Source organism: Megascapheus bottae, chromosome 32 (assembly GCF_031878675.1).
Source record: "Megascapheus bottae isolate mThoBot1 chromosome 32, mThoBot2.hap1, whole genome shotgun sequence".
Classification (NCBI taxonomy): domain Eukaryota; kingdom Metazoa; phylum Chordata; class Mammalia; order Rodentia; family Geomyidae; genus Megascapheus; species Megascapheus bottae.
The window spans coordinates 852806-996604 of record NC_143540.1 but is presented as its reverse complement, the minus strand read 5'-3'; the positions used below and the strand labels follow the sequence as shown (position 1 = coordinate 996604).

At 46.9% G+C, this 143799-nt stretch overlaps 3 protein-coding genes and 1 long non-coding RNA gene across 4 annotated transcripts; 3 read left to right on the top strand and 1 right to left on the bottom strand.

Moving 5' to 3' along the window:
* Positions 1-31799: 31799 nt before the first annotated feature.
* Positions 31800-131596, bottom strand: LOC150042995 (uncharacterized). The gene is made up of 3 exons (XR_016533505.1): positions 131558-131596; positions 131025-131141; positions 31800-31859 (listed from the first exon to the last, which is right to left on the bottom strand). It is a non-coding gene; the product is annotated as an uncharacterized LOC150042995 (long non-coding RNA).
* Positions 48547-80345, top strand: Agtr1 (angiotensin II receptor type 1). The gene is made up of 3 exons (XM_090323327.1): positions 48547-48680; positions 56295-56372; positions 78306-80345. Exon 3 carries the CDS (start codon positions 78352-78354, stop codon positions 79429-79431), a length of 1080 nt encoding a protein of 359 aa, XP_090179453.1. The 5' UTR covers positions 48547-48680; positions 56295-56372; positions 78306-78351; the 3' UTR covers positions 79432-80345.
* Cpb1 (carboxypeptidase B1) lies at positions 107348-126722 on the top strand. Its single transcript, XM_090323707.1, has 11 exons — positions 107348-107427; positions 107532-107607; positions 112257-112381; positions 116418-116517; positions 116609-116710; positions 117559-117660; positions 118216-118326; positions 118418-118508; positions 119466-119668; positions 125959-126043; positions 126383-126722. The coding sequence occupies exons 1-11, from the start codon at positions 107357-107359 to the stop codon at positions 126580-126582; spliced, it is 1266 nt and encodes a 421-aa protein (XP_090179833.1). The 5' UTR covers positions 107348-107356; the 3' UTR covers positions 126583-126722.
* Cpa3 (carboxypeptidase A3) lies at positions 129469-142301 on the top strand. Its single transcript, XM_090323647.1, has 11 exons — positions 129469-129550; positions 129641-129716; positions 132260-132384; positions 135584-135686; positions 135796-135897; positions 136792-136893; positions 137804-137914; positions 138710-138800; positions 139723-139925; positions 140770-140854; positions 141783-142301. The coding sequence occupies exons 1-11, from the start codon at positions 129483-129485 to the stop codon at positions 141968-141970; spliced, it is 1254 nt and encodes a 417-aa protein (XP_090179773.1). The 5' UTR covers positions 129469-129482; the 3' UTR covers positions 141971-142301.
* Positions 142302-143799: the final 1498 nt, after the last annotated feature.

Here is a 143799-nt window from a genome sequence, read left to right as displayed (position 1 = left end):
TTCCATCAAAGTATTAGGAGCTGCAAGGATGGTGTCTGGGGAAGCCATTTTTAATGTTTATTTGTCCCCAAACATATTGTGCTCTTGCCTTCACAGCCCTCACTTATGTATATTCTTCCTCAATTTGAGAAAGTGCTGTGGAGGCAATTGTAAAGGTAGAAAACACTTGGGAAATATGACCCGTAGCTAGATTGGGGTTTCTTCCTCTTCCAAGGCCATTTTGTTTCAACATCGCCCCACCAGCACAGACGCGTGCCCACACGCACACACACACCTACACCTTGCAAAGAGTGTTGATAAAACCACAGGAAAAGAAGGTGTGCATCTGTGTCCACACCTCTGACTCTTCCCCTGCCCCACACTGACTGGAACTTGTGTGGAATAACAAAGAATCCACAATCTGAGAGAACGTGGCATCCATTTATCCCAAGGGGGTGGGGTGAAGCTCACCTCTGCTCCACCTCCCATGGGGTTTGCCGGGCTTGAACGGCCTTGGCAGGCCTCAACCGGAGATCCTCTCCCATCTCTGCCCCCACCCCGCCCCAGTGGCTGGAAGGTCGAGCGGGCCATGCACACAGCTCGAGCAGCTCGATTTTTTTTTCTTGTAAGCACATAAACAGCATTCTCTTGAACGTGAAAATTTCCTCCATCCTGGAACTTGCTTGTGGCAAAACCTGTGATGCCAGTCAGGGAAGGGCTTCTTGGCTGGGCTTTGCTTGTTCCGTCAGGCGGCATTTTCCACGGATGTTTAAATGCTGTAGGCAGAACGTTGAATGCCCGCATCAGCGCCCAGCCCTGCTGGTTGTTCTGAGGCAGCTGGTGGGGATACCTCCGTTCCTCCCTACCCTAAGAGCCAACCAGAGCTCCACGTGGGTCCTTCGGGCGACCATTAGGAGACACCATGCGGCTTGAAATCATCTCCTAATGGGGCGCTCGGCATTCCCGAGCTCAGGCTTATTGCTGAACTGTCTCCTGTGCATCTTCAAAGAGCCGAGAGTTTGCTCAGAAGGAATTACAAGTGGCCACTTTCCAGAGAAGAGTCCAAGCGCAGCCAGCAGCATGCACACGGGAAGCTGCGGGGCTCCCGTGGCAGACCTGGAGGGCCAGGGTGGGGGCATCTGCCCTCCCCTCCAGTGAAGGCCGCCCAGGGGAAGCCAGTCCTGTGCAAGACCAGCACGAGTTCACAAGCCTGCTGGATTCTGTAGAACTGCCACCGTCCTCCCCTCCAAGGAGCCTGCCTGGCGCCATCTGAGTCAGGAAGCACTACGGCTCCCTCCCTACCACTGGAGCTGTCCACTGTCCTCACTCCTAAGGGGTGGACACTTATGGCACCGTCCTTCTCTCTCTCTCCTCTCCCTCCCCCCCTGTGAAATCTAACCTGGATAAATCTAAGGCCCATTGTGTACATCCCCAGTAAAGTATCAATAAAGGTTGTACATTATTATTATTATTTTGTTATATGAAAACAATTCAGATTACAGGCGAATCAGACAAGGAATTTAGTAAAAATAAATAAACAACAAAAACAGACCGCAGTTTCATTCTAAAATCACTGTGCTTCATCTCCCTGAACTAACTGAAAAGTCCGAATCGTGGATCCTTCACTACTGGATGGCAGACCGAGAATGAATTTGCCGTGAGGCTGTTGCCCTGAGCTAAAATTAGCTCTGCTCTTATCAAAGTCATCAACACCTTGGATGGGGTGCTTCTGAGAACAAGGAACAGGGAACAGCAAGGGAAGGACCCGCCGCTGCACACCTACAGTGGGAGACTTCCTTCTCCAGGGTAAGGCCCCGCCGAGAGCCGTCCTTCCCTTAGCAGCACAAAGCTGGGTCACAGAACCAGTACACAGAAATGACAAGACTGGGAACAGATGGTTCCGATTTCAAAGTCTTTCCTGGAAACCGAAACGAAAGCAAACGCTATGTAAATAGTTGTGTATCTTCGGGTTAGAATGAAGATGACGGGCCCCTGAACACAAATTTGAGATGAGAAGGTTCTTCAATTATATATGCACACCCTCCGACCATTCAGGTGTCACTTGGGTATTAATAAGAACACCTAGCATTTTTGTTTTTACCACGCTCCAGGCACTCGGCTGGACACTTTTAATTCATGTTACCTTCATAACAACATCAAAAGGTAAGAACTATTATTATGTATGTTTAAGAGGAATGTGAGGGTGCTGAAGACACAGGATGGCTTTAGGGATGGGTTAGAAAGCTGGAGCATCAAGAAAACTATATTAAAAAATTTCACATTATGGCAAAAAATACCACAAGGGTTTACATCAGTGATTAGTGTCTATAAACTTTCAGAAAAACATATTAACCTTGCAAGATGACCAGGTTTATTGCTCTGTTAAATCAAGTGAAGGTCTTGAGGTAGGATAACGTGGCTTTGTGCTTCCTCTTGGGGAATAATTCAACAAGAACTTTGTTATTTTCATCACATTATCCTGGCCTTACGCATGCGGCAGGGTCACCTTTATGACGCGCTTTCTCACAAGGCTTTCAGTTGGCAAGCAAGTTGTACTTCACATATATGTTGTGTATTATTTTTAAGACAATTATGTTTGGGGGATTTTGGAAGATGGGCTTATTCATCTACATTTTTTAAAGAGGTGATTTATTGGGTGTATCAGCGATGTACTGTTTTCTTCTGGTCACATAGAGTACCTTGCTGCTTGAGGGATTTAGAACCACTTGACTGATCATCACTGTACATCTTCTCCAAGGATAACTGAGAGTGAATCAACAAAAGCTAACACTGGACACAAGAAAATCTACAAGCAAATGGGGAAAGGTGAAAACATACCATGCGAGGACCAGGCAAGAAGCAACTACTACTAAACTGCCACCCCCTTTCTGATAGTTTCAATGGGTTCCACAAAAATGTAAATACACATATATTTTCTCGTCCCCAAATGCCACTGCAATGACATAAAAAATTAAATATTAATGCACCATGTAGTACAAAGATTAATCTCTCATAAAATATGTAGAAGGAACCAGCACATAAATTGAAAGGGACAAGTCATTTTGACATTTATATGAGAAGACAATATTTATTTTTCTTACATAAGCCACAGCTCCTGTGTGCTGACAAGACTGGAGCCTAGAAGCATTGATTCCCAGGGCAATAACACGGTCTTTTTGGAGGGAGGGAAGCAGATGACTTTAACAAAAAGAAAACACCAGGAAGAAGTATTTGGTGATTCACACCTGTATTATGCCTGCGATTGGGAGACTGGGGCAGGATAAGCGTGAGTTCAGGGCCAGACCCTATATCAAAACACGCTGATGATTTGGGGGACCCAAATTAGTATCCCAGAAAACCAAACAGAAAGAATATTTGAAAATGTCATAAATTGGTTGAAGTGAAGGCTGCACACCTTTTCCCAAAGGAAAATAGGTCTAAGAAATAAAATTTTATCATGCGAATATTCACTGGCTTTCAAATGTTCCTGTAGTAGTAGCTCTGTAGAACCTCTGGCACATACACACAATTTTAAATTTAACCATCTTTACCAATTTATGTTAGGAATTTGGTCGAAGAAAAGCAAAACTAAACACTCCCTGGTCATCAAGACACTTGCCATTATCTGAGACTTCACCAAGCTGACGGGGAGGGGTGTGGGGGGGTAGAGGGCTCCAGTCGCTGCTGCCCCAGCTATTTCTCAGGCATCTACATCTGGAGAGCTCAAGGAAGCTCTCCTTTCTTCCCTGAGGAGACCTCCACCCCGATTCTTGACCACTGTCCCCAGCCAGCTTTCTAGAAGTGGCCGACCTCACAGAAGCAGGGCCTTCAGGAAAACACTCAACGTCCCTGAACTTCCACAGTCTTGTGTGGCTGCATTCCCTCCCAGACAGATTTCTGACCACAGCCAGGAAGCAGCTTTTTCCCACCCCTCCCCCTTGATTTTATTTTCATAATGGGGTAGAGTATGGAAGTTCAGTACATGGATGGAATATGTCCTCATCAAGGCAAAGTAGTTAACTGTTTCCATCTCAAACATGCATGATGAAAAACTTCAAAATCTGCTCTTCCAATTTTACCCAGTGTGGTCCATTCTATATTTTTTTTCTGAATAATCATTCATTCATTAAGTGTGGCTCCCTGAGTCCAAAACATAATTTATGGTTTTCAGGTCAGTATCCAAGGATGCAAACTAATTAATGTCAAGTACATTATATTTAAGAGTGTCTCTCTTTTTGATGGGGGTGGGGAGGTGGTTGGTAAATTTTAGTTACAACTTTCAGAAAGGAACCAAAGTTCAAACATGGAATAAGAAATTAAATTTAATGGCTATTATTAACTTAAATTGCTATTTTCACAAAATATTGTCAAAATGCATGATCCAAGAAAAGATAATTTCCCTAGACACATTCATCTTATTTATGACTTAACTCCAACAGAATATCCTGAATGCCTGGAAGAATTCTAATAAGTGAGTTTTATCATATGAGGCAATTCCTTAAGCCTTTTTTGAATAAAAAGAAAGGTATAAAAATTCTAAATAGTAATAACAGAAAAGATAGTGGAACACTTTAATAAGTAGATAACTCTAATGTGAGTTGTCTGACACTTTTGCCCCCAAATTCCTCTACACCATGGTATTTCAAAGTTATGGCCAAGAGGCTATAAACCTTCAACCTACCTTTTTGCTCTCTGCTCACTATGTATCAAGTTAAAGCTTTGAGATGAGTCATTTGTGCAAAGTTGGCTTTTTTTTTGCAAAGTGAAGCTGACAGAAATAATAGTGTTTTATGTTTCTACCTCCCTGTTACGTGGAGAAAGCAAGAATAAACAAAGTTTATGTGAAGATGTAAAAAAAAAAAGTGCAATACAACAAATTGGTTGGGATTTGAATCGGTATCCCAGGGAATCAAACAGAAAGAATATTTTAAAGTGCAGAGCAGAAATGGTAAATTGATTAAAATGAAGGTTGCGCATAAAACAAAAGTGCCATTTTATTGAGAAGGCCTCCTTCTGCCTCATCCTTCACCGTCTGCCTGTGTCTCTCTCTGTCTCTCTTCTCTCTAAGTCTCTCTCATCCCTCCCCAAAGGACAACTTCAAAATTACCAGTAGCATCCAGCCCCAAGCCCTGTTCAGAAATGGGTAATAATTTAAAATGGTAGCTAACACATAGGATTTGCTTTATAGTCAAGCTAACAATTTAAATGTACTTTAAACGTTGGTCATCAAATCAATTAAAAAGGCCTCTGTCCCAGAGCACAAAGCAAACATGGGGATTATTTGAAAAGTTGGCAACTAGTCCCTGTTTCAGGGAAGTGCTAGATTACACCCGCAAAGGTTTGCTTTTTTGGCAAAAGGAAATGAAGTTCTGGGTCCCCTATCTACCATGGAGGAGAGGGGAACAGAGTAGGTCAGACAAAGACACAAATAGCTCAGGTCGCAGTGGGCCGGGCTAACGTCCAGTCAGAGACGGGGCACTCCCTAGCCTGTGCCAGCCTCCAGCCTCTCTTCTCTGCCTGACCTCAGACGCCAGCTGCTCCCTCCCACACCACCATCTCGGTAAATTCCCCCACTAGAGCAAGTGCATGCAAACTAATGCAGCATCAAATTATGTACTGTGAGTCACCATAATTGACGAGAAGAGAGAGAGAGAGAGAGAGAGAGAGAGAGAGAGAGAGAGAGAGAGAGAGAGAGAGAGAGAGAGAGAGAGAGGGAAAGAGACAGGGAGAGGGAAAGAGACAGGGAGAGAGAGGGAGGGAGGGGGGAGGGAGGGAGGGAGGGAGGAAGGAAGGAAGGAAGGAAGGAAGGAAGGAAGGAAGGAAGGAAGGAAGGAAGGAAGGACTCTCCTTTAGAAAGCCAGAGACCCTCTGCCTTTCGATGCTGGGAGCCTGTGGCATCCGGCATCGTGTTGGGGTCAACGCCTCTCGAGGGTCTGTGCAACTGGGAGGCTGCAAAAGGCTCTGAAAATTGGGTGGCATCATTCTGACAGAGTTGAAAATGGGATTAAAAAAAAACCCGTCTACACCTGAGTACAGGGCAGGACGATCTGCAGCCCAAATGTCTCCTTGGGCCGGGGAGCTTTTCCAGTGTGGGTCTGCACTGCTGTGCTGTCACCCTCGGAGGCCAGAAAAACACAGACTTCACATCAGAATGCTGTTATTCAATTAAGGCCCCATCTGACCGCAAATGCTCCGTCTGCATGAGAAAATTAAAGAAATAAATCAGGATTCTTCCTCTCCACGGCTGTTTTCCTTCCCGGGCTCTGGGCAGTCTGACTCAGGCCCTGGACTGAATCTTACTTCAGGGCAATTTCATTTGTGAGGGTCTCAGAGGCAAGGCCTGCTGTTGTTGTCATCACGCATGTCGCCCGTGGTCCAGTGGATTCATTTGAGCTCTCTGGGCGAAGAGGAAAGCTTACAACAGCGTGCCAGCCTGAAGTACACATCATGGTCTCCATTCTGCCTGGAAAGTTGGTGTTTTGAGGCTGGGTCTCTCAGCCTATACTGAAGCCCTGTGGTTGTGCCACGTGTGAACAGTTACAGGCGCACTCACGGGGTGAGATGGAGCCAGTGGCAGAGTGTTTGTCTCCCGGCAGCCTTGTGGTGAGCGTGGCGCCGGGTGTCTCTGAGGCGTCTCCAGGCACAGACAAGCTGCGCAGGCCTCACGAAGCCTGGCAGCTGAGATCTAAGATCTCCCCCGCCACCCACCCACCCCACCCTGAGGTGTGAGCTGCTGAGGGTGTAACCTCACTGCTCAAGTCCTCAGTCGACATCCTAATACCAGGCAGGAAGGAGCCCCAAACGGAGACCACCTAGAAGACACGCTTTGCAGGAAAATCGCGTAGATGGTAAACCAATGCAAAATGCTGTTTGTTGTGGCTTGGTTTTTATTTATGAATCCTTTGGGTCAAATAAGCTCTTTTTAAGGAAGAATAATAAGAGGGGGGAAAAAGGCATCTTAAGGAGGAAAATAAGAGCCATAAATCACAGAAAACAGGACTTCCTGCCTTTCTTCCCAGGAGAAAACAAATGAAACCAATTTCGACTTTCCTCTGGCCATTTAAAGTCAAGTAGGCTTGGTTGGTCCAAAGGAAAAGCACAGGACTGGAGGAAGCTCTATGGCTTTCTCTAGTGACTTGAGTGAGTTTCATTGCTCCAAATCTGCCTCCGTAACCTGGAAAATGGCAACTACGGAGCTGTCAGGTAACCAAAGCGCAGGGAGGTGACAAGAGCTCGGGTCAGGTGTCCAGTAAGCCTGGCATAAATGTTCATCAGGGCTCTCACCAAAACAATAAGGTCCCAGAAATGATCATTAACTCTAATTTAATTGGGTAACCAATTACCCTTTACTATTGACGAGTCTTGCACAAGTTAACTCAATCAGCATTTGCATCGTAACCCTTTTGTTCATAATTATGTGTAATTTGCTCCCTGATAAGGAATTTCAGGCATCAGCAAGCAAACCGGGAAATAGTCTGTGGGCAGGCGGTCCTCTTCAAGAGATATTCTCAAGTTCTGCTTCTTCTGTTCTTTTCAGAGAGGTTTCCAGGAGCACAGGTGGAGCAGAAGCACGGGGACGGGCCCTGCGTGTGTTGAAGGCTCACTCTGGTGTCTTTCTTGGCTTCCATTCTTTCCTTCCCCAAAGCCTCCCTTCACCTTGGTTACAGTGGCTGCCTCCTCCCTCCTTACTTCAAGCCCCTTAGCCACCAGTGTCTGTAGTTTAGTATAGTTCATGATTTCTTTTTTCTCTTGGCTTCACAGATAGCCGCATGGATGAATGTGGAGATGACAGAGAGCATTTTCACGGGAGGAAGCAGGAAGGAGTTCTGAGAACAGCAGGAACTCGATACAGGACCTAGCCGAATCTACATGTCTTTCACAATCAGAATAGTGAACCATGGCTTCTACAATTTTCTACAATATTCAGGGGCGGGGGTGGGGAAGGCAGAGGGGGAAGAAACCAAGTCTACGACGAGCCAGCAGAACATGTTACCAGAGCAGTAGATTTAACAGGCGAGAGTCCAGCGCTTTTACACCACCACTAATTAGTTTTTGGACCTGGCTGCATCTGTGCACGTTTCATAAGTATCCTGCAATTATACCCAGTGACTCCTGAGAAAGTGTCATTCTTTAAAATCATAGACTGACTTTTTATATTTGATGGATATGAAACATAGCCTCACATAGCCTCCTGTTGTTTTTATTTTTTTAAGTCATTAATCCTAGTTGAGTTGTCTACAGAGTGCAATAAGAGCAAACTGGGCCCCGCTCCCTGCCCCAATCAAGAAGCTTATAGACATAATAGCTTAACTAAAGGGTCCCATCAAAAATCGATTCCAGTTTTTTCCTTGCCAATCTTTCCAAGGCCCTTTAGAATATCATCAGCCATTTTCCCATTTTAATTTCCTCTCAGAATCCCACAGCAGGGACCAAGAACCTGGAGGGGATCTTTTCGTGTGGCGTCACACTGTGTGGGGGGCCGAGGCAGCCTTACACACTTATTAGTCCTCTGAGCCAGAATTGCAGAAACAGGGCGGTCACCAGCCTGGGGTCCAGGGCTGACCCGGGCCCTGGCAGCTGAGACACAGGTTCCCATGGCAAGGACAAGTCCCCAGTGGATCACGTCACCCCTGAGAACTTTCAAAGTATTGCCACGTCATCACTTAGATTTTGCCATCAGTGCAGGGCAGAAGCTTGTGTGCCAATGTCATTCAAAGTAAGTTACCACACTGTAAAGAAGTAGAGGTATCCCTGAGACGGACTAAACCCCAGAACATCAAACAAACAGACAAACACAACACTTTCAGTCGATGTAATCTAAAGCACAAAATCTCTGGTCTTTGGAAAGGAAAGCAGACAGATAACTATTTCAGTGTTTATGTTCATGTATTGGTATTCCTTTATGTTCTCTCTCTCTCCCCCATCACAACAAAACCCCCTGAATAAGAGACACGATGGAGAGGGAGCAGCTGGGTGGGAGAGGAGCCATTCAGATCCACTCGGTATGCAGCCTTGCAGAGCCCGCCCAGGCTCTTTAGCAAGCACAGGAGTACACCAGTGAATCCAACCCTCCCTGTCTCCCCGTGACGCCATCTCCCACTTCTCAACATCCAGGAGACGTGACTGGATCGCTCTCACGTCGTTCCAGTCTGCAACTGGGCCGCCGTCAGTCACAGGGACCTCAGATTTCTAGACACTCAGGCCAATTTTGAATGAGCCCTGTGTTATTCCAGAAATGTCCTCTCTCAAAAACTCCAAAACTCAATCGCACTATCTCTAGTTCATAAAGCAATCACTGTGCATCTCTCTGATCGCTCAGTCTCTCTCTGTCTCTCTGTCTCTGACTCTGTCTCTCTTTCTCTTTCTCTAATACATACACACACACACACACGCACACACACACTTTCTGGTGTGGAATACCCATTTTGTGCAGGGCCCTAACGGAGCCAAGAAAGCAGAAAGGAGACACAATGTTTTCACAGAACTCACTGCAGGAAAATGGAGCCTGGCGGCTATGTGCCGTGTGAGAGCTGTGGACAGGCAGATCCACAGCCAGGGCCTGTCCCGCTCAAAGAAGTCTCAGTGTGAAGACTGCCTGGTGAAATCTCCTTCTGACTTCATGGTCAGGGATAAGGCACATTTCTACTGATATCGATACTACAAATATTGATCCCTCAGCTCTGGGGAAAGCTATTTTCTCTTCCCTCTCCCTCTGCTGTGCTTTGCAGGGAAATGTTCCTAAGGAGAGTCATTACATCCGAGTTTCTCCTCAGAAGTACGAACGTCCGGACTGCAGCAGAGCATGTTACTGACCCCCTACTCTTCGGGGACTTAGAAAAAAAAAAGATTCGTTTACTGGAGGAAGTTATCCATCAACTTTTCCTTATCCTGTGACTATTTTAATGATGATACGACAAGCAGCCCCACATTTTTTAAATAAATAAATAAATAAAAATAGCAATCTTATGAAGAATGTGTTTCCTGCTGACTGTGAGAAACGGGTCTGAGGTGGCATGCTGGCCTTAATTTGTTTATGCTGAGCCTTGTTTCCAGATAAGAAAAGATGCTGGATGTCTCTCTTACTGCAGTCAGCCCCAGCCAATGTCCCAGGACCGGAACCCTCACAAAATGAAGACGCGGTGTGCGGGAAGGCCTCCAGGCTCAGTGGGCAGCTGCCTTGCTTGTCTCACCGAGTGTTCTCGCTGTTGATCTGCCTTCCCACACACAAACCGACCTCACAGGAGTGGTTTCCCTCTGGCAGCACCTCAGCAAGCAGGGACAGTCTCGTCTGGTTGGTAATTCTCCCCTTGGTCGTGTTTGAGATCAACCCTCGCTGAGCTCACCTTCACGGTGGGAGTGGGAAAACTGGAAGGGATCGTAATCTGGCACTATTCCTGAAGTTGTAAGCCCGTGGTTAGCTGGTGGTTTTCCTTTCCCTTCTACAGCTGGAATTCCACTTGTTTTGCAGATACCCCTCCCTCCTACGAAAGAAAACCCCCACCACATTGGAAATCGTTCTGATGCTCCGTGTGCAAGACTGCGGACTGCAGATGTTTACCTGGGTGCTGGTAAAGCTCGATTTTCAATCCAGTGAGCACTGTTTCTAAACTGATCTGGACTTGTGTCTGACTCCCAGAGCCTGGCGGCGGCGGCGGCTGGGCTCTGTCCCAACAGCCCAGCGAGGTGCTCAAGGCCAGGCCCTGGTCCCTTGTCCCGTTCATCTCAGCCATCCATTGCCTATAGGCTCAAAGGACTGTGGTGGTTTGCAGAGTGGCCCCCGTGGTATGAATGCAGAAAAATTAACTGACAACTCGAAGCCCAGCCTGTACCACAATCCCTACTCCAATTGTAAAATACAGATGACAAAAAAAAAAATATGTGACCCCACCATGCTACGGCCGCTGTATCCTAACAGAGGAGGGGGGCCAGGAAGAGACAACATACCCCCAGCGGAAAATGCCACCAAGACCTTACTTTGTACAGTTCCGCTGTCATTCCACCCTTAATGGAAGAAATTTTCTCTTAAGCTTTGGCCAGTTTTTATCTGAACCCACAATTATATATATATATTTGCAATCTCCGAGTCAAACTCTGATGTCACCACTTAACATAATCAGAGTAGCAAATTATTTTAAAATCAAAAGGTCTGGTGTCTTTGAAAGTTTATCATTCAAATGGGTCATTACTATGATAGCTAAACTCATTAAAAACCTATTATACAAAAAGGTTAAAATGCTGAAGAACAACTTAGGTTAATTTCAATAAAACAAATACTATCTTAGAAATGACTGTTTGGCCAACCTTCAAATACTAAAACAAGCCTGGGATCTCAGACTTCTGCTACTTCAGCTAAATGTCTAAAGATACGGTAAATGCTCTTGGTTATCTGATCTTGCAGGCTGAGAGACATATAATTGATAAAGGGATATTGAAATCTGTTTTGCGTAGGAATTAACCTGACGGTTGTTTCTTCTTCTAGCTACCAATAAAGTACAGAAATGCTAGAATGTCAGGAATTGACCAACAAAGGTAGGTGTCAACCTCCAGAGGACAACATCTCATCATAAAGTTATAGTTTGAATCTCTTTGACAAAACTTGAGATGGGTCGGGTAGGGAGAGCAGAGACAATGCTGAGAAAGGATTGCATTGATCAAGCTGCATCGTACTGACGAGTGACATGTTGAAATGAAACTTTGTTGTACAAGTACTTAAAGATGGTTTTGTAAAAAATGTTTTGTGTGCCAGTCCTGGGATTGAACCTAAGTCCTGTGTGCTGTCCTTTAGCTTTTCTGCTTAAAGCTAGCACTCCGTCACTTGAGCTACAATTCCACTTCTGGCTTTTTTTTGGTACTTAATTTGCCATAAGAGTCTCACAGACTTTCTGTTCAGGACTGGCTTTAAACCTCTATCCTCAGATCTCAGCCTCCTGTGTAGCTAGGGTTACATGTGTGCCAGCAAACCAGGCTTAACTTTTTAAAGAAATTATTTCTCCTATTTATATCTAAAGGATTTTATATGAAGAATTCAAGAAGGAAGGGATGAGGAAAACATGACTTCTCGCAGCAGATGGATGCCCGCATGCCTTTTCCTGAACTTGTCTCAGAGAGAATCCCAGTGGACAGAGTTCGTTTTGATATTGTGAATTTGGAAGCCACCAGAGCGCCACGTGACTCCTCCACCTTTCACTTCCATGCAGATGATTTAGTTGCACTTTGATATTTTCAGGGCTTCCAAATACCTCCAGAGACAGGAAATTAACCAATAAATCTGTCCAAGGAAAGGTCATTTTTGCTAACTTTCCCTGATCGTTAGGGAATGGGCTGCTTTTGCTACATTTTCGAGAAAGAACGTGAAGTGCAGCAGGGAAAGATAAACAAAGTCTTAACAAAAAATAGAATATTTGTTTTCATAAAAATTCAATGCGGCTATGAGTTCACAGTCCTCTTATATGATTTATTTGCTATATAAAGATACAAAAGTAGATAAGCCACAGAGTATGCTCATTTTCACAGTAAATACAGCCAGCCCATTGTGAAAAAGATCTGCTCCATGCTTATTCCAACTTCCTTTTCTAAGCAATCCTCTGTCCTCAGACAGTGCAGATGAAGAAAAAAAAATGGTTTCCAAAAACAAATGAAACTTTTCTCTGGTAAACTGATGAATGTCTTTGGCTGAGTTTCAATTTACTTTTAATTAGACGGTGATAGGTGCTTAATGAATCAACAAGTATATTCTATGCTGAACTGAATACCCAGACACAGAAGGGGATTGTTCCCAAAGGAAGCCGTCTCTCAAAAGGGCTTAGAACTGGCATGAAACACTGACAAACACAGTAAGACAACATCTCAAGTAGTATGGGAAATAGAGAAATGTTAAATATTGGGAGAAAATATGGGATACAGGAAATAGAGACGTATAAACGGGCACTAGTTCAACAGAATAAAATGTATTTGACTAAACATGTGGGTCAGCCTTGAAACTACAGTAAAGCCATTAAACCCTCTCCCGCCCCTGCTCATCAACCCCAACTACCGGCCAACAGACGTCTTTTCTGGCTACTCCGAGTCTAGGGTACTAAGCATCCATCACCCCTGGCTCTGGACGCTCATCTGGCCATAAAGAGTAGTGTCTTCCAGAGCAGCCTCTTAACCCCTGCCCACTCACAGGGTGGAGGGTGGGGGTTGTGGACTGAGCCTCAGGCAACAGTTGGATGGTTCAGGGGTTTGACTCAGGCCGTCCCTGAGAGAACTCACCTGTCCCTCTAGAGTGATCTGGCTAAGGCGATGGAAACAATCCAGATGCCCTACTGCAAATGAATGGATACAGAAAATGTGATATATATATATATATGTATATACACAATGAGATTCTACCTAGCCAACAGACAAGATACAATAATGGCATTTGCAGGGAAGTGGATGAATCTAGAGCGAATCCTGCTGAGTGAGAGAAGTCAAGACCAAAGGAACAAAAAGTGCATGGTATCCTCAATATGTGGCTATTAGATCCAAACAGTACAAGAGCGAGGACTCAATAACTGCATACCCAAAGCTATCGACATGTTATCGGAGATATACACATAACTATATAGACATAAAAATCTATAGACATAATGTTTTATTACATAGATTAATACGTATCTATGACATACAAACCCTCAGCCTGATTTCAATTATGTTCTAAAATCTAAGTGCCAGTGATTTATATAGATTCCCTTCTTGAATACTTGTTTGTTAAATACATCATTTGAGATATGATGTAAAAATCAATGTTAATAAATTCTTTAATTAAAAAATATGAAAAAAGTGATCTGGCTAACTCTAGGCTGTGATGCTAAAACCACATCTTCTCTCACCCTTTCTCTCTTCCTACGTCTTCTACACTCACTTGCAGTTGTCTTCTAAGAGCACACATTGTGAAATAAAAATTTTAACTCGCTTGCATAGGAGTGCAATTACTATTTTCACAATTTTACAATTGCTTTAGTGAGATACTATCTTACCCTAAACCAGCAGCCTAGCACCTAACCAGACCCAAACCATATCCATAACCATAACTTCAACCCAAATACAAACACAAATCCCAACTCAAATTGTGACCGTAACCCTAACCAAAACAATAACCCTCACCCCAATGCAAACCCTAACCCTAAACCTAACACTAACCCCACATGTAACCCAAATCCTAATCCTAATCCTCACACGAACCCTAATACGCATCCCTCCATCATATCTGTAACAATCACTAATAGACTTTTGGTTTTCCCGAGAGGGAGGATATCGTTTCATTCAGAATAAAAACTATGTTCTCTCCAAACTTCTGAGCCAAAAGGTTGCCACAATCATTTTGAAATAAGGCCTAAACCATTGCAGCTGGAAACTTCTGCACTTCAGGTAACAATCCACACAGGAAGTATAGTAAAGGGCTCACCATGGGAATGATGGCGAAACGTTTCCCAGGGCTTCTCCTTTTGTAATTAGATTCTTTTTTTCCAAATTATTTCTACATTTCAGGATAACTAAACAGCTTTTTAAGGAAATGACATACACTAGCGTCGGTGCCTTAGAATTCATTCTGTTTACTGTTCACACGGGAGTGAGCCTGGGGAGGAGATGAGGATGAAACAAGAAGGCTGGCTTGCTTATTTAGCTTTTGCTTTCTTTTCCATAAAGAACACATAACCCAATGAGATTGTCTACACAACAGAATCAAAATCAATTACAAACCAAGTACTGATTTGTTTTGCCATATTTAACTACATTAAAAGCTTATCGCTGTTACAATTTAATGCTTACCAACTCACTTTATTGCATGTTAAATGTAAAAATCTATGGTAATGTGATGCAGAGATGGAGGATTAGAATTAGAGGGAGAAAGAAAGAAAATGCAGGGTTAGATTTTTCCCGGCGGTGGTCAGTTTCCTCTACTGGTTAAAGGATTCATATTAAAAAGTTAAAATAGTAAACCTGACCCCCAAAAAAGGATACAAGTTTGGCTTAACCTTCTTATCAAGATAGATTATAGATAGATAAGTAGAGGTACAATAGATACATAGGAGGGAGGGAGAAAGGGAGGGAGGAAGGAAGGCCCTCTATGAGTTTGTATATACAAAATTATCTTTATGTCTATCCAATTTTGCTGAAAATCCAGGAGAGCACTGGAGAAAGGAGCATTTTAGTGAAATAGCAAGAGGCAGGCTTCTAGCCCTCCACATCCCTCTGTTCTGCTTAGGAAGTCTCTCCCCCCAGAACTCCATTTTTAACTGTTCATCACTTCGGAAAGGTTTCTCCCTGGTCTGGCTCACAGGCTCAGAGAATGCTTTGCAGGCTGGACGGCTGACAACCCTGCCATTCCTTTATGGTCACGGATGTTTCGGGTTTCTCCCTGTATTTACTTATTTGCACTTTCTCCTCTGAGACTCGACTGGTTGGCTCCTTCACCCACTTATGAGTGGGGCTGCTGTTTCTTCATGCCCTTTGGTTTTTGAGCTCCTGGTGTGTTCTGGTTTCTCACCCTTCGGCAGATGGTTAGCTGGCACAGCCTTTCTTCGTTCTGAGGCTCCCGCTTGGGCCCACTGAGCGTCTCCCTGGCTGTGGAGAAGCACTCCCCGAGGATGCCCCACCTGCCAGGCTTGCTCGCGCTTGCTGAGCTCCCCGAGTTCTGTTCCCAAGTCCCTGGCCTGCCTGCTCTTTCCTGGAGGAGTTCCAGGGTTTCCAGCCTAACGAGGCCCCACACAGCTGGTGGAGAAGGTCAGTTCCTTCTGCAGAGGGGAACCGTTACTGGGCTTCTCCCTCTGCCTTTCCTCCTGTCAGTGGTGGGCACTCCCGCCGGATTTTCCGGAAAGCATGGTGTTACTTGACGCCATGTTTATTCCTTCTTGACATCACCAGTGCAAAACAGACCGGAGGACACAGGTGCTGTGATGGGAGGAAGCCGGGCAGCGGAGGGGAAGGCAAATGTCTCTGTGAGAGTGGGGTACACTCTAGATTTGCCTACAGAAGCAACACTACACAACAGATGTGACATCTGACACCAGGAAATGTTTCCTCAGAGGAGAGACCAATTTGGGGAGCTCGAGTCTCCTGGGCACTCCCAAGAGAAAAAGCAGCCATCTTTGTGAGTTGGCAGGGGCTGGGCGGGGAAGGAGAGTCATGGTAGAAAGCCAAGCAGCGGAGGCCTCCACTGAGGCAGGAGAGGCAGCCTGGCCAGCCTGACGGGGGCAGAGCCCTAGGGCCAGTTCCGAGATGCAGTGGTCTAATCAAGGCTGCCTGACAGGAAACTAGGCCCAACCCTGGAATGGAGAAACCTGAAGACGGCTTCAAAGGAAGACTTCAATATAGGCCAGTCACAATGCACTCTGTCCTCGCGCAAAAGGCAGTGCTTGCATTTATGGAAATACATTATATCAGTACATATCAATACACATAGACTTTTGCATCTTCACATACTTAGAAAATATATACAAAGGAGTCCCACAACAAATATTTATTGAATGAATAAATTTTATTTAATCTTCAGTCTGTATTAAATATTCATACTACATAAACTCATACAATATTTACTGCATATTAAACATTTTTACTCCATGAACTCAGGCCTTATTGATTTGTGGCTGAAAGAAGGGACATGTAAATGAAGAATCTTATTTTTCAAAAGGACTTTTTTATAAGAGAAGAAGTAGGAGGAGGAGGAGGAGGAGGAGGAGGCAGAGGAGGAAGTGGTTTGATTTCTGTTGACATGTTTGAGTGTGGTTACCAGTTTGCACCAGCATTGCTAATTGTTTAATAAATGATTTTCTTGCCTAGGGGTCTGGCTGCCCCCCCCCACTCTCCCCATTATTCACGCCTCGTCTCGCACTGCGAAGCACCCACTCTTCTTCCGTCTCCCACCGAGACAGGAGGGTGGGGGCAGACGTGGAAACAGCAAGGCACTGAAGACATCTGCAAGGTGGCAGCAAGCAGACTCGACCCAGGCCAACACTTCACTTAGAAACATAAACACGATGAGAAAAGCACTTCCTTTTCTATTCCCCTTTAGTCATTGAATTCTATCTGCAAGTAAAAAAGAATCTCCGATGTAGGGACTCGCCTTTAAAACACACAGAGTACTCTCTACCTGACTTGGTACCTGTCACCCCTTTGTGTGCCACCTTTAAAATAGCAATAAAAAATCAGAGTGAAAACAGAGGGAGACAGACAGACAGACAGACAGACAGAGACCCCATGTTGAGAGTATTTGTGGAGAGCCCTCTGTAAAGAGATCCTGCTGAACTGTACCTCCATGGTGGGACAGCCTGTGACGGTGACGGCGTGGCTGTGACAGTGGCCCCCACACGTGCACGTGTCCAGCTGCACACCTCTGTGCTCCTCTGACCCTGTTCTTGAGACTGTGCTTGTGGATGTGTGCGTGTATGTGTGCACGTGCGTGTGCGTGCGTCTGTGTGTGTGTGCATGTGTGTGCGTGTGTGCGTGCGTGTGTGCATGTGTGTGTGCGTGGGCATGTGTGTGAGCGCATGTGCGTGTGTGCATGTGCGTGCATGGGTGTGTGCATGTGTGCGTGTGCATGTGTGCGTGTGTGTGCAAGCATGTGTGTGCGTGTGCACGCATGCATGTGTGTGCATGTGTGTGCATGTGTGCATGTGTGTGCGTGTGTATTGTGTGCGCATGTATGTGTGCATGTGTGTGCATTGCGTGTGTGTGCCTTGTGTGTGCGTGTGCGCACATGTGTGTGCATGTGTGTGTGTACACCTGTGTGCGTGTGCATGAGTATGTATGTGTGTGTGTGTGTGTGTGCGCACATACAACACTTTCTGCTCTGGCCTTCGCAAACTCATTTGATTGAATTCAACAAATCTGAAGATTTTGTTCCTGGAGACTAAATAGGGGTAATTGGGATTTTGTGGACAGGCATAGGAGAGCCCTTGTTAAAACTTCATTAGGCTTATTAAGCTGGAATTAATGGCTACATGCTACGTTTTGCTGTCATTCTTTTTTACTCTCCTCTGCAAGACTAATGAAGGCAAATTTTGTTATTTGTTAACTTTCTGTGACACGTGCTATGGACTCAGATCAGCGTGCAGTGCTTAGGATAATTTATTTGATCTTATTTTTCCCCCCGCACACTAGCCTTTGTGCCTGGGGCTGGTTCTTGTACCCCCTCCTCCCACAGTGGTCTAGCTTTTAAACCTCTCCAAGCTCTGTCTTCTCTCTCCCTGCCGTCCTCACAGATCCACAGTCTCCACTGGGATTTCATAGTCCAGCTTCAGAGACAGCTGCAATGCATTTCTAGATTATCCTCCCTCCATCTTTCTTTCTCACTCTCTCTTTTTGCCTCTCCCATCCCTAAGTCATACAATTTGTTTTTCGTGAACCATTGCAAATCTTTCTTTGATGGCACCAAAAGCCATTAAAGAGGCGAGTGGAGTTCAAGGGCCTGCACGTTGGTCAATGGCGTCAATGCCACTGACCTTTGCTGGTATTACACCCCTTCCCCGGTACCTGTCGTGCTGACCACGTTTCCAGTGGGTCACTAGACCTGGCACATGCCCAGCTATCTTCTAAGGGACAATCTGTTCTTGTCCTCCCTCCAACTGGAGCTAAAATTGTTACGGGTTTCCTTAACACAAGTTACTATGTAAATAGACATCTTCTCAATGGATCCTTTTTCTTTAAAAGAAAAGAAAATAAAAACCAGACAGTTTTGCCACATGTGCACAAACCCAGAGGAATTCTGGAAGGCCTGAGAAACAGATCAGAAACCACTCTAGAATAAACAGATGTACGCTCTGGCAAGGGCCAAGCATTTTGGAGAAAAAATAAATAAATAAATGTTAGTCAAGTTTATTCCCATGTTCAAGAAGTGCCGTCCTCTGGGCAATGACACGTTGAGAGGCACTTGTTTGAGTGTAATGTGTTTTGATATGTGCTCTGTGTTTTGCATCTGCAACTGGAATGCCCCGGGCCCAGGTCTCTTTTATTTGCTCTGTGTAGCTGTATTTTCACAAGCCACATTCAGCAATGACAACTATGATGTGTTAATCATGTGACATGTTTTCACCTCTATTTACATTTTCTTCAATTAAGGTACAGCTAGCACATGGCAAAAGCACAAATATTTGGATACGTCTCCATTTCTAAAATAGAGCCCTTTAAACATTTCAAAGTATGTGAAACTGTAACTTCCATTATAGCCTGTACTAAAGAACACATTTCTTTATGTGGTCCTCTTGATATCGTGTACTGTGAAGTCGGTGTTTATTTTGAACCTTGGCCTTTCACTCTGCACCTGGCATGAGCTGTATTTTTTGCATGTCAGATCCCATTCTGCAACTTCAGATTCACAAATGCCCTGAGCAAGAAAGAAATATCACTTTGTTACATCTGTTGGGATGAATTATCAAGAAGGAAAACACGGGATTTTTTTATATAAAAGCTAAATTTGTGGCCAGGAGTTTGGCCTAGTGGTAGGGTGCTTGCCTAGCATGCACGAAGACCCGGGTTCAATTCTTCGGTACCATGTACAAAGGAAAAAGCCAGAAATGGTGCTATGGCTCAAGTGGTAGAGCTCTAGCCTTGAGAAAAATCTAAGGACAGTGCTCAGGCCCTGAGCTCAATCCCAGGACTGGCAAAAGAAATATATATATATATATATAAGCTAAATTTCATGGTAAACCCATAATTACAAAGACAGTAAAATTATTTGCTACACACTAGTGATTCATTTCTGTAATTCAAGGCACAGAAGACTAAAGAGGTGCCTAGACTAAGTGAAGTCTAGAGTTTGAACCCTAGCACTGCCCAAAATAAAGCAATAACATAAAATCCGAGCACCACCCAGGGCTATCATTTTCTTCCCCAAGATATCTGTCCTTAAGAAAAAGATGGAGAGAAATCACTGGAGGTGGGGTGGGGGGAGGGAAGGAAAGGCTGTCCTCAGTTCTCTGCATCAGACAAGATTCTAAGGTGTGTATGGGTGGAGGGAGGGTTTCTAGAAAGACAGGTAGTAAACGCAGCTCGATGATCAGATATCTTCCAGGAAAGTTGGAATTGCTCTCAAATCTGTCAATTTAGTTAAAATCAAGCTGCAAGTAGAATTATTGGTTAGAATGAAACAAACCCCAAAGGGCTGGAGTTGGCACACTTGATGTTATTGTTGGGTTTTGTAATGGGAAAATAAACTTCCCAGGGCTTGGGGAAGATGAAACATTTCATTTTACATCACTCATCTTGTGTTGAAAAGATTTATTCTGGAGTATTACAGACATCGTTATAAAGAAAAGGCAGTGCCAACGTGAGTTACTTCTCCAAGCACTTAAAGCCGTCTTTAGAGAAGGGAAGCATTACCTGCTCTACCCTTCCAGAGAGAAGCGATCTTTAATGGAAATGTGGCTGGAGGAAAGGAAAAAACAGTCTTCTTGGTTAGAACATGCAGCGGTAGCTCCTGGCTGCAGGGCCTGTGGAGGAGCTGGAGTGGCCTTGAGGTCTGCAGGAGGAGGAGGAAAACCACCATCCTCCCCACATCCTTGTCTGCAGCCTTTGTTCCACCCAGCCAGAGCCACCCTGGGTGAGGCCCAGAAACAGCCTGTGGAGTCAGCTTCCCCTGACACAGAGCAGAGCAGGGGTAAGGAATGATGGTGAGCACGCCGACTCAGGACAAGCACAGATATGTCTAAATAAAGCAAAGGGCCTCCCTGGCAAGCCACCCAGCCAGCGATAAACAGAGCAAGGCCCAACATAACCCCGCGCGTCTTCTCTTCATCTGTCATGGGGGCTAGAGCTCACCTGGCTGTCTCCCACACACTCCAAAAGGAAGTTCTCCACCTCCTGCACCTCAGGGGGAGCTTTGGTGCAAACTGGCTGCCAAATGAACAACACAGGAACGCCAGCTATCCAGAGTTATCAACCGAGGTCTTCCTTAGTAAGCATGGAAGGCCAACCCAGACTCGAAAAGCATCAGGAATGCCGTGTTAAAGAGGACGATGGTAAATACAACTCCAACCTGAGGGAACACGGCGGTTTCATCGAAGGAGAGAAAGCTTACATCATTCCAAAGTCACTGCAGAGAAAATAGACAACACCTGCCTCCATAAAAGTGGGACAGGCGGGGCCAGGAGTTTGGCCTAGTGGTTAAAGTGCTTGCCTAGCATGCATGAAGACCCGGGTTCGGTTCCTCGGTACCACATACACAGAAAAAAGCTGGAAGTGGTGCTGAGGCTCAAGTGGTAGAGCTCTAGCCTTGAGAAAACCCAAGGACAGTGCTCAGGCCCTGAGCTCAAGCCCAGGACTGGCAAAAAAAAAAAGAAGTGGGATAGGCAACAGTGAAAGATGAGCAGTCGAAAGCCAAGGAAAATGCTCTTGGAAAGCAGGAGGTTATTACTAAATAAAAATCTCTAGCAGAGTGAGTCACAGATGAACACTGCCAAAGTCTAAACTGGTGACGCGGAAGAGAGGGTCGAGAATAAAAACAGAAAAGGAAAAAAAAACTGGAAACCATAAAAATCAATGGGAAGCTCGAGGCGGATACACAAAGGGTTCGAGTCCTGGGTCAAGATGAGGAAATAATAGGACATCTTCCAGGTTCAAAGAAGGCATAAGTCTTTACAGTAGGGGAGGAGTTCATCAAGGCCTAGCTGTGGTATTTTGAAAGATAGAGCAACTGAGGCAGAGAATGCAGTGGTAAGAACCTGTAGTTCACACCCGTAATCTTACCTGTTATTAGAGAGGCAGATATTGAAGAGGATGGCTTGAGGCAAGCCTGGGGAAAACGCTGAGATTCCCCCCTCCCCTGTCAGCAGGATGGGTGTGGAAGGGCGTGTATCATAGCCCCAGCTGGCTTGACAAATACGTGAGACCCTATTAAAGAAGATAACTAAAGCACAAAGGACAGGATATGGGCTTGAGCAGTAAAGCACCTTCCCTGGTAGGGGCCAAGCTCTGAACCCTAGCGTAGTATGAGCTGGGGAGCCATCCTCGTAAAGGTATCTAGGAAATGTCGGCAGTGCTTCACCTTCCAGACATCGAGACGCAGACTGCCACGGAGGGGAGAAAGCATCCTGAAAACATGACGCCATCCAGAAAACGAGAAGCAGAAGGACAGCAGGCTTCTGACTGCAGTTGCCAGAATCTGAAGGAAATCTGCCTCCAAAATTCCAGGTGAGGAGATAGCGTATGCCTGGAGTACAGGTACGGAGGGAGAGCCATCATGCATGCAAATACGAATGAAGGGAGCGTGGAAATAAGAAGAAGTGCTTTCCTACTATTTCACACCTGTTTCTCACCTTAGATTACAGACTTGTTCAATGTCCCCATTTAGGGTTCTCATCGCCCCTTCTATGTCTCTCTCCTCACACGCTGGCTCATGAGGACCTGTGGGACAGGGCACGGGCAGCCAAGGCACCAGTGAAAGGTAACAGAGCGGCTGGGATATAAACAGGGACACCCTGGAAGACGCGAGAGTCCTGGGAGGAAGTGTGAAACAGCTGTGGAAATGTGACCTCGACACTGCTCTTTCCTGACACCCTAACCCCAGTGTCTCCACATAACATCCCTAAATTAATTAAGCTTCAGAGCAGAATAATGGAAAGAGTAAGATCAGGCTCTGGCATGTATGTGTGTATATGCGTGTGTGTGTGTGTGTGTGTGTGTGTGTGCGCGCGCGCGTGTGTGTGTGCCCACTCGCATGCGTGCGCGCGTGCGTGCACACGCACACACCCCTTTAGGAAGCTTCCTCACACCTGTCATTTTATCAATTAAAGAATGAACATAATAACCAACAAAATCATTCATCGTAAAAGTAAGGCAACAAAATCGCCAGGATGCATCAGGAGCGAGCGACAAGCAACCACTGAGCAGCTAACTATTGTGGCTTTCCCGGACACTGTGTATACACACACGCGTAGTTATAAACAGATGCGTGAAAAACACCAAAGCCAAAACAAACTTCCAAAAATGAAACACGTCACTGAAAGTTGCGGTCATTTTAATACAACTTGTCAAATGCCAGACTTCACCACACATGGGAGAAAGAGCAATGACAGTAGCGTTGACAAAGCACAGAATGCCAGGTAGACCTTATATGGTCACCGTTTCCTCTACAGGGCAGGGAAATTTCCCTAGTAGTCTCCTTCAGGGAAAACATACAAGCAACAACGGTAGAGATGGGTTCTAGATCTTGAAACACTAGTCTCTAGCTTGGCATGCCTTGCAAACATAAAACAGACACAAAACAGTTCCCTTTCGACACACAAGGCACTCTTCTGTGTCAATCCTCGCGCAGCATTATCGACACAGCTTGGATTTCTAGGCCACTGTGGGCAGGAGCTGGGCTTTCAGAACGGCGTGGAGAGGGTAGTGGGGATGAAGGGATGTAAAGAGACACAGGAAGGAAGGAATCGTAGCACAGCTTGCCTGAACATAATGCTGTGAACAGAATGTAACTATAATTTATTTCCCTGGAGACAAGTGACCAAGAACACGCTGTCGGGAACATATTCTAAAGGTTGCATGACCCCATCGGCAGCAAGAAGAAAAATTGCTTCATATTCATTCAATTTTCCATAGGAAAAAAACCTTAGGCCCTATTTAGATTCAGAAGTCCTGTGATTGACTTTTTTTGGACCAGCGTGGATCCCTGCTCTAGCTCCGAACCAATCATTCTTCCAGAAGGCGTGGTATTTGCGGATTGGTCAGACCTGGGTCTGCTGACAAACTCAGAGCCAATGGATAACAGGCCCTTTAATCAGAACTCGTTAGTATGGACTGAGATACAGCAAACACATTTAAAAAAAAAAAAAGACAGTGGAAAATAGGCCAGAAAGAACAACAGATACCTATCATGGTCTGACGATGATGATGATGATAACTTACATTTATTACAAGGAATAAGCATGCATCCAGCTCTAGCAGCTCATGCGTTTATCTGGGGGCATGAATACAAACATCTTCAATATTTTAAGTCAAGTTCCATCAAGTGTCACTATGTAGCACACTCTCATGTACCATGTTTATAACTTACTATGTCAAGGTATAAAACGCCATAAACTGGGACACTTTGAGTTCGCTTGTTCCAAATTCATGTTTTAGGAATCAAAAGTCTTCAGCAAAGACCCACGGGCTCACCAAAGTCACACACTTCATGGCAGGAAAGAGCCCGACACGCAGCCGCCAAAAGTGTTAAATGCCTTTTACTCTGACACACAGGGACCATAGCACAAGGGTGGAAACAGCGAGGGCCATTAGAAAAGCACGTGGAGAATTCCAGTGCAGCAATCACCTTCAGGAAAGAAGCTGGCTGTGAATTTTATCTGGCTCGTTCCGACTTACTATGTCGGACGCTTAAATGTATTTTTTCTATCTTTTCATGTAAAATTTTGTAAATTATATTAAAATCTCCCCCGTATTTTTAAGACAGCAATGACTGCACATAATTTGGCACTTTGGGATGGCTGTGCCATCGTTAAGAATGGCCTTCACCGCATTTTTTTTTGTAAAACAGGCAGTTCTGAGTCGGTTAATTTTCTCTTTCTTCCTTCATTACCCAACAACTGCCCGTTTGCTCGCTTCCAGCTCTCTCTCTCCTAATTGGTGACTGTGAAGCTACTTCGCGCCAGGAAACCAGAAAAGCCACAACTATTATGACCTTGGTTAAGGAAGAATAAACAACCCCTAAGTGAAAGCCCGTAAGCCTGCCAGAAGAAAAGTCCGTGCCATGGTCTGGGGACAGGGAAGCTATTCTGGATTCTCAAAGGGCCATTTTTCCCCTCTTATTTTGCCTTCTTAGTTTGCATTCCAGGGACCAGAGGGTGCTGGGAGTCTGACCTCTGGTCAAGTAGAACACTGAGAGAATAAACACCATAGAAATGGACTCGCTGGGAAGCTCACAACACACACTGGAGGACCGTGAAGCCAGGTGGGCCACTTGGCATGGGTTGGCAACCAGCCTACCCAGCATGGGGTCCAAGGGCCCGGCGGGGGGTTAAGATCTACTGTTAGGGCAAAAGATGAACAACTTCCAGAGTCCTACAAAATTCCTTATTGAGTCTCCGTGGGGTCCCCCGGGGAGTCTCCCGAATGGTGGTGCTCCTTCTGGGTACCACGATCTCTACCCACATCCACCACCCCCAGGAACCGCTCCAGCAGCCCTGCAGGCCAGGCATTTCTCCAGGCACTCAAGCGCTTCCAGAGTCCATGGGTCCACGGTCGGGGTAGAAGGACCAAGAGCTGTCCGAGTGCCAAAGCCATCTGTGAGGCTGTGCCAGGCGTGCTCTGATGACCTGCACGGCCATCGGGACCGTTTTCCCCTCTAGGCGCTCCAGTCTACCTGCAACGCACCGCAGTTGGGCAGTCAGGAGGCTTGCAGAAGAAGTTGAACCTGTCTGGCACCAGGGGCCTTTTTCTTTGAAGAGAGTGCTTTCCCGGGTTAGAGGTGGGATGGAGGAAGAAGGTGTAGGTGAACTGAACGTCTGGAGTCAACCGCCCCTTCCTGAACACACTGCGGTTGCCTGAAGGCAAAGCAGAGCATAGAGAAGGAATGAAGAGGCCTGGGTCAGGCAGGGCTGTCTTCCCCCCCGCCCCCGCCCCCGCCTCCCCACCCAGCCGGCCCTCGTGTCCCACAGCCCGTGGCCTCTGGCCCCCTTGGACAGCTTAGAGCTCAGGAATCCTCCCCTGTCTTTCTATCCAAGCAGTACCTGGTCCCAGAGCCTGGCTGGCATTTCACACATTTCCATTATTGCTTTAACCCTGTGTCAACACCATGTATTTATCATCCATCTGCCTCTTGTTGTTTTAATCCAGCATTTCAAGGAAGGGAGGGGGGGCTCTGTTTGAGGGAAGGTAATTTACTTCGGAGTTGCCAGGGGTCAGGTGAGCCTAAAATGTTCATTTGTCATTCCCCTACTGAGATTATATGACTGGAATATCTGACTTGAATGTTTGGGGGAAAAAATAGTCCATTAAAAATGAATCTCTGGGGCCTGGAGTTTGGCCTAGTGGTAGAGTGCTTGCCTAGCATGCATGAAGACGGGGTTCGATTCCTCAGTACCACATATAGAAAAAAGCCAGAAGTGGTGCTGTGGCTCAAGTGGTAGAGCTCTAGCCTTGAGAAAGTCCAAGGGCAGTGCTCGGGCCCTGAGCTCATGCCAAGGACTGGCAAAAAAATGAATCTCTGAACACTTACAGGAAAAGAATGCAAAAAAAGATTTTTTTAAAGAATGTTCTCTTCTGTTTATGTTCCCAAAGCCACTGAACTGCATGTTCTTTTATAGATCATTCTGATTTCTCTTATGAGAATAGGAAATGAGAGACACTTTAAGGGATGTTTTTTCAATTAAAATGAGTTGAAGAAAACTAAGAAATGTAACACTTCATTAGCAGACATTTAATTCCCTAGCTTTTTATTTTTAAGGAAATTAAAAAACCGTACACTCTCTGCCACCATTGTGTTTTTCAATTGCAGTATACATTACAATCTACAACAGGATTTTTTGATAAATATGAGGTATTAAAAAAAGACTTCAACCATAATCATTAACTGATTTCTGTCATTTAATGTCGATGAATGTAAGTTGCTGTTTTTGCTTGAGGAAGCAAGAACAGAATTAAAGCATCTATTAGAAGCTAAACATTATGAGCCAGCTCAAGATGGCAGGTGTAAAGCCATAGTTGTATATTATAGTAGTTCTAGAAAGTAAACACAAAAACAGTGCTCAAAATTATAGAAGCTTACCCAGTCATGAAACATTTTGCTTTAAATAACATTCATAAAGATTAAGCCATGATGGAGTATTTTCTAGTGCATTCTGAATCACAGAATTTTTTAATTACTTGGAAGATTTTTGAACAATGGTTACATAGATAGATAATGGATAAACCGACAACAGAGGTGATAAGAAAGGTAGATAAACTAGATGATAAATGATTGGCATTAAAGATAATGATAGATGATAAATGATGAAGACTGATAAATAGTGGATAAGTAAGTAGATCAATTGATCGTTGCATAGGTAATAGATGGGTGAAATTCTCACATAATTCAACTCCAGAGAAAAGATGTTTTATGCTCAGGGATAAATTTATTATTTTGTGCCAATGGCTCAAAATCACTTAAGGCAAGGAGAATATGTGGGTTTTGAGACCCCTGCAGAATACACACATTCAACTCTAGGTAGTGGTCCTTTTGCACAATGGAAACTGCTTGAATTCTGCACAAAGAGAGAAGTCTAACCTAAACGCAGGGCCTACAACGCAAGTGGAAAGTCTGTCTCGTGGCTGTTGGACATTGTCCCAGCATTTGCTTGTAGGAAACGCCTGGGTCAGAGGGCACCACGCTGTTATCCTGGCACTAACACGGTGTGATCAGACTGTCTCCAGAGGAGACTGGATGCACGCTGCACCTCGCCCCGCCTCCTTACCTCCTTTTATCACTACTGGTGTGCAAACCAGACCAAAAGCCTCGCGTTCCCATCCTTCGGTGCAACAGGCAGCCTTGTTTTCCTGTGTCCTTTACAACCGTGGCCTGGAGCCACAGCTCACACGTGTGGGTTCCGAAATCTCCCCATCGATGTCAGACGCTCACCCGTGTGGCTTCAAACTTCTTTGCTGAGGCCTCTTACAAACCAGGCTTTCAGAAATGACTTCCAATTTAAAATAAAAAAGCAATCTAACTAGAGCTCCTACCCCTCCCCCAGAGCAACCATTGTTTTCCCTTCCTTGATTTCCAAGGGAATGTCTAGTTTGCTACTCACTGGCTTTTAACACCTTCAGAGCGCACAGCTGACACAAAGATTTTTTTCAAACCCTCGCTCCAGAAAGAGCCACAGAGCCTCATTCGGTGCTCCCCGCCTTCATTTCTTTTAAATACAATAATTGTCATTTCACCCGTCTAACAAATAGAATGAGCAGTTTGTGAGACAACCCAGAGATGAAGTATATTTTACTTTATCAAAAGAAGAAGAAGAAGGGACACCCCATCCGAGCTCTCACCTCCCGCTTAGAGTTCTGAGAAGAGCGGCTGCTGATGAAGGGAGATGATGGCGGATGGCGGCCCCGTGGGCACAACCTGGCCCCGGTACTACATTCTACCCGGGAGTTCCATGTTGAAAATAAAATAACATGGAAATATGGCACCTCGGGAGACTGGGTGGCGAGGGACAAACACTCAACTGGCCTGCAGACTCCTTGTGTTCTTTGGTCTTCTTTGCTTGAACATTCTAGACTTGACATCCAGGTCGTCATTTGGGGCTCCATAACGCCTCAAACCTGATCTGTGAAGTCTCCTATCAGTCCAGTGGCTCGAGAAGGGGTCCGAGCTCACTGGTTGTATTTTTCATTCTAGCTGACCAGACACAAAGGCATATTCCCCTGAAGACACCGTTCCTTAAGTTTCCGGAGCAAGGTCAGTGGAGCATTCATGTGGATTTTCATTAGAGACATAAACGCGGGAACAGCAGGCCCCGAGTGAGGAGGGAGGACAAATGCTTTATTCTGGGTTTGGGTTTGGTTTCATTGGAGTGTGGACTGGGGAAGGAAGGAAACAATTAACTTGTAGGAAGAACACTGACCAGAAAATCAAATGCACACTCATGCAGCTCTTTTCCCAGAGGAATCTTTGCACCGTTTCTTCTGGCGAGTTTCTGGTCTTATGTGATGAATCATAGGGGAAAAAAAAGCCTGGATCCCTCGAGCAAAGATGATTGCAGCTGAGAATCCAAGCACGGATCCTTGGTCTTGAAGGAAAGCACTTCTTACTGGAGCCTTAGGGCATCAGGCACTCGTGTGTTTTATTTTCCTCATCTCTTTTCCTATTTTCAGTAATCTTACATTTTTAGCAAATGGTATTATACCTTTTCATAATCCCCCCTACCAAACGTAACGTTTTGAGTCAAGGTCTCCTGGAATGGTTCAGAAGGATGGACTGCTCTTATGAGAACCCACACGGGAACTTTTGTGAGTTCCTCCATCGATGCCCCCAGGCTCCTCTTGAATGCCATGTCCGGGTCTGTCACACGTGACACACGTGTCACACCCGGGCACACAGTCCTCAGATCCACCCACTCCCTGGTTCAGTGTCCTGTACACATGACACCCCGCTCCCCCATCTCACCTCCCGCTTTCTTCACATCGATTCCCATTTCATCCTGCAAGCGAGTGCCCTGCGTCTTCCTCTTCCTGCTATGTGGGTTTGAACCCAGGGCCTCACTCTAGCTAGGTGAGGGGTTCTACCTACTTGGGCCTTGCCTTTGAGCTGGTACATTCTTCCAGGTGTGGCCGAGACTTCTCAGCACGGCTGGGGTGGTAGGTGCACGTCACCACATCCCTCTCATTCTGTTGGGATGTGGTTTTGTGAATGCATGTTGCTTTGAACCAAAATATTCCCCATCTCAGCCTCACAATGGCTACGACTGTGGGGGCATGCCACACCACACCCTCTTCTTATATACTTGAACCCATTGTCTCCTGTGCTTCTTTAGAAGATCTGTGATATGCTTTCATTCGAAGTAAAAAGTCTCGCTGAAACCTTAATTCTTCGTCATTTTCATTCTAACAAAAAGTTCATTAAAGTCTTCTGAAAGGACTAACTTGGATTTCAGGTGTTTGTGACATCTGACGGAGACCCAGAAACAGCTGTGGGAGCCTAACTCCCTTACCGACTCAGTCCATAGCACTCGGGCATTGTGCATAACTCAGGGCTGGCAAAAAAGGGAGTCAGGGGCTGCTTGGTGAAGTGTGGCCATCCTGTAGTGATGTCTGGAATTCGGAGGACACAGATCACATAAGCACTGGTACCCTCTCTGCATCAAATTGCTCGAATTTGGCTCTCCCCGTGGATTTAAAGGTAGCTATGGATTGTGCTAAGGTCCTTTGCTGGTTAGGGCAGAGGAGACTTCCACAATGATTTCTTATTGGGACATTCTAAACCATGAAGACAACGATAACCACAACCTGGCACTGTCTGTCTGTCCTCCGTGCTCCTCGATTACATTCCTGTGCTCTACAGTTGGAAGGAAAACACGGGGAGACTTCGCCACGCTGTGGGCTCCTGCAGGGATTCTTTGTAATTCCAGTTCCTTTTTGGAGAACAGTCCTGCTAGTCATAGAAAGCAGGTATCTCTCCAGCTGCTTTTGAACTCATTAATTTTTATCTAGAAATCTTACTGCACTATTAACTTCCTGTTAAATCCACTAACACTTCCCAGTTCTAGTCTCAATGCTCTGTCTGTTGTCGCGTTATGTTACATTCCCCACCAAGAACCAAGCATACTGTTCATTTTACTCAATTCCATGCTACGGCACACATGAAAGCAGAAGAATCCAAGAATACCAAGTGAAATGGCCCTGCATCCCTCCCTCGGAGTGAGTAATGCTGAATGTGTCCATGGCTGCAACGCAGGCCTTCCCCTCACATCCACGTGCAATGCTCACACCTCGCCTGTCGTCCCAAATCTGATCCACACCCTGCTTCCAAACAGCAAAAGACAAAACACACAAACCACGAGTGCAACGGCCCCTTTAGTCGCGGCCTTCCTTCTCACTTCAGAGTTTCACTGACAGGCATGCGTCCCTTCGTGATAATGGTGCCTTTCAAGAAACAGGCCAGGAAGAGATTTTTGTCATGGGGTAACTATCAGAGTGTGTTGACGTAAACCTGCAGGGCACAGCCCTGTGACACCTAGGCTCTAGAGTGTATGCATACATTATATGTACATATGTGTGTGTGCATATATATGTGTATATGTTTATATATATATATTTGCATAAAAGGATACGTTGCTGAGTTAAACAGATTCTTGACTGGGAGATAAATAGTAGAAGGATGGATAGATCAATAGGCAGGAAGACCGATGATAGATGGAAGACTGGAAGGAAGGATGGACAGATGGACGGACGGACGGATGGATGGGACATGCATACATACACATCAGACAACCACAGCCTATTGCTTCTCGGGCTACCAAGAACAAATGTCGGCAGACGAAATAGGGCATGAGAAGCAATGACAGAACCAGGAACATGGCGAGTCCAGGACACACGAGGTTACTGCCAGCCCAACAGGCATAGGACGTGAAAATGTCTAGAAACAGGCCTTTCTCAAGTCTAAGGCAGCAAGTAGAAAGTACATAAGTCAGTAGTGCTTACTCGTCTCCGTCAGCCTCGTGCAGCACACACGGAGTACAGACGACGGCAGCCACTCCACCGCCCTGACCCAGTGCCACAGATTCATCACCACCAGCGTCACCACAGACGGGAGGAATGCATCGCCTGGTCACATGATCCCGGCCACAGCGCCAAAGGACTGGAGACTCTTCGGTGCCATTATAATCTCCCAAGGTCATGGTCACACACTGACGGCCGGCTCAGACTTCATCAAGCCCGCAGTGTGTGGCTGCGCTGTATTTTATTTTATGTATTTATTTTTCAGAGATCCTGTCATAGTGGCAGCCCACACACATCTCCAAACCCAAGAGCACACACGATTGGCACAAAGCTCTTAAACTTGGAAGGGATCCAGCTTCTTTTGATATATCAAAACCTCTGCCGACCCCGCTTCCAATCACGTCTCCCACGGCAGTCAGGACGGGAGCTCCCCGCACGGCGTACCCCGCCATTTCCACCCAACAGCCGCCGACACCCAGCCACCGACCTGTCATCCGAGCTCTCCTGTCCCTCCCCTGTGGGGGAGGTGGCACCGACACACACACCTTACAGTGAACCCCAAACTTCCCAAAGGGAAGTTCCACAAGAGAAACCTACTGGGTGACAGTGTCTGTTTCTGAGTCTTTTGGTTTGGGGTTCTCAGTGCTCACACTCACCACTGGAATTCGTAGGTGGATGTCTGCAGCATTCCCCTCTGGTACGCCATCCCCATGAGATCTGGTCTTCCTGGTCTGGAAAAGAGACACAGTCGTGTTAACGCCCCGTGCCAGCAGGACCTTTGGTGGAAGAAGTCAATATCTCTCTGACTGCCTTTTAAAGACCTCTTGAGCAGTAACTGATGTGTTCCAATTATTCCATCAGATATACGTACATGTGTGTATGCACTCATATTTGTATTTCATACACATATAAACAATAAATATCAACTTATATATATTGTAATCACATATATAGTATAATATATACTATATACCATATGTATTATATACTATATTGTTATATAGTATATATACATTTTATATACAGGTTGTATATATGATATATACATTACATAGTATTTATTATATCTATAATTTTGGACATAATCAAATTTATACTATAGTTTTAGCTTTTGAAGTTGGGATTAAGAAGTGTTGAGAATTAACCAATAAGTAGGGCAAACATCAAACATCTGTGAATGGGTGATTGTACGTTTCCTTGTCTGAAAAACCTGGCACTTTTGTGCCAGAAGTAGGACTGAGAAAAATTGCACCACAAGAAGAGGCTAATAAAGAAACTAGCAGAGCATAGGCCACGACCTTGCCTCCTGGGAGACTCCCCTCCATCACCCCCAAAAAGATGCAGAAACAGAGATGAGCTGGGATATCACCTCACAAATCATATTCTGAATTGTGAATCATATGGGAAATGTTTTCAGGTGACTGGACTGAGGAGAAAGAGAGGGGAAGCCATTTGGCATTTAGTCTGTTTCATTTAAAGGATCACTAGCTATATTTAATGACATCCAAAAATAAACTCTTCCAGTGCTAAAGTAGCAGGCCGGGAAGGCAGGCAGTGAAAGAAGGAAGATGATTCTGGTTTTATTTCATTTTCTTGAAGGGCAAAGGCAGCTTCTCATTCATAAGAAGAAACTGACCTCAACGTGATAGAAGGTTAAATATATATATAATAAAAGTTATTCTAGAAGTTGGCAGTTGATACCTATTTACAATAGCAACACATTGTTCCTTCTACAGAAAGGCAAGGCAGGGCCCTGTCCCTTAGCAACTTAGATGTTGTTGTGGTATTAATTCATTGAAATAATGTGCTGTTTTGTAGAGTAAAGCATAAACAACACAAATACTTGATTGGGGGGCAAATGGTTGCTAGTGATTTTGTAATGTCTATTTTTCCAGTAAGCCAGCAGAGGCACTAGCGGCAGAGATCATTTTCTCCCTTCAGTGCTGGCTAGGTTAGTCTGGCATCTTTACACTACAGAAGAACATTGAGTTCCACAACTCTTCCCCTTATCATGTCTTATCTCGACTTTGCAAAGGATGTTTCAACCCCTGTCCCAGGGCTGTCTTTAGTAATCAGGCCCCGGTTACAGACACTCCAGTGGTTTAGCTACAGTCAGTACATAACATGCTTACAACAGTTCATTAAAAGGACAACGACTGTGTCTGTCAAAAGGGTGAGTACTTCCTGTGGCCTCTCCTCCTCCTCCTTCTCCTCCTCCTCCTCCTCCTGCTCCTCCTCCTCCTGCTCCTCCTCCTCCTCTTACACTCTTGCTCACTCGCCCTGCATTACCGCTGGAGAATTTGGTCGTAGCAGTCTCATTCTTAATAAATATCAGTGGACTTCAGAGTGGAGGCGAGTCTGTCGCAGTCACCCACAGGACTTTGTCAGCAGGCTTGAGGCTGGAGATGTGACGTGGGCCTGGGGGCGTGGGGGCCTGAGGGCCTGAGAGCTGAGAGCACCCCATCCAGGTGATTCTGAGGAGCCATGGTGGCAACCCTTCCCAATGGTGGGAACACAAGAAGCTGACCGCTGCCCTCTAAAACCCATCCTCCCAGGGCTACACTTCCAGCGTTGTTCTTCCTCTTCACACCATACTTGGTCTCTGCATAGCAAAGGCTTTGAGCATGTGGTAAAGTAAACCACACCCTCGGCCCTCCACGCACTCAATAAATGTAAGCTTTCATGTCATTTAAAATTGTAAACTGTTGCATGGTAGCTAAATCTCTCCTCTCCTAGAGGCCACATCTGCCTACGGCTGTGGGGCAGGGGGATAAGAAAACTACACCTCTGCAGTCTGTGCCCCTCCCCGCGTGTCAATCAGACAACACCGGTCTGCTTTCTCCACCCTAGCTTTATCTTCAAATTGTGTGGATCAGCAGGAAGTCAGCAAGGCCAGATGGCTGAGTAGCTCCTCAAAGCTAAGACAGACAGCTGCCCTCAAACTAGGGCCTCCCCCTTTCTGAGGTAGAGGGTCCACTGCCAGCCACAGGGCGCATTTCCTAGCTCTGCTGGAATCTGGGGGGTTCTGGCCTCTGTCCGTGGAGTGTTTGGATATTTTAAGTCCTAGCCATGCCTCCCCACATCCAGTAAGATAACAGAGACAACGAGAAGGAAGGAGACTGGACCCTCAAATCACTACGTGGGCACAGAAGGCAGGTCAGGATCGCTCAGTCAACTCTTACAGGAACAAGAAATGTGCTCGTCGGATGGCGACAGAAGTTTGCAGGTTCAGGTGCGGCATCCGCAAGCCTGACACTGACAAGTGCCCTCCCCTTCCTCCCACCGCTGCATTTCCCGCTCCAGCAGGAAAACGGAAAGAGCGCTCTGCAGCTTTCAGATGGGCCACAGTCTGACATCTGCCACCACGTGTCCAGACAGGCCTTGTGCTCTCAAAATACAGTGTCCGTCTCTGTCCGTCTGTCTTTACAAACCCAGTCCATACGCTTTCCTGCTGCAGGATTCTGCCGGTGGGTTCCATTCCCGCCACGGACTTGTGTATTGGCCGGTAATTCCAGTCTTGCACGCGGAGCATGCGTTTAGTATTCTTTGTTTATAAATATGTCAGCCTCAGAGCACACACATTTGTCACGCTCCCTCCTTTTAAAGCTGTGCTTGGCAGAGCAGCGATGGCTTCTGAAGGAATGTCAGGTCTCTAGCTTGTTAGATGTTTGTTTATTCTAACCTAATTTGATCCGTGAGGGATTAAGGACTGGAAGCGGGGAGGCTGGCTGTGTGCAGAAAAGGAATCTGGGTGAATAGCAGCCCTCGCAAGCCCTCAGCCTAGCAGGAGAACCACACACACTCCTATCCATTTACAGTGGCGGCAGCCACGCGAGGGACGCAGGTCTCAAGGCCCGGGGGCTCTAGAGGACGAGCCGGAGCTCAATTTTAGATCTTTGTGGCACATACTGATCATACATCTACATAAAATGATTTTGTATTAAAACACAAGGTTGTTTATTTTTTTTCTCTTTTGCTGGAAATGTGTGAAGATTAAATGTGGCAATAGGCGAGCACCATTAGCTGTCACTTGTGAGCCTAGCTACTCCCCAAAAGGCTGAGATCTCAGAGGCACCCCATGAGACTCTTATCTCCAGTTAACCATCAAAAAGCCAGAGTGAGGCCAGGAGTTTGGCCTACTGGTAGAGCGCTTGCCTAGCATGCACAAAGACCCGGGTTCAATTCCTCTGTACCACATACATAGAAAAAAGCTGGAAGTGGTGCTGAGGCTCCAGTGGTAGAGCTCTAGCCTTGAGAAAAAGAACCCAAGGACAGTGCTCAGGCCCTGAGTCTAACCCCAGGACTGGCAAAAAAAAAAAAAGCCAGAGTGAACATGACATTTGAAATATGATGTACAAATCAATGTTTAATAAAATGTTTTTTTAAAAAAAAAGATGGAGTGGAGCTGTGACTCAAGTGGCAAAGTACCAGATGGGTGAAAACGCTAAGAGACAGTGCCCAGGTTCTGAGCGCCAGCCCTGGCACTGCACACACTAACAGTAGGGCCTGGTATTCCATGAATATTCAAAAGAACAATGCCAGTGAGCAAGTAACTTCAACTATCTTCAAACACATGTGGTTTGATTTCAATAACGCTGGCTCAGGCTTCTCACCGCCTGGATCTTTTCTTGAAATCCAGATGCAGATGGTAAATGCGAGTGGACATGAAATGCCGTGGGTGGATTCGTACAGCGATAGGAAGCGAGGATCCTCTGAGCCTTCCATTTGGCAGGAATTTGACACAGGTTGTTTGGCCATTTAGAAAAACAACCTCTTGCTGGATTTTTTTCTTTTCACATTATACTTTGTTCCACCCAGTCATTTTATATCAGTCCCCATAAAATGTACATTATAAAAAAATACAAAACCTCATTTGATAAGGCCATTACCTTATGTTCATGCAACCAACTTTATTCTATTGAATTCAGATTTGCCTGTGGCAGTGCTTTGCGTTCAATTTGTGACTTTTACAAGGTGAACCTTGTAAGCTTTCCCTTTGCCTCGGTTTTCATTTATCTAAATGAAAACAGTTCCTCTTAATGCATAGGTTTGCTTGAGAAGCCATTAATACCGCAGATGGGCCCTGAAATGCTCATAAAAAAGGCATCACAATAAATATTTATTGTTGTTTCACCCAGGCACACAAACCCTAGCCATCTTTAATACGGCTGGCTATTGGGTTTCGTTTTTAATGGTGCTTGTTTACTTGATTTTATTTTCTCAAAATAATTGCTCTTCCTCTGAGGGTTATTTTGGGAGAAGGGGAGGCAGGAATAAACATGTGAGACTTGCGCTGGTTGTACATTTAAATTGATTAGAAGAAGACGGGAAGGAAATGAGGGTCAAGTGTTTTGTATGTAAATGGACGAACTTGTATGGAATGTATCTAATGGAGAAAAATATCTCTGTTAAACACAGCAGCTCGTAAACACAGCTTAGGGAAAAACAGACAAGGGTTTCACAGAGGATAATTCTCAAAGGAACGGAAGCTACTGGTCATTTCTTCAACTTCCGAGTCCTTCGTGGTGGGTCATTTACCACATTTTAAAATCATATTTACATTCCAGACGTCTCTACCCTGCCATGACTCATGTTGCCTGGACTTCAAAAGATTCTTAAGCTCTAAATTTCATTGAAGTTCTCTGTCTTCTGCTGTCTCTGTCTCTGTCCCTCTCTCTCTCTCTCTGTCTCTGTCTGTCTCTGTCTCTCTCTCTCTGTCTCTCTCTCCCTTTCCCTTTTCCTCTCCCTCTCCCCCCTTCCCCCTCCCCTTCCCCCCCCTCTCCCTCTCTCAGCAGAAGTCTGTGTGAGGCCCTCCCTCACCAGCCACACAGTCCTGGGAGAGCAGAGCTGGGTTTGGGGAATGCTACAAGCCAGCACACCAGAAAGACAAGACAGGGAGCTGACTGCTGAGAGATCAGGAAAGCCTTGCTCTCACATGCCTGGGAACCAGTGAACAAAATGAGAAGTGGAAAGAAAAATGGTTCTGTAAGAGAGAAACACCAAGAACTGTCTTAAGAACTGCATTTCCTTTCCAGTTGCAGTAGTAGGGTGTTAAGTCGGGCTCTGAACTGGATAGTCAAGTACTCTGTTACTGGAGCCACACCTCCAGGTGTTTTGTTTTGTTTTGTTTTGTCTTTTGGCCAGAGTAAGCTTGGATCCATGATAAGGCCAATTCTGGACTCATGCATAGCAAGGATTACAGGCTATGGGGCCCAGCCCGTCGTCGTCTGTTTTTATAAATATATAATTTAACGATGGGGACATGGTAAGCTCTTTCCAACATCCTTTGGGCTAAAGTATGCTTACTTTAATGATAACAAGTGTGTTTGCATTTACCACGGAGAAATAAAATTCACTGTGGACACCAAGGACAAGGAACAATGCAACAAATCACACATCCCTTGTATAAGACAATGGTAGATTTGGAAGCATTTTGCTTGGTTTTTTGTGATAAGAGAGAGCTTGGAATAAGTCAAGAATCTTTAGTTCAGCCAGAGATGTTGGTGAATACTTACAATCCCAGCATTCAAGAGTCAGAGGTGAGAAGATTGTGTGGGAGCTGAGACTACATAGCAAGAACATATGTCATGAACCAAAAGCAAAAACCAGCGAAGAAGAATCTTTATTTAAAACACTGGTGACTATAAGGAAAGTTATTGGAAGAGACTGTGAATAAAAGTACATTTAATCTATTTAGGCTTTGATTTGAAAGAAATCCCTGGTGCATCATTTGAGCCAAAGGAAAATTGCCTCCTATAGATTTCTCTAGATATATTCCTGGAATCTCCTGGGACCCAAAGAGATATGAATAATGTTGGGTAAGCATGCCCTTAATCTACCAAGAAAATTCAGCTTGCGTTTCCATGGGGTATTCTTTGCTGATTATAGAATATTTACTTGTCAACACCAAACGCTCCTTTCTTCTTTACTCAATTTCAGGAACTGCATGCACTTTATCCTGATTCCTAGAAAGTGATTATATGTGGTAATGTTAATTTAGAGATCCCTCCTTTGATGGTGTAAATACTTTGCACTTGATCAGAAGAGTCAGATCAGCACCGTTTTATAGGAGGAACCCAGGATAAGAACAGCACCTGTCTTTACACAAGCAGACTTCAGAAACCCCATCTCTGAACATGACAAGCCAGGGCGTCGAATGCGGGTGAAATGAAAACTTTGAGGAAATTCTTCCACGCTGGACTGCAGCTGGCCACTGACTCTCACCAGCCTTCCATGGCTGTGCCCCAGACACCGCGTCTCACCCTGCACTGGCACGGGGATCCAAGGGAAGAAGTTTCCGCCATGGGTCCCACCTCAGAGACAGATTGGAAAGCTCCATGCAGCCAAAGGAAGTAAGCACAAGACTTGGGGGTCCTCCTTAGGTTTGGGGGAGCAGCCGTTCCATGACCAAGAGCACAGACACAGCAACGATTCTCCCGCTGAGTCTGGTAGGTAGATGGCTGGTTGCTTCTCCCGGAGCCCAGTGAAAGACAAGAAGTTTGCCCCAGACCCAGACAACGATCAAGAAAGACAGACAACGTGGAGAGTCTTGGCTGGGCTGAGAGCAGCAGGGTGCATATTCTTAGGGGACTACGGTGAGAGGAGGCCATCTGAGGCAGAAAAAACAAAAACAAACAAACCTGGTTCAAAAACTCAGACTAGGCCTGTTGCTGACCCACACTGGGACAGAATGACGGGCCAGCTTTGGCCATGCCAGTAAAGCCCACAGTTGGGAGAACAAGAGCAGCCCCTGTGCACTTCGATGGCCTCCTGGGCCCACTACACACCCTTCTCGAGCCCTCACCTTCCCCACCCTTCCCTGACAATAATTAGGGCTCCTGGCACACCCTTCCTTCAGGATAATTCAGAAGTCGCCCAATTACCCAATTTTCTATCAAAGTCAACCTGACCTCTTCTTTTTCTCTCCGGACAAACACAGTCCAGAGACCACGGTCTCACGTCACAAAACATGTAAGAAGAGGAAGATATAGTTGTAACACGGGAAGTGAATAATGGATTGTTGCTTGGAAATTAACTAATGTGCCTTAGATACCTCCAGAATAGCAGGTACAACAATACCTAATAGGCTTTTCTTAATTGAATTTGTCACCGCACTGTTCTCTAATTCAATCTGTTTAATCAGAAAATATTGATTAACGATGGCTACCCTTGATTGCTGCAAGGAGTCATTAAGACGCGGCCCATTTATTTTCAAAAGTTTCTAATAGATGTTGGAGAAAAAAATAATTGAAGTTATTGAGCCATTCTTCAAAGTTTCGAAGGGAAATGTCTGTACTCCACGTTTGTGCAAACATTCTCACTCCCATAGATTAAAAAGCATCTCCATTCTTTGTCAGGGAAAGAATTAAACTTAATTTCCACTATCAGTTTGTTCTGTGAATCTGCTTTCAGGAACCTGATATTACACCAGAGCTGTGGCTGCAGCCTGTCAGCTAGCCACTCGGGAGGCTAACTTAAAGCTAGTCTGGGTAGAAAAGTCCTTGAGATTCCATCTTCAGTTAACCAGCCCAAAGCAGGACTGGTAGCATGGCTCAAATGTTTTAGCACCAGGACCTGAGCAAACTCAAAGCCCTGAGTTCAAACCATAGAACCACCACACGCACACACACACACACACACACACACACACACACACACACACACACGCACACGCGCACACACACAGTGACATCATGCACAATGACCTGGACATTTGTGTTTTGACCCAGCTGACTTCATGAACCACGGGGCAGTCATCTTGACAGAGCCTCGGTGTCCCTGGAAACCTGACTTCTCCTGCTGATGGTGGAAGTGGATGGAGGGAATTGAGGTCACAGTGGAGTCCATGGGTAGCAGAAATGAGCGTGGGCGCCTCTCTGGGGCTCTGGAGGGGATGATGGAAAGGAGTTCCTTGCTGCACTTCTGGTTCAAAAGACCAAGGTCCTTTCAAACCATGAAAGTTCCCACGGAGCTGTACCGCCTCATTACCTGATTGTATAGTGTGTGTGTGCGTCTGCGTGTGTGTGCGTGTGTGTGTGCGTGTGTGTGTGTGCCGATACTGACATGGTTCACCCAGGCTACTGCTCTAACACGTGTGGACACGTAGAGACGACAGCCCCCGCCTTATATGGAACCACAGTGCTCAGAACTCAGCTTCCAGAGCAGCCAGGATCACAGCGTCCAGCGTCCACCTCACTCCTTGAGTGGGCACAGCCATGAGGCTCAGGGCCGATGGTCAGCTCCCTGAGAAGGACTCTGGGCCTCCTGCTATCCCCAGCATGGCTTCCGTTCATCCCCCAGTTCGCCAGTGCCCCACGGCATCTCGCCCCAGCAGAGCTTCACCCATCCTTCCCGTTCCAAGTCCTTCTCCCCGACCACCCCTCCCCATCCTGCCCCTGAAGGAAAACCCCAGCCCCGCCCTTTGGCGCTCTGCAGGGACCTCTACCACAATGACAGTCTAGAAAACCCTTGCTGGCATGCCGACTGCACCTGTGACAAGAAAAACAGACACCCTGCACCCAGCAAGCGAGTCCTGAAGAAAGAATGCATGAATTACATAATCTCACGGAGCCAAGGAGAGCTATCTCCAGAGACGGGGATAGGGTAGCCTGTGGATGAGCAAGGCTTGGGCTCCACACAGAATGCTATCCTGTGCATTTGGCCTGGTTTTTTTGTTTTGTTTTTTGCAAAGCTCAAAAGTACCCCTGAGGAATTGATTAGCTTTATCTGGAAACATTAATTGGGTGCTGCCAACCCTCCTCTTTCTGTTGTCAACCTTACTGATGGCCCATTTTGTCTTGCTGGCATCCTAGCACTGGGTTTTTTTCCATGATGTCAACCGGTTTTCTACTTTGTATTTTTCCAAATATTGATGAATGCCTCCTATGAAATACTGTCGGGAATCAGGGCACAGAGAGGAAGCACAGAAGCCAGAGCAGGCAATTATGTAACTTCCAGAAAATTTTATACATGTGTGTATATATATATATACACACATATACATATATGTATAATCTACATGTGTGTATACACATGCACGTTACTGAATGTTAAAAATCAAAGCATCAAGGACCAAACCAGTTCACCCACGATTCATGTTTTGCATAGGACTCAGATGGTGTCATACACAATCTAAAACACACCACCTACCACCAACCACACTGGGGAGCCGCCCTTGTGAGTGTGGTGCAGAAGAGGATGAAGTCAGATAAAACGCAGGGGAACCGTTCTACGGGCTGTGAGAAGAGCCTCGGGCCGCCCCCAAGAGAGTGTGACATCGAAATGTTAGATTTGAATAATGGGGCACAGCTCCTGACTACAGACAAGACAGGGGGAGCTTCAGGCCTCAAGTGAGTTCAGGAAACAACGTATATTCCAGCTTATATTCCTGCTTATCACCCTGCGTTTATCACACTGCCCCGTCTTCTACGTCTGTTTATATTGGCAAGGATGTTGTCATTGAACTTAAACCTAAAATCAGATCTCACACTACTTAGAACAGTGCTGGGGCAGGCGTCACACTTGAAAAAAAAAAATCCCTTCACCTTCTATTCCCCAGAAACTGGAAAGCTAAGCTGTGAAGTAGAGTGCCAGGAAGAAACATATAATCCATCCATCCTCTACTGGATCAACAAAACTTCTCAAAGCCTCACGAAAGTGTGGACGTGTGGGGAGAGAAAGAAAGGACGTGATGGCGTTCAGAAACCAAGGGTAACAGAGAGACTTCAGGAAGAGATGAGAAGAATGAATGGCGGTTCTTCAACTCAGCAAGAACTTTACCACAGAGAATGAGGCTCCCAGCGAGAATTAAAGTCCCGGAGATGTGGGAATTACTATCCACATACAGAAACCAAGAACCGAAGTTAAAATCATTTAGACTAGAGACTTGTTATGTCAGCCCATCCTGTGCTCCAGTGGTCTCACTTGAGAGGTAAGTTCTTGAGCGACGTGTTTAGTGAACACACACACACACACACACACACACACACACACACACACACACACACACGATCCTGGTGACCATACTTGTAGTTAATCTTGATGGTGCACAGGCAGTAGACGCCGTCACGCGGTGAAATACACCATCATAATGAAAACAAGCTGGGCGTGGAACACGGAATCTCCCACAGGAGGCTGGGCGGAGACGCAAACTGGAGGAAATGCCTGCGCAGTGCAGCGCTGCCCTGCGAAGCTTCAAGCCCAGGCTGTGAGGCGCTTGAGGAGAAAGCCCACCAAAAGGCAGGCAGGGATTGGCATGCAAGCCAACCTCGGGCCCCCTCTGAGGGGCCACAGCCTGGAAAACAGACACCGGGGGACATTGGCTGCTAGGGACACTTGATTTCCATCCATTTGAAGGCCACTGGCCTGGTGATTTGCTTGGTGATTATCTAATACCATATACACTCATCGCATGTGCTCTTCCGTACGAGCTCAGTAGTTCACGGTGGGAAATGCTTTGACGTTATTACCTCAATTTGGGCTGTTAGAGAGATTTTGAATTTCATAATGAGGAACCTTCTTAGTAATTAAATGCATAATCCCTTTCCAGGAAACTGTGCTCTGCAATAATTTCCTTTTGCTTTCTAATCTTTAATTATAACACTCACCAGATACAATAAATTGGAAGGAAATCCAGAACATTTTGTTTCTTCGAGCTGTAAAATGTTCAGCTTAGGTGTTTCTCCACTGAGGAAGACAATCTGTCCCCAAATCACCGAACAAGAAGAGACAGAATACAAAAGGTAAGAAGTAGACAGGTCTCCAGGGAGATTTCAGCATGGAAAAAAATCATTAAACAATGATTAAAATTATACTGGCATCCCTAATACACAGATAAACACGCAAACACATGTACACCACACATACACACACACACACAGTGGGCTTTGAGTTCCTCTGAACTAAGGGTAGGGGGAGAAGGCATCTCAAAATCAAGCATGAATTAGACCACAATTCTGCGCAGTAATCTACTCACAGACTCAACTCATCTTCACACAATATATTTGACTCCTACTCCTTGAAATTTACAAATTTTAGGCAGGATTTTTTTTAAAATTCTTCAACCTTGGAAATCTTCTATCTTTCAGGACCTCCACTGGCTACAAAGGACCTTTTTAAAAACAATAGTCTTACAAGTACCACCAACAACACAGAGACATGGGCGTGCCCCGAGGTACCTAAAGACAATCACAGCGCTAAAAGTCGTTCAAGCTTCAAACTAAAATCCGCCCGTTGGGCTGGATTATTTTAAGGATCTGACTGAATTCCCGATCAATAGCTGTCTTTGAAGCGTGAATCACTTCCAGAACAAACCGTGTGTGGCTCCCGTGCAAACCTCAGCCGGGGAAGGAGGCGCGAAGTCAGGCCACCGTCTGGCTGGACACAAACCCTCCGCCCTCCCCTCTTCCTGGCACCTGCTCTTGCAGACGCCCCTCCCCGACCTGTAATCTCCATCTTCCCCTCACAGCCCCCTTGTCTATGAAAGAAAAACTACAAACAGACAACTAAGAGCAAACAGCCCATGTGATAAAATGGAAAGACAACGCCAAAAACAAAACAAAAACAAGTTTCCTAAGCTCTTCCTTCCCCCTTAAAAGTCTCCACGTTGCTTCAGCTTCCTGTTTGCCTCCTCTGGGCCTCCTGCCCCTCTCCTCACCCGATCCTCTTCTCCTGGTCCTCAACTGAGCTTTTTAGGAAAGGTCTGTTTGCCTTGGACACCCCACATGCCCCATGAAACGAAGAAGCAAGCCATGGCCCACTCCCTGTTTTGTCTGGCGGATAAGCTTAGAAATCATTTTTTTCTGCGTTGTAAGTAGTTTTAAATTTTTTAAAAAACTGAAAAACAATATTTTATGACGTGAAAAGCGCAATACAGCCAGGCCCATTCAGACTCCTCAGTGCCGGGCAAAGGGGCTGCGCGACAGCAGGGCTTGGCTACAAAGGCTAACCGGGCTCCCTTTCTGGTTCTTTCCAGAACATCTGTGCCAGCGCCAACGGAAACCCTGCCCCACGCTGGCATCACTTTGGGAAAGGTTGTGGTTGGCCTTCGGAACCTCTCCCGAGCTGTCGTGGAGATGAGAGATGAGATGTGGACGGCGGAGCTGGTACCTGGGCCAGCGCCAGCCCCCGCTCTGCTGAGGGACCCTGCCCCCCCCATGTGTGGCTTTCCAGTGATTTCTAGCCATGTACTCCACACACCCCCGCTTCTCACCCTGTGCCTTCCGTAGCCTGAAACATCACCTCCAAACACAAACCCCGCCAGGGCTGGCTTTTCCAGCACCCATCCTCCATGAAAACCAACTTAAGAGTCTAAGATGGAGCCCGTCCCCCGCTCTAAAATCTGCCCCTTGCTTGCATGGCTCACTTCGGTAACTAGCACGAGCACCTTCTGCCTGGTCTCTGGACACAAAACCTTCTTCTCCGCCCTTTTGTTTTTTCGCTCTTCACCTCCAGTAAGTCATTGAACCCTTTCCTCTGCATCTTGGTTGCTGGATTCTCCCCCCTGCCCCGGCCCCCAAGCCACCTCTCTAAGCCTTCTTTGTTCTCCTTCTGGGACGTCTAATTCTTCTCCACCAGCACCTGGCCTCTACATCTCCATCAGAGTACGCTCTTCTTCCTGTGCAACAAGTGGGATTGCAGCGCTTCTGGATATAGCTGAAATGAGGGACTTTATTTACATTTTAAGCAATTGACTTTACAAATGTGATTTTTACACCATTTTCATTCAAGAGAAGCCAAATGATTTGTCACGAATGACAAGTTTAGCTATTAATACTTCCCTTTAGCCACCAATTCTGCTTATGCTTTTAGCATATCTGAAGTATACTCCAGTGACATGGAAATCTCTTTGCAAATAAATATCAAGAATATTTATCCTTGCAATAAAACATTATGGCTATTCAAGTCATAAGCAAGTCAAAAAATAGAGAATGATCGATGGACTACAAAAAGAGTCAGGAAAATAATTACAATAATAACTATTCTAATCTTCAAGATACGCCAAAGGGGAAATCCAGGAAATTACCAGGCAGTTAACATCAATACTAGAGAAGAATAAGGACAAATAATAATAGAATTTATCAGGATGTGCTTAAGCAGGAACAATTTAATGAGAATCAAGCAGCATGAGCTCATGTAGCAAGACTGGAATACAAACCATTTGGGAAGTGAGGACACGAGTATTATCAGCCAAAAGAAACTGGAGTTGTATATCTAAAATTCTAGCAATAGCTATGTGAAGGCGTATCCCAAATGAAACTATCCTATAGGATAAAGCAGCATTATTTCTTGACATGCTGGAAAAGGCAGTGTTTGGGGCAAACTTGCCATTTAAAGACGAAATAAAAAGACATCTTTAACACGACACAGTGGCCCCGCCACTGGACTCTGAATAGTTCAAATGAGCCACGAATCATCTCTGCCCATCTCCCAACTAGCAATGGCTCAAACCTTGCTAATGAGCTGTTCTCAAGCCAGCTAAATAGGGGCTGTTTCTCCAGGCTGTCTTCGTGAAAATTGCAAACCAACCCGAGCCTTCCAATCTACCTCTAGTTGCCATGCTGTGCATGCAAGTCTCGTTCACAGGACCAAGGCGCTGCTCTGGAAGTTGTGAGTGTCCTTTATATGAAACCATTTCTGGTTTTGGAATATTTCCTTATGCATAGTGTCTCGGGGATGAGACTGGAGTTGGAACCAGAAATGCAATTGTCTCACATACATCTTCTTCTCTACCTGGGCGGAATGCGGACGATCGTTTCACGGCACGCCCCTTGCACGGAGGGTGTCCTGCTGCCACCAGTGACGCATTGGACGCTGAGACAGTTCTGACTCCCAATTCTCATTCTAGGGAAGTTCCGTCGTCGAGAAGAGCCAGCTCATCCCCATTACAATGACACCATAATCTTGGAAACTTTCCTTCTCATCTGTTTCTTGCCCATGACAGAAGGGCCCTGTGAACAAACCCCACCCTCCGGGAACTAACTCTCTCAGAAAGTTCCAGGCCCCAAAACACAGAGATCACTTCTCAAACCTACGTTGAAAGCAAGCATGGGAAAGGCTATGGTGGGCCATAGAATTAACCAGATGGACAGGTAGAACGAGCTGAGCTCACAGTCCACAAGGAACCTCTCTCATTTTCAGTCAGGAGCTCTAGATTTTGGGTGGTCATTTTGGCTTCTGTAGAAAGGCACTATGATAATGTATGACAAATTATTCCGAATCTATGAAGCTCTGAGGTAAGTCAAATAATGACCCCAGTGTCCAGCTGTGAAACTGAGCAAACAAGTAAGTTTATTGCCCAAGGGAGTGTGTACACTGCACAGAGGAGTTGGGGCACAGGTTTGCACCGTGACCAAATCCACCCACAGAAATCCCTGCCTTCTGCAAACCGGATAATATTCCTGTCCATTTGGAAATTTTAATTTTATGAGTGTTCAGAAAAATGTCAAGTCCTGGAAATGGAGCTGTGGCTCAAGTGTTACAGTGCAAGCAGCACACACCCTGATTCCTTTTTCAATAGTAATTAAAATAAGATATTATTTTAATATAAAGATTATATTCATTTATATAATACAATATAACATATAATCTATTACTTCCCATGTGCCAATAATGATTTATATATAATTTTTAATACATAATTTATATATTGCCTATTATGCACTCGACTATAAATTATAGTGTAATTTTACATAATAATGTATAAATTATATAATCATAAGCATTATTTTAGTATGATGTAAACATTGTTTTAATATGTATATATGTAACATAAGTATTGCTCAATGTGCATGTTTATATATGTACCTTATATGTTTATCTTATTAGTTATTTAGGAATATTTATTTCTAACTGGTTTTGTTAACTGCCTTTTTGAACGCCCACTGCTAATGTGCAGAAACGTGACTGCTGTTCTCTGTGGATCTCGTGTTAAAAACCTCGGTCCCCTCACGACCAGCTAGTCCTTTGTCCATCGGTTTTAGCCTAGGTCTTGTTGCCTGCAAGCTGTGTGTCTTTCCTCGTCTGGAGAGATGTCCCCTCTGATGCTGGCCGCAGTGTCTGGAGAGATGTCCCCTCTGATGCTGGCCGCAGCGTCTGGAGAGATGTCCCCTCTGATGCCGGCCGCAGCGTCTGGAGAGATGTCACCTCTGATGCCGGCCACAGCGTCTGGAGAGATGTCCCCTCTGATGCCGGCCGCAGCGTCTGGAGAGATGTCACCTCTGATGCCGGCCACAGCGTCTGGAGAGATGTCACCTCTGATGCTGGCTGCAGCGTCTGGAGAGATGTCCCCTCTGATGCTGGCTGCAGCGTCTGGAGAGATGTCACCTCTGATGCCGGCCACAGCGTCTGGAGAGATGTCACCTCTGATGCTGGCTGCAGCGTCTGGAGAGATGTCCCCTCTGATGCTGGCTGCAGCGTCTGGAGAGATGTCCCCTCGGATGCTGGCCGCAGCGTCTGGAGAGATGTCCCCTCGGATGCTGGCTGGAGCCCGGGCCTGGCCGAGCCTCCTGAGCTTGGCCCACGTGTGGCCCGAGATTCTGGCTGATGGTTTTGTCCAGTGCCTTCCACGCCCTGCTGACCCTCCCGGCTCATCGGGGTGACGGGCGCCGGGCTGCCCCTCTCCACCTCCCGGGGAATCCCTCCCCGGCCTCGGTCAGTCCCCGGTCCATGGAGGACGCCCACGGCCGGAATGTCCCCTCTGGAAAGGTGTCTGGAGGAATGCGCTCTGAAGGACGAATGCCCAGCTGATAACGTCTTACATTAATCGAGGGCGGCTGGCCAGCGGGGCCCAGGGAGGAGGTGGACACCCGCCCTTCTAGGTCCAAAACTCTGACCCCGTGGTTCCTGCTCTGCAGCCACCCTGCCAGATCCTCGGGCTCAGAAAGACAGGGGATTCCTGACCCACCCTGAGAAGAAGGGGCTTCATACCCCTGGAAACAGGGGGGCCTGTGGTGAGGGAGGAGGGGGGGAGGAGGGAGAGGAGGAGGGAGAGGAGAAGAGGGGGGAGGAGGAAGGGAGGAAGAGAGGAGGGAGAGGAGAAGAGGGGGGAGGAGGAAGGGAGGAAGAGAGGAGGGAGGGGAGGAGGGAGAGGAGAAGAGGGGGAGGAGGAAGGGAGGAAGAGAGGAGGGAGGAGAGGAGGGAGAGGAGAAGAGGGGGAGGAGGAAGGGAGGAAGAGAGGAGGGAGGGGAGGAGGAAGAAGAGGGAAAGAAAGAGAGGAATGGAGGGGAGGAGGAGAGGAAAAGGAGGAGGAGGAGAGGGAGGAGGGGGGGGAGGGGAAGAGGAGGGGGAGGAGGAGGAGGGGGAGGAGGAGGGGGAGGAGGGGGAGGAGGAGGAGGGGGAGGAGGAGGGGAGGAGGAGGCAGGGCAACGCCCCCTCTATAAAGGGACTGGGTCCGGCTCCTCCGGTCTGGGTTCCGGCGCGGCGGGCGGGACGCTCGGGTCGCTCCAGGGCGGACCCGGCCAGCGGCACCGGGACGCGGAGCCCAGCCGGGCCGGGGGACGGAAGGACGGACAGAAGGACGGACGGACGGCGCGGACGGCGGAGAGCAGCGCACGGTGAGCCGGCGGGCGGGGAGGGGAGGGCGCGGGCGGCGGGGACCGGCGGGGCTCAGCCCGGCCCGGAGCGCGGCCCGGAGGAGCGGGCGGCGGCGGCGGCGGCGGCGGCGGTGGAGGGCGGCCGAGGTGCCCTCGGCCCGGCTCGGCCCCCGCCCCGCCCCGCCCGGGCCGCGCTCCGCCGGGGTCCCGGGACGGCCAGCGCTCCAGTCCACGCCGCCGGGCCAGGGCCCTCCGCGTCCTGACCCCGCCTGACCCCGCCTGACCCCGCCTGACCCCGCCTGACCCCGCCTGACCCGGCCCCCTCGCCCTCCCGGCCACCCCGGGGCTCCGGCTCCCCCAGGAGGGGCGCACGCCCACCGCGCGCTGCGGGGGTTCCCGGCCCTGTCAGAAGCGGGGTTCGGCCCTGGATCTGGGGTGACTCTCCAGGAGCCGGCGATGCCAGGAGTAAAAACAGGCCAAACACCTGGGCGGCCTGCCATGCCCCGGGGTCCCCGCCAGGCCATGCCCCGGTGTCCCCCCATCTGGCCATGCCCCGGTGTCCCCCTCCTGGCCATGCCCCGGTGTCCCCCCATCTGGCCATGCCCCGGGGTCCCCGCCAGGCCATGCCCCGGTGTCCCCCCATCTGGCCATGCCCCGGTGTCCCCCTCCTGGCCATGCCCCGGTGTCCCCCTCCTGGCCATGCCCCGGTGTCCCCCAGCCTCGCTGTGCATCTCCCGGCCGCTGGCAGTGTCTGAGGCCAGCCTGGTGAGGTCTGGGGCTGTCTCCCTCCCCGCTGTCCACCCTGACAGCCTACAGCCGAGGGGAACACGGTGTCACCATTGAAAGGGATAGAGATTGAGGGGTTCACCGCGCCTCCGGTGATAAAACTCTGAGATTTTGTTGGCTGTTGTTTCTTGGTTACTGCTCTTAAAAATTAAAGTCTAAACCCGCTGCCTCGTTAGCTCATGTTCCGAGTTGTCAAGACAGATTCCAGGGCATGGGTACCCCAAGCCGGCCAGCCCACGTAAGCCTGGCACTGAAGGTTTCGGGGGACTCCAAGGCGCTTGGTCTCAGCATGCTAGACTTCCATGATAATTCACTCGGGACTGCAATGCGCCTGGACCCCTGCTTCTCCCCCTCCGCTTCCTAGTTCTCCAGTTTCCATCCAGGAGTCTTGGGTTTCTGGTTTCTCCTCATCTGTGTGTGTTAGCTGCACCCTCATCCTTCTCCGGGGAGAGTGGGGTTTCTTCACCCCCTGTCACTAGGTGGTGGCACCCAGAGTTTCCACCTGTCCTGTCAGCCTCACCCTGGCCAGGGCTCAAACATGGAGAAATCTGTGCGCTGTTTAGGGCCTCCAGGTCTGTGCCCTTTCTGATATGGAGTCAGAATTGTGTCCGTGTGTGTAGATAGTTTTGTGTTTTGTTTTGCTTTGTTTGGCTGCCTCTGTGGTTGCTACTTAGTACTGTGTTGTTGCTGTCGTGAGTAATTAGTGCTAATGACTAATTTTGCCTGATGCCGAGGGCAAACAAGGGGAGAAAAGTTGAATGTGCTCCTTCCCTCGAGCCCAGGTAAGGCACTCCTCCAGGTGAGAGGGCGCTGGAAGTCCTAGGGCCAGGTGTGTGTCCCCAGGGTGCTGGGTGCCACAGGGCCCACTCCAGAGGGTAATGGCCAGCCCCAGCCCCACCCCGTGATGCACTGCGCCCTCACTCCCGTCCTTCCCCTCCGCCAGGAGCAGGGGAACCACGGCTAACAAACGGACATTTTCATTTCCAAGTTTAAGGCCAAGTGCTGTGAAGAATGGAAAGCCGTCTTGTAGACACACTGTGCAGGGCTGTACGTCAAGGTGGGGCTGGAAGAGCCGGGGAGACCGTGGGGAGGATGCAAGCCAGGTTATCAGCAGGACTTTCCTTTCAGACTGTTTAGCCAACTGGACACCGCGGCTTTCAAATGTGTCACCACTGAAAACCGCTATTAGTTCCTTTTAAAAGAGCTCCAAGGGAAATTACCTGAAGCCTTTGGATTACAAGATTGGTGTTTCATTTCCTGTAAGTGCTTATTAGAGCAGTATACTCGATATCTGATAAGCCAGAGCGAGGCTTGCGTCCTTCCCACCCTAAGTTCATTATCACCTTATAGTTCCTACTTTTGCATGATGAGAATTTTACCTTGTGAAAAAAAAATCAAAGGTTTTAATACGAATATCTAAAGGCCCTTTCAACCTAGGCATGTAGGGAATTACATTAGTCTTGAACTAATTTGGCAAGTGACCACCATTAGCCCAGGAGGGCTCTAAAAAGTGTTATTTTCCACCACAGCAAATGTGTCTTGAAACGCCTAAGAGCTACAGATTTTCCGGGTGTCTCATTTGTGAGTAGTTACTTTCATGTCAGTTTTGACAACTGGAAACAGAAAACTGAGTGCGTGTTTGAGCAGAGATAGACGAGGCGACCTGGCCAGCTCTCCGGTCCCCTCCACACTCACCCTGGGTGTAACCTTTGTACGTGTGCGCAGAGGGAAATATTCCCTTGCACATGAAAACTAAAACCATGCTTCGTAACGTCCTGTCCACAGAATTCATGGCGTGGCATGGCATGCACGCTGCCACCGCGCCCCTCTTAGTGCTTCTGACCAAGCCGTCTGGAAGAGTTTGCTTCAGTTTTGGGTTGTGTCTAGCTCATCACGAAGCCCATCGTCCACATGGCTTACAAGCACATCTTCAGCTTGCCCGTCTCCTTCCCGTGTCTTTCCAGTCCTGTCGCTGGTCTCGCGTTAAATACTTCTGTAAGATTTTAAAACTCGGCAAACACGCAGGCAACGAGCATGCCCCTGTCTCAAGTCCCATTTCTAATGTGCGTCTATGAGCTTCGTATTTGAAATCCTAGAAATTAATCACCCTTCCATCCGGGTCAACTTTATGTGGCTTCTTATTTGTTTTTATAAACTGTGGGATGTTAAAAATCTTATTTAGAGTGATCCTTTCATGTGCTCTGCATGGTAAACGACAGAGTAAGAACAGTGGAAGGTGTAGCTATGTGGCTTTGTGCTCCTGAAGGGGATTTCTGAGAGTTAAACTGCTCAGCAAGCTCCCGCCGGTATTTTCTCGTGCTCTCTTCTTATCTGCTGTGGGAAGTGAGTTCTGCCTGTGGACTGCAGGGACAGTAGCAGATGCTTGCCTAGGGGTTGTCAGAGGTCGCGCATCAAAGTGTAAGAGTGGTCTTTGCCCTGTCCTGTTGTTGGTCAAGCTAAGCACATATTTAGAAAGGGAACCAGAACAGAAGAGGCCCCTCCTCTGTCCAGCCTTTCAGCCAGGCGGGACTTCTACTCTGAGTGGCGTATGTTTGTTTCTGATTCCTTCCCCACTGGCCACTGCTCCTTTCCGTGGGGCTGTCGTGCCTTCCATAGTGAGGCCTCGTCCAAAGCGCCTGGTAAATTCTTTCCCTAGACCGGAGAGTGAATTTCTTGCCTATTGATTGGTTGATTCATTTGGTTCGTTAGTTTCAGTTACAGCCATGAGAAATGTTTAGTGTTTCCAGATCCAGACATTTTAGAGGAGAAATGTTGTTGGCTCTACTTTCAATCTCAATTGGGTAGTGTGTGTGCGTGTGCGTGTGTGTGTGTGTGTGTGTGTGGTGTGTATGTGTGTGGTGTGCATGTGTGTGCATGTGTGTGGTGTGCATGTGTGTGTGCGTGTGTGTGCGTGTGTGTGTGCGTGTGTGTATGTGTGTGTGTATTTGCTCACACACACGTGCCAGTCCTGGGACGTGAACTCAGAGCCTGTCTGCTGACCTCACATTCTTTTGTTCAAGGCTAGTGTGCTACCACTTGATCCACAGTGCCATTTCTGGCTTTTTGCTGGTTAGTTGGAGATGAGAGTCTCACAAACTTTCCTGCCTGAGCTGGCTTGGAATCATCATCCCAAGAGCTCAACCTCCTCAGCGGCTAAGATTGTAGACGTGAGTCACTGACGTCCGGCTTACCTAGTTATATTTATCCCATTAACGGGATAAGGAGGCTCAAGGTTAATGCCTCAGTCTTGCTAGCTGTTGCACTGGACGTCAACACTATCTTGTAAATGGAGCAGTAATGGCATGGGAAGGGTGAAGAGCAGAACGTGGGTCCCTCCAGCGTGAGGGGAAAGGCAGGCGGGACTGTCAGGACTACCTCAGAACACCATCACTTCCACCCCTCCTCTACCCCTCCAGCCACACCCACCATTCACCAGGCTGGGCTTCACTCAGGCGCGCTGAATAAAACCTGCTTGAACAAAAGCCCTGGGCAACTCAACGGACAGCAAAGCCGGGCTTGATGTGCAGAGCCTACAGCTTGTTTAAGGCCATAGCCTAGAGCTTATTTTCTTGGCCTTGAAATAAAATAACACTTCACGTTAACGTACATTGATTCCATGCCGTGTGCCAAACACCGTGTCCACCCTTCAGATGCAGGCGTTCATTTAATCTGCACAACTGCCATATGAGAAAACACTCACTACTCTGCCCTTCGTCCATCAGTCGTGACGCTGAGGAACTGGGAGACTGATTGAGGAGCTTGCCCAAGTGTGGCGATGCAACAGAAGCGTGCTCTCGGCTGCTCCCCACAGTATCTGACCACCTGCATTTTAAGGCAACTGAATCATATGAATGATAATTTACTTAAAGAGATGATCTGAAATCAAATCCTATCCCCCTGACATTAAAAAAAAAAACCTCGGTATTTAAAAAAATTTGTTTTGTGTATAACATTTGTGCAATATTGCAGAGTTCTAGAAATTCCTGTTTTAGTTGGAAAATGAGGCAATATTAAACCTTTGGCAGTGCATCCAAACTTCAAAAAAGTATATTCTTACAACATGCAAGGATTCTGCTGTCTCAGCTACTCCTCAGTCAAGCTTGGGTTTAGAAGGAAGGTATTTTTCTTTAGCTCTGTTTGTTCAGTTGCCATTCTACCACTTTATCCATGCCTCCAGCCTTGCCTCTTGCTAGTTATTTTAGAGATCGCAATCTCACAGACTAGTTCTATGCTAAGATCTCAGATACCTGAGCGGTGAAGACTCCAGTTGTGAGCCACTTCTAAACATTACCGTGTGCTCTGTTTTTCACATCACTCACCTAAGATTTACTGTTTACCTTCGGGGTTAAAAGGTGTCACTCCAGTCACCTAGACACAGGCACAAGTGAAATCAGGGCATTGGTTTTTCCGCTCTTACTGCACCACAAGCATGGTTCACAACGCTGTAGTTGGAATGTCGGGGCAGAACCGTCCCCAAGGATCTGGTGGCTTGTTTTCAGGCCAGTGACTCCCCCAGTGATTCATCCCAGAAACATTTCTCCGGGGGCATGGAGGTTTTGTGACGGGCTCAGGTCAGGCTGCTCTGTCAGACGTTCTTAGCGCACTGCCGCTGGGCAGAGGGCAAGGAGGCCGAGTCCAGGCTCCCCGCGGCCATGTAGGAGAGGAGCGAGTGCTGCCGGCGCTGGGCAGCCCGGGTTTTCCCCACGAAGAGTTCCACCGGGAGCTCGGGGGAGCACCGACGGGGCGGCTCTAACCCTCCCTGTGAAGACCGCGTCTGCGCCCTGCCACACAGCGAGGCGCCTGCAGGCATCTTCCTCCTCCCTATCGGGCAGATGTGCTCCCTGCTGGCCAGGACGGGGTGGCAGCAGCCCCCCCCCCGGGGGCCACTAGTGTTCCCGAGCACAAGGACATGGGAGCACTGTAAACACGGGTGGGAAAGCCTTGTGGAATTCTTCGGCAGTAAATTCCACACGCTTACACCTTGATGGCCACCGCGGGGTTCCCTGTCTGACCCCAATTCTCGTTTCCGTGTTCTAAGCCTCCCAGTCTGGGTATGAGCACGGGGACGCCCGGTTAACCCAGACGCGGCCACCCAGTGCCTCTCCCAGCCCAGGGCTCTTGCACACACAGCACCTGGAGCCACGTCATCTCCCAGCCCTGGGCCTTCCCGTGGCCGCTGCTGCCCCGCATCGGGAACAGGACGGGGTGGGATGGGCTCGTAACTCACGGCTTCTTGCCTCTGTCCTGACCTCTGACCTGGTAAGATAAGAGGAGGGCCCGCGGGACTAAGCGGCCACAAGCCGGCCATCATAGCATTTAATGGTCATGTGGGGCAACACGGGGGATTTGAACGCAGCCCCCATGCTTGCTAGCCAGTGTTCTGTAAATATAACACATGGAACACGGCACAGGCTGTCTCGAATATTTAGTGTAAGTGAATTAGGCAGCATATGGGTCATGAGTCACGAGCGCTATTTATTCTGTGGGGTTTCATAGACGCTGTCCAGGTGCCGGAGAGGCCAGACTTGGGTTCTCAGTGTTCTAGCTGAAGTGAACTTAGTTAGGCCAGCGCTGACATGTAAGTAAACCCATTTTTTGAATTTTTTTAAATGCCTTCCTCTGGTAGAGCCGCAAAGAAATGACAGGGAAAGCATTTGACCCATCTTGACACGGTTTGGAGGGCTCCTCATTTCGGGTTCTAGATCTGACATGTGTTTTCCAAATTTCCTCTCACGGATCTGTGCTTCCATACGGCGTTCTCTAGCTTCCCTCACCCCTGCTCTCGAGGACCACGCTGGCTCCCCGGGGGCCTGCTACTGCAATCTCACCATTTCTGATTACCACACCCTAGTAAAGGTAGTTGGATTTCGTTGACTTTTTTTAAAAGAACCTTTCTACTGTCTTCTTGAGTAACTCTTCAACTTAAAAACATCTCACTTGTGGAGGCTTCCAAAACTATTAGGAAAACAGTTCATAAATGTGTCTACCTCAGAAACGGTCTGCACGGGCGAGGAAGCCAGTGGATAGGGAGGGGAGGAAAAGGTAGCGGGGTGAATATTTACAGAAGTACACTATAGGTACATATGAAAATTGCATAAGGAAACCCATCAAATATTTGAAGAAGACGTGAGAGGAGGGGGGTAAGAAGGAGTGTTATCCAGAGGATGAACTGGTTCAAAGCACATTGTATACAAGTTGAAAATGCCACAATGAAGCCTCACTGTACAATTAATTTATGCTAGCAGGAAAGAATAACTAATTAATGAATATTTTTTAAAGAACCATAAATTCTAAAGATAAGCCAAAACCCTGGGAAGGCTATGTAAGGTTGTGTAGCCTAACTGGGACTAGCGATGGAAAAGCAAGCAAGTTCAGGGATGGCTGATACAAGGAGAGGACGACCTTCTGAAAACAAGAATACAAAAAGAAGACCACCTCACTCTCAACTAAGGAAACCCTAGCCAGATTGAAGCCCCGAGTTCAAACTCCAGTGCTGTGAAAGAAAAGAAAGGAAGGAGAGAGACAGAAGGAGGAAGGGAGGACAGGAAGGGAAAGAGAAAAGAGAGAGGAGGGAGGGAAGATTTTATATGTATGTATACATATATCCATGCACACACATGTACATATTCAGATACACATATACGTATACATGGACATATATGTCCGGGGAAGCAAGTTAGAACAACCCAAGTCTATGGAAAGAAAAACAGGATCTTGATGTGAAGGGTGCCTTTATCTCTTCCAATAGACTTTGAATGCATTGTATGAACGTTTACTCTGTAAAGAAAAAATGAAAAAACACCTCACCACCACCTTCCATGAATCATTCCAGTCTGTTCTTTCTTGCAGATTTGCTCTATGGCAGACTGAGCTAAGATGGCTGGATCTAAGTAAGTCACTGAAGCCAGGCCAGAAAGTCGCCCCCAGGTGAGTGTCTCTTATCGGTCGCAAATGTGGTGCTGGAGGCTAAACAAGGCCCCGCACAGGGCACAAGGCCCCTTGCACGGCTGCTCCCCTCTCATGTCCGGGTGGACTCTACGTGTAGGAAACACTTCCTGGAAAAGGCTCTGTAGACTGGTGTTAGGACCCACTCAGGGCTGGCGCCGAGCCGGAGACACCCGTACTGGCTTCCACAGAGGGCTTTCCCCTGGGTATCTTGAGGGTTTGTTCTGGTGCACACACACGTGTTTTTCTGCTTTGTGGCGGTGCTTTGTGGATAAGCTGTGACGTCTGGACTGGGCGTGGTTTTGGTCAATGGCATCATAAAATGCGCGTCGCTGTTAGGAAGATGGCAAGACAAGAGCACCAGAGGAAGGGGCGAGAGGGCGTGATGCCCAGGAGCAGAGTGTCCCCTCCCCCTGCCCCTGGAAGTGTGGCCGGGCCTACCTTCCTGTCCTGTTTCTCCAAAGCCTCCTGTTCCCAACATTCACATTTTGGGGGACACAACTTCCAAAATAACTTAGGCCTTTTGACTGAGAGTACCCAAACTTTGAAGAAGATAGCTTTTAAAATGTTTAACTTTTTCACTCCTTCAAGTTTCAGATGGAAGCACACAGCATGTTTCAGTTTTGTTCATTAAAGAACAGGTGCTTTATCAATTCTGCCAGACCAGCAACCTTGTCTTTGTTCTTGTAAAAGAACCAAGGTCCCATTTCAGGCAGAGACACTACCAGAATGCAGAAAGACCTTCTGAATTCCGTAACACCCCTTTAAAACTATCACCAGACTGTGACTACAGAACTCTGATCTCTTATTGATTTCACCCAGCATTGTGCAAACAGCATTTTGAGGCTGGTTGTATAGAGACAGAGAGTTGGTGTTGAAATCTCAGGACAAATGAGGAGAGCCTGGTTAGTACATTTAAAAAGAAAGGCCTTCCTTAATGGCCTAAAAATCTGTAGGTCTGGGCCATACAATATGGCAGCCACTTGGTTCACATGGCTATCTAAATTCAGATGTGAATTAACTACAATGAAGTTAAATTTAGTCTCTCCACTGGGTAAAGGTTTATGTGCTTTGCAACTTTCTTGGGAAGGTTAGAATATTTTTGAAATTCTAATTTTCACAGTATTAAGTCATCTGGGCCATAGCTCTCTTCTACCCTTTTCCTGTTTTTCCCGCCTATTATAGATGAGGGATTCAGCACGTTAGCTACTCTCCCAGTGTTTTAGGTTCTTCATTTCTTGTAATGTATGAAGAAGTTGACTGGACATAACCACAGTTTATCTACAGGAATGAGGTTCCCTTGCTTAGTTATACCTCTAGATCTGCTTAGCATGTAGCCACGTAGGAGTTAAGTTACTATTCATACTTTTCATGATTGAAAGGGCCAAGAGAATTAGCCTTCTAAATTTAGAGGCTGTGTTTTGCTGGCAATAAGAACCTTCGGCTTATACCAAGAGTGTGGTCACCTTCTCTTGTCAACATTTTACTCGTCTTTAGACTTTGAAGACGACTTCGGCTATGGAGTCATTCAGACATTCCCAGAACGCAGTGCTGCCATGCCCACCTGGCAATGACAGCCGGGTACTGGAACAAGGCTTTCCTGCCTTTCCAGACTAGCCTCTTCCAGCAGGGTGACATGGGGACAAGATGGTACTGCGCCCTCCAGACCCAACCAGGAGGAGCAGTGCTCTAGGGAAGCACAGGCTCATTCTGCCCAGGCAAGAAACAGAGGCAGGCCAGGCATGGCGACTGATTCCCAGCCACGATCCGAGCCCTGGGAGAACGAGGACTTTGGGCCTGGTCTGCACAGTGAAGCACTCTCACAGGGGAAAAGACGAAAGAGAGACGAGCGAGGCCCTCCCAGGTGAGTCAGAGCATAGGGGAGAGCGGCGTGGAGAACTCAGTGAATCTCCCAGGCCAGCAATGGGCACGTTGCTGCCTCTTTGTCTTTCCAGGAAGATCGGAGGATAGAGGATGGAACAAGTGACTGCTAGGGATAGAGTCGTGGTTCAAGAGGTAGACTGCCTGCCTCGCAAGCAGGAGTAAAGCTCAGTGTTCAACCCAGTGTTAAAAACAACAGCAACAGAAGAGGCCTCTTCGGCAGTGCAAACCACCAGCGGTGCCAATTTCAGTCACTGGGGCAGAGTGACAACAGCATCTCAGCAAAGTTATTGTATAACCCCGACAGACCAGCCCCGAACTGTTCTTGGATCCTTGTCCCTGATTTGCACACAATGTGTTTATCTATGCACAACCGAGCGAATGACGAACGCGAGAAGTGATCTGGAGAAATGACTGACATCACCTGGGCTCAGGGAAACTGAGGCACAGATACGATTCCCCCAGAGAAATTAGGCCAAACATACCTGAGTCCAAGAGTGAGAAATATAGTTGTATTTGCAGAATCCTTAAGATAGTCCTTAAGATAAAACGATGACCATGTTATCAGAAAGATCCATGAAGAGATATATATATATAACCTACTTGGTGATTTGACCCTCAAGGGGAGATACTTCAAAATCCTCCATATTTGATTGGGTTTTTTTTCCCTTTTCTGGTTTCTTTGTGTCCCCATCTATCATTCCATACTGGTTGGGAACAAATATGTATAGATTATACTACATCCCAAGAGAAAGTGCTTCTACTAACCTTCTCAGCAATTCATGCTAGCAATTAAAGCACCCTTAAGCTAAATAGAAAAACTCATTTCACAGGAAACTTTTATTCAATATATATAATTAGTTTTAGTTAACTTTATTAATGCAATGTCGCAAATCAATTAGGTTTGCAATAATCAGATGTGGAAGACTCGAGAGGGGCCATTTCTCTCCCAAGAGGGGAAGGTGACAGACAATTTCGTTGGGAAGGAAATGTAATTAGACTTGATAAGTCCTGAATGTGGAGTCAGGCACACATCTAAGTCGGAGTATGGTAATTGGAAAAGTGATCAGAAAAACAAAACAACACCAAAAGGCATGACCTAGAGCTTCTCCTCTTTGTGAGCAGCAGCTGGCACTGGGGAAGGGCTTTGTGATTGGGATTTATTCACCAGGGCTGTGTGCTGCTTGTCGGTCACCTCTGAGAGCCTGCCTGTGAGGACCCCATGGCCGAGGCAGCCTCTCCCAGGCTGCACACACTGCCTGACCTGCCCAGACCCCACTGGTTTTCTATGTCTCAGCCACCATGATCTGGACACCAGTTCTGGAGCAGACGTGGGGGGGAAGTAGGACTGTCAACGCCATCTCAAGCCAGGGCCAGCCCTTCTGAGTGAAGGTAGCATTGGACATGAGCTGTCATTCCTTCAGTGAAGGGTCGTGACAGCTGCCACCAGCCCCTTCTCAGACAGGAGCCTGGCCTGGCCCGGTGCCGGTGGACGGCCCCTGGAATCCTAACTGCTTGTGAGGCTGTGAGTCGGGGGGGCTGTGGGTTGAGGGTGGAGTGGGGTAAAGCAGGCTAGCCTAGCTAGGACAGGTCGAGCTCATGCCAGGAAGGAAGTCGGAGCCCAGGTCAAAAATAAGCAGCAAAACAAACCAAAAATAAAAAAAGACTGAAGGCATGGCCCAGGGGAAAGAGCACCTGCCTACCAATGCCAGGACTGGCAAAAGAGAAGCCTCTGTTTTCAACCCCACTTCCAGTCCCATACAGAAGGACAGCCGTGTGGAATACAGAGCATGCCAGGTGACGGGAGGATCGGAAGGCAGGGGCTCCGGAGACCTCTCGACGGGGACAGTCCCCGGGACCTGCCGGGTACCGAGCTCTGCCAGGCAGAGAGCTCCAGACACACTCGGCCCTGCAGAGCCCTGGGGCCCCGAGCAGGCCGAGCCTGAGCAGCTTTTCCTGAGGTTTAAAATGCCTTGAAATAGGACGAAATGGCCCACCACTGTTGCCAGGCCTACCACCCTGGGTCCTGTCCCGGAGCTGTGTTGCTCAAGGCTAGTGCTCTGACTGGCATTCGTGGAGCCATTGCTCCATTCCCTGTTCTTGGCCAGTCCTCAGAGATGGAGTCTCACTGACTTTCTTGCTCAGGCTGGTTCCAAATCGAGACCCTAAGACCCCAACCTCCTTTTTAGCTGGTATTACCAGCGTGAGGGCCGGCACCTGGCATTGTCTGATTGTTAATTCTACATCTCTGGTCCTGACGACCCACTCTTCAAGCCCCGGAGTGGAGGTTGTACACCATTGTCAGGAGATTGCTTTTCATGAAATCTCTCCTCCTCAGCCGCATCCGATGCACCCATGTCCTCAAGAACTCCTGGGCCCGAACATACATCCCCCCACGTCATCCAGATCTCTCCTTTACATACATCCACAAGTAAGGTGAAAATTATTTCATGAACTGTTTCACAGACACAAAAGCTGTGGGTAATCTGTTCTGACGTGGTGCTATTTTTTTTAAGCTGGTGTTGTTTTGTCTTTCATCATCCCTGTGCATTTTACGTGCCCTGCAATTCTTCTAGATTCCCTAATGAGGAGGAGGGAACAGGCGTAGTTAACAATCGATGGCTGCAGGTTGGGAAACAAGAAAATGAAGACTAATTGTTTCTCTCCTGCTAATTTGATTTTGTACAGCTCCTCTCCTCCTGGCTCGGGCAGAGTCCGTTGCTATTTCTGGCGGACAGGGGCGAGGGAGAAACATGGGTCCATGACGCCATGCTGCCCCCATGAGCTGGCATGTCACCCTCCCTGTGGGCTTCTGCCTCATAGCCACCTAAAGACATTTGAGAGCCAGAGCAAGGTGCCTTGCTCTGTGCAGGAGCATGGCTGCATCCCCCAGCGATTGCCCGGACATTCTGGTGCCCGAAAGATGGTGAAAAAAAGTGCGATTTTTCAAATGCCATCATCTGTGGGGTGGGAGAGCAGGTTTAAACTCAGGGTCCAGGCACTTTCTTTCCCTCAGCTGTTTTGCTCAAGGCCAATCCTCGACCACTTGAACCATGGCTGCGCTTCTGGCCTTTTGGTAGTTAACTGGAGTTAAGTCACACACTGGGCTGACTTTGAACTTGGATCCTCAGATCTCAGCCTCCTGAGTAGCCTGGATTCCAGGTGTCAGCTGCCAGCACTCAGCACCACCATTCTTACTTATTATAAGAAATTCCTACTTATTGTCTTTGTCAAATACGTATATTTTGAATTGCCCTAAACGTGAGCAAATGAGTAATTAAGTACCATTTACTAGGAAACATTTTTAATGTCAGAAAAATTCAACCACACAACACCTAGAACACACTAATCTCTGCAGAGACACCGCGAGAAGGAGAGGGACCCTGCAGGCCCCAGGCCCGCGGTGCAGCTCCCCTCCACAGAGCCACTCATGGGGGCTGCCCTCCCTCTCCCCCGCGCATAGTGGGACTACCCTACCTGCTCTCACAGAGCTAAAGAGGGGGCTCTGGAGGGGGGGCAGGGCGGACCTCACAAAGATGTGGGGGTTCGTTCTGAATCACCAGCAGGTTGTTAAAGTGAAGTATAACCCAAACGAGCATTGCTGGTGGAGTCCCGGGGCCCAGGGCAAGTCCACAGCATGATGCAGTCAGGTATTTGTCTCCGTGCAGGATGGACTTCTGTGTGCCCCCATTTCTGACCTCATATCTATAAGGCGCTAGGACATGTTGAGAATCCACCCTTCAGAGCCCAGCAGAGAGCACACCCCTTCCCCCACGCAAACACAGGCGAGCTGGGCCCCGCTGACCTGATCTGTGTGTAGGTGCGTCTCCCAGTACAGCCTGCGAGTAGTGTGACTGCAGGGTGTCCTACAGACTTGCTGTATGAAGACCAGATGGCCCAAATCAGCCCCCCCCGCCACTATTTTGATTTCCTTATTTCCTTGTTCTCAGGATAAAAATAAGGTAATTCTAGTCCTAGATCCCAGTGTTACTAAGGTAGGGGAGTGAAAGTCAACCAGGATTCAACTTCTCAAGAAAAAGGAAGCCAGTCCAACTTGCTTCAAATCTCCATCCCACAGGTTTTGCTACTAGAAAGGGAAGAGAGAGAGAGGGGGGGGGGGAGAGGGAGAGAGAGGAGAAAGGGGGGCATTGGAGAACTCTAAGTCACAGGGGTGGAAGAATGAAAACTGCATCCTAAGTGAGTTCATAGGGGTTTTCATTTGCTTCCGGATTCCCTGAATTTGAGCTGCGTCTTGCCCTCCAACTTTTTAATGGCTCTCAAAAATGTCTCCTCTCAGACTGACTCAGCTTGACTCCAGTGTTTTGTCTGCTGGTGTCTTGCATATAGGGTCACCATCCAGATGAGAAAGGGAGGGAGAGAGAGAGAGAGAGAAAGAGAGAGGGAGAGGGAGAGAGAGAGAGAGAGAGAGAGAGAGAGAGAGAGAGAGAGAGAGAGAGAGAGAGAGAGGGGGGGGGGAGGGAGAGAGAGAGAGATTGATTTTAAAATACCTAAATGGTACACCCTTCTCACAATAAATAAATAAATAAATAGGGGGAAAAACTCTCTCATCCAAGAATGAGTCATCTTGAAGCTCTCCCAAGCTGTGATCTAGTTTTGAGGGTGAAAACTTTGGGAGGACCGTGGTGCTGGGCGGGGCCTGGCTGCTAGCAGCTGTCCTGGGAGGTGCTGCCTGTCACTGAGCTGAGTTCCGTGGACACTGCATAGGTGGAGAGCACGGGAGCCAGCCGCCATCTGTTCACAGGACACTCTTGGCCTCAGGTGTCCAGTCCATCACTCACGGGAATTCCCAATCGGTGACAATAAACAAACCCAGAGCCAACTGGGTCTCCACCCTTTGTTGAGCTGAGCCCACTAACCAGCCACTGCTATAGCCAGGACCCACACTGGGGTTCCAGCTACCACCTTCCTTCTTCCATCCTTCCCCCAACCAAGTCTCCAGTACCTAAAATCTTACTGTACCATGGAAGCATTCCCCTCCTCCCATGTAAGTAAACACTGTGCTAGGATTTAATTACAGGTTATAGGGATACTGGGCAGAATTATAAGCTAATGTCATTTGAATAACAGAAGAGTAGAGGGGCTGGGGGGAGGGTGTTCAGAATAGAGAAAGGCAGATGATTTTTCTGTCTCATTTCAGTGAAGAAAATTGCTAATTCATATGCCAGGAGCCACAGGCAGAAATGGCAACAGGAAGCAGAGAACACTTAGCAACTTTCAATAACGTGGCCTGCCGTAGGAATTACCGCACTGTGAATTAGTTTCATTCCACAGCAAAATAAATCATTGCAATTCTGGTAGAGCAACAGTAAAAGACATTTATTAAAATTATTCCGGAATCCTAGTTTCAAGATGCATAAAACTCTCAACATTTTTTTTGCCTGCAAAAACATAAAAACGCATTATAGACACACACATGCATGTAGAATGTAGAATGTGTAGGCCTGGGATGAGTTATTTTCCTTTCTGTTAAATATTAGCCTTTGTAATGGACCCAGATGATCTGCCAAATTCCACTTGTAAATGACTGTGTTTTAATAAGGAGGAGCAAGGCTGATAGAGAAGCAGCGCTGGCCGGGCTTCTGCTTCCAGAGGCTGGAACACGACGTAACTACGCCTTTTAAACAAGGAGGAAGCCTCTCGGCCTCCCCCCTCGCCTGGCAACCAGCGTCCACTTCTTCTTCCCCCATATGCTTCCCTGTACACAAACCCTGGGACCAACCCCAGTGGATTCTGCCTCTCACAGCTGGGATAGTTTCAGCCACTCCACTGAAATGTCTGCACGCAGACGTGTGTATGCAAAGAGTCCCTTTTCATCTCTTCTCATCAGGAGGGGCCCGAGATGAAGAACTCTCATTTCCAGGTTTCTAGGAAGTTCCAAACCAGGGTTATCTATGACTGACCTATGGAGAGCAGACTCAAATAGGGAAAGCGTTGGGGGTGCAGCCTGCAGTGGGGACCCCCAGAGAACATGGCCTTGCCCCGTACATTCACATGTGGAATCACATTGAAGATTAGAAAGTGAGCCTCAAAGGACCTTCACCAGAGAAGTTTTATTTAAAATCCCTCATAAAAGAGATTTTTTTTTAAAAAGTGGCATTAGAAATGAACTTGATGAGAATTAATTCAGTCACTTCCTGTCTTGTTGCAGTAGAACAAAATGGATTAAAGTTTAATGGTAAAACACAGATCTAAAGGCAAGGAGGAGGGATCTGTTTTGCACAGGCATCTTGCAGAAGGTAAATTTTGTTCCTCTGATTTGTTGCCTGGCTGAGGGAGGAAGTATTCACAGCCTACTCAAATAGTGGGGTTACCTACTCTCTTCCCAAATGTTTGGGTTTCTACCAAATGTCCTTTGTCTCTTAAAGTGCTGTGGGTTTTTGTTGTTTCCTTATGTTTCAATTTCTTGGTGATAGGGCTTAAACAGATTCTAAATCTTTAGAACTAGGCACTGAAATTGTAAAGTTTTAGGTGGTTATTTTTTAATAGATAATACAGACCTCTAGTGGTTGAACAATTCGAAAGTCTCCACAAGAAAAGGAAATTGTGCTTCAAGCAGGACATGGGGCCTGGCAGTATTTGCACATTCCAAAGAAAGAAAATCTGAAAATGTGCTAGTAGAGAGGTAGGGGAGCCTACCCTTAAAATGTCAAAGAGCAAAGAATGCTGAGTCTGTATTATTTTTCTTATTAAAGATTATATAAATGAGCTGGACATCAGGTGGCTCACACCTGTCATCCCAGCTACTCTAGAGGCTGAGGTCTAAGAATCCTGGTTCAAAGCCAGCCCAGGAAGGAGAGTCTGTGAACTCTCACTCCAGTTAACCAGCACAAAACCTAGAAGTGCAGTTGTGGCTGAGATGGTAGTGCTCCAGCCTTGAGTGAAAAAGCCAAGGAACAGTGCCCAGACCCTGAATATAAGCTAGAGTACTGTCACATAAACAAAATAACAACAACAACAAAGATCGTAAAAATGGACCAAGAAAGATTTGCGTTATGTGAAGTTTGCAGTATTTTTCTTTGTAAAAATAAGCAGCTTGAAGCTCTAAGAGTCAACAGATAAGAATAAGACACAAGAAAGTGGATTTGGGGGCCAAAGCTACTCTCATTCTGCCTCTAAATAACTCCCCGCCATAGCATGGTGTCCACCTCAATTTTGAAATCCATAATTTAAGGATTTATGCCATGGGGTAGTCTTTGAAAGCCTCTTGCAAACTTTTAGCATCTAGTTTCAAGTAAAACGTAATATACTAACAAGTGGCAGTGTAGAGGGGGTCGTGAATTATTGTTGGTGCCCGGTGTAAAGTGTAATTCACAGGTTTGGCTCAGACATGACTTAGATGAAATAATTAACTATGTACAGTACTTAACAGTATAAAAGTAATTAATCCAGCTGCCTCACAGAGGTTTGGCCTAAATAAACATGCCATAAGAAAAAAGCCATAGGATTCTCTTTTTCATTCAAATTACTACGTTAGTAGGCTGACATCTTAATATGCCAGAAGAAAGATATCTTTCCTTCACACACACATACGCACACACATCATATTCTTTTCAAATGTTAATGTACTTCTTTTTGCTGAATGAGTACCATACTTTGATAATTGTGGGCAAACGCTCTCAATTAATAGTTTTATGCCTCTTTTTCGCTTCACCGTTCACTGACAATGACTGTGAATTATGGTGTAAATAATAAAATACAAGATGCCTATGGTTGCCTGCACATGCCGTTGATGGTTCCGCAGTGCTGTCTCGGCTTACCTCTGGCAAACTCGGTACCCCGGGGGCTCAGGCTGGAAGCCAGCTAAGCGCCCTCCCTGTTCTGAAGGCCCTCTGCCAGCAGGTCCAAAGATGAAGGACCAGGTCAGCGGCCAGCAAGAGGGTGACAGATAAAGCAAGGCTCTGTGTTTGGACAAGAGAAAAGGGCTTGGGTATGTCCTCTCAGGGCAAGAGCTCGGCCCGCTCTTACGAAAGCCCGCCATTCTGTGTGTGTGCTTCTTTGCCTGATTGATTGATCCCTGTAGCACTCTCTCTGCCTCACAAATTGACAAAGGAAAGGAGGAAGCCTAGTAGTTTTCTTCCGGAATCGGGTAGCAGGTAGGTAAGGTGTAGGCATGGTTACTGGTCTCCCTCTGATGAATCACTACAGCATGGTGGTCCGATCCTGATCGCAAAGAGAGAGATGAGGCGTAGTCATTCCTCCAGCATCCAACAGCAGGAGAAGATACAGGTCAGAACACATACCCAGAGACTTCTCCTTCAGGCCAGGAGGGATAACAAGGACCTAAGTTATGGGCCCACCAGAAACAACTGAGAAACTACACACACACGCCTGAAACGGACCGTCACCGTCAGATAACAGAGGCACTAGTAACCCCGAGCACCGGAGAGGAGGGAGATGAGCCAGGAAAAGGCACTGGAGAGTTACAAAGACTTCCCTCCCCTCCCTTCCCGCCAGCATTTCAGTATGGGAGGGTGACTGACTGAAGGGCCTACAGGGAAACAGGACCCAGAGATCCCCCTGCTGCCCCAAATCAGCTCCGTTCACCCCAGTCAGTGTGGAAAATCTCACAACTCCTGGCCTCAGGCGGCATCCTCAGAAAGGTTTTGCTCCAGGGAAAGGGAAATAAAGAAAAAATAAAGAGGACTCCCAGACAAAACACTGTGCTGATCCTACTTGGCAAAACTTAAAAACCAGGGCCAAAAGAATCAAACAAAACCGTTTCCCAGAACAAGACTGGAGACTTGATACAGTGAAACAGCCACTGCCCAACTCAGTACACCCCCACGGTGCTTAGCATTCATTATGAAACTGCAGACAAGAAACTAATCCAGAGCAAGAAAATAATCAATAGAAACAGACCCAGGAAGGAGGCAAACAGGAATCTTTGCACAGGCGATGAAGGGGCTGTGCTCACTGTAGGCATATCCAGAAGGCCGGCTGGGCAGCGCACATAGAGACATAGAAGGCACAGCCAGCACTGGAACTGAGACATAGGTGGAAGCCATTCTGCAGGGGAATGTGAGGTGCTCTGAGCACCCACAAATCTCCCCCCACCCACTGAGCTCCATCTCAGCAGCCTCTTGCATAATATTTGCTTAATACTAGAGTTCTCGGATAAAAAGGGTCAGCTGACCTTCCCAGCCTGTCTCTAGCTCATGGAGCCAAATGGCACCGCCTTCCATGAACTAGCATGCTTCAGTCCAGACTGCAATGGCTGGACGTGCAGACCCACAACGTGGCGCCTTTGTATCCGCCAGAGAACATTCAGTCTTCAGAATGCTGTTTTCCATTCCTCTCCGAGGGTTTCCATTCCTGTGCAAGGCACACGGCACAGCAGCAGCTAATACACCCTCTGGGTCAAATCAGCAATTAATCAAAATAATACACATGGTGCCCTCAGATGGAATGCGAAACACTTTCACAAAAGTTCATCTGTTTTTTTCGGCTCACTTGTACAGGAAGTTTTGTGAGGGCTACAACCTCCTCCCCCGACCCCAAGAGTATGTTATTGCATTCTATCCTCATCCAAGATGAATGTGCTACTCCTTTAGCCAACAGATCTGCTTACTCAATAGCAGAACCTTCCTGCAGGGAGTGGAGATTGAATGATTTGCCTACAGTCCTAATTTTCTAGAGAGGCCAAGAGAAAAAGACCCAGAAACCTCAATCCCTAATGCTAGACCAGTGTTTGCGATAAGCTTTTATTATTCTTTTTTTAATCCCTGCCAATAGTGCAGTTGACTGATTCTCCCACTCCAGCGTCTTTAGTCATGTTGTCTGCTCGTTCAGAGTTCACTCAGACCCCATCTCAGCATCTGCTGTGTCTCTGCGCTCCCAGTTCTGATTGCTTCCATTCAGTGGCATCTTTGTCGTTGTCATCATCGTCATCGTCGTTGTTGTTGCTGCTTCCTGGATTTCTCTTCATTTCTGTTTTACCCTGACTATCGGGGACAGGCTGTGGACATCCTTCGAATGCTCTGATCTTCTCCATGGAAAGGCCTTGTGAGCGACCTTGTTGGTCTCCCGTGGAGTTGCGCAGCCTGACTTCAAATGCCTCACTCAGACGTTAGCCATTTGGCACAGGTATACAGAAAAGGCTGCGCCCAGAGATAAGAGAGGCCCACGGAGTTTCCATCGTAAGAGAACCAAGTTCATAATGGGAAAGGGGCTGTCATGTCCCCCAGTAGAGCCACGCTTTCAGAGGCCTGGTGCTTTTCTTCCTGAACCAGTCTGTAAGAAACGTGGAAGGAAGGGATCATGGGAACCAACCAGCTATTAAAACCGTGGACGTGGAGTTTGGGTCATAGAAATCTGTTGACGTTGCTATTTAGAAAGCAGGAATGTTCTGTCTGGCTACAGCAATAAATATCGTCTGCCCCTGTGAGTGAGGAGAGTAACTGTCGAGGCGGCGAGGGGCAGGAGATCAAGCTGGGTTTGCAGACCTAGAAAGAGTGTCTGTGTGTCTCTGGGCACACGTTCCCTGGCTCCTCCTTACTCTGCTTGGTTGGGTTGGAATGAGAGCCCTGGTGACATGTTGTGTGCCACCTGCTGATCCACAGAGGAGAGCCTAAAAGTGAAGGCACCACCCGCTTCCCATGCACAGTCTGCAAATGCACGGGGAGGGGGCACTCGTGGGGCTCCGAACGAATGCTGCTGTGCCACCAGAGGGCAGAGCTGACTTCCGGACCACAGGGCTGCCTCCCGCCCTTTGCTGTCAGCCAGAGGAGCAGGGGCCAGCCAAATAATTACCCCACCACTCATATCCACCTCCTGGATGCCCCCTCCCACTGCTGAGAACGAGAGAGAGAGTGTGCAGACACTGACAAGTGCTCTGGAAGGGAAATTCACTCCTGATTGAGAATACAGATGCATGTGTGTGTATGTACGTATGTACATAAATTGATGTTTATGCATATGTGTAATAATGATAATAACGAAGCCTGGAAACACAACTTAGAGAAAGTCAAAAGGTCCAGGGACCCTTTCTCTCACCATGCTTCCTCATCTGGATAAGAGAAATGGCTCTCAGGGAGATTAAAACATTCAGCGTGACATCTGGCCTACAGTAAATACTCATTTAAACATCAGGCATGTCACTCTTCACTGCTGAGCACTAGAAATACAGAGGAGAACAAAGTAATTCTATAGCCGTTAGACTTAATGTGGTCCTTATCTGCCACTTTGTGTTCAAGTGACATGCCTGGAAGGATGAGATGGACATTTTCCAGGAGCATCCTCCATCCTCTCCTGGCTGCTCAGCCCCTCTCTGTGGAAGGGTCACAGGGCAAGCCCATCCTCTCATGCACAGCTAGTGACCCAGGAATAAACCTTCACAGCTCCCGGGGACTTTTACACGTACATAGGCCCAAGGCAAATATTTCTCTAGGCTTAAGAACTCATTTTCTCCCTCTTAGTTTGACTCATAAGCTTCAGTTTTCTTATAAGACATAAACACCAAAAGTTATTGAGGAGGGAAAAAGGGATAAACAAAAGATTTCAAACAGCCACGAAGTCACGGCGATGGTTTTGGAATGGCAAAGGCACTCAAGTGCAGCCAGCGCTGTTGGTTTATAAAAACCAGGAGGTCTGAATTTCCACTGCACCGGTGTATGGCTCGACATTCCTGATGGCTCCTCTCCTTTCTCCTGGGCCTCCTTTTCCAGCCACAATTGCTCCGGGGTTGTGAGCTCTTAACGGAGAGCCGGGGGGTCCGCCTAGCAGCTGGAAGAGTGGGAGGCCAGCGAGAAGGGCTCACTACAAAGCAGATAAAAAAAGGTTGTTGCCATAGTGGAGTTCGGGAAGAGTAGACCTGACCTCACAGCTGTTCACCTGCCGCAGGTGAGAAAAGAAGCTGCCAGGGCCGGGCTGAACACGAGACGTGGACTTGGGGTGGCCCAGAGCTCTCAGACGGGCACAGAGGCGCCTTCTGCCCACTTCACAAGCCCAGGGCCTCAACACACCATCTCACGGCAAGCGCTGTGCGTGCCCTTGCCCAGCTCTGCTGGAAAGAGCTCTTTTCTTTCCTTCCTTTTTTTTTAAAATCCTGCTCAGACTGCACAAAGATCCTGGGCTGTATTTCCATTTCAGATCGGATGGGTGGCAGCTGTAACTGATATCGAGCACTCACCCACATCTCGCCTTCCGTTTTAGTAACTAGCGTATTGTTTACTTTTAATTGGCCCAGCACCCAAGCCTCTTATCACGAGCTCTTCAATCAGAAAGTACAAGGAGCTGACCCTGGTAATGGGGGACGGAGCGGACGGCATTTCGTAGTGCCCTCGTGCACTCGTGTCTTTACGTGGAAGTTCAAGAGGACTTGTGACCCGTGGCAGAACTGTGTGATCCTCTCATTTCCCGGCACCCCAGGTTGGCCTGTGGCTGCTCTTGGGCGTCCTTCTCTTCTGTCTCCCCATGCAGCCCCAGATGTGCTCGGGAGTCCCTGAGTTCCAGAGTCTCTTCATCCTCGCCCTCACTGGCCTCTCCCAGCTGGGCCGCGGGCAGGGTGCGGAGATATTTACCACTCTCCTCTCATCATCCATCATGGCTTCACTGTCACCGCCTCCTGCTTGAATGAGTCACAGGTGCAGGGCCAGCCAGGGGTGAAGTCATGTGCAGGGTTCGGGCGACCGAGCTCTTCCTACTGCCCTAGTTCTGACTTGCCATGGCCACGTTGTACTCTCTCCCTCCTGCCCCCCTTCCCCTCCTTCCTTCCTTCCCTCCCTCCTCCCCTCCTTCCCTTCCTCCCAGGTGCAGGTCTTCCTTTCCACGGCAGTGTGGAAATGGGACCGCACTCCACCCGTTAAAAAGGGCCTTAGTTTCTTGTGAGCAGTGAAGGGAGACTTTCACCAGGCCTGAATGGGTAAAAGAAAGTCTGAGGCCTCCTTCTTAAGCCGTCCTTCAGGGTTTCTCCTGCTTCTGTGCTGTCTCTGGTGTTGGTTTGATGTGCGGTGCTGAGGTTCAAACTCGGGGCCTTGCACTTGCCAAGTCGGTGCTCTAATCTTTCGGCCACACCTCCAGCCTGCTGGCTCTAGTTATTTCTGCAGCCAGCCAGTGGTGTGTAGTACCTCCGTAAGACCAGATTAAAACACTGTAATTGAGGGTACTCTGGTGGTTCCCCTACATTTCTTTCTATTAATAATAATTATAAGCCGGAGCCGCAAATTCAGCTGCCTGCAGTGCCGTGTTGTTCAAGCAGTACCTAAGAGAGTTCCTGAAAAGCAGCCTGTTGAATCCACCCTCAGGTCCAGCATGAAGCCTGAGGTTTGCATTTCTACCAAATTCCTGAGGCCGCCAGGCGTGGACTCGGGAAAGCCCAGACGGCGTGCTGTCCCCTGCAGACGGAGCCCAAGCAGATCAGGAATGTGCCTCTCACATTACATTTCTTCTGGATAGTGCTGGTATAGAAACAGAACACAGGGCACGGTGGAGAGGAGTAAAGGACAGAGCTCCAGACCCTAAAGGCTTCAAACCCTCCGTAAGATGAACAAAATGTCTGTGGTCAGCTCTGGACAGAGGCCCCCTGATCCCGGGCCAGATACCACTGTCACTGTCTCCCATGGAGACGCTTTTCAGTGACTACTGTTTTACTTTTTACTTTCAAGTGCTTTGCGATTGTTTTTTTTTTAATAAGCATTAGATTACAATCATGAAAAAAAAATATGTCTGCTGGAGTTTGGAATTAAAGTTTTCCAACATCTTTTTAAGCTGGGAGCATTCTTTAATGAAATGCTTGCCGCTTACCCTTGCATCAGAAAAACTTTGTAGTTTATGTCTCCCACAGACCTGAGTTTACCCATGTCAAACCGTGAAACAGGTGAGAACAGGTGCTTGTGTTCTCACGCTAAATACTTGGTAATATTTAAGGAATAACAAAGTAAAAGATGGCTTTTACCGGTGTTAGCGACAGAGCTGGCTTTTTGCCAGAGGCACCCGCTCCGTCTCCACCAGAAGGTTCTACAGTCTCTCTGTTTTTCCAGGCATGCCAGACTATGGTTTCACAGAAAGTACGACATTAAGATCAAGATTAACGTGCTTCTCACAGCACTTCCCTTCTTGAGACAAAAGTGTCCCTCGACTCCTGAACACATGGGGACTAGAAGACTCCAAATATGAAATCACACAATGCTGTGATGCTCTTTCCTAGCTCTCTGTCTTCAGCTACAAGCGTCTGTCTGGGCAAATGAGCCCCATCAACTGTTAACCTTTGAGAAATTCTATACACACACACACACACACACACACACACACACACACACACACACTATTGGGAGAGGCAGTGCATGTAGTATTAGCTCTCTGAACAACCACAGCTAGAGGACAGACTGATCTTAACTCCACAACTTGGGGACTTGTTTTCTGTTTTTTCAGCCATGAACCCATCTTTCTTTAACTCTCACCTCTTAGTGACAGTAAGTAGAGTGGGAGCCCGACGCTCTCAGCTTTAGTCACACATGGCACAGAACAGATAAGACCAGAACTGAACCTTCATCCCATCACCCTGGGTCACTATCCGGGAACGTGGGAGAGAATGAAGAAAACAAACAGGGACTGTAGTAATTTTGCATTCATCTTAAGTGAAAAGTCAAAAGCCGTTCCATTTTGTTGTCTTTAATACAGAGTTCATCTATTCGAAAGAGAATGGGACTAAGTTCAAGCGAAAAGAAAAGCACTATGCCAGCTGGATTCCAGGGTTCAGGGCTGTCATCCTAGCTGATTAGGAGGCTGAGACCTGAGGATCCCAGGTGAAGGGAGATTTTTTTTTTCAAGAATGTAACAGGCTTACTTGTGGATGCAGAAGTCTGGAGACATGAAGAGTCTTCTCAAGGACACCCAACTAGTTACCAGGGAAGCCACGGTTAGAACACTGGCTCCTTCAGGTGGTAGAACTCGAGCTAACCTTGAGCATAAAAGCTCGGGGACAGAGCCCAGGCCTTCAGTGGAGGTCCCACGAACAGCACAGAAATTATAAAAACTTCTTAAAGTGCGGACTCATCGTGCTCTCTTTGCTCTGCTGGGCAGCCATTCTCCCCGCCCTCCTCAGGGTGGGATGGCAGAAGGAGGAGTTTCTGCCGTGGAAGGACGTTTCAGGGATTCAGGAGGGAAGGGGTACCTTGGGCAGGGCCGGGGTTTCCATTCACAAGGTATCCATTCCTGGGCCCACACTGACTGCTATGGCCTGGCCTTTCTCGTGGGTAACCAGACCCTCAGGAAGCTGCCAGGATCTGTGCTAGGAAAACAGCTCTCTCTCCCTGCTGGCTGAGCCGCTGAAATGGGGGATGACTTTATGGGGAAGTTCTGTAAGTCCGTAGGTTAGAAGACTTTGGGAGGGTAAGAGGACAGGCATTCACTGATACGCAGGCTGTCTTCCAAGTGAGTTTTCATTTTCCTCCTCTCCCACTCTCTGGAGCCTGCCTTCCTCCAGGCTTCCAGAACTGCAGACTGATCTGCTCGCCCGGCATGCCAAAGGACAGCTTTTAAAGCCCATGAGCTGGACTTGGCTGTATGTCTTTCATTTCCATCTTTCCTTCCTAAAGCAAAGTAAAACTATGAACAGCCAAGTGTTTAGAATAAGAACTGAGTTGCTTAAACTATCACTTAAGAAGGGATTCCTTGGGGCCAGGAGTTTGGCCTAGTGGTTAAAGTGCTTGCCTAGCATGCATGAAGACCCGGGTTCGATTCCTTGGTACCACATACATAGAAAAAAGCCGGAAGTGGTGCTGAGGCTCAAGTGGTAGAGCTCCAGCCTTGAGAAAGTCCAAGGACAGGGCTCAGGCCCTGAGCTCAAGCCCAGGACTGGCAAAAAAAAAAAAGAAGGGATTCCTTAAGTGAGGAAAATCCTCGTTGTGGCTTGATGTTCCATCCTTGAATTATTGCCAAGAAACTGAAATGTGGGATTGACATTTTACTTTCTTTGACACTTATGTTGTAGGTTGACAGGGACTTCTGAATTCCCCACCACGAGGCTGGGCTCCTGGGGTCTGGAGTTATTTTAGATGAAGCAAGAGGTAGACCAGTTGGGAATGGCGAAAGACTTAGCCACCATCATCACAGCTGAGTACCACAGGAGCATGAGGAGGACAAAAGCCAGTTGCCCCGTTTACCGTTCTCCGGGGCCAGAGCCCTCTGGGGAGTCTTAACATGGGAAGAGGACCAGGAGCCGACTAGCACAGAGACACACCACAGAGCCATTCCTTGGGTTTGGAGAGACTGGGTCTCACATACCTAACACACATTTGCATCAATAGTTTTAACAAAATATGCTCTGTGAGGAGGAAAATATTCACCCTGGAGTGGCAAGACTGAACAAAACGGTCTCCAAGGCATGCGTTTCCCAGAGGGGAGGTCAATCCAGACTCGCCAGCAGTGGAATGGTGGTGAGTTCCTGTACATCTGCCTCAAAACCGATTCTAGACATTCTCCCACCGTGCCAGCTGCTCTGCCAGGCTCATCTGTCTGTGGCTACAAGATTGCCCAGTCTGGAGCAAGCTCGGCCAGGAAAGTCCTGGAGGCTTCCTCCACAGACACATCTGTGGTACAAAGTGTATCTGGTTCCACCTCCGTATTAGATGCACAGCAACTTAGACATGAAGACGTGAAGTGAGCAGCCACGAAAATGCATTCTTTGTTGTTGTTCCAAATGGAACTTACCAGGTCACATATCTGCATGATGGGTCAGAGGAGACACAACTGAGATAAAGATCTAGTGATTTCAGGGTCCCTAGACTTGTGTGCTAAAGGCAACTGACAACTGGGTTTTGTTGGTTAAAGACAGGAACTAGGAAATCCCAACCTCTTCATGACCAAAGACTAGAAAAGTCAGTGTGGGTAGAGGGCCTGGTTTAGAGTATCTGCAGGGGAGGTGGGGGGAGGGAATATTAGTTGAAACCTCAGTTCATAAACTGGCATACAAACTCTTCTGGAAGGCAAAGTTTCACAGCCTGCTACCATCCACACAAGGGACAGAAGGAAGGGAGGAAGGGAGGGTGGGAGAGAGGGAGGGAGAAGGTGGAGATGTTCTTTCATACACTTGTTTTGTGGAGTCAGGCAAACGCTCAAAAAGCAGAATGCAACTTGTACAAATGCAAGTGAGGAGGAATAAAGGTACTTCCTCTGCCGTGTGCCAACCTCTGTGTTTGCAGCAGACGGGAAGTTCCCACCTGACTGACTCATGGAAAGTTTGTTCAGCTGTCTAAGATTTTCTTTTACCCATACTGCAGAAGAAGGGCCTGGAATTTCTAACGTTTAAATGACAATGTGAAGTGCTTTACCAGTGATAAACCACTTTTTCTCTCTCACTTCTTTACTGCTGTCTGCCCATGCATCCATGCCGCCCGGCCTCACATTCAAAAGACATAGAAGCAGTATCTACCCTTCCCGCTTCCCAGTACTTTCACTTGTCAACTCCTACAAGGATCATAAACACTAAGAGTCTCTTCCCATCTCACAGATGAGGAAACTGAGGCCCAGGCACCCACAGCCATGCGTGTGTGTGTGTGTGTGTGTGTGTGTGTGTGTCGCCGGGAATGGTGGAAGTCTGGAAGCTGAAACCCCAGCTCCCTTCTCCCAGGGGAAATGGTGCACGAGCAGGGGGTCTGGTGAGCAGGTGGGCCTGGGTACAGGACGTGGCAAGACCTGGAAGCAAGAAAATGGGGCAAAGGAGATCGTCCTATAGCTTTTGCCAGCCAGCTAGCCACCCTCCCTCTCGCTTCCCTCTCTCTCAGGCACTCCCCCACGCTGGTTACAAACGCCTCTGGCGTGCTGTCCCTGAAGTTCCTGTTCTCAGCTAGTCTTGGACACCAAGGAAGAGAGGGAGGGTGGCCTTCACTTTGTGTCCATGACATTTACACAGCCAGGGGATGCGGGAACCATGAGATGGACGGATGGAAGCCTGCCGATTGCTGTCCCCAGCTCTGCTCTCCATACCTGAAGATTCCTCCCCTCCCTTGCCTCCACCCTCACATGTGACTAAATGTGTGTCCTTATATGGCGAGGAGTCTTGGTCACTATAAAAATGCCCATGTAAATATTTTTTTCTAATTAGTGTATTCAGTGCTATGCCCACAGTTTCTGAATACATGATATATGCTCATTAAGATAATGTCATTCAGTCCGTTTCTGGGGATGCTCCCCTTGCCGTGGAGAATAGCCTTCCGTGTCCAGGGCTGGTGTCCAGGGCTGGTCAGCGTGGGTCTATGGAAATGAAGTCAGGGCCGACTCCACTGGTGAAGAAGACCGGAGTCCAGAGCCTCGGGGAAGCTCACACACAGCCACTCTCGCATCCCACCCCATTGCCAAGGGTGGATTTCAGACCCACCGAATTCCACTCACTCCTAACACAGGATCCAGGGGTCCACCTGATTTGTGTCCACCTCCACGCAGGGTCACCAAGGGCAGGAGGCGGGAGAGGAGGATTCCCCTTCCTACCCTGACAGTTTCAGGGCTCCCAAGAGATTCCTGTGCACGGCCTCTCTTCCTATCCCCAGTCCCCCTTTGCCCAAGCAGAGCCTAGCAGTCTTAATTTCCAATTGCAGACTTCATTTGGGCCTCTTTCAACTCTCGAGATTCTTTGGCCTTGACATTTCTAATGTTTTCATCCTAGGCAGAATCCAGCTGATGACAGCTAGACATTAGAATAGCAAATCGATAAATTAATCTCTGCTAAGGCGTGGATGACTGCTAGCCGCTAAACCTTTCATGTAGCAATTAACTTTCAGTCAAGAATACTTATCTAAGGAAATCATTCTTCTGCACTGGCAACAGTCCAAGAACCAGAATAAAATGCATGGGGAGTCAGCAAGGCCGGGGAGGGGGCGGGGGGCGGGGAGGGAGCAGAAGAACTAGTCAAACCTCCCTAGAGCCTTCCCCAGAGTCCATCCTGTTTTCCATTTCTTCTGCTTCCTAGACCCTGAGTTTCTGAAAGTCGTGTGGGTTTTCCTGCCTCTGTTGATTGTATTCTTGTACATAACGAAGCCCAAGTGGACAGTGGGTGGGCAGAGGGAAAAGCGTGGAAATCGACAGGGGTCCTGCCCTGTGCACCAAGACGGACAGGACTGAGAGCCCAGCTCTGTGGGATTCCAAGCTCAGCTCAGCGTTCCAGCACCTGGGCTGGTCTGGGCCAGGGGGCGGAGGTCACAAGAAACTTGGGAATATCCCAAGTTCAAGGCACAGGACTGACAGGTCCAGTAACCTATGCTCCAAGTCCAGGCCCTGCCTGTAGGAATTCAGGCATTCCCATCACCTGGGAGGCGAGGCTTCACAGGATGGCGCCGGTTAAACCCAATGTCCTATCCACCGTGTGGCCAAGACGGCGCCGGCTAGACTCAGGCTGCCCATTTCATAAACATCTGCAGAATTTCTTGTGTCTCTCCCTTGGTGCGTCTGATTCTTCCTGAAACCCTAGAGACCTGGTGATCACCCAGGCCCCCACTCTGGTTACGTTCTGTTGACCCAGCTCTGACTCTATTCATTCAACATCTTTGAGTCACAAATAGCCTCTGCTAGCTCCATTGCTAGCTAGCAGGAATGGAAGCTGGATATTCGAGACAGTTCATTAGCCTGAGATGGAAGTTAAATAAAAAACAGATCCTGCCTGACGAGGCCAGAAACTATGAACGGAATGTGGTCCCCCGAGGTATTAAGCCATCCTCTTATTCCTGTTAAATAACCTATTTCTCAATAACCTAAATTCTGGCCACTTAAGGGAGAAAGCTAATGATTTTTCTACCAAAGTAAAGATTGTGAAATGAGATTAAGTGTCTAATGACTACAGAGTGGCTACATCACGCTTTGGAAGATGAAGGTGATCAGCGCTGCTTACCTCAGGAAACCCTCTCCCGTCACGCGTATGATCTAGGAGTGCCTATGGATTCCACCACCTGAGAGTTTATCTCCACTTCTCCAGAAGACGCTTCCCATGCTGTACAAATTCTAAAATTCAAATGTGCCCCTGGAAGTGACGTGCTTTGGTTTTGGTTTTGGTCTGTTTTTTAACCTTCTCATCTCCGCTTTCTCCAGGTGCATCGGAGCCAGTGCCTGAGACCGTGCGCCCTAGGAGATAAAGATGATGCTCAACTCTTCTTCCGAAGACGGCATCAGAAGGATCCAGGACGACTGCCCGAAGGCCGGGAGACACGGCTACATCTTTGTGATGATTCCCACCCTCTACAGCATCATCTTTGTGGTGGGGATCTTTGGGAACAGCCTGGTGGTGATTGTCATCTACTTCTACATGAAACTGAAGACCGTGGCCAGCGTTTTCCTGCTGAACCTCGCGCTGGCCGACCTGTGCTTTCTGTTGACCTTGCCCCTGTGGGCCGTCTACACGGCGATGGAGTACCGCTGGCCCTTCGGCAACTACCTGTGCAAGATGGCCTCCGCCAGCGTGAGTTTCAACCTCTACGCCAGCGTGTTTCTGCTCACCTGTCTGAGCATCGACCGCTACCTGGCCATTGTCCACCCCATGAAGTCCCGTCTCCGCCGCACCATGCTTGTGGCCAAAGTCACCTGCCTCGTCATCTGGCTGCTGGCTGGCCTGGCCAGCTTGCCTGCCGTCATCCACCGCAACGTCTACTTCATCGAAAACACCAACGTCACTGTGTGTGCGTTCCACTACCAGTCTCAGAACTCCACGCTCCCCATCGGGCTCGGCCTGACCAAGAACATCCTGGGCTTCACCTTCCCCTTCCTGATCATCCTGACCAGTTACACCCTGATCTGGAAAGCCCTGAAGAGGGCCTACGAGATACAGAAGAACAAGCCGCGGAACGACGACATCTTTAAGATCATCCTGGCCATCGTGCTCTTTTTCTTCTTCTCCTGGGTGCCGCACCAGATCTTCACCTTCCTGGACGTGCTGATCCAGCTGGGCGTCATCCGTGACTGTGCCGTGGCCGACGTCGTGGATACCGCCCTGCCCATCACCATTTGCTTAGCCTATTTTAACAACTGCCTCAATCCGCTCTTCTACGGCTTCCTGGGGAAAAAGTTTAAAAAGTATTTCCTCCAGCTCCTGAAATACATCCCCCCAAAGGCCAAATCGCACTCGACTCTCTCTACAAAGATGAGCACGCTCTCCTACCGTCCTTCAGACAACCCGAGCTCTTCTACCAAGAAGCCAGCCCCGGGCACTGAGGTGGAGTGAGCGAGGACAGGGAGGACGGACCCAGAGGAGCGCCCATCCTGGGCACCTTGACCCCACGGAGCAGTAGCTGCTGGGATTTAAGCAGAAAATGGGTTGAGTAAGCTCCAGCTACTTCTCTAAGGCTTGGCATAAAAGCTTTTCTCTCCCTTGGCAGCAAAACAAAGCCAGAGTTGACCACCACACCCATGGCATCCACAATGGCTGCTCAAAAAAATGACGCGAGCGAGGAGCGGATGGCTGCACATGGACCTGGAAATTCCACGGACAAAAATGCATTCTCCTCATCCCCCCCCACACACACATATCACCATCTCCTCGTGTTCTCTGAATTTTGACTTCCATGTAAAGGCACAGAACTAGCAGCAGGATGGGAGTGCAGGGTCATTTTTCTCTGCTCCCAGGAGGCAGGAAAGCTTTGATGTCTGCTTACCTTTCAGAGGCCGTGGCCCACTTGTGCCTCTTACTGTATATTCTGTACAGAGATTTCTTACACGGGAGTTGACACGTTTCTGAACCTTTGATGAATTCAGCCAGTGTCTTACACAGGTACACTGTTGACCACAGCAAATGGCCAATTGTCCTGTGGTATTACTGAAGTCTCACATGAAAGCTGAACTTCTTTTAAAGCCATTGTCTGTATTGTACAGTTGCGGCTTCTTAGTCATGTCTGTTTGTCTGAGTCCATACCTGAGAAATGTATAGTGTGTGTGGCACAAAGATTGTATATCATAGAGTATACTTTATGTCTTTAAAAAAAACTATCAATAGATAATCTTTACTGTTTGAGAAAAGTACATAGTCTACATATATATATATATGTGTGTGTGTATGTGTGTATACCTAAACTGTGATATTTGATTTAAATCTAACAAAGTCAGATTTCCCTTGAAATAAAGTAATTTTATTACAATGGATCCAATCTTCAGTACTTTAGATGCTGATTTTTTAAATAACTGTAAATGTTTTCATTCCCAGCTCCATACAATGGGCAATTTAATACTAGTTATTTTTTTTTAGCCTGCCATGGAAAAGATAAAGAAGAAACTAGTTTGTTTTACTGAACAACATAGAACCAGTACAGCGTTCTGAACTTTCATGAGCCTTTTTATATAACACCAAAAAGTCCATATTCTGAAGATAATGATGCTTGTATAGCCCTTATCTAGTTTAATTACCGGAAGGAATATCACATTTCGTGCTTCATTTTTGTTTCGCTTTCCTTAAACTGTAATTTAACCTGTCTCATTTGTGGAATAGATCGTGATAATCTTTGATGGTTAGTCCCTCTCATTCGGTGAGGCATACTTAATATGAAGCATGAGTCATGTGCCAAAACGTGATGGGTTGCTGTGACTTATACTTCATGAACATATTTAAAGTATCGATAGACTCCTTGTTTTTGGACTATCTTTATGTCCCTTAAAAATCTAGATGCCTGACAGAACTCTAGAGCTCTGTGTTTGAATTCTTATTACCTCGGGAACAAACTCCATCGTTTCAGTTATCAGTTCACTCACTGGTGGGTTTAATGGATTTCGTTTGGTTTAACTCGTGCTGTCCTGGGGGCCTAGCGTTATGTGACACGAATCTGACGACACATGACAGGCTTTGCCATGTCTCAGAGCTGTGTCATGTACCACTCCCAAGGTGTGACAGGCCTTTCCACCAGCCAGAGCGGGCAGAGTGCGGCAGAGTGCGGCATACACACGAAGGAAGGGGCAGAAAGAGGGGATCCCTGAGGGCAGAGGACAGAGCAAACCAGGGGCAGACAAGGAACAGAGACTGAGGGGAGACCGGAGGCTGGGGGCTTCCAGGGAGGAACTGCACACAGATGCCATGGGCCCTGGGGCCATACTGGATCTGGACACAGACCAATCAGAGGACAAGGAAACCCAGACATCAGAGAGAGGAGCCAGCTATAAAGAATGGCATACAAAGGGCACAATTTCAAGCTTAAGGATAGGAAAATGCACCCACTGTTGGAAGACACTGGAGGTCTTGATTGGAGGACCGAAGAAAAGGGACTGAGGAAGTGGAAGAGACAGAAGAGTAGAGATCATGGTCAGACTCAGATTTCCAAATTAACTTTTGATAGAGTCAGTGAAGATACTTTTTTTGCTGGGCTGGGAGCCTTACTCTGTGGTAGAGGACTTGGCCAGTACACACCACGTTCTGAGTTCATCGCCAACGCTTAATTTAACATATAATCGACATACAATTAAGTTGTCTATTTGTTCAACAGACACCTGAACCATTTGCAGTGTCCCTTCACCAGGGAACTACAGTAGCACAGGAGTGGTTTCTGCTTAAACACATCCCAAGGCCACAACAACTTGGTCCGAGTTTGAAACATACACATTAGTTTCTCTGAGATATTTTCAGATGGATTTAAAGATGAGTATTTGGCCCTTCTTGGGGCTGACATTTGTGAGATGTGAGCTTGGGATCCCACGCAGCCAGAGAAGCTGTCTTCACAAGACCCAAGGTAACCAGAAAGGCGATGTTTCCATCAGTGTCTGAAACATAGCTGTGTCTCAGGTCACCTTGCTCTGTGGACCTGCACCCATGTCTAAAATGGAGAGACCAGAGTACAAGGTTCAAGGATCCACAGCTAAGATGTGCGGGTGCGTTTTCCTGCTGTGTCTTCCACGTGCCTACACATCGGCCATCCAGCACAAGCAACACGGACTAAGTCCCAGGACTTCCTGTCTACATCAGGGTCAGCTGGACTAAGCCCCTGCAGTGTCACCTCTCAAAAGGGAGGGATGGGATGGGGTGTCCTGCAACGTGCGTGCAAGGGGGACGAGGTGTCGTGGAAAAGGATGCAGAGTTGAGTGGAATGGGGACACTGCAAGATTATGGGTTACTGTCACCTGGGGGAAAAGCTCCTGGAGAGGGTGCAGGTCCACCTGAGGTGTCACAGCTCCTACTGAGGGGTCACAGACCCTTCCCTGAGATGGCACAGACCCCCAAGATGATGCATATCACCCCAAAGTGGCACAGGATCCCCCCCAAGATGGTGACATGCTCTTCTGTTGCCAGAGTAGTTATTTTTTAAAAACACTTAACTTGGAACTTATCACTTAATGTGAAATCCTAAGAGAAGGGGGTTTTGACTTTGTTTGTGGGACCCCCTCATCCACCACACAAGGCCCAGTGGCTTGGGAGTTTTTGGCTCTAGTAAGTACAGGCTCTGCCCCCAGCAGGAAAGGTCTTTATTCATCAAGCCACCTCAACATGCTTGAGAATTATTTAATGAGTTAAAAAACACTAAATTTCCATAATCAGAGGGAGGGAGGGGGAGAGAGAGAAAAAGAGAGAAAGGGGGGGGGAATTAGAACTATGACTAGCTCTTTTTTCCAAAATATGTTAACACAGAAGGAGATAATTTAGCCTTATCCATATTTAATTCTAAATCATTCATGTACAAGGAAGCTTTGGATAAATAAACCTTTAAGAGTTTAAGCACCATAAGAATTTTTCCCTTCAAGCAGCATGATAGAAAAATATTTATCTATAACATGAGATAGAAATTTGGTGAACAAATGACGTTAATTTTGAAACTATTAAAAGCCATTTTGCTATTATGCTCACTTTGCCTCAAGAAGCCAAATGATGATGAAGCATGTTATATCCCCCGGGCCAAATGCTTGATTCTTTCTATGTCCCACAAAGCTTCTCTTGAAAAATAAAATACAATAGGCGTGGTAGCTGGCACATATAATCCTAACTACTTGTGAGGCTGAGAGTGGAAGGATCACAGTACCAGGCCAGCTGGGGAAAAAAAAAAAGTAAGGTCCTTATCTCAATGGTTAGCTGGGTGCTGTGGCTTCTGCTTAGCATCCTGGTTACACAGGAAGTGCAAACAGATGGAGTAGAGTTCAGACTGGCCCTGGCATAAAAACAACAAAGGTAAAAAAGGAGCAAGAGCATGACTCAAGAGGTAAAGCACCTGCTTGAGCAAGTGCAAGACCCTAACTTCAATCCATGGTGCCAAAAATAAAAATAAATCAACAAATACATACACACTTTTTTTCTCAGAAGAGAAGTAGAAATTGGGGCTAAGCTGCCCAGTGGACTGGGATAGATCTCACTCACCCTCTTTCCGGGCCTGAAAACAGGCCCTGCGGCAGAGAGCGCACGTTACAGCAGTGCAGTCGGCACAGTGCCCCAAGTTTACAACTTCTGTGCGGTTTATCCTGAGGGCCTCGGGAGGCTACCGACCCCCATGCGGTGGGGCTTCCAGTAAGATCTTCCGGGTCAAGATCCCTCCTGACTCTTGTCTCAACCAGAATGATGAGGAGCCAGTGAGTACCTGAGGTCAGGCTTCTGCCAGGAGTTGAACTCCCATCTCCCACACCTTGGCAGGTAAGATGGTCTTATAAATCTCAAGCATTTGCAATATTGGGGCTAAAATAAAACTCTGGGAGCTTTCACTCAAAATATGACTTTTGCTGTTCTTGGCACGGGGACTCATTTTGAAATATCATGTGTGCTGCCTGAGAATAATAACAAATTCCAAACCCTAAAATCATTCATTCCAGAAGGCGCTTCCAAAGAGTGAGCCAAGGCCAGCACAGACATTCCAGCAAGGCCTCTAGGATCGCCCCGATTCATTCTCAGCCACCAAACATTCCTGAAGATGCCACCCTGCTTCGCTTGCCATTTAACTTGGTCCTGCTTTGAGGAACAGGTTTTCATCGCTTTCCTGTGGAATGAGAATGCCATCATGACTTGGCACAAATCCTAAGACTTAGTCTGTGCAGCAACGTATTACCTCAGGCGGACTGTATGTAAAGATGGAAGGAGAGACCCACTGTATCTCTTTCAGGGCTTTATCTTCTCTCAAATGCGTGTGGGTTCACAGCAAGCATATACCACACGGGCCTGGTCATGGATTATCCTGCAGGGTACTTAATTAAAATAACCATCACAAATATGATGGCTTAAGTGCCCAGAACTGGGCCCGCTTAACAGCCAGACAGCTACATAACCATTAAATTCGTGCAGAACCCCTCTCTCCCCACGAGGGGCATAGAGTTAAGCTCTGAATATTCTTACTGTTTTCCATCAAAGGTATTTTTTTCACATTGCTTCCTTTTCTCCACATCACAACTTCCATTTCACTTTCTACACCAGTGTCTACAATAGTTCATTATGATTTCTTAAAGCTAGAATTTGTACCAATGCCAGACATTAAAGAAGAATTTGAGGGAGCAACACACAGGCTGTTGCCTAGTAACACGAGCTGATCTGTACAAAGCCATAAATTGCAAAATTTCATTGCTCTGTAAAAAGTTTTACTGGCACTTAAGCATATTTTTCCCTGATTGAAGCAGAATTCATGCAACAATTACAACCACATGACAAAAGCTGGTAATGGTTAGCCTTCATGATCCGTTGTTGTTGCTGACAGTTCTGAAGTTGTTCTGTGTATCTCAGGAAGGAGAGTGTCAGGTCTTTCAGGGGACGGCCTCCCTCATGGAAAGGTAGGAGAGGCCTTTTAGCCAGGGCAAGCAGTAGAGCACCAGTTCTCAATGAAGAATGGAAGATTTAGGCTATCCTTGACAACTCCAATTTATGCCAACCAAACCAAGCTTTAAGCACACCGGCCCAGACTCTAGAGAGGACCTTAACTCAAAGGTAGAAACGTACAACTCCGGTGGGCACAGAGGTGCCTGCATCTGCCAGCCAGCAAACAACTTCAGGGAGGCGAGCACCAAAAGCCAAAATGACCATTTTCATTTGTGGCGGTAGGTATCCTATGGAGCTATCGAGGTGTGTGTGATTGCATTTATTTTACTGAGAGACTGCATGTTCACGGAGAGTGTGCAGTGTTTCGGTGTATGGTTACGGGATGCTGTGTTCAAATAGGTCATCACCACAAACGTGATTTCACTTCTTTTCCCAGTCATCTGTTCTAACATCTTCGAAAGGACAGTGCATTGTTGTGATGGGGCACAAGAGATATAATCATCTCTTTCTAAGGGCCGCCTAAGATTCGTTGATCAATTTAAATAATCTCAGGAGTGTGGCCTAGTGGTAGAGTGCTTGTCTAGCATGCATTCAATTCCTCTGTACTACGTACACATAAAAAGACAGAAGTGGTGTGGTGTCACAAGTGGCAGAGCGCTAGCCTTGAGAAAGCTCAAGGACAGTGCCCGGGCCCTGAGTTCAAGCCCAGGATTGGAAAAAAAAAAAGAAAAAGAAAGGAATATCTCAACACATCTTCCATGCATAGTTATTGAAGTAAAAATTACAAAATAGCCCTATAAGAGACCACAAAAAGTTGTATGTGTACTGAATTCAAGATAGTGAGTTGAAGTATCTTGAAGAGCTTAAAGAGAACATACATTTATGACAATAATTATTTATCATACCCTGACATAAACAACATATACCCAAAATATACCCACAGCGTGGGTGCACACATACACACACACACACACACACACACACACACACACACACACACACAGAACAAATGAGTGTTTCACTGACAGGACACCAGCAGATTTCTTTTTCTCTGGCAAACACTTATTTCTATAAAAAGATTCACCAAGGTGGAGGGATTCATACTGTAGCTCTAGAAAATTGAGAAATAAACACCCTGATCCCTTCATAAACTTTTCATTCCTCTGGCCCTGGCTTGAATAAGAAGTGCTTATAAAAATGTAACAGGTAATACAGGCAGGAAAGAGCGCAGTGTGGAACACACAGGAAGACTGCGTGTGCAGGCTCCATCCCCATTGATTTTGTGCCTGAGCTTCTTGGTGTACATTTCGATAAATCCTAATTGACTTTCACGTCCTTGGCGTGATTTCCCAGAATTCCCTAGATCTAAAACAGCTACAGAAAGACCCTTGCAGAGATCCAGAAGCCACCAGAGGAGATGGAGCACGGCGCTAAATGCACAAGGAGATGGAAAATAATGAAAAATTCAATAAGGGAATTCATCTAACCCACAGATCCCGGCCCAGGAAAGACCCTCCGTGTGCTCCACCAATCACAGTGCCCCAAGTGTGACAAGCCCACACAGCTGACGCCAGGGGAGCATGGAGGTGTTTGGGTAAGCCCTCTAAATCCCAGTTCTCTCCTCCAGAAAATTACAAGTCTGGGTCTGATGAGCTGTCAAATCTCTAACAGCTCTGGGGTGATGTAGGTAAAGCCTTCCACCCATCATTAGGAAAGTGGGCCCGGCTGGCTCCGCCGTGACTTTACCAGCAGCAGCTGTGAGGAAGGAGGGCCATCCGAAGAGAAAACAAAAACCAGTCACGCTGGCCAAATGAGACACGCTTTACTGATGTCCAGCTTCACATGACAAAAGAAGTCACATCATGATGGGACATCGTTTCCAGTCATATTTTTTTAAATTAGGTTTTCTGAAGCACATTATTTGAAATCCTAAAAGACTTCTGAAAGTGAAGTATTGTATAACCCTCAATTACAGAAGCGGAAATTGTACATCGCATAATTCTCAGAGTCACATCTATATTACACTACACAGTTTACTAAGTTAGGCAAAGGGCTGAGCCAACATCTCCAGCCCAAACTGAACAGGTCGAAAGTTTTGTGACTCTCCCAAAAAAAAAGTTGTTTTTTTAAAATCTGTCAACTCCATAACTTATGTATTACATACAATGCAGCCAAAATTGGGGGAGTTCAGATCGGTAAGCAACTGCAGGGTAAGTTACAAATAAATTTGTTTGTCTCTCTTACAATGTTACTTCATTTCCAGAAGAATGGAGTAACTGGGGTTTTTTTTAATGCTTTGAGTTTTATTTTAACCATCTTTATTATTTTGCTTGAGGTGTTTTTCCCTCTCCTCTTCAAGATGCTAAGCATACATTTTTGTTGCCTGAAATAAAGTAGCTGAGAGCTTGAGGAGGATGAAGCAGAAAGCTGGTCACAGAATGCCTGTTCTCCAAGAAGGTATCAGAAGCGCTCAAACAAGAGGCAACCAATTCTTCAAGGATTTGAAACAGCAGAGCTACTAAAAGGCAACCGCACAGAGAGGGAGGAAAATCGAGCATGAGTCGGCTGGTGTGTTAGAAACAGCAACTCTCCAAAATCTCATGGAATACCAGAAAGTGGTTTCAGTCTGGAGACAGAGAAAACACAGTGAACCGATGTCCCTGCATCTATTCAACTAATAAGACATACAGTCCCTGAATAGCTGGCGTGAGCCAGAATTACCTGAGACCTGGGAATCACAATGAAAAGATCTTACAGCAAAATGTATTCCCTGGAGGATTAAATGCAAAATGAGGATCCAGCTTTTTATTACTCGTTAAATGAAATGTGCAGTCTTTTTCCCCTTTTTAAGGTCAAGTCTGCAGTATTTTCAAAAAAAATGAACTATAAAAACATGATTAGAGAAAACAGAGGAAGTCATTATTTTGTCTAGTCATAAGGAATGTATCATCATTCTAATACATCTCCAAAATGGCAAGGCTATGCCATAGAAACGGTGGCTAAAATTCATTTTACACTCTACAGAAAACAAAACTAACTCAACAATAAATCCCACCAGCCAGAGATACTCTTAATATTCTAGAATATTCTCAGCCTTCTCTATGCATATCCCTTTTGTTCACAAAACATCCTATAATTTTGTATCATGCTTCCTAACCTAATATTATATTAGAAGCATTTTCTATCTACTTTATTATCTTTCAACCACATTGTTTATAATAATTATAAATTATTTCATCCTGCAACTGCATGATCATTTATTTCAATATTTAACCATTGTTAACCATTTAAGTGGCTAACAACATTTTATTACTAAAAACAATGTAGACTTCTCTGGTTAAATCATTAAAATGTTCCTTAATATATCATCAAAATGTTTTACAATATTTTAATTCGTAGCCAAGTGTAAGACAAGGCAGGAATAAGTAGAAGATATTTCTCCCCCAGCGATATTAGAATCACCATGGACTATAGAGACTAGAGGCTGGGGTTTAACAGAAGTTAGGAAACAGGGTGCAGAAATATCACCAAGAGAGACTAGTGGAAGAGTTTAGCTAAACTGTCAAAAGCAGAAATCCTCGGCCGAGGTAAACACAAAGTCACTGCACAGGAATGACTCCATGGGGAGATTTCCACAGCTCAGGACACTGGAACCTCTGTAGCAAACTAACTCTACTCAGTCAAAAATCACAGGCCACCTGTATCCATGAGTCACACAGATGCAGAGTAGACACAGCTCCTCCAGACTCTTGAGAGGGGAGAGCAGTGTACAGGAAACTTACAAATGAGTATGGGAATTTCAAGCGGCCAAATAAATCAAAGAATAGAGACAGAGAGAAAGCAAGAGGGAGGGAAGGAAAGCCCCAGGCTACAGAACACAGTGTTACAGTCACCTTACCAAACAGCCTTCTCCCAGGATACTGAGGACAGCCACAAAATGAAATGCCTAATCACATCCAATTCTTGCTCATTTATAAAGAAATGACCCTCAGAATTACCAGGGACCAGGAAATCCATAAAGAAATACAAAAGAAGAGGGGAAGCTGGGGGCTGGTGACTCACACCTGTAATCCTAGTTACTCAGGAAGCTGAGATCTGAGGATTGCAGTTCAAAGCCAGCCAGGCTAGGAAAGTCCATGAGACTTAGAAAACTGGAAGTGGAGCTGTGGGCTCAAAGTGGTAGAGCGCTAGCCTTTAACAAAAAACAGCTCAAGCACAGCACCCAGGCCCTGAGTTCAAGCCCCTCAACCAACCAAAATAAAAAGGGGAGGGGAGAAAGTCCATTGGTATTTTTCATGCCTAACAGGGTGTACTTATTTCTTCTATTTGTACCATGTTTGTGTCAGCACAAACAGTACATTTCTGAGCACCTTGTCCCAAGTTCAGCACTCCTCTGTTCCAGGCCACACATCTTTGCCCTTTTGCTTGGTGCCCAGAGAAACCCAGAAATGTGTGAGAAACATCCACAAATAAAGTTTAACTGGGGGAAAGGCATGGATGAGGGTCTCTATTAGCAACAAATGCTTCTCATCAAGTGCCACAGATTTGATTTGGACCCTGAAAATACCCAGAAATCACATGATCTGGAATCTTTGTGGGCAGGAACTCATCGCTACTCAGTAACCTCTTATCCTAAAACGTGTGGAGGGGTGGAGGAAGTGGAGAGACCCAGTGGAGTTCTGCAAGGCAGTCGGGACTCAATTCCAGGCCCCATCCTATAATCCACTGTGGAATCCGACTTCCTTCTGCACGTAGGAGGCTATTTCTCACTCCACAAGCACTTATTTCCATCACTGTGTGTCATAACATACGGACCATAAAATCCCGGGAGCCCGTGGAGTCGGTATTGTCCCGACGTGAATAGATTGTGTGCCAAGCTAGGACCTAGGGCTTCTGAACAGACCTAGCTTCGGGAGAATTCCTTCCATCACACCGTCCTCTAAGCCCAGGCCAAGCAAGACTCTTTAGTTCCTGTCTATAGCAGAAAACCAAGTATTTTTCACTGTGGGGGTTTGGGGGTCTGGTTTGTTTCCCTGTGACATGACTTTCCTAGCATGTGATAGTTCATTGTCTTTCAACCGAGCTTCCCGATTGGTCCCCCAAAGAACAGACTTGGCACCAGTGGCACAGAGGCAGCCTATGTTCTCCTGAATGAGGAAATGGTGGGAGCAGCCGACATATTCAGCTGAGTACCCTGCCTGGCAATGGGAGAAAGAGCCTGAGGTGGGCCCTAAACGTCTCATGGCAATTAACAATCCCGTGCTAGCCCAGAAAATCTGTCTCCTCTTAGGAAAAAAAAGCAGGTAATGTGAGAAGGTCCTTGCAGCATCTCTCCCTGAATGTTCAGGAAATCATAGCCCCGCAATCCAGGCCGCGCTCCTGGAGCTGCTTGCCACTGCCTCCCCTGTGAGCGATCCAGAGCGCTCTGCATCTCTGACTGCCTCCTGGCACCTGAGGGTCGAGTATCCCACAGAGAACTCGGGAAGAGAAGCCAAGAAGATTTGGAGCTGGTGCAGATGAGCGTCGAGCACAGATGGCCAGTTACTGATGTAACCTGTGTATCTGGGAGGCAGAGACACAGTGCTGGCTGGCCACTTCCAAACCAAATGAATCAAGTCACTTTTCTAGGGGGGAGAAAATAGGGGATGGGTGGGGGAAGAGAGAGACAGAGAGACAGAGATGAGAGAGAGAGAGACAGAGACGAGAGAGAGAGAGAAAGAGACAAGAGACAAGAGACAGAGACAGAGACCAAGAGACAGAGAGAGACAGAGACAGAGACGAGAGAGAGGCGGGGGTTGAATTTGTGCATCTGTCCAGGGCAGTGACTGAGAATTACTGGCCCTCAGTGACTGAAGGATCCCCTCCACTCTATGGAGGGGAGGGGAAGAATCTGTGTCACTGGGTGGGGGTGGGGGATCACTTTGCAAGGTCAGACTTGATACCAATTTTTTTCCTCTTATATGCGGAACACATTGTGTTACTACCAGAGCTTCATTTTGCAATACAGCAGTAAGTCCAGATGTAAAAGAACATACTGACCTATTGTTTTTCCAACAGAGGGAAAGCGGTAATGCTTTTTTTTTATTTGATGTATTGACCACAGGCAATCCTTAAGGGTGGTTACATTCTGGATTTTCTTATCTATCCGTGGTGTAACCCATAATGCTACTGGAAATGGAGCCAACGGTACATTGCTCTGGCTGCGGGTGCAGCACTGAATTTTAATTGTTTCCCTATGTGAACCTCAGAACAGAATGCTGCCAAGGTTGATCCATTTTGATAAATCAACTGTTTCTATGTGATGGCTGTCTACTGAATGCAGCTGCTGTGCTGTTGGGTTTTTTGGTTTGTTTTTAGTTTGTTTGTGGGTTTTTTTTCAATCCTGACAAAATGAAGATGAAGTGAAAGCGGTCCAGTGATTGCTTACATTGTCTGGGTGAATTAATGAATTGTTCTGGGAAGACTGTTACAGAGATTTTGATCAATTATTACACATAAGTTGCTTAAAGTATGTCACAATTAGGTGAACTGCTCTGCGGTGATGCTGCCTCTGGTGAGGAATGAACCCCTTGGAGGTAAGTGGGGTGTGGGCACAAAGGGGTGCCCTGAGATTGTGCACTGCCTTTCCTGCATGACTCTGTGCGGGACTCATCAACACCGGCTCTCAGCTGCCCTTCTCTGGCGTTGAATGGAAGGATGGAAGCCCCTTGGTCCCTTAGAAATGTGCCTCTCAAGCTGCACCAGGGCCCCTGAGGTCCCAGTGCCACAGGAGGCTGGGAACCGCGGTTTGAAGCCGGCCCTGACAGGAAAAACTATGCGACTCTATCTCCAAGTAATCAGGAAATAAAAAGTAGTAGAGTTGTGGCTCGAGTGGCAGAGCGCCAGCCTCGAGGGAAACAGCTCAGGGCTCCAGCAAGGCCTGGGGTCTTGCCCAGGGTCTCGGGCTCCAGCCAGGCCCAGGGTCCAGCCCAGGGTCTCGGGCTCCAGCCAGACCCAGGGATCCACCCAGACCAGGGGGTCCAGCCAGGCCCAGGGTCCAGCCCAGGGTCTTGGGGTCCAGCCCAGGGTCTCGGGGCCAGCCAGGCTGGGAGGTCCAGCCCAGGGACTCAGGGTCCAGCCAGACCAGGGGTCCAGCCCAGGGTCTCGGGGTCCAGCCAGGCCTGAGGTCCAGCCAGGCCCAGGGGTCCAGCCAGACCCGGGGTCCAACCCAGGGTCTTGGGGTCCAGCCAGGCCAGGGGATCCAGCCAGGCCAGGGGTCCAGCCCAGGGTCTCGGGGTCCAGCCAGGCAAGGGGTCCAGCCCAGGGTCTCAGGGTCCAGCCAGGCCAGGGGTCCAGCCCAGGGTCTCGGGGTCCAGCCAGGCCTGCCAGGTGGTACGGTGGGCACACTCCCTCCGTGGGGACAGCCCCCCCTCCCCGTGTCACCACAGTCACCTCACCCCCCACCGCCTTTCTGGGAGCACATGAACCCTCCCTGGACCTCTACGGCTGGACTAGGCCCGAGAAGGCTGCGGGCAAAGAAGAGGAAGCCAAATGGCTGGGCGTCTCCAGGATATGGGAAGCCAGGCGACATCAGCTCCAAGCTTCGGGGTCGGGGGCCCTCCCACATCGCCTGGCCCCTCTGCACCAAGGAGGAGGAGGGAGGGAAGGACAGGGAAGGGGAGAAGTGGGGAGGAGGGAGGGGGAGGGAGGGAGGGAGGGAAGGAAGGAAGGGAGGGAGAGAAGAAGGAGGGAGTTTGGCCTAGTGGTAGAGTACTGGCCTAGCATACATCAAGACCTGGGCTTGATTCCTCAGTATCACATACATAGCAAAAAGCCAGAGGTGAAACGATGGCTCAAGTAGAGCTCTAGCCTTGAGAAAACCCTAGGACAGTGCTCAGGCCCTGAGCTCAAGCCAGGACTGGCAGGGGTGGAAAAAGTCTACCTCCAGTCACATCCTATTCATACATCACACCTATGAAAAGCTTGGCGTGGTGGCAGACGGCCTATTCCGTCCCCTCCCTCCTGAGTCCTCCCTCTCAACTTACTTCCCTGTCTTCTCTTCCTGCCTTTCTTCTCTTCCTTATTCTCCCTCTCTTCTTATCTCCTTCCTGCCCTCCATCTTGCCCCTCTGTCTTTCCCGCCCTCCTTTCCTCCTCCTTTCTAGCTCTCCTTCGTAATCCTTCCCTCTGTCCCTCCTTCCCTCCCCCCAAACCTCCTTGGTCTTTTCATTTACTTCCTAGAAGAGCAAAATCGACACAAAAATAGTGTGGTGTTTTTCAGAGTCACTTTTCACTCCGGAGTTCTCGTAATGTTTCTAAGTGCACGTGGGGGCTGTTGAGTCTGTTTCTGGGGTCGTCCGCTGGGACTGCACTGGTTGCTTGTTCCTCCAGACAGAAGCAGTTAGCAGGGCTGGCCAAATCCTCCACCCTCCTAGGCAGACGACCAGGAGGAAGCCGGAGGCACGGGGCTCCTTGGGGCCGTTTTCTTTGGTTCTCCATTGTCCTCCAGTGAGGAGGCCTTTACGAAACTCAGATTATACCAGGTTTTAATTCCAGCCGACAATGAACATTGCTGTTTCTATTATGATAGTTTAGGGCTAAATGAAGTACTTTCTGCTAAAATGCTATCATCCTGACAAACAAGGCATCTCTGAACAGGCATTAACTGATAGTGGAATTGCTGTTCTGCTAGTGCTATATAGGAAAAGTGTAGTGGGGGAAAAAAAAAAGCAAACAAACAGGAGCGATTTCAGCATGGCTCAACCAGGATCTTAGATGTCCGTGCTTTGAAAAGTGAGCAGACATTGCCAGAGGTCAGCAGTGTCTTTTTAGGATCATTGTAGAACCCTGAGTACTGAAGAACTGGAATCTGGACGGTTAGCTATCTACCCGTGTAGAAAATGGCTTTTCCCTTAAACAGCAGCATAACTTCATGATAATATTGGCTTCCCTCCCCAAACCTACATAGACGTTTCACTCCATATGTGTCATCTGGTAAGGGATCATTTCAATGCAAAAGTGTTTGAATTAAAAAATCAAATCAGCCACCACTGGGAGTCTATGTGAGAAGCCATGTGTAACTCAGGATCTATACATGCTGCATTCAGGGGGGAGAAAATGCCAAATATCTTGTACAAGATCACAAGTATAAGGAAAAGTGCAGGAATTTTAGATGAAACAGATCATGTTTCTAATTAACCTGGCATTTTTACTTTCAAATAATATTTATGTCTTTTGCTTTCATGTTAGATTTCAATACAAGATGTTGGATCCAGAAGGCATATCCTGAAAGCTTTAGAACTTTTATGGGTCAGAATGCTATTTCTTAGCCTTGCTCATACTTCTGGAGTTCTAGAAAGTAATTAGGGAAAATGCCATAGAAGCTGATGGGAACTGGCAGACATCTGACCATCAAGTAAGTAAGCGGCACATTTCAACTTGTAAGGAAAATTAACTCTGAAAAAAAATACATGGGAGAATGATCTTCTGGACAGCCTAAAACCACTATTTGCAGGTGTAGCCCAAGAGTATGGGTCTCATGCATGGATTGCGAAAGGCTTCGCGTAAATAACTGCAGAGCTCCTGAAAGGCTAATGTACTGAACAAGTTAATTAAGATGATATTCTGAGTCTCAATGTATCACCACCAATTTAATAGGAACTTTCCCAGAAATGACTACATTATCTTGACCATCCTCTTTATGAAAGTTTCCTGTTCCATGCACACTGTTAAGAACAAAAACTGTGCCAGTGTATAGATACAGAGAGGTGGGGAACAAGAGAGATCAAGATAAGGGAAGGTTTCTGATCTTCGCATTGCTGGTAAAGTAGTGAAATGTCTTAAATTCTTTGGAGTTGAAAAGGCTTTCTTTCAAACAAACTAATATTTTTACACCTCTTAGTGCAATTAGTGGAGTGGCAAATATAACGTATACATCCTTCATATTATAGATTATAGTTATTGTCTGATATATATATGGTGTCAGTAAATTGAACCAGATATAAAAAAGTAAAAAACATGCCCATCTTTTTCAGCAATAAAAGGAAGTGAGCTACTGACAAATGCTATAATAACAATAAGGAAATACAAAAACATCTTTCTAAATGAAGTACATCAGGTACAAAAGATCATGACGTATTATTCCATTTATATGAAAGATCCAAAAAAATAAGAAATCTAGAGATCTCTAGAGATTTTTTTAAAAAGAACAGACCAGTACCCCCATGGAGCTGAAGACCTGGAGAGAAGAATGACTGACAAAGCTTGAGCTCTTTCTGGGGTGGGATGGTGAAACTGCTCCACAATACAACTTGCTCAGAGTTTCACAATGTGTAAATCTACTTAGAACTCACTGAACCGTACACATAACTGAAATGAATTGCATGATATGTACACAGGAACTCCAAGGAGCTTTTAATACAGAGAGAAACCTTGACTACAAATGATTTTCCAAGTCAAAAAAAAACCCACCTGTGAAATATAAAACGTATTTTACTAATATCCAAGGAAATTATCCACAAGAACTGATGGGGCTTTTTTTTCTCTTGGAAACAAAAATTAGGGCCAGATAACAAATACTCCCTGGCTGTCTCCTCCCTACACACACTGTCTAAGCCCCTGGTCATCAGATGATGGACGAGGACTGTTCTCGGGTACACATTTTCACACAAAATCACCGGCCCTTGGGAGCCACTCTGGAAAAGCGATTCAAGATGGTGGCTCACAAACAGAGGAGCCTCATGGACAGGTTTATTTGGGATAAAGTAGAAATAGGTGAATACAAGAGAGCCTTCCCTGGAAGAACAGACTCAATGGCGGTTTACTCTCTGTTCTCTTTGTTCTTTCGGAACTCGGGAATAAAAGTGGCTGCATCTTCTAGCCACGAGACAAGATAGGTGTCTAGGGTTTTTACCTTTTCTTGCTTCCCACCTCTAAGATCATCAACAGTCACTGGGTGTTCCCCACATATCCAGCCAGTGCTAAGTTCACAGTGGATGGAAAGGACCTCCTTTGTCCTCCCTGATCGGGGGACTGTCCCACAAGGTTTCAACAAGCAAGAGACCGATTACAGTTGTGCCATCTGCAGCAACCCTGAATCTGCGTGGGCTCTGATACCTTCCTCAGACCCACTCTTCCAGACGCACATACGTTAGCTAAGTCACGCCGGATGAATGCTTCAACCTCTCCGGAAATGGTTCTCTTTAAAAAGGCATGTTAGAAGTGACAGGAAAAGGCATTCACAGGCAGGACATTCAGTGTCTGCATAGGTTTTCACTAGCAGGATTAAGCAGGCCACAGTCTAGCCTGGGCCATGCCAGGGAGACCATGTCAGGCTAGCAAAATGGCATTTAATTGGATCCCAGAGATAAGCGCTCATAAAGTCATGTGTCCTTCCTCCTCCTCCTCTTCTTCCTCTTCCCCCTCTTCTTCTTCCTCTTCCTCCACCTCCTCCTCCTCCTCCTCTTCTCCTCCTCCTCCTCCTCCTCATTCTTTTGTAGAGTCCACTAAGCTATAAAATTCCTGACTCCGAGACACGTAAGAAATGAGAAGAAAATAGACTAAAGACTGCACAGCCTGCCTGGCTTGTCTTCACCTAGAATGGAGGGGAGATTGAGCCCAAGGGAGATGAGGGACAGTACAAAAATATTCAGCCCCATTAACCGTGGTCACAGCTTCTGGGCCCAGCTGGCTGCCCTGGGAGACTAGAAACACCTACAGATGTTCACAAACCACAAGCCAAGAGCGCTAAGGAATCGAGTTTCTTCTACTCAGAGAAAGCCAAGGCGGGGTGGTTGGGTAGTCTCTGCCCTCGCAGCAGGCCACACTGCTTCTGCTTTCCAGGGGCCCTATCTCAGCCCCCATCTCAGGCCAGGCTTCGGGACTTCTTCCACCCTGGGCACACTTGTTTCACTTCACCTCACAAAACCATCACCACTTCAAGACCACACACTTCCAGAGAAAAATCCACCCCTTCAAGTAGTGCCTTGGGCCTGATCATTCTCAGGGATGCATCCTGGCCTCTGCAGGGGGAGGCAATAGGGCTGAGGCCATTCAGAGTTCCTGGAGCAAGGTGTGTGCTGAGCATTCAGCTTAGAGACCTTCGCCCGGGTCTCTCTCCCGGGTCTCTCTCCCGGGTCTCTCCGGCTGTGTCTGCAGGTGTCTGTCTGTTTGTGGTAAGAGTAGGGATTGAATTCAGAGTCTCACACTTCACCCCTGCCTCCAGGCCCCTTTCCCTTCGGGCATTTCTGAGGCAGGGCCTGGTGCCTGGGCTAGGATCCTACTCGTAGGGGCCCCGATGGTTGTGTGTGGCTGGACTCCACCACTACGCCCAGCCATTAGTTGAGATGGAATTTCATGAACAACTGTTTCTTCCCCCCTCTCTCAGTTTCTGCCTCCCAAGTAGCTGGGGTTACAGATGTGAACCACGCTGCCTGGGGAGGGCCAGGGAAGCTGATCTCTGTCCTGCAATGCACGGGGCACACGCGCGTGCACACACACACACACACACACGCACACACACGGAAACACCCAGCTCAAATGTCACCAAACGTTACCAATGGTAAGACTGAGACAGGGTGGGGAGGTCCAGCACACATCACTTCCGCTGAGGTCATCTCATTTCTAACCCATGTGTCCTGTGTCCTCCGTGAGCCGGTGGCAGTACTTGCCTCCGAAGTGTTCAACAGCAAGGAAACAGGGAGCTCGAGCCCAGCCACCCGGCCTCCCCCACCCATCTCCATCAGATATCTGCAGAACATGGTGACAGCTTTCCGCAGCAGGCACAGCGCCGTGAGGAGAGAATCCGCTGGCTGGTCTTCCCAGCTCCCCAGACTACACACAAGCGTAGCTCGCCAGTGGCTCACCTCACAAGGACACGGAAGTCATCATTTTCATTTTCCATTCATAATTATCACTAATGAGCCCCAGTCTAGATGCCCCACAACTGTATGACAGCCATAGCAACTTTACAGATGGCCTGTCTTCCCTGTCCCTGGGGGACTACCAGAGCTTACTGTCACCCGAGCAGAGGGGGATCCACGGAGCAGCTGACCCTGAGTGGACAGAGTGGACGGAGGTCCAGACGTCCCCCCACCCCCGACACTGCAGTCATTTTTGAGGGTTTTTTGTTATCGCTTTCTTGCTTTTTGTTTTATTGTTTTGAGAGCATGTGTGTGTGTGTATGTGCACGTGTGCGTGCACGGCTGTGCATGCACATGTACATGTATGATCAGTTTTTAGACAAAGTACCACTGAAAAACATGAGCACATTGTTTTAAAAATGGTTGTAATACTCCAGTGAGTTAGAAAGGGAAAAGAGGAGAAAGAGACCAAGAAAGAAAGACACAGAGATGGGGAGAGAGCGAGGGACAAACAGCGAGAGACAGACATAAACACAGAGACAGAATTTTTTTTAAATCATTTGTGCCATGTATGTGGAGGTAATTTCTTCAGCTGTGTCCTTCATGCTGTCTCTGAAGCCATTGCTGTGGCTCGGTCCTGTGTTTCTCTGGATCAACCTGTCACTCTATCAGTAAAATTCACCATCAAACATAAGCTTTGCCAACTGCTGCCCTTATGCCCGTTGGACTTAAACCAGCTACTCTTCCCAACATTTTATACTCTGAACTAAATTGTGTGTGAAAATTACCTTTTATTGACTTTGGTGAAAGCCTTCTACACAGACAGCAGAGGGCTGATTTCAACTGCCCACTGCCAAAATAACCCTCTACCCCATCTGTTGGGTGCACATATCATTAAGACTTTTATTAGCCTCAGAGATAGAGAACTCATTTTACAGTCTCAGCTAAAAACCTACAAAAGTCCTTGAAAAACAACTCTACCAGACTGGGTAACCTCTGCGCCTGAACAAACGCTTCAGAAAAACCAAGTCAACACTGATATGAAAACATAAAACGATCTCTCTAAAAAGTAAATCTCTGCCTCACAGTAGTCTGTGCTTCAACAGAATTGTATCCAGTGGCCCTTCCCTGCCCTCCCAAAGAATGGAGACTTTCTAAAAGAATTTTTTTAAGGAAAAAAAAAGTCTAGAGATGGCAGAGGCTCAACTGGGGTCTAACTGAGCTCTCACCAAGAAAGCATTCTAGGAAAAAGTTCACAGTCAGTCACACCAAGTGAACCATAATAGTGCAGAGATTCCCGGGGAAGAGGGGAAAGTGAGACAGCCTGCTCAAGAAGACACATTTGCATACACGCCGGCCCGGGGCAGCAGCGACGAGGGCAGCTGCTGTCCCCAGCCCTGCAGCACTGCCAGGACCAAGGTGCCAGAGCTGAGTGCTCAGCTCTTATCTACAGCACAGACTGAGTGGACATCCTCATCCTGCAGGCTACCAGAGACGCAGATCACCAGAGGCCCTTGAAAACCAAGGGAAGGTGTGAGTACCCCACAAAAAACATTCTTACTCCTCCTCACAGCACAGCCTTCGGAGGGTGGCCCCTCTCCCACCATCCAAGAAGAGTGCCATCTTGGATACGGGCAGACAACCTGCCAGAAGAGCAAGCAGGTAAGTTTGGGGCCGAGAGATGGTGACTGCAGTACCATTTTTCAGCAGGGCAAAGGAATCTGTGTCAATTTGCCCCAGGCAAAACAGCTCAGAGGGCGGGCAAGGCAGCCAGCTTTCCTCACTGGGCCACCACAGTCAGAGTCAGTCCTGCCCCTCAGCTGAGCCACCTCTAGGAGTCTGGAAAAAAACTCAAAAGAAAATGGTTTTCCACAGGACTCAGCATTCAGTTGGATGGGAAGAGTGAGTTCAAGAGACTTACTGAACATCATTGCGGCTTTAAGTAATGTAGTTCAAAAAGCATTGTTCACCTGACAATGGCTGACAGAGCACATTTCCAGAATTCATCCCACCAAAGAAATAATGGACAAGGACGTAAGGCAATGTGTGTGTGTGTGTGTGTGTGTGTGTGTGTGTGTGTGTGTGTGTGTGTGTGTGGTGACTTGTTTGGACATCTATCCACACATAGTATAAATCATAAGCACAATGACAGTTCAAAATAAATGAAGGGAACTTTCCTCCGAAATGTGAGGGAAACACAATTTCTGAAAGAAACCACTATGAAGTGAACCACTATCAGAAGAAATCCAGAACGTTCTGAAAGCTTTACTGCGAGGAGCCTAGGGAGAAGCAATAATCTCCCACCAGAAGAAGAGAACAAAACCATGGAAGTCTAATATGGCTTTTTACAGTTCGGCTCACAATTACACATCAAACAGTTTACCCCTGTGGGAGAGTTCTGAAGCACCTGCTGAGATGCTGTGCTCAGAGACGACTGCATGCTGGGTTTTCTTCTGTGGTGGTTTATTTTTATTAAAACAAAGCAAAACAACACCAAAAAAACTCTCACAACTTTAAAAAAAGAAAGCCTCGCTTTTGTTGAATTTTACTCCTTCCAAGAAGGGCAATGTCCAGGGTGAATGTTTGTCTGGGGTTTTCAGCAAGCCCTGCAATCAGAGAGGATGCTTTCGAGTTCATTTCCAGCCACTGTCCTAGGGGCTGGAATTCATAAAATAAAGGCAGCAGATGGCACACCTAAATGTGATTTGTTGTTGGACGTGGCCTTGTGTCGCCACTCTGAAATGCGGGTTCTGCATGTTTACCGAATGCTGGGAGAGCCAGTGTTTCCTGTACTCCTCAATGCTGGGAGAGCAATCTACAGCCCGTCCCCACAGGCCCTCACCTCCAGCTAAGCAGGTCCTGGCAACAACAGCCTTTACTGGGTGCGTTGTGGGTGGCATGGTCTATGATTGGCTACTATCATCACACTTGGCAAGAAAGCCCTGCCAGACGCCACCAAGAGCCTCCGCTTTTGCGGTTGTCACTCAGAAGCGGATATATCGTGCTTCGGTCTTCGGCCCCCACGTGAGAATACTGAGGTGTGGATTCATTGTTCTCTTGAGCGCTGCTCTTTTGACTACCCATCATATCTTCTGACTAGCATCAGTCCAAAATTTTAGGATACGCAGACTTCTCGAGTCTGTGTTGGTGCTCCTGTCAGCTGTCAAAATACCTCCCGGGATCTCACCTTGAACAGGCTTGCCTCCGAGATGCTTGCGGTGCTGCAGTATGAGGTCATTAATTCTAGTGTGAGCTCCGCCGTACTGTTCTTGCTTTTAGAGATTCTTGGATTCTGGAGTCATCTTCGAAACCTCAAGCGAGATGTCAATCCAGCAATTTAATTCTCAGACTTCCTGGGAAGGATTTTATTATCTACAACTAAGTCCACATTACATCTAGTCTTTCAACATTGGCATTCCAGCATTAAAGGGTTTCACTCCTAATGGGTTTCGTTCCAAGTCCTCCATCGACCATGCCGATCACATTTCTGAGCACTCAAATGTCAACCATGTCAGAGAAATTTGGGAGAACCTGATGCCAACCTATTTCCCTCAAGTGTCAATCAGAGTGCTCTTCGCAGGGCTGGTCTATGAAATCAGCTCACGGTAACGCAGTCGGGAGAAATCCCAGGGTCTTCGCCTTACAATCTGGGAGCAGAACGCCATGCAAACCTGGCCAGGATGGTCCAGTATGGGCAGGGTGCTAGAACCATCTAGCGACCGTGTAAAGAGCAGCCCCTGTGAGCCCAGGAGTAACTGTCCTTCTACACAAATGTAAAGCCAAACACAGACCTTTATAAAAGATGCCCATCATCAGGTGAATAGCAAACCGGTTGTCAGAAAATATCAGCCACTGAATTGATCGTACGCTGTTCCACAGGACAGTTTATATGATTAACATTTGTTTAGTAAAAACTGCCCTTTCCTCAAAAGGCTCCAGGAGCCTTAGTGCCCTAACACAGAATTGTAAGACTAAAAATATAGTTGCCCTTTACCTTTCAAACTAGAACAAAACAAATATTTCTCATAATTTGAATTGAACATGGAAATATATAAATATATATATATATATATATCTCCTCACAATGTGGCTCCATGGATGTCAAGATGTATAGATGAAAGTATATCTGACTCATTTATTGAAGGACTCAAAACACCTGCGAATTCTTCCCTAAAAGGCATCCTCTGATATATACAGCCCAAAAGTAAAACAGAAAGATGGACTGTGAGAATTAACGCAGATAACCATAGGCACGGAACCAGACTGATTTACTTGGTACAGTTCCAGTTTACCTCCCCTCTCTCTGCCCTGATTAATCGCCCTCAGCACGGAGCGAGGGCCTAGTTGTGCTGTTTTCTGAATTCCTGTTGATGGAGTGTTGGTAAAAGGAGGACCGAGAACCCACTGCCTCCTGACTGGCCCATTCTTCATGTGCTAATCCATCATAACTTGTCCGTTTTAATTATCTCCCAAATTCCAAATGGAGATAACACTTGCAGTCTCCAAATATTTGCATGATTAAAGATGTTTTCTTTGTTTCAATAAGGAACCTGAAATTGATGAGTCAGGGAGTAAGATTTATGGGATGAAGTGGTTCTGTTTATCTCCCAGCTTTGAAAATGACAACTTCCCCACCAGAGATATGCAGTCTCCTGCGATTAAAGAAGATGATGATGTTAAAATACACAAAAGCACACCACACACACACACACACACACAATAGTACATGTCAGGCAAGAGCCTGCCAAAAAAAATGTTTACTAGCCTCCCTCTCCATATCCGTAAAAATGCTGTTTATTTGAATATTAAGTATAATTACACAAATTTAATGGGCCATGGGTGCACCTGTGTAACATTTTCAGGTTGTTTTTGCCTTCCTTGGAGCAGTACCAGCAGAGTGGGTCATGAATGAGTTACATCCATCAAATCACGGAGAATTCTGGCTTCCTCAAAAACTGGACAAGGCAGTTAAAATGTGACAAGGAGGGAAGACTGAAGCAATCAGTCATCTTGTCTGGGTGCAAACAAAACTACAAGCCAACTCTTTTCTGAAATCTCCTTTTGGAAAATTACCTCTCACACAAAATTCAACTGCATTTTTCACATCAAAATCAATGCTACCAGGATGATAAGGTACCAAGACAGAGGGAGTCATTTTGGATCTATTGTGTTCATGTATAAAACAATGCCAAAAGGAACACCCCTTCTTATACAACTAATACATACTAATTTGCCGAAAACATTTACCTTCCTACTTAAAAAAAATACTACCATGAACTATATACATTGATAGACTATGGTGACGATGTTGGGGAGAAAAGTCGTCTTCTTCTGCCCTTTCTGAGGTTTTAGTTGGCATAAACTTCCTGAAGCAAACTTTTCTCGACATGTATTCCTATATACATCTAACAGATATCCAGGAAAAATGCATAAGATTCCAGATTAAAATTCTCAAAGGAGGTTTAAGTATTGTCATTCACCAAAACAGAGGGATAAGGGAATGGGTCGCCAGGATCAGATGACTAAGAAAAGCACCTCCAACAAGGGACAGATAAGGGTTTCCTACAGATTTAAATCACCACCTTCTCTACGCGAAAGATTTACTAACAGTTTAGAGTGACCCTTCTCTTCCTGGGACAGAGAGAAGACGCCTACTTCCTCTGTGCCTGCTCTGTGCCTTCTGCTGTCTAAAATAGTCAGCTCAAAACAGTCATTATCTTGAAGAACTGTTTGAGTAGAGCGTGATTCTGGTTTTCTGAAGTCATATGTTGTGGGGGGAGTGAGTTTTGAGCACTGACATAGAGTAGTGATGTGAGGGAATGGTTTTTATATTCAGTCTTTTCTGTGCACTCTCCAGTGGACATGAAAACAAGCACAGAGCACTTGAACTTCTTGGAATGATAGTAGCTATTTCCTATGACTTGAAAGTGGCACATGCCCCCATTGGTCCCTTCCCTCATCATCAACTGGCCCTTCATGAGTGAGGAAGGCTTCACCGGGTCAAGTCCTCTCTTCTAATTAGTCTTTACCCATCAGTTTCCGGTGGCCCTTGAGCTGAATGCCCTGTCTACAGGAGCTCACCATCGGATCCTCTTGGTGACCCCATACTCTCAAACGAAGGGGAAAGATACCAAGGAAATCCCTCTGTTTAATATTTGTGCCTCAACTTTCACCAACCTGGCACAGCAGAACTTTGAAATGGAGCCTTGCTTGTCTTTGACCCAGGATCCGCATGTGAACTTAACAGTGAAACTGCAATAGTTTCTTCCAACTTGAATCAAATAGGCCAGATATCCTCAGAATTGTTACATTCGTGTGGTCCCATTCCCAGGACAGACGAGTGCTTTCCAATTCCTTTTCCTGGAAGAGATGCTTCGGAAGGACACATTCCACAGCCAAGCATACCGGAGTAACCAGAATTGTAACTGCTCATTTCAGCGGGACTTGACTGTCTGGGTCGACTATGCCAAGGGCAGTGTTTGGGAAACACTGTATGCCAGGCTCCCTTTTTGAGGGTTTGAGGCACTTATTAAGGATGGAACAGCTGTATGCTATGCAATGAACTTGTTTATTTCTGTTCTGAGCAAACATATTTGACCTCTGTATCCTTTCCTACTTAGCATCATAGAACACGCTTGGGAGATAGCATCCAAGAGACTGAGGCAGCTCATAGAAGGAATTATAACACCATGGGCCAGTTCACAGACTCTGAAACCCCACCACTCCACGAGACCCAACAGGCAAAAGAATGCCTCTTCATCACCAATGCTGGGCAGAGAAAAGAACGTCAAAGCAAACGTGAGATGGGAAAGCACTAATGAAACTTCCCGGTTGTCACCAAAGGTGATGGTCTCCTTTCCTGGTGGGTATTGTCACTTCTGTTAGAAGTTTGGAGAATAACTCAGACGAAGAAGCCATAAGAAGCAGAGAGTCTTCTCCCGAGCGAAGCTAAAAGTCAGGTCCTTTTCTAGCCACCCCACTGGCAAGCGTGTTGACCAATGGTCTTGGCTTGAACTTGGGAGCTGGTGACAGTGTGGGGGGCTTCTACTTAGGCAGCAGCCGTGTAAGAGCTGCACAAGTATTTGGGGGGGCTCACACCAAATTTTTCAGGGTTATCATACAACCCAAACTAGGCCAACAAGTATCCCAGCATCCTAACCTCAAGAACAGATGCAAGGCAGACCAGCCCATGCTCCATTTCAGTCCACCGAGATGCCATCTGAAGAGCTGAGGTTTCATTTGCGGGAAGAGTAACTTATCTCTCCAAATGAGTCACTAATACACATGGATACCAAACCTTTACCTACCCGCAGCCATCCTGTTATTAAATGGCAGAGTTAACCAAAAGTGGAGAGGCCAATGCCATGGCTGAACTTCCCAGTTCCCTAAATAACAACGTCCCCCTTTCCTTTAGCTAATTTGGTTTTAGAAACGAACAAGAAAACGTAGGACAATGTACAGGGGCGAAAGAGAGAATCCACACCCAATGGGTGGATTCCCAGCCTCAAAGCCAGAAAGACATTACCAGTCCTTAGCCACAAAGGCAAGGTCAGTAGGCAAAGGGGTCTGTAGGCAAGGAGATGAGACGCCGGAGGGACCAGCAACAGCACGAAACGCTCTGAACCAGCAGGACCGGGCTGGAGTAATCTACAGTAAATCCGTGAATAATGAGCGAGGGATTGGGTTTACCGTGTAGGTGGGGCCCAGAGCACAGGGTAGGGTGGGGAGGGTGGCCAAAGAGACACCCTAAGTGGGGACACTTCGTCATTAATTCTGAATATAGAAAGAGATCCAAGGAAGTGAGGACCCCCTCCGGGGAAGCCGACTGTTCCAAGCACGCAGACGAGGTAGTGGGGTGGTTTTATGACTTCAGGTGAGTTTATAAATTTTCTTTGATGTGACTTTTCATATAGTTATAAAACCAAAAGGGAATTCTGGAAGGCACTTCTGCCATTGATCCAAGAAAATAATAAAATTTGACCTTCTTAAGCAAGCAACATCTGTCTTACTGTTAATCTCCCTCTAACATGCCTTTATTAAACAATGCCAAAATAACTTAGAGTTTTCATTGTCATCATTCCTTTGTCCTTTCTACTCAACAAAGAACCCTGTACCTTCTACAAAGCGAATTAAAATGAATAAGACACAGTTTGATCTCTCAAGGAGCTTATAATCCTAGTGAAAGGAAAATACTCACTAATATTCAGCCAGAATACAAAAACTAAATAAAATATGCAGAGATAAAAAGCAAGCATTCTAAGAGGCTGAAGGGAATAATTAATACTTGCAAAGGAGTCAGGCTTGTCAAAGTCAATGTATTTCCTACATTTTCAACTTTTTAGTTAATTGTGTTAACCAAATGCATGTGAACCATTCATACCATTGTATTAAAGAAGTTATATACCTGGGACTTAAATACTTTATTTATTAATGAAGCCAAGAGAAACAGGAGGACAGGAAACAAACTGAAAGAAATGCTGCATAACAACAGATTGCACTCTTTAAAATTGACAATATTATTAAAGATAAAGGCCAAAGTTTTAGTCCAGATTAACAAAGACTCAAAGGGCCAGGGGCAGGTTGATGCCATCTTCGATTGGATTCTAAAATCCTTCACCAACATTGACATGTGGTCTGCTGGAGCTCTGGAAGACACACATGCTGTGCTGCCTCCTCAGTCAGGGTCATTATGGCTGGTGGACTCTCCCTCTCCTCCCTCCTGACAAGACAAGCGGGAATGCATGCAATCGCTCGAAGATCCTGCTGCATCCCAATTCCAGTTCCCATGAATGCTGTCACTCAAGGCCGCTGCCCACGCCTAGCAATGTGAACCCTACCAAATGCCACGTTAGACACATGGGATGGAGCCAGGTCAGGCCCCTGTGGTCAGCCTTGTCACAGAGGACACATCCTCACGGAAACGTTGTTAAAGGTGTAGAACGTGGCCGGTGTTGTTGCGTCCGTCCACCCTGAATCCCTTCCATTCTGCCCATCTTTCTGAACTACTTTTGCAAGGGTATTTGAAGAGCAGTGTTACGACAATTGCCTCCATCCAAAAAGGCAAACAGAAAGCTCTGTGTGAAGCAGGGCCCTGGAGCTCACGCCTCCAATCCTAGCTATCTGGAGGGCCTGACATCAAGAACAGCAAAATCAACATATCAAACTGGAAAGTGTAGGAAGGAAAAGAGAGTGGAAATCCCCTGGAAAGGGGCTTTGGGGAGGGATCCTTACGGCACGGACCCACAGGCGTATCAAAACCCATCACACGTATACTTAAGTCTAAAGGACTCGTGAGCAGTTCTCTGTTCAAAATGGGAAAGAAAAGACTCCAGCACACCTTTTACTGAAAACCCATTTTCCTGTAGACTATTCGAGGACTCACATCAAAATCTGACAAATATAACACGAGATTATTTGCTCTGTTTCCACAGGTGTTGAAAGAGAGATATGGTGTAAGACTTTACACAGCTATGGACACAGCAATGCCAGGAAACTAATTAATCAAGATCAGATAGGGCCTGTTTGTAGTGTGGAGAAGAGAGGAAGGACACCCTGGATTATAAAAGCTGGCGGGCCCCCAGCTCGGCAGACGGACTGGATCTGGTCAGGACAATGAGGCTGTTTCTTGTTCTGTTGGGTGCAGTCTTGGAATCTGCTCACTCGTTGGTAGAGCAGTTGGAAGGGTAAGTAATAAGTCCTCTGAAGAACAAGTTTGCACAAGTCCCCAGCCCAAACATGTAAGTATAGTGCCCAATTTAATTTTCTACTCTTATATCTCACCATGTAGCAATAAAGTCTTCCGTGTCAGTGTTGAAGATGAAGACCACATCAAGTTAATTCATGAGCTGGCCAAAACCCACCAGGTAAGAACAATTCTATACAGGCCAGGCTTACTTGGCACTGCTTTCAAACCATTCTGCAGAAGGAAGAATGACAGAACATTTCTACAGCATTTCTGGTGCCAGCATTTCTTGGGCAGCGTGTAATGCCACATGTTTTTTTTTTTCCTCTGACGAGCTCACGTGCCATAAGCCCTGCATAAGTCCACGCAAACTTTAAAAGATCTGACAGGATGACAACTGGGCGAGTTGAGTCTCTTCCAGAAGGTCAGACACTATCACATAGACAGTCACTTCCCTTCTAAGGCAAGAGAGAAAAATGATCAACGTGGATAGCACTGAAAAACTGGGCTTTAGTCCAACTTCAAATTCATTTCCACATCCCGTGTATCATCTGTTCCTTTGATTTTCTTTCATTCCAAATCAAACAGCTTGAGTTTTTTTATGACCTTGATTCTGGTCCCCTTAATGACGTGACTTGAAGGAGAAAAAGAACATGGAAAAAAAATTTGTAAGTATGATTTCCATACTTTTGCCTCAAGAAAGTGAACTGTGCAGGCTACTTTTTACAGAAGTATTATCTATGGGATGAGAACTGACATTTTCAATCATGGACATAATGTGTAACAGGGTTCTACTGCCAGCTGTAAACAGTTTCACTTAGGCCCGTACAATTTCCCCATGAATGGATAAACTAAAATAGTCCCCTTATTCCTAAAGGGCTGTCTGTCTAGCTTTCAGATTTTACCTTTGGCAAAATGGAAGAAGAGGGGGACATGCTGAGAGTTTAGTTTTCACAGAATCAGTCACCAATTTCTGCCTTATCCAATTTAGGAATTCCTTCCAAAAAATGGCATACGAGCGTGCCAGCCCTGACTAACCCCGTTTGCTCACTTCTGGGCACACTGGCACACACGGCCACTTCTCAGAACAGCCATTTGCCTTAGACGTCATCCTGCAGGCCTTCTTCATGATTCTGAGCCTCGAGCGCCTTCTCCAGCTTTAGAATCCTTAGTGCTCGCTCCCCACACGTTACGTTGTCTCTAAGATTCATCTCCCCCCTCCGACATCTCTCCTAGCGCTCATTTATAGACTCTTGACCCTTCCGGTCACCTCTTCTCTACATTTCTTAAGGTGTAGCTTAGCAGAACTGACAGCGGGCCTCCAGGTGTGTTCTGATGAATCGGTCTGCTGGCCGTCATTTGTAAGGCAGATGTTTATCCCTGGGTCCCGGGGTTCTCTTCAGTACCTCGAGGCATCACGCCATACTCATGTTCCATCAACACTGCTGGGCTGCTCCTCTTCCCAGCCTCAAACGAGGTAACCCTCCTCCCGGGCTTGCCCAGCTGATCTCTGTCTTAACTGACTGCAGGTGTTTACATGTGTGCTGTTAAAAATTCATCCAGATACCCTATTTTGTTTTGTTTTGTTTGTTTGTTTGTTTGGGGGAGTCCTGGGGCTTGAACTCAGGGCCTGAGCACTGTCCTTGGGCTTTTTCCTTAAGGCTAGTTCTCTGCCACTTGAGCCTCAGCACCACTTCTGGCTTTTTTCTATGTATGTGGTACCTAGGAATCGAACCCAGGTCTTCGTGCATGCTAGGCAAGCACTCTACCACCAGCCCCAGATACCCTGTTTTGAGTGTGTTGAGAATTCTGGGAATTCTCATCCAAGGAAAAGAATCTCCTCCCTAAATTTGGAATGGCCAGAAGTCTGAGAAGCTTAACTTTCACCTTTGTCACCGATACGTATTAAGAGAGCTCCTATGTGGCTCTCCTGATCAGCACATCAGACTCCTGTGCACCAGGGCCGGTGTGAGGGCCGGGTGGGCCACTCAACTCCTCTCCACTCCCTGGCTGATGATGACCACAAACGTGGGCTTCCTCAAGTATGGCACTGAGATCAAGATTCGGTATTCTGCCAGGTTAGCAATTTCTTCTGAAGCTGAGGTGAATCAGCCCTGATTTATTCTTGCTTAACCAGGCTGGTTCCCAAAGCCCACAGCTTCCTCCTCCTCCACATCCCCCCCCCCCGCTTTCCCCTTGGGGCAGCACAGCCCACCTGCTCTTCCAGTGTGCTCTGCAGCTTTGCTGGAATCCATGCCTGCCCCCAGCCCTGCTTCTGGGCTCACCTGTTTTCCTATTGATGAGATCCCAAACTAGCCCTCCCCTCTGCTCGTGAGCCCTCGGAGCTCAGCTTCTTCCAGCGCTGCTGAGAAAGTACTTCAATCCCATCTGTGGGGTTCTGTTATAATTCATCTAAATTCAGCATTTTCCAGCGGCCAAGAGCAGAGACTCTGCTACCCTGGCCTTGAGTGCCTCTAAATCTCCACTTCCTCCTTATAAAACAATGCTAAACTATGACTTACAGGGTCGTGGTTAACACAACAGATAAAGGATATAAGGAAAGGACTTGGGATATAAACACAAATAGCTACATTTGTTTTTCAGTGTTACTATACGTAGATCTGGGTGTTTTATTTTTGTTATTGGTCAATTGTAGATCTTGAACTCAGGGTCCAGGGACTACCATATGCGTTACTTGTCCCATGCTAACGTTCGGCCACATTGGGCACAGCTCCACTTCCTGTTCTCTGGTGGTTCATGAGATTCAAGACCCATAGACTTTCTTAGTGGAGCTGGCTGCAAACTGTGATCCTCAGATCTCAGCCTCCTGAGTAGCTGGGATGACAGGCGTGAGCCACCAGCCAGCACCTGGCTAGACCTGGGATTTAAAACACACACACAGTTTATATGCCGGGGTGGCGTCCATCGCTGCATCTACATTTGAGCCCCATGTTCTTTTCTTTATGCTGAAAACACTTGTGCTTAAGCATCAAGGTGACAATCCTTTGCTTACGTTGGTAGTGATTTCAGCTCTCAGGAGGAGGAATAGGGAGAAAGACAAATAGCAGAATTCCTTCTCAGAGAGGACAGAGCCGAGCAAGAGTTAACTAGGACTGCCTTCTCTTCTCCAGCCACCGTCGTCAGGCTCTACCCTCTAGCAGAAGGATGCATAGGGTTTTTTTTCCTATATTGTTTTTCCATCTTGATTTACAAAGAGCCTCTTGCTCCCTGTAGAAATCTAGTGTGCAGAGTATATTCTGGGATACAGCCTTCCTGATAAGCTGCTCACAAGGCCGGCTTTGTATTCATCCTTGGCTGTGTGCGTCCTTCCTTCCAGCTTTTGAACGTGTCCTTTTGAACATGGTTATACTGGGCCATTTGGGGCCCCCATTGTCCTCCAACAGGCTTTCTTCATCCTCTTATTTCCTCTTCTCGCAATCCAGGCTGCACTGCTTCTCGTACTGGAGAGACGTATCGTAAAACCCGCTGTCTTCTCCACAGACCTTTCTGGTGTTTTGCCAGGCTTCCGGGGTGAGGTTTCGTGACATCACCATCTTCATCAGTACTGCAATCCCAACGACGTTCCTCCCTACTGGGAGAAACTAGGCCTAGAAAAGAGGGTGCCCCGCTTTCCAATTTTAAAGAAGGACATTCTCCCTGGGACTTGAGAGGTGATTAAAATCATCCAGTCTCTCCCAGTCGACGTGGACAACAGGCACTGACTAGCAACATGAAGCCAAGAGGTCTCTTCTTCCTCCGTGTTTGTCTTCCACGCCCTTCTCTTTGCAGCTCTGGCTAGCTGGAATCTGTCACGGCCCACCCTTTCTCTGTCCTTACCGCGACATGTCTTTGCACCTCGTCCACTGTTTCCCCATGCTTATCTTTATCCTCTCAACCCTGTCTCGTCAGATCATATTCCCTTTCCAGCTACCAGTGCCAGCTCCTGTCAATCCCTCCACGAGACCCACACTCAGACATCATCTCCTGGAATTCTTTGGAGTGCTTCCCTTCCTGGTCCCAGCCTTGCCAGTGGCCTAAGACCCATGGCTCAAGGCCCACCGGACTTCCACAGTGGTCTGAGGGTAGCCAGGACGTGGTGTAGGGTAGTGGACCCCAGGCTGCGTGTCTGATCCTAGCCATCAGAGCTTACCTCCTTGGTGTCTGTTGTGCTGTCCCTCAAGTCTGCCCAGCATGTCTTTTGAGTTCCCAGGCAGGGATCCTCAACATTCCCAGCCTAAGGTTAGCTCCCAGATCTAGAGACTGGCAACACGTGGGAGCGACCTGTGCAAGGATCCCCTGCCTTCCCAGCCCCTCCGCTGCACAAAGGAGAAGCAGGGAAGCATACCCCTGCAAGACTCGGCCTAGCACAGAAACTTGCACAGAACTAATCGCCAAGGCACACTCGTAATTATAGGGACATTGAATGAAAAGGAAAAGCGTAATTTCTCTCCACTATTTCCCGCCTATAGTTAATTTGTTATCATTCATTCCACACATTTATCCATTACCACAAAGACTGTTATCACTAACAAGTAGGAAATCGATAAGTAGAGGACAGCAGTTACCGAATACTACAATGAACAAGCATTGTGGGGAATAATTACACGCTCTTTGTGCTTGCTGAAAATCAAGGGTGTGTTTGTGTTTGTGAACATTTTTATTGACATCTAATTGCTTGGTCCCGACCTTGTTCACTCAAAGGGAGATATTTTAAAGAGATTTCATGGGTAATTTGAGTTTGAAAATTCCTTGGTGGAGTAGAGCTGTCAGGTGGTAATTCACACCCTGAATTGAGGAAGTCTGATATATGAAACTTTGGGTTCCATTCAGATTGACTTCTGGAAGCCAGATTCGGCCACACAAGTCAAACCTCACAGCTCAGTTGACTTCCATGTCAAAGCAGAAGACTTGACCACCGTGGAGGACTTTCTGGGAGAGAATGAGTTGCAGTACGAGTAAGTGAATGTTCTACAGCTATTGTCATTCTCCCCCAGTACCCAAGCTACTGAATTACCCTGGAAAGGTTTAAAAAACAAAAATGGATCAAGATTGTGTTCTGCATCTCAAGAGCCGGGGCCACACAGAGAGGCCCTGGATTCCAAATCTTAAGACTCCATCAGGTGGATTTTGTGAGCAGTTACTGCTCTAATGGAAATGGGTTTGACTCTTGAAGGCTTAGCTCTTCTGCCTTATACTCAATCTGTTTCTACTTTACCAGCAAGCGTAGCGTGCAGGTCACCCCGGGAGCATTGCTGTCTGCCTGGCACAGCTTTCCCCTCCTATCTGGTCAGATCCTTGTTTGGGGTGATCATTCAGACCCACTGGAGCCAAGAAGGTACTTCATCTTAAAAACAAAGCCAGAGACAGTCCAAATAGCTTTTCCCCCAGCCTATCACCATTATTTCCAGTGGTAAAGAAGGCATGGAGAGAGGAAGCCAGAATAAATACTAATAACAACAATGACAGTAATAATAACACGGCTCCCCAAAAGCCTAGAATTGGCTGCCCTGATCCTTCTATGTCTCCTGGTCTGTCCAGGTCCTTCAAGATCAAAATGTTCTTTTAAGTTGGGGCAGTTATTGGCCCAACATCTCATATCTACTTCTTACACATAACAAGTACCAAGAAGGCTAGGCTAGGTAATGGCCCTGTCTTAGGAGAAGGCAAATGTAAATGAGGGTTTGCAGTAAGAGGTGTTAGGAAGGACAGAGCTGGAGATTGAGGGCAGCAGAAGACAACCAGGGGTGGAGGAGGGATGGCCTACAAAACGATGAGAACTGAAAGATAAGGACCAGGACAAGCCACACTCTAGGCAGAGAACAGACTGTGTGCCCGCAGGCTCAGAGGGGAGAGAGAAGGTGCTAGCCCAGAGGCATCTCGTGGAAGAAGGAGAAGTAAGGTCTTTAGGACAAAGCCAGGGTCCTCTTCCAGGAGGGACCCCGGAGCAGAATAAGTCTCCAGCCCTAGTTCTGAATATTCAAATGTCTACTCCGCAATTCCCCACCGCACACACACCTGGACAAAATAAGACCTACATCCTTCTCACACTACAGCTGGTTTTTTTGGTGGTGGTTTGGTTTTTTGTTTTGTTTTGTTTTTTACATCTTAAAAACAGGAAAAAGAAATAATGCCTGCATCAGGGCAGGTGTCAGAGACCTGTGAAATCTGTGCAGGCCTCACAAGCAACCTAGAACAGTACAATGAGCAAATCAATCCTTAGAGAACAAACAGGCCAGTTCCCCTCCCAGCTTTACAAGGTATTGGCTGTGGGGCTTAGGCTTTCTGAACCTCCCTATTCCTGATCCGTACAAGGACACTCACAAACTTTCCAATGGTGAACATGAAAAGTAAACAAGATGTAAATGATTTTCAACGAGTACTGCCACCACGGCAGAAGTTGCTGGGGCTGCTCTTACACACGGAGGAGGAGGCGTGCTCCGTGCCTTGCCCAGCTCAGTTTCCCACCCTGCCCAAGGGGAGCGCTCAAATGTGACCTGTTTTACAACAGAAACATAACCTCTTAAATTCCAAAATGGGATCAAGACTCATGGCTGTGACATTTTGCTCTTCTCATAACCAAGCAAGAAATCTTGAAACCCTAGTCTTTAGGAGCCTCCATAAAAGAAGCTCAAAACATGAGACCCAGCAATTTCCTACCACATAAGCAGAATTTAGTATGTTTTGAGAAAATATAAAGAATGACAATAAAAAAGGAGGGTCATCAACTGACAGCCTAAACCATGTCCTTTATCTACTCCTGTCTCAAAATGGTGACATGGTTCCAACCCCCACAATCAACTTCCAGATACAATATCAGGTAGAAAACTCACTCTTCCTTTCACATTTCTTATTTATTTATTTAACTTGTTTGAGATCGGGATTTAAACTCAGTATTTTTGCTCATCAACAGGCCCTCTACCACCTGAGCCAGGCCTCCCACCCCTCATCTTGCCTTTTTGGTGGTAGACATCTTAGGAGTTGTGGATAAATAGCCATCTCATCTAGAATACAGGGTGTTCCCTGGGGGCTAAGGTCTTATTAATGTCCCCTTCTCTATTCACTGAGGAGCAAGTGGGTAGCTGGTAATTTTCTAAATATTAAGTAATAATAGGTCCCCAGAAATCCCAGAGAAGCACTCCAGCAATATCCTTGCTGGGGCTGCAAGCAGTCCCTGAGAGTCCCATTACTGCTTCATAAGGTCTCTAATTTGTATTTAGTCGGTTCCCCACCGGCAGGAGTTTGCAGTTGTATTTGTCTACAGCAGGAACCACTGTGCACGTCACACCCAAAGAGCTTTGCAGGCTCTTTCCAGGTTCTCATTCTTCTCTTGACCAGGACTCATCTCACAGGGCACTTTGGGTCACCTCCTAAATGATCGTGCCCCCCAAAATTGTAAATGTATGTAAAAAGACAAAGGTGCCATTAGTTTGGCTTCGTAGGTTGTGCTTTTGGACACAGGCGGGTGGGGGGAGGCAGGAAACTGTACATCTTCAGCGTATGGCTGAAGCTAAATGGACACAAATCTTTGTTGGGTAGCCTTCTGTTGAATGCCCTCCTAAAATTGCAAAAAGAAACTTTGCGTCTCTCTACTTATCTGATCCAGGGAGAGATTGCCAGGCTACTGCCTGGAGCAGATGGTTTTTTTATCCCCCTGCATATTTCAGTCACATAAGAAAACATCTTTGGACAGCAATGGTTACAAAAGAAGTCCAATACTCCATTTCCCGTATTCTCAAATGGGGATAAAACCACACGGTATCCCTCTTTCCTTCTCAGATGTTGCTTGCACTCCTTGCTTTGTTAGCAGTCATTCTTATCTAATTTGCTTACACGTTTAAGAAAAAAAAAAGATAAGAAAAAGGTAATCCTCTAAAAGGAGCACATAAAATGATAAAACCATATGTGCAAATCTCTGTAGTTTGGAGCTGCAATGCCGCCCTCCTTATATTAAGAGACATTGTTTTAATCCTCTACGGAGTAGCTCATTATTTAGTAATAGTATTTTTAATAACCCTGAAGTAGTGTTTTTGTCCTGAAGTTAATAAAATCAGATCATCATAAGGCAGGGAGCCTCGTGTGAGGTCAGCGCCCTGCCTCCTGGGTCACTCTCACATTTCAGGCTGGTCCTGATATGTTTCTGCGAGTTACTCCAGGATGTTTTCACTCAGGGCTGCCATCTGAAATTTAACTCACTGTTTCATTAGACTTGCTTTCTCCTGGTTCTGGATGAAGCTGCTAAATATTTAACACAGTAATGAGTCTCTCAGACTCTCTCTTCTTGGTATCACACGATAACAACACTAGCCTGGCAATGTCATTGCTCTTCCTTGCACATCTTAACGTGAGGCTGGGGTGCAGAGGAGGAAGTGGTGCCCCTCCCCACAGAGCCAAGCTCCTGAGAGATAGGAGATTGCCGTGGGGATGGCCTTGCACACAGCTGCCGACGGGATATCTGGAGGCTGTGCGATGTCTGTGAGTAATTAACTTGTGACATCCTTCCTCTGTGTGCCAAGAGAGAAGCCATATAACCTACATATTTTGCATGCTGGCTGACTGTTGGAAACCTCACTAAAGTCAAAGTTTATAGGGTCAGGGGGTGAAGCTTGATGGTTGATATCTTTTTAAGTTTTCAGATCCTTTTTTTTATTGTTTTGTTTTGTTTGGGGTTTTTTTTTTTCTGTGTCTAGCTTTTAGTTGTCCTTAAAAATCATTTTCCTAAACCAGTTTTCTAAAGCTAACTTGTAAATCTTGGCCAAACATAGCCCTGGGGGAATCCCTGTGCTCTTTTCCCTCCCATCTGAACCCTGTGTCCCCAAAGGCTCATTCTCTGTGAGCAGTACTAGAACCTCCCTCAGGCAGTCCAGATGTCAGGTCTCGGGGCCACCCGGAGGACTGCCTGGGTGCCCCTGAGACTGCGCTCTGCCACGGGCAGTGGTGGTCCCCTGAGTACCCACGAGGACTGCGCACTGACACCCACTGTGCTCCATGCAGGGTGCTGATCAACAACCTGAGACACGCCATGGAGGCTCAGCTGGACAGCCGGGCCCGCACCACAGGCCACAGCTACACCAAGTACAACCGCTGGGAAACGGTACGGCGTGCATGGGTGGGAGACGGTCAGCCTGGCCCTGGAGACTGCACCGGCAATGTCCCATTCACCCACGGCCCGTTTCCTTCCGTAGATTGAGGCGTGGACACAGCAAGTGGCAGCTGAGAACCCAGGCCTCGTCTCTCGCAGTGTCATTGGAACCACCTTTGAAGGACGAAGCATGTACCTCCTCAAGGTAATTATCTCCTACCGTGACCTGGGGCTGTCTGAAACTTTAAATCAACCAATTCTCATGCACCCACATCTGCTTTGCAGATACTCCTATTCCAAAGGTTGTCATGACTCTTTTCCTGCCTATATCCCCCCAAATAGATCCCTCTCAGCTTCTTTTATCACATGTGGATTTTTTAAAAAATCATTACTTTGATTTATTCAAAAGGAAAATGCAATAAAAATAAGAAAAGTCCTATAAATTTAAGCATTCCCGTGAGCAATGTAAATCATCTGGTCTACCTCGATGAAATCTCTCTCTCCCAGCTGTCGTGGCAAATGCATTTACCAAAAAGGTCCATAAACTTCACATCTATCCAGCATTACAGAACAGAACAGCGATTTCGTTTCTGTCAGCATCTAATGTCGCTTTTGTCATGTAATACTAATGAAGGGAATAAAGAGACGCGAAATAGGTAAGGAGAAGGAAAATTCCTTGTGAGATTACAAGCAATTGTGATTACTTCTAATTACTCATCCAGTTGTCTTGGTCATGTCACCTAATAATGGCAGCTAAAAATAACCTCCACATGAGTACAAATTAGGCAGGGTAATCAGCTATCTTCTGAAAAATATGCGCTTGTCAAGCTTAATAAAAATAATAAACAGCCCTGTGAGCTCTCTGAGGAAACATGGTGAATGTCTAGGGGTAATAACATGCCATGTAGGTTTAAGTTTTAACTTAATTTTGGGAGAGACTGTTTCTTGCTGTCAAGTTTGGCCTGTGGAGCCCAGCTCCCAGCAAAGTAGGGAAAGTCAACCGTTGATGCCAGGTGTTTAACCACACCTTCTCTTTTCCTTTGCTCATGACAGGTCGGCAAAGCTAAAGCCAATAAGCCAGCCATCTTCATAGACTGTGGATTCCATGCAAGAGAGTGGATTTCTCCTGCATTTTGTCAGTGGTTTGTAAAAGAGGTCAGTATGCAGAATGGATTTTTGGCAAAGGAAAGGTAGAAAGTATGTCTTTGTTTCAACTGATTCCTTACAACCTGGCTATGATAAGAGAAAATAAGACAGGGAGGAATCTATAATTCCAAGGTCTTGCTTTGGAGTAGCTAGCTTCCACATTTGCCAATGGAACTTTTTAAACACTTAGAAATTTCTATTAATTTTTGAATTTCACCCACCGGATCTCCCTCCGCTTCGGTGAACAGACAGATAGACAGAAGGGTGAGCCAGACACTTAAAAGAAACCACCCGCTTGATTATCACATCTTGATAAACTTCAAAACTCACAAGTCCATGCTGATGTAAGTAGATGATTTAATAGATAAACAGAAGACAAAGAAACCCTTGCTTACAGAATTATGGTGACCATCTCTACAAAAGACTGATCAAAGATGCAAAAATCACCTTCCGAGCACCCCAACATTGACTAGCGCGAGCACAACCTCCATCTCCCCGGCCTCCCGAGGCCTGTCTCAGCAGCCTAACATTCCCACACGCCTTCCCTTCCTGACCCACCCACAGGCTGTGCGCACCTATGGACAAGATATCCAAATAACCTCGCTCCTTGACGGGTTGGACTTCTACATCCTGCCTGTGGTCAACATTGATGGCTACGTGTACACCTGGACCACGGTACACAGGCCAGTCCTGAGAGGGGTTGGGGGGTGGGTCTGGGCCCACTACACCCCAGGACACCTGGCCTAATGGTACAACCTGTCCCCAGAACCGCTTGTGGAGGAAGACCCGCTCTGCCCGCTCTGGGTCTTCCTGCGTCGGCGTCGACCCCAACAGAAACTTCAACGCTGGATGGTGCAGTGAGTGTTTGACTGACCCTTTCTGCACACATCAGTTCAAACACAGAAACAGGAAGATAACATAACACAGCCGTGCCCAGCACGAGAAAACCTGTAAGGCTGTACATCTTAGAGCTCTTTCTAAACACCTGAGAGATAGATAGTCTATTGAATCATTTGACAAAGGCACGCTGAGTCAGATCGCCGAGGCGCTCCCTGTCCTCGAGCTCTCAGAAGCAGGCAGGGGACCTGGCTGATCTAGTCCTCCACACTCTGGGGTATGCTCTAGATACAGCTGTGCCCAGCAGCCCAAATGATTATTTAAATAGAAATTAAAAAGTGCAGCAAAGGACGAGTCTGGGACCTGGCACCAGTGATGCATTCCAGTAACCCCCAGCTCAGAAGGCTGAGACACACAGGATCCCATTGTATAATCAGCTAAGCAGAAAAGTTCTCAAGATTCTGTGACTACAATAACCAGCCAGAAGCAGGACTGGAGTCATGGCTCACAGGGTAGAACACCAGCCATGCAATCAAGCCTAGGGGGAATATAAGACATTGAGTTTAAGCCCCTATACCACCACCAAAAAAAAAAACCAACCAACCAACCAACCAACCAACAGAATGGTTCTAGCAATATAGAATTTCTCATGGATACTATTTTAATCCTACTTATTAGCATTTTAATGCTCTGTTGATTTTGTTGTATAATACCACCTAGACATGAGTGAATTCTCGTGCACTTTTTTTAATGACATCCTATCTTAAAAACTGCCATCTTGTCCTTGTGAATGGATGCATCCATCCACGTCCTATCTTCATACAGCAGAACGGCAAGAAGCGCTCCTAAGCAAGCCCTGTTGGCAGTATCTAGCGTCCTCCTTTGGAAGGGTGAAACACCAGAAAATCTCCCAGGACCAGGTGAGTGGATGATCACTGACCACAAGTACCAACATTTTCTTTTTTTCTTTGTGCAAGAAACCGGAGCCTCTCGGAGCCCCTGTGCCGATACTTACTGTGGACCTACACCAGAGTCTGAGAAGGAGACCAAGGCCCTGGCGGACTTTATCCGCAGCAAGCGCTCCTCCATCAAGGCCTACTTGACCATCCACTCCTACTCACAGATGCTGATCTACCCTTACTCCTACGACTACCTCCTGCCCGAAAACAACCAGGAGCTGGTGAGTGGACAGGACCCTGGGAGGACACTGGGTTTCTTGTACCAGTCTTAAAAAAAGAAAACTCATAAGAGCAAGTTCCTATTTTGACGTGTGTGTGTGTGTGTGTGTGTGTGTGTGTGTGTGTGTGTGTGTGTGTGTGTGTGTGGTAGTAGAAGCAAAACATTTAACAATGGATTTACAAGGAACCCGCAGTGAGCTGGACAGATTGGCTAAAAGACTTAGATGCGGAGAACGGCTTCCCTGGGGTATTTTATCTGCTAAACCTCAAAATGGCTTGCTTTTCCTCAGGCTTCTGCCAATACAAACTCGAGGGATTGTTTCGGCCACATTTGGGTGTGACCAGTGGACTGGGTGGGTTTTGTCTGGCTATGGGAGGCCAACTGGCACCACAGAACACAGAGAGGCTCCATTAGGAAGGTGCATCTTGTAGATGCCAGGCTCACCCTGAGAGCAAATCTGTTGTAAGCCCAGTCTTTCTACATGGAGGAAGCACTTCAAATATCTAAGCGTCCTTGACTGAAAACAATAGCAGTCTGGCTGGACAATCAAGATACAGTCCCACAAGTGCTCCCATTTTACAAATTTTATGGCAATTCATATTGACAATGATCAATGCGGAAGCATTTTTAAGAGCGCGATTGTATCCTTCATATTTTTTTAAGTCTATGAAACATCTGGCTGCCAGAAGTTGAGTGCAATGATCTAAAAGAATAAGCCCAAGACTTAAATCATTTGAATTACACCAGAGAGGGAGAGAGAATTCCACCTAGATAATGACATAAACATTTGGCTCACCTAAACACATGAACTGGAAGACCCAGAAACTTTAAAAACTGGAAATTGTTGTTTTGCACTTTCGGATTCCCTCTTTCAGAGACCAACTAAATATGTAATGCTGTAAATATGTTATGGGAAAAGGAACTAAACAGATAAACAACCCAGTCTCCTAGAAAACTGATGGCTAATAGTTGACTGGGTTGATCATATTTTAATTATTTTTTAAAAGAATAAACTTCCCATTTTCCCTATCTATATATCCCAAAATAATGAAAACCATCCTAGTTAGAAGTATTAAATGTCCAGGTTTTCACTTGCCCAGTCTGTGTGGGTACCCCCATCCTGATGCACAAAAGCTGGGCGTGGTCAACTCTGACTTCTGTCCTAAATCTCTAACTGCCCCAGGGCAAGAGGTTACAGCCATGGAGTGAAGCAATCACTTCATGTCTGTTCTGCAAAGAACGGTAACGAAGTATTTGGAGTACTTTTGCTGAAGTCTCCAAGTTATTGCCGGAAAGGAATCAAGCCCTGCCTTGGGAATCTTGTAAATCTGCTTTGCTCACTCCTAGGGGAATTTTATCCAGGAAAAATAACTAAGACCAAAATTGCTTTGTGGGTTTCATGGGCCCAGTGCATGTGTCCTGAGATGAGTGACCAGCTTCTCTGAAAGAATGTCCCAGCTATGACCTCAGGAATTCACATTGCCTTGGGGTATTCCTGCCTCTCCTTTCCTAGCAGAAACAGGGCAGACTTAGCTAGACCATGCTAGGAGCCCCAGTAGCCCTGGGTCAGAGCTATTAGTTGTAACTACAAAAGAAAAATTTCTGATTTCTGAGCTGCTCCAATCTGACAACATGCATATACTTACATGATGATGCTCTCTGAAGGAGCTTTAAGGGTTCTGCTCTAGTTTGGGCTTTGGTGTTGGTTTGATTTTTTTTTTTGCTGGCCTGAGCCACTGGCACTCAGCCACTCTGGTATTTTTAAGATGAGGGACTTACTTTTTGCCTGGACTGGCCTGAAACCGCACTTCTCCAGATTTTAACCTCCATGCATGAGGCAAACACCACTACACCCAGCTGTGGGTTCTGGCTCAGGGCAAGCACAGCAAGTCTTGACTAGTCAGCTGACCTTGGGTGTCAGAAGGAATTCCCTGTCACAGGGGCTCTGATGCCAGCCATATTGTTGACTGAAAGCCCAGCGCCAAGATAATCCCTGTGCCATTTGTACTTCAGAAAAATGGCAGGCAATTTTTACTCTCCCAAATCTTTCCTGGGCCAGGCTTCCACAGCGTTCACAACTGGTTTGAGACCCGCATGTAAGGCAGTGCCCTGGGTCTCCTGCTGAGGTCAGCACCCCAACTGGTAAAGCAGCATTCTAGCAAGAACGGACCCAGCAGAGATGCTTCAGATGTGCTGCCACGTCCTCAGCAAAGAAACACCTTTCTGCCCTGTTGACTTCTTGTTAAACCCTCTTCCCTGGTTTTACTTTCGGCCTTTCAATGAATTTTTCCCTGTGCACACTCTCCCCTCTAGAGGACATGTTAGAAGCACGTGCTGTAAGCAGAGACCAGGAAATGCTAATAAAATACCCTCCACTGACAGGACAGCCCCCCCACATGCACACACGCATGCACACACATGCACACACGCATGCACACACACGCACACACACACACACAAAGTATACTCCAGCCAAGATGCCGAGAGTGCCAAGGTTGAGAAATGCTGCCCTGAACAAAGATAAGAAACAGAGTCACATTCCTGGCCCAAGGCTCTCACTTACACCCTTCTCAAAAATAGAACTGGACACATCGCCAGTGCCAGAGCCTGGCAGATCCCACCATACATGTGTTATTTGGGACAAACACCGCTTCTACCAAAAACAAACAGAAACGGCCGTGGGCTACAGGCTTGACTTTCTGAAGACCTGGAAACCATGTCAGTGGATCAGCAGGAGAAGGAGTCAGATGCCCGTCAGGAAGGTGCGTTCCCATGCTCCTCTGGCCCCCATGCTTCCTCCTCCTCCAGGGATGCTGACAGCTTCTCTGTCTGCACCAGAACCATCCAAGATAAGTTGCCCCTCCGTCCCTCGGTATCAGGGACAGTATCAGGGACAGTTTGTCACAGGACAGAGGAAGGAAATTGCAGTTAAAGATCGCTTGGGGGCTCCACTGTGGCCTGGTTAAGCTTGGAACCTGAAGTTAGATACTAAGTGCTGAAGAAAAGGCTTCCTCCTGTGATCAGGAGCAGCCTCAGCTAGGGGCTTTTGTGTTGTGTGTCAGTGCAAGATAAGAAAAAGGTGGCCCTGTCCCGATGCTGGCCCCGGTGATGGGAGGCAGGGGCTCAGTGCACAGTCATCGTTGGGGGCATCTTGGTCACGTGGTACCTGGAAACCCAGGTCACTGGAAAAGGCCAGCCTCTGCTCATTCATCTCACCAGGCCCCTGGAGCCCAAACCCAGGCAAACATCATACTACTCTCTCCTTTGTCTCTCAGGCTTTGAGCTAGATGTGACATTTTAGACTTTCTCTCCGCCTTTTACGCTAGGAACAAGGCCCTTTTTAAGGAGATGAATGACAAAAGAGGACATGCATAAGATGCAATAGGAAATTCATATCTAAGGATTAATAAAGGCTGGCCATGTTTGGCCTTGACTGAGAGCAAAGTTTCCTGTGAGGCTGGTTTATATTTAGCTCCCTTCTGTTCTTCACAATAGGGAAATGCAGCTCCAGTGACAGACGTTGCTTTTGAAGTATCTGAAGGCCAGGAGGAGAAGCCAGAAAGAGCATAGGTTTTAAAGAAGGAAGAGGCTGGCTGAACTCCACCATTCTCAGGGCACATCCTCCTATTTGGGGGTTCTTTTATCTGCAAAATGGGGATAAAAATGCCCGCTCTTTGTAAGGCATAAGGCTTTATGTAAATGTTAGTTTTCATCTGGAACCATCTTAGTGAGAAACAGAAGACTTGCTTGCTCCTGGAGTAGCAGCGTCTCCAGCACAGCCAAGGATGCCTGCGGTGTTGAAACTTCTTGGCTTTTTCCACCACCTGGCTTCCTTTTCATAAAAGTGCACAGGGGAAAGAAGCTGCCTAACTCTCTAACACCTGTGCAAGTGTTCGCACCACCTTCCCAGTCTGTGGTTCCCAGCAGGGGCATCCCCCACTCCAGTGGAAGACTGGACCAGTCCCACTGAGCAGAAGATCCTCTACGGCAGACCCCTCTGTGAGAGAATTCCATGGGGACGAAATGTGGACAGATCATGTTGCAAAGATAAATGAGTAACATTTCTGAAATTATGTGAATTCTTCAAAGGAAAGGAGCCATACCGATTCCGGGATTTTTGTTGTTGTTAAGATGATTGGAATTTAAAATATGATATTTTAGTTGATGAATGTCTATTCTTTTTTTTTCTCTTCTTCTGGCTTTGGAAGGGCTCCTAGAAAGGGCCTAGAGACTTCATTTGTGATTAATGGAAGAAGTAAGGTGCATGGATGCCTGAGTATGGCCGGTCATCCTGGGACCACTGAGGCCTCTGCTCGGGAGGGTCAGAGCCCGACACTGCCACCTCTACCCAAATCACCTGCAGGAGAGGACTCAGCCACCTGCCGCGTGGCTGCTGAGGGTACAGTGTGGGTGTCCACACCAGACACCGTGGTGTGTGTCTGGTGTGCCTGTCCACATCAGGGGATCACAGGTTCAAGGCCAACCTGAACGACGCTGTGAGAACGTGTGAAAGGGAGCCCCTTCCTGCAAAGAAGTCATCTTCTGAGAACAGAGATGCAAGAGCTGCAAGTCACAGCACAGAGGACAACCGAGGCATGAGCCCCCCTGAGGAGAGGGGCAGGCATCGCGCTTTTAGAGAGAATGGGGAAAAGGGGGTGCCGCGCTATCCAGGCTGAGGAGGGCACAGACCAAGGCGTCAAACTCAGCGGGCACCATGGCAGGACGAAAACCCCAGCCTTCTGACCCCAGCCTTTGGCATGGAGTCAGACACAGGACAGCTGCTTCCAGAACGCCTGGGGAGGTTTGGAAGCGCCGGATCCCTTCCTGCACCCAGACCATGGTTCCAGGAAAGCAAACCCGACATGTGCATCAGGGAAGTTGTGACTTGACCGACTAATTGATTATTGCAAAAAGATAATAACGATACTAGATCACAAGTAGTCCTGTGGTTTGGGGCGAACATTTAGAGATTACATAATAACAAATATGTTCAGGGACTTGGCCATCGGGCATGTGAGTCAACAGATGCCAACGGCAACCACCAAGTCACCTAACTGTTCTCTGTAACGTCTCGGGTCTTCCAACTTCCACATGCAGAACTTGACACATTTGGAATGAATCCTAGGGAGCTATAGTTCTACTGCTTAAAAATAACGAGTCATGGCCAGCCGTGACTCAGGAGGCTGAGACCTAGAAAATCCAAGGTCATAGCCAGCCCAGGCAGAAATACCTGTGACACCATCTCCAGTTAATCAGGAGAATGCTTAGACTGGAGGCGTGACTCAAGTGGTAGAATACCAGCAATGAGTGGAAACAAGAACGGGAACCCAGAGTCCAAGCCTCAGTGCTAACCTCATTAATAACAGTAATCAATAATTCACAACTTGAAGGGAGGGGGAAAAAGAGAAAAGCAAAGCCTTCAAGAAGGCTTCTCTGGAGGAGGAGAAAGTACATCTTATCTGCTTGGAAACCAATAGAAGGAACTCTCGACCTCCCAAGTTATGGATCTAAAACTCCAAGGAGAAAAGATAGTTCCAGGAAATGAATTGCATCACATCTGTGGGCCAGAACAGAAGTTTGGGGCTTAAATTTTTATAGCTTTAAGCCAGACACCAGTGGCTCACGCCTATGATCCTAGTTACTCAGGAGGCTGAGATCTAAGGATTGCGGTTCAAAGCCAGCCCAGGCAGGAAAGCCCATGAGACTCTTATCTCCAATTACTCACCAGAAAACCAGAAGTGGTACTGTGGCTCAAAGGGTAGGGCTGCAGACTTGAGCTGAAGAGCTCAGGGACTGCACGCAGGCCCAGAATTCAATCCCCACAATCAACCAAAAAAAATTATTTTTATAGCTTTGCAAATGTTCTAGCTTGTCAAGGAAGCAGTAACAGGTAGGGAGCTGAAATCCTTGAGAGCTTCAGGATGTGCCCTGTGCCTTCGACTCTACAAAACTGGGTTTGAAACTAGAATGGGGAGTTAGGAAAGTTCCTACTTTGTAAAAATGAAACGGTTCTCACTCAGCAGCTCCCTTGCACTTTCCCAAGAAACAAGAAGCAATTATGGTGCCAACCTCTGAAGAGAGCAAGCCTCGTAACCAGAATGAATCCCAGCTAACTCCCCGTGGAGACGGCAGGGGGTTGAGAAGCCCAGAGCCTGCTGCCTCCAACAGGAACCAAATGTTTGCTTGTGGATGCAGGGGCCAGGACCAGGCCTGCTTAGCAAGAGCAGTCCTGAGTCCCTCTGGCTGCAGCTCTGCCTGCTGCGTCTTCACTTCCTGCTGGTTCTCTTGCAGAATGCCCTGGCGAAGGCCGCAGTGAAGGAACTCAGCTCTTTGTACGGCACCAAATACACCTACGGTCCCGGAGCTACCACAATCTGTGAGTCTTCCCCGCAGCCAGGAAACTACGGGCCTCAGGGACACCAAGCGGCTCTAAACACTTAGAGAGACTTTGCCTCCCACTGGTTTCTATAAATCCTAAAACCATTTTCCTAGTGAAGAAACACCCCGTTCAGATCTGTTTTGTGGGAGTAAAACTGGACTCGTTCTAAAAAAAAAAAAAGAATATTAAATGTGGGAGCCCTTGGCTTTCCAGTTGACTGGAAAGTACTTTGCTTGGGGAAATGCACAATTGTAAGGGGGGAAGTGGTCCATTTTAAAATCTGTAGACTTAAGAGTTGATGCGCTCTTGCCCCCTCTCCTTCTCTGCTCGTTTCAGATCCTGCTGCGGGTGGCTCTGACGACTGGGCTTACGATGAGGGGATCAAATACTCCTTCACCCTTGAGCTCCGGGACACAGGCAAATACGGCTTTACGCTCCCCGAGTCCCAGATCCGCCCCACATGCGAGGAGACCTTGCTTGCTGTCAAGTACATTGCCAACTACATCCTGGGCAAACTCAAAGCCACGGGCGCCTGATGCCTGCTGCAAGGCGCGCTGTCCACTTCCCGTCTGCCCTGAATTCTTTTCTTTTCTTTTTTGGGGGTGTGGGGCCAAATGAAGATTTTGCACATCCTAATCTTTTTTTCTAAGCTTCTGTGTCTATTAAACTACTTGGATCTTTTTAACCTGATCATAATAAAAGTGAGTCACTGTACCTGGAAAACAGGGCATAGTCTCTGCTTCTGGGGGTAGGAAGGGGAGCTGTGAATACACCGCAAGGGGTTTCATGAAGAGATCCCAGGACATGATGTGGCCAGATGTCAAGGAGCTGAAGCCCTTGGGGGTGGGGGGGTCAATCAACACTTGAGTATGTGAGGACAGCCTCTCGATCAAGACACGGAAAGGAGGATGAAAGGATATCTTGGCTTGGCTCCTAGGTCAGCTCATTCTGTGGGCTGTCTACTGCATGCTAATAAATTTCATTCCATGATTCAAGATAATAAAAAAAATGGTAACACTTCTGCCCTCACAGACCATTAGAGAAGACAGATACTATGTACATAACCAGTGTTTAAGAACTAGTTACTTCACACCAAGCAGGTGCGTGTGAAGTATGCAGGTGTGTGACTATGTCAGGAGAAGAGGAAAGGAGACTCCTTGAGAAGATTCAGGAAGAAATGAGCCACAACTACTGTGCACCCCCTTCAGACCGAGGGCTCCTCGGTGGGTTCAGAAGAGGGCCAGTGAGGGTGGTTCTTGTAGGAGTGAGGGAGACAGGCAAGTATAAGGCTGGGTGGAGGGAAGGCCCATACTGGCAGAGCGTGGAGGCCACGGCAGGGGCTGGCACAACACCACTCTAACCGCTGGGGGTGCTAAGTCGTCCGTGGCATAGTCTCACACCCATGTTTGCAGGCCAGGATGTGGACAGCACACCCAAGTCACCCAGGCTAGAGGAACTGGGCCAACGGAAGAGGCAGAAAGCACTTCGTGACGTGCTCGCCACACACAGCGGGATATTCTCCAGGGTTGGACCTTCGGAAGCTAATGGTGGAAGGTCCTTTGCCAAGTTCAGTTTCTAGAACAGCGTAGTAAGCATTGAAGTTATAATTCGGGAGGGTGTCCTCACTTTAAAAATCACAGAATTAAAAAAATGAATTCACTATTTCCCATACAAACTCAGGAAAAATTGGGTTTCTCAGTGGACATAATGTATTTAAATGTCTATAGTGATGTTCTAATAAAAGAATAAGAAGAAAAAGAAGAACCACTGCAAGTCAATATTTAGAAGCTGTCAAGCCAAGGAATGATGAATTTCATAAACAGGCCACTAGATGGCGGCAGTGCAGCTGTGCAGGTACACTGAGCCATCATCAAAATAATTTAGTAATTCATAATTTACATAGGCAAATAGAGGCCTTTAAGCGTAAAACCTAAAGCCCTGTGAAATTTTCAGCAGTATTGATAGTAACTTAGAAAGCCTCGTGTAATTTGCTGAATTGTCACCCTCATCTCTCAGTTACATTCATACCCCAAACTCAACAGGAATCACCAGTATCTCTAGGAAGGACCCAAAGGCTTTGGGAATGCCTTCTTTTTCCCCTTCCCCAGGCTTGGGATAAGAAGATTTTCAGAGGAATACTGAAAGCCTTAGATTCCAAGATCAGATGAGGAAAAATGGTGTTTCTGTTGTAGGTACAGCTCCTGCCTCCCTCCAACACATGCCTCTAACCCAATACTACCATGCCTAAGTGGAGCAGGGGAAGGGATTCGCCATTCAGTGCCAGATGAAGCTACAGAGGTAGTTCCAGGTCAGCCTGGCCTACATAATGAGAATCTGTCTCAAAAGACTAGATAGCTGGATGGATGGATGGATGGATGGATGGACGGACGGACGGACGGACGGACGGACGGACAGACAGATAGATAGATAGACGGATGGATGGATGGATGGGTGGATGGGTGTTGGGTGGATGGATGAATGGATGAATGGATGGATCCAATTAAATACAGAACCATGACTCTAGGATGTTTCCTATGCAGCCATTTCTATATTTGCCAAAGTCAAGAGATGGTTTTCAAAGGAAAATTCTAAACTAGCTGATTTGAAATGTTCACTTTACCTAGGATCTGGGTAGTCCTGTAACTCTCCAAACACTTTACAAGTTGAGCTGTATTAAAGACTGAAAAATGTTCCCAGACACTTTTGCCCCTAAGTAAACAAGTGGCTTTGATTCAGCTTTCAAAAGCTATCACTCAGCACCCAGACCCAAAGACAATGTCCAATGAATAAATTCTATGGCACCAATGTTTCCTTGCTCCCCACAAGTCCTCTGGGCACTTTAGGAGAAGGGGTGACCTCAAGGGATGGGTAGAAGAAAACATAGGTTCGTCTGCTGTGGGTGCTTCTTTAGAAGAGGTGCAGAATCACAAGTCCACATGGAAAATATGTCAGTGCCTTCTATTGTTACCTACGTTTTGTATATCTGAAATGTCTGGCAACAGAAATGTTTTTACTCTCATGATTACACTCAAGCTTTAAGCACGGTATTGAGGACCAGGCACCAAGGCACCCGAATCCATCTGAGGTTAGCAGTGAAGACATAAAGCCTCTGGGGGGGGGGGGGTCCTTGATACAAGCTTGGTGGCAGAGCCATATTTCAGAACCAACAACTGGATTCCAGTCCAAGCTCCACCATCTCAATCGAGTCATTTGCCAAAACAATTGCTTTCTATCATTTTTCTGCCAATGGAGTGTTTCCGCTGGTCAGAGGAGATAAATGGCAGAGGCCGTTAGAGTTGGAGTTCTTCCTCCCTCCCCGAAAACCCTGGGCGGGAGGAAATGAGCAGTTCTTAAAGATAAAGGCAGAGGCATAAAAGCCCAGGGAATCCCAGTCAAGGGAATGAGGGACAGACCAACGGACGGACAGACAAACATCATGAGGCGCCTCCTGCTCTCGAGTCTGATCGCTGCCTCCCTGGCGGTGGCTCCCGTGCACTTCGACAGGTAAGCGTCACCCTGAAGGCTGGATGCTGAGGGGATGGGGAAGGAGGACAGCTTCCTCGCCTGTGACAGTGCTTGCTTGTCTTCCTGAAGGCACAAGGTATTCCGCGTGAAGCCCCAGGATGGGACCCAAGCGGACGTCATAAAGCACTTGGCCAAGACCAATGAGGTAAAGCACCCACAGGAGTTTATCTTCCCTTCGAGGGTGAGGAGAAACGGCAGGCCTACTGCATAATTCAGCCAGCAGGCAATCCTTCCCTTGTGTTGGTTTGTACAGAAATCCCTCTTGATTTTCCTCCCCAGAGCTTTGCAGATGATAACTTCTTGGTAAAATGATAAATTATGGGATTGCTTGTGACACTTTTACCAACCAGAGACTCCCTGTCCTTCTTATGGTCCTTCTCTGTGTCCTCCCGGCTCCTAGGCCAGTTGACTCTAGAGGGTATAATAGTCGTGAGGGGGTGAATTTTGGGGACAGTACGTTGTGACCCCTCTGAGAGTAGGTACACTGTCAGAGGGACTTCCTTTAAACACGACAGGCCGGCAGGGCCATCAGACACGGGCCGTACTGCTCATATACACAGCTGCCCTGTGCCAGCCACGTCCCCTGCGCCATGCCAAAGACTCCAACAGACTGGACACACCACGGTCACCGTGTAACCACGGAAAACACACCAAAGCTGGAAGACGGTCAACTGAATGCCCCGCAGACCGCCTACGTCAGATCTGAACCCCAGAACTAAATCTGGGCTTCATCCCTGGCCCCACACGAAATCAATCAGTAGTTCTCGGTTCCCACGTCCACGTCCACCTCTCCACTCCACAGCCTCCACCAACACCCCACATCCCCTCCTAGACAGCAGTGGTCCCTCAACTTGTAGTCAGAGTCCTCTCTGTCTGTCTCTGTCTCTGTCTCTCTGTCTCTGTCTGTCTCTGTGTGTCTGACTCTCTCTGTGTCTGTCTCTGTCTCTGTCTCTGTCTGTCTCTGTCTCTCTTTGTCTCTGTCTCTCTCTGTGTGCCTGTCTCTCTGTGTGTCTGACTCTGTCTCTGTCTGTCTCGGTCTCTATCTCTTTGTCTCTGTCTCTCTGTCTCTGTCTGTGTGTCTGTCTGTCTGTCTGTCTCTCTCTCTCTCTCTCTCTCTCTCTATCTCTATCTCTCTATCTCTATCTCTATCTCTATCTCTATCTCTCTCAAGCCACAGGCTTAATTTCTAATCCAGCTCACCAGCTCACCAGCCTTAGGCAAGTGTTAGAGCAGCACATGGTCTTGGAAGCTGGCAGTCAGCTATATTCCTAAGGTTCTTAGGAAAACTCTGTCTATCACTCAGAAGCCAGCGTGCCCGTGGGCACCGTGGCAGAAGCATGTCTGTGTTTCCTGTTGATGTCAGCATGAATTTGCACCCTGGACCTCCTCGGCTCCTGCTCCTTTGCTCTCTTTCTTCCCTTCTACACAACACAAGCACCAGAGCATCCCCCACCTTGCTCCTGCGCTCTTCTTCATCTGGTGAAGGCTTGGCGGTGCCTGCGTGTTTCCCGCTGGAATTCTTTGTGTATCCGTCTGTCCGCTCGCTCCGCCCAGTTTCTTCCATTTCTTCCTGAAACGTCAGCATTGTTCGCACATTGGAAAGGACCCTAAGTGGCTCAGGCTCCCACACCAAAATCTCCCTTTTGCAAGGTGCTTATTCAATGCGTCACCTCTGGGCCTGGCACTTAATAACCACACAGAAAAGTTTTCTGGATGTAATGTGCTGATTCCACACAATCTTGCAGAAAAACTGCTGTTTTGATGTGACGGCTTGCCCGAATTGCCTTTAAATCTCCCTGCAGCTCTCATGTATCCAATTCATGCTGTAACTTTTGGATCAAAGAAGCAGACATATTGGCTGCTGTACTGCAGCCTCCTGTGTCTCATAATGGGCTGGGCAGCAGCCACAGCGGGACCCGCCTCGGGGTCACAGTCCTGGCGTGAGGGGTGGACACAACAGATGGAGGAGTATCAAAGTTGATTTACCTGGAAGCTGGCTTTCTGGCCTCAACCACCACATTCAGAAATTCTCAGCTGTGGGGAGAGAGAGGAAGACATCAGTCAGTACTTACTGAATTCCTGTGTGTCGTGGGACTTTTACACATTTCACAGTCTTCCAAATACTCTTCGGGAGCCCTGTTAGCTCCAGTTGTCAAGACAGAGAAGTTAGAGTTCTGTGACTTGTCCAGAGACGTATGGCTTACAAAAAAAATAAAATAGTCAGAATTGAGAGACCGTGCTTGGCTTTATGAGACAAGGAGGCACATATTTAATTTAAAAAATGCCCATGCGATAACAGATAAGATGGTCAAATCAAGCAAGACATAATTCTATTCAACTCTACCATGGCAGGAGCAAAGAGATTTTCCAAAAGAGCTCTCCAGACCTTTTTGTTTTGTTTTGTTTTGGTTTGGTTTGGTTTTTTTTTTTCTCCAGACCTTTTTATACTGCTCAACATGATGTCCTAACACAGTGCTCAGGATGAATGACTTTCTAATATTCAACAGTTCTTTAAGTACATGGGCAAGAAAAAAAACAATCTCTTAACTTATAGAACAGAAGGGAATCTGTCTTAGTTGCACCAAGCCCCACATTTCTTTCGGGATGCATAACTCCCATTGGTTTCATAACAACTATGAGTTTGGTAAGCAAACTTAGCCATGACTAACGGCAACCCCATCTCCACAGCTGGATTTCTGGTACCCAGACGCAGCACACCACGTGACTGCGAACATGACAGTGGACTTCCATGTCAGCGAGAAGGAGTCTCCCTCCATCCAGGCTGCCTTGGACCGGAGTAAGATGCACTATGAGTAAGTCCTCTGCACATGGAGTCTCCATGTGCTCTCACATACCCTCTAAGCTGCAAGAATGACAATGCACTCCGGGTACCCTCTCAGCCAGCTCTTGCAGGGCCCAGAACCCACGGCAGCCAGCAGGGATCCCATCACCCCCACCCACGGGAAACCAGCCCCGCGTTCTCCCGAGGCCCTGGGGAAGATCATCTCCACATCCTTATGTCACATTGCTCCTCACCCATCTCTAAAGGAGTAGAGATGTGGCCACAGAAAACACGTAGCAAATAAGCAGTGCTTTACAGAGAGGTGACATTTTTTTTCAAAGCAGTGGAGTGAGGTTTGAATGGAAAAAGAGATGATGTCAAATAGCTAAAGGTTTATGAATGCGGAAAGTAAAATGCACCAAGCAGTGACGGTAGTCTGAGCCCTCCAGTCACAATAGAGAAAGGAGACTATCAAGGAGGGCCTCAACTCAGAGCACAACTCTAGAAGCAACCAACTCTACAGAGCATCCCACCCATCCCACCCAAAAGGAAAGCTGCGCTCTGCTCACTTCGTGTAGACCTTGTCCTGAACAGCACTGGGCGCCCTCTTAATATACACAGGAAGTGTGGCTCCTGCCGTGAGTGCAGCGAGTGGGGGGCGAGGAGGGCTGAGAGGAGATCACGGAAAGACACCAGGACAGGTGGCTCGCATCTTTTCTTAGACAACTCTGTGGTCTCCGGTCATCCATTGTAGCCTCTCCTGTCCCAACACAACTCTGTGGCAACCAGACATCTACACCAGTTCCTCACAGACTGCGCTTCTCGTTTTATCTGAAGCTGGGATCGTCTCTGCTCCCTCCATCAAGAAGCAAAGCGTTCAACCTCCTACAAAAATTAGTTTTATCTAATTAAGACATGATTTCCTGAAATTGGCCCAAATTAGCTACAGTTGTGGGAGAGCCACATAATTAGTTGCCTTCCTCAAAAAATATAAATATGTAAAGTGATCTGTGCAGACAAGAACTATTTAAAATCTTGTCTCCAAATACTAATTATATGGATAATTTTATTTGCATATTAATTCCATGAGTTCTTGGCATCAGATAGTAACAGAAGAGGGTTCTAAGAACAGAAACATCTGCTTGGACCCCGGCACCCGGCTGAACAAGACCACGTAAAGGGGCTGTTTAACACATGATGTACTTAGAGGACAAACCCCTCTCTCCCCTCCCCCATGTGTGTATGAGCCACCAATTAGCTTAAAGCCCCTGTGTATGACATTATTTTTAATTTCTGAAAAAACTAAAATACTAAGCCAGACTTGATTTTGAGGTAGCAGGCTTCCTTCCTTTTTAGTATACTTCTACATTAAAAAAAAAAGCCAAGTCTAAGATATAATGTGTATATACTAGCAAACCCAAATGGGCAGAGGAACAAATGTTCAGTAGAAAGCAGATTTGTTGGCTTGAGCCCCCGTGGGTGGGAACCATGTTTTAGTTAGATTTAGCAGTGTTTAGATTTAGCAGTTTTTTTAGATTTAGTCAGTCTTTACCCTAGTCTTCTATTTGATCAAAAGTTAAAATGAGAAAATAAGGAGCTGTTCATGAAAAGGCAGAGGCAGGAACCTCACAGTAAGGCTAAGGGTAGACTTAGTATTTCATGGCAGTATTGCTTCGTGTCAAGGGCAGTGTGCTGGCCAACCAATGTTTGACTGCCCTTAACTCTGAACTCAAGACTGACACAGACCCCGCCGTGTACTCCACATTCTCTCTTGAGAATTCAGCCCCCCACCCCCACACTGTGAATGGGGAGACCTGTCTTCCTTCATTAAGTATGAGGGTAACTCACTTGTGGTATCTACTTATATAACCAATTATTGTTGTCCACAATGGTGAGGCTACATTGAAGTCCATCATGAGACTCCTTGACCTGTTAAATATTATGGTATCTCAGGGGGAGATACGCGAGCACCCTCGCTTCTTTTACATACAGTGGTGAAAATTGTGTTGAACCCAGAAGGAATGCATTGGTTGTTGGGGAAGGGCTTAGTGAAAGCCAGCTCGGGGCTGTCACCGACAGGTGGTGGCAGATGACAGAGGAAGGGAGGAAGGACTTCCTAGATTGGAGGATGTCACCAATGCAGGGAGACGTGGTCCCTGGAGACAGAGCCACACAGCCCAACAAACTTGAGTAGCCTTCATAAGCCTTCAGAATTCTCTTACAGCAAAGAAAATCCCTATTTATAGCGATCCTTCTTCATCCAAAGGGAAACTGCATTTAGCAGCTGTTTTCCAGCACAGATAACTGTGCTGGATATTTAAAATATTTCAGCGAAACTATTTGAAGGGGAAGACTGAAGTTGTATGCATCGACCATTTTGATATGTGAGTTCATCGCGTTTCCCACCTATTCTATGTAAATCAAGGGTCACCTGCCTTGGGCAATGGCATTCGCTTGTGCTTTCCTTTACTTAGCAGTGAGCCCGAATGCAGAACGAAGCTGTTCCCAGGAGGCCTCACGTTCCTATCCATTTCAGCCCCATTGCACCCAGGGTGGTGGGTCAGGTCCTACGGGGATAAGGGACAAAACCAAAGTGCACCCCCCAAAGGAGCATAGCAAGTGTTTCAGAGCAACGCAGTTCCCCGCTTCCTCATTAGACAAGTAACTACAGAGCCAGAGAACCTGTCAATCATTGCCTGTGCTGTATGTAAATGTGTGTGTGTGTGTGTGTGTGTGTGTGTGCGTGAGTGTGCACACTTTGAAGAAGGATGGGGAATACTATAAGAGCATAAGATGAGCCATGCATGACGTTTAAAATGCTTTGTAGCCATTAAAAAGGTAAAAAGCTTTAGGGAAAAGTAAGGGTCACGATACATTTTATGAAACTGAATGTGTGATAGTGTGTACCACTCTATATTAATTCTTCAAAACCCAGTTGTATGTGCACACGTACAGCAATCTCTGTTTTTGGACCAGCCTGGTTCTAGCAGCTAGATACTTGTCACTAGAGACTGGCACGCTGAACAGCACAGCTCTAGATGAGTGGGGCGATCCGAAGGCAGACCCGTGACACGTTGGAAGGAGATGGCCAGACAAGAAGAATGAGGAAAAAGACTAAGCTTGATTACAGATAGAGAAGAAGGAAGAGAAATGTCTCTGTAAATAAAAGATAACTATATTTTTCCTTCTCGTGACAAAAAAATGTATGCTTATCATTTCCTATCAAACAGAGTCCTGATCCATGATCTACAAGAAGAGATTGGGAAACAGTTTGATGTTAAAGAAGATGGGCTGGGCAGGCACAGTTATGCAAAATACAATAACTGGGACAAGGTACAGGCTAAAACTCCAATTACTCAAAAAAAAAGTAACTCAGCATTTGTTACTCCCCCGTTTTGCTTTCTTTCTTCTAACTCCTCAAAATGGGTTTTGCTCTTACAAGATTGTAGCCTGGACTGAAAAAATGGTGAAAAAACATCCTGAACTAGTGTCACGGATTAAAATCGGATCCACCGCAGAAGACAATCCACTCTACGTTCTCAAGGTAAAACACAAGATGAACCCTGGTGACCGTTATTTCTTTTTCAGAACAAATGTAAAAGTTGTTGGACTGCCGAGCTAGGGAGATGAGGTGAGTCTGCACTCTAGATATCAACTGGGGAAGAGAAGCACAGGAGGTCTGGGTGGAATCAAGGAAGAGAAGACATTCGCCAGAGATGGTGCCGCAGGCCAAGCCAGGCAGCTCCCCCACCTTTCCACAGCCTTAGAACACGCACACGGCACCTTTGAGGTGCACTCCTCTCCCTCTCACGGAAATTCAGGAGAACAGATGACGAGGGTCATGCACACATGCCACCCCCAAAACACTCTGTGAGGCATCTCAATGCAGCCCTGGCGGGAATTCCTTCTGCAGCACAGCTGGTGAGTGGTCAGCTGCTGATGGATTCTTCCACATGTGAAGGCAGTTTTCCAGGAGTAGGAAAAGCCACCCTTGCAAAACTCGCTCACCGTCTTTGATCATCTCCCCCGGCCCCCAACAAATGCAGACTCTTCAAGATAACCGCCCAGCAGTTATCTGGCTGTTTGTCCTCTTCTGTGCACATAGCACAAACTCTACCCAGTTTAGGAAAACAGAAAAACCAAAGGGAACAGAGTAAACCCCATGATCCATCTTTCTGAACACAGGAAGCTAGCAATGGAATAGAAACTCAGAACACGATGCTCTTAAAAACTCCACAAGAAGCTCTGACCCAGCAAACACTTTTTCAGAAAAAAAAATATATATAAGGTAGCAGATCACAAATCAGGTCCATATACCACTTGTGAAAATGCGGTTAGACGGGGGAAGAAGTTTGTGCAGACTATGGAGGAGTTCTTGCACAATGAGGGGTCGATGCATAAAGGCCTGAAAATAATCCTCGTCTTTATTTTTAAGTAGATTGGGAAAGAAAACGAAAGGAGAAAAGCCATTTTTATGGACTGTGGCATTCACGCTCGAGAGTGGATCTCCCCTGCTTTCTGCCAGTGGTTTGTCTATCAGGTGAGTGAGCCAGAACTCAGAACACCGATCCGATTGCCCAGCCTCCAGGACATTCTGGCTGAGAGGAGCGGCCTGGCCGTGGGAGCTCCTGTGTGCTACTGCAGGCCAGGAAACACTGAGCCAGACTTACCACCGCAGCCACACCCGCAGCTGACCTCACCTTCAAAATATTCCTTGGGGAAAAATATTATATATGTGCACACACACACACACACACACACACACACACACACACACAATCACACAATCACACACACGCACACCATTCCCTGGTTGAAAGTGTGGCTCTGTGATAGAATTTATGATTCCGTGAGCAGGAGACCTTGACTTTAAACAGAAAGGAGGGAAAGAAAGGATAGGGAGAGGGAAGAGGAGGAAGAGAAAGAGAAAGGAAAAGGAAGGAAAGAGAAGGCAAAGAAAAATGGAAATCAATGCTTTAATCTTATTTATAAGCCCTCTCAACATTTCCACATTCCTGTGCATATCCACAACTTACACGCATGGAAAGAAGTGAGAGAAAGAACCTTTCTGAGGTAAATTGTACTTTGAATTCTCCACTTGGCCTCTCTTCTTCCTGTGAAACGTGTCTTGCATGCTACACTGGAAACACTTGGAGTCTGCATGATTAAAGCAATTCTTTAAAGGCTTTGTTTCGATTCATGTCATTAGTCTAAATAAAAAGGAACTTTCCTTATCATCTGGAGTTGTATCAGTTGCATATTATACTTCTTCCTTGAACTCTATATTTATAGTCTATTCTTGTGTAGTTTAGAGGGAAATAACATTGGAAATCCTTCAACCTTGGGCAAATAATTCAAGAAAAATGGTCATGATTCTTATCAAAACCAAAATCTTCTCATGTGGTAGCTAAATTTTACAGTTAGCTGCACTTTTTTTCTTACTCCTGCAGGCAACGAAAAGTTATGGCAAAAACAAAATTATGACCAAACTCCTGGACCGAATGAACTTTTACGTCCTACCTGTGTTCAACGTAGATGGATATATTTGGTCATGGACACAGGTACTGTTAAAATGGCATGTTATTTATTAGCTTTAAGGTATACTAATTATAATGTACTGTGTGTAAGAATTGGATAACTAGTTGATTTCAGTACCAAAAACTATAAGTTTCTATTTAAGACACAGTCAACTAAATTTTCTGGCTTCAGTCAACTAAATTTTCTGGTTTCATTGGAAAAGCATGACACATTTGCTGCTGAAGATAGTGACCTAGACAATAAGTAAAGGAAATATATGATTCTGTGCTATGACAAAATCATATTCCAGCTAAAAATAAATCACTCAAAAACTTTTATGAACACACTTGTCTTAAAGGGACAGTCATTTTATTTCACCCATATCGAACAGGATAGAGGTATAATTGTTTTGTCAAAAAAGAGACACCAGGTATCTGTCTTGAGTTGTATTACCCTACTGTTGTGAAGATAAAAAAAACCATTCATATCTAACGGTCAGTCAGATACTGCCACATCAAACTGTATCTTCAGCCATCCCATGATGACCTGTATATGACCCAAATATAAAAACAGAAAATAATACGATAAAGTTACCACTCAGATTATTATTCATTTTCCAGCACTAGGAGCTAATCAAGATTTTTAAGAACTTAATTGATTTCACCAAGGCCTAAGATGATTTAGAATCATGCATCTGAAAAGATAACCCATGGCAGGAAACAGTGTTTGCTCTCTGGCAAGCAGACTCTCGGACTAGGTAGATTTCTGCAGGGAATCTGAGACAAAGGAGACACCAGAAGCGCGTTACCATTGCCTGCCTCTGCCCCTCAACCCTGCAGAACCGCCTGTGGAGGAAAAACCGCTCCAGGCACCAGAACTCCACCTGCATTGGCACCGACCTCAACCGGAACTTCGATGCCTCCTGGAGCTGTGAGTCTTAGACAAAACACCGAGCATCATCGAGATGCTGCTGAATTTCAGGGAACCACCCGGGTCTGTAAAGCGTAGGCACTCCCAGATGGGAGGGCCAATTGTCTCACCTAGGATGGAGGTGGGAACCACTTCTACCCCAGAGGGCTCAGGTAGACTCTTCTCTCTGGGAGGAGTGGGGAGAAGATGCTGTTTATGAAGCTCTCTCTTGCTCGCCCATGTCTAGCTTGCTAAGGGGAGGATGGGGGAAGGCTCCGTCGAAATGTACCAAAGCTTTTTAGAAAATCTGAGGAGAGACCAAAGCTTCTTGCCCTTGATGTGCAGATAAACCTGATCATTAGCAGTGGTCAAAACCATCGTGTAAGTCATTCTTCAGATACTTATTACAAAGAACCACTGGTGGGATAGCAGGAAAAAGTGGAAAATAAGCCCGGCACAGTGGCTCACACCTATAAGCCTAGCTACTCATGAGGCTTAGAGCCGAGGAATTCAAAGCAACCATGGGCAGGAAAGTTCATAACATTCTTATCTCCAGTAAACCACTCAGAAAAAGCCAGATGTAGAGCTGTGACTCAAGTGGTGGAGCACTAGCCTTGAGCACAAAGAGGCTCAGAGACAGTGCCCAGGCCCTGAGTTCAGGCCCCAGAATAAGGAAGAAGGAAAGGAGGGAGGGATGGAGGGAGGGAGGGGAAAAAAAAGCGCAAAGACAGTCAATCATGGGTGCATGTGTGTGTACATGTACGAGTGCGTATGTGCATGCACATGTATGTATGCACGCACACGTGTGTGACAGAGCTATGAAGGCAGCATCCTGAGAACACGTCCCAGGCCTCATTTTCACTGTTTGGAGAACACACATGAGAAGAGCCGGGCTATGCAGGTCAACACCAGGCTATAATCTCATCGGCGCCTCTCTCTGCAGCTTCCCCAAGCCGGGACAACCCATGTAAGGAAACCTACCCAGGCCCTGCCCCAGAGTCTGAGAAAGAGACTGCTGCCATGACCAGCTTCATCCGGGCCCACCTGCAGTCCATCAAGGCCTACCTCACCTTCCACTCCTACTCCCAGATGCTCCTTTTCCCCTATGGCCACACCTACAAGCTGCCGCCCAGCTTCCAGGAGCTGGTATGGAGGAAGGGCGCCCATCAGTTCTTCATGAACCTGGCTTATGTGGAGGGAATGTCACATGGTTTTGTATCGGGAAAAGAAATAGTGGGGCTCACCTAGATAATAAGTTCTTTCTAAGAAGAAAGAAAGAAAGAAAGAAAGAAAGAAAGAAAGAAAGAAAGAAAGAAAGAAAGAAAGAAAGAAAGGAAGGAAGGAAGGAAGGAAGGAAGGAAGGAAAGAAAGGAAGGAAGAAAGAAAGATACCAGGAGGCAGGAAATGTCTAGGGCATGCTGAGTAGAATTCTACTATCTCCCAGCCTTAGTATTTTCTGTAGGCCACACTGTATACCCACAGACAGAGCCCAATGAAACAGAAGGCCATTGATGGACCAGCCCCAGGCACCAGAGCTAAGGGATTCACTGTACTTTTATTCTCCTGATCAATTTGGAAATGGTATTAATTCTTTTGCCCCACTCACCTTCCCTGCCCTTCACAGGCCCCAGGCCCCAGCACAGTGCCAACTATTAGAGAGGAGGGAATGAGGATGTGGGGGGTGAGGGGAGGAGAAAGTGGGGATATGGATATGAGGGAGACAGATATCTGAAGCCAAAAAATACCTGAAAGAAAAGAGAGCTATGCAGATGGGGAGAGGGGAGAGGACACGGCAGCGGTATGGCTGAATGCCATCATTATGCACCTGGAAGTCTCTATGACCATAATACATCCTACTGAAAATGTTTCTCCCTCAACCACTTATCGTGCTTTGATTTTCAAATGCCAAGCAACCTGTATGACTGGCTCCTAACCCCCATAACCATTAATGATGGTTGCAATCCCACTCTTGTTTTTTCTTCCTCTGCAGGACAAAGTCGCGAAGATTGGTACTGATGTGCTGTCAAGTCGCTATGAAACCCACTACATTTATGGCCCCATAGCATCCACCATTTGTAAGTCCTTCCTGCCAACCCCTTTCTATTACTACTCTTAAGAAAGATATCTGAGGGGAGATCTAGAATCATTGGCCCGGACTCCAGTTTACGCAGGAGACTGTGAATTATGTGTGAACCTAGGCTCCAGGTTCCATCTGAGTTTCAGGTGGGGAGGGGGAGATAAGAATTTTCTAGACCATTTATAATGAAGCAAAGATATATCTGTCAAGACTGACTTGCAGTTTAATCTTTTCCCTGATACAGAGTGTACGTAAGAGCCCATACAAAATGGAATCCAATTTAAAGTAAGATAGTTAGCTATTGTGCACTTCCCCCTCAAAAAAAATTCTTGTTAGTTTCATTACATAAGGCAATATATATATATGTGCATTTATAGTACGAATGCACACACACACACATAAACACATACACACATATACGTATATATGTATGTCTAGGCTGTATGTTTATACTTTTCATCTTTCTGCCAGTTAGTTACATCTTTAGTAGAATTTCATTTTTAAAAAACCACCATAGAGAGTTCAGAATAGAGGACAAAATCTGAAAGCTAAAATAACTTCCTTGACCATTTAAGTATAGGAAATTTGGTACCAGCTATGTGACTATCTATGCAAAGAGAAAGATGGCAGCTTTGCATAGCTCTTGTGGAGAGTATCCTTGATAATTTCCAGAAATCAGTGAGTCCTCAGGAACTGTTCGCATGTATACCCAGCTTAGTATACATGTGAGGTACTGCATGCAGCATGTGTTTTAAATGCATGGTGAGTCACAAATCTATAACTGTTTTGCAGAAGGTACCATTCAGACTACACTTAACTGTATGCATAATTATTTTTTAATTGCTAGGTTTATACCAGCAATTTCCATTTCAAGAAAAGTGTTAGCATTTGATGTTAATTAAATATCTACGGCTTATGTTTTGCAGACCCAACATCAGGTTCCTCTCTAGACTGGGCTTACGAGCTGGGCATCAAATACACATTTGCCTTTGAGCTTCGTGACAGAGGCAGGTTTGGTTTTCTTCTTCCGGAATCCCAGATAAAACCAACCTGCAAAGAGACCATGCTTGCTGTCAAGGTTATTGCCGAGTATATCCTCAGGAATGCATGCTAAGAAATCCCTCTCAGCCAGGAGTCCGCCGGTTATCCCTTGGCCGCGGCTCTCACCAGAGAGGCGACATCGGTCTGTTCCTAGGTGGACCTTGTCCCCCTGACATCAGTCCTGCGTCTTCTCCTGCTCATCAAGAGCTGGCTTGTTTCTCTTTGCTTCTCTATATGTCCAGCGGCACCTTAACAAAGCCGCTTCAGCCAAACCGTGGATGGAGTTGGAGGCCAGCAGAAAGCACGGCTCTAAGCACAGGACAGTGGTGTAGAGCTGACCTTCTCTTGAAGTTGGCTGTTCTTTTTTGTTTTTCCCCCCACCATGTGGCTTCATCTTTTCATGGACCAGCATAATAAAAAAATGAATAAAATGCATTGAAATATTTCACAAATGTGGCTTCTTCTTTTGCTGAACGCTATTCTCTGTGCGTCTCTGTGTTCATTAATAATCAGAATGAATGCTTCTGGTTCCGCGGATAGTAGGAGAGAATGTCTTGAATTTTTCAGAAACTCAGTTTGCCTAGGTATTTGTCTTCTGGTAGATGTTTTCAGAATAGTAAAAGAGGAGAGAAGGGAGGAAGGGAGAGGGAGCAGGAGGGAAGGGGGAAGGAAAGTAGGAAGGGAGGGCGGAAGGAAGGGAGGGACCATTCTTCATTGAGCCACGGTTGATGGCATGCCCTTCCTTACCACCTCTAATCCCACTACTGCCACCAGGAAGGAATGGATGGCAGAGCAGCTGGTACGTCCCGGGTGGATGCCCCTCGGCGGACACTGTTCACTTATACACCACCACAGGACCAGAAATTGGGGGGTCTGAATGGATCTGCTCACACCACTCCCAAGTCACATCCAGCACTTGGCCATCGTCCTCAACCACCCTGCCACCCCCACTGCCGCCCCCCTGCCCGGCTTCTTGTCAGCGCCTGAGGCGACAGATGCTTCACCAACGTGATCCATGGATGTCCACTCCGTTTATAGCTGGGACAAAGGACTCTTGTCTCAAAGGGAGCTGGCCAGGAGACCATTCCTGCACACAAATCACTGCTCAGGCATGAGGTCCCCTGCCTGGGGACGACGTGGGGAGCCAAAGTGGGCTGGGAAGATGCTCAGATGCCCGGCACACAGTTTCCAGTGAACTGTGATGATCCTGGGTTCCAAACCCCGGGAACCTTAACCAAATCTAAAACCAAGCCTAATTCTCAGTGATCCCTTCGCGTGAATCACAACACTGGAGGCTCGGTTTTCATAGTCACCTGCCTTCCCTTGTTGGTTTGTGCTCATCCTTGTTGATTTCTTCCTTGTCTCTTAATGATATTCAGAAATAAATATTCAATATTAATTTCCTCTTTTCTAGGTATATAGGAAGTATGGAACGGCTAAAGTGCACCAAATCAGGAAAAGGTTGTTGGGTTTTTTTTCTTTTTTTATTCTTTACAAATTGAGACAAACCTGATAATCAATGACAGGATTGTGGCCTTCGTAAGTGACGGCCACCCAATATTACAACAACACAAAGGGAACCAAAATGCGAAAGGTACCAGTGTTGCCTCTTAGGGAAGAAAGAAGACATGGGAGGGATGCCAAGGGCCGAGGGTGGTCCTTTTCTGTGCGTTCAGTGGGCAATGTGCAGAAAATTATGGGTAGAGCCCAAATTAGGGGAAACAACTACAAGAGCCCTTCTGAACTAGAAGGCTTTATTGTGCAAAATCACATTAAAAGCCACATTTTCTAAATAGTGAGACTAATGCAAATACAAAGCAATATTTCAAAGGTTATGCCTCTACGTGGCCTCATCCTTTTTAACACAATTGTATCCCGTGATTAAAAGACCCAGCCATTTTT

What these genes read in the sequence shown, in the direction of transcription:
- Agtr1 (XM_090323327.1), top strand. Translation starts at nt 78,352, where the DNA reads ATGATGCTCAACTCTTCTTCCGAAGACGGCATCAGAAGGATCCAGGAC.
- Cpb1 (XM_090323707.1), top strand. Translation starts at nt 107,357, where the DNA reads ATGAGGCTGTTTCTTGTTCTGTTGGGTGCAGTCTTGGAATCTGCTCAC. An exon ending in ACGTGTACACCTGGACCACG is followed by an intron (nt 118,327 to 118,417) that starts GTACACAGGCCA and finishes ACCTGTCCCCAG; the next exon opens with AACCGCTTGTGGAGGAAGAC. An exon ending in TCCCGGAGCTACCACAATCT is followed by an intron (nt 126,044 to 126,382) that starts GTGAGTCTTCCC and finishes TGCTCGTTTCAG; the next exon opens with ATCCTGCTGCGGGTGGCTCT.
- Cpa3 (XM_090323647.1), top strand. Translation starts at nt 129,483, where the DNA reads ATGAGGCGCCTCCTGCTCTCGAGTCTGATCGCTGCCTCCCTGGCGGTG. An exon ending in CGGAGTAAGATGCACTATGA is followed by an intron (nt 132,385 to 135,583) that starts GTAAGTCCTCTG and finishes CCTATCAAACAG; the next exon opens with AGTCCTGATCCATGATCTAC. An exon ending in GCCAGTGGTTTGTCTATCAG is followed by an intron (nt 136,894 to 137,803) that starts GTGAGTGAGCCA and finishes TTACTCCTGCAG; the next exon opens with GCAACGAAAAGTTATGGCAA.